Source organism: Phyllobates terribilis, unplaced genomic scaffold (genome assembly GCF_046119375.1).
Source record: "Phyllobates terribilis strain yellow unplaced genomic scaffold, ASM4611937v1 Scaffold_4__5_contigs__length_816908805, whole genome shotgun sequence".
NCBI classification, from domain to species: domain Eukaryota; kingdom Metazoa; phylum Chordata; class Amphibia; order Anura; family Dendrobatidae; genus Phyllobates; species Phyllobates terribilis.
This window is the reverse complement of record NW_027362764.1, coordinates 425,791,634-425,935,812: the sequence shown is the minus strand read 5'-3', so window position 1 is coordinate 425,935,812 and position 144,179 is coordinate 425,791,634.

Sequence of the window (144,179 nt, the reverse complement as noted above, 5' to 3'; positions counted from 1 at the left end):
CCGTAAAAGTGTGGTAATACTCTGACAACGTTGTTGACAGAAGTGACCTGGGAGTCAGAAATGCTTCCATGATTCTTCCCCATGCTGTTCCCATGTCATTTGAGCACTGTTCCCATCGATTTGGGCAATTTTTAGGCCCTCTGCAGACCGCCGGGAGTTTCTTATAGACTTACGTGGGCTCGTTGCTCGTGTCGAGCACCAGAGTATTCCAATATGCTCGACCCGAGCATCGAGCACCCGAGCATTTTAGTGCTCGCCCATCACTAATCAACAGCACTGTAGTTCAATAACAAAATTAAGCAGCAAAAATACAAATTGCCTAATAATTATGCTCACACTATGCTCACATTGTAGATTATATAGTAGAATCTATAACTAGAAATGTCAATAGCATTACTTGCCCCCTCACTGTTCTATGTGTCAGCATTTCCCTTTGCTTTTGTCAACATTAAATCTTGTCCTCTCGACTCAGGCTGTAGAACACACTCATCCTTCTTTAATTAATGACCTTTAGTGATAATAAAGTGATAATATTATGATTTGACAATAATACTTTGTGTCTCTAAATGCAAACCTATATTCACCCAGGAGTTCTAATGGGAGGGATGAAATTATATATGTTAAATGTAAGTACCGTAAATAAAATACTTTTTCTGTTATTTTTCCTTACTGATACCATAACCCAGGTTTATTAGTACATAATAGTCAACAGTAGATGTAAAAAAATGGATACATTTTACACAACATGATAAACACAGAAAAACTGCAATTTCTATTAACCAATTAGGAAATAAGTAGTCTAAAAGTAACTGCATTAAGTTTTTAATGTGAGGCTTATGAATGTGACTAACTTAGAATGTCCCTTATTTACTATTGTTTACTTACAGTATCCATTGAAAAATGGACTCCTTCTGCCAAATAAACTGTTGACACGCCTTAGTTAATTATTGCTGAAATAAGACGGTCAAACTAAACAGCTACCAAACCATTTTTGATTCTACATAGTTTCTTAGTACATCGAATAGCCTGAAATAATTTGCTTCATAAATCTGCCCTCCCTCTACATTAAATTTGACATTTTTAGATAAAATTTTTTACTTTGCCTATACTGTAATATATAAAAGATTTTTTCTCTTATTTGAGGAAAGAGAGAAAACAAATGATAGCTAGATAGGTGATGATAATAACTTATTAATCGATGAGTATCCAACCACTGGTACCCACACTGCTCAGCAGAATGGTGCACTTTTGGTCCCTTTAGAATAGGGCAGCAGTGTGCTTTCTTGACCGTTGCTCCATTTATTTCCTATGGGACTGTTGAGCTCTGCACTTTACGTTTTCCTGCAACGCTATAAAGGATGAATGGAGCGGCAGTCAGGCATCCAATCTGCGGCTCAATTTTGTAACAGGAATGAAAATACCCCATTGTGTATAAAAGTTTCTTGTTCTGCTGATTGGCCCAAAGCATGTGTTCAATTTTCATAACACAGAGATGACTAAAAATTACCATTATCTATTCAATGATTGAGTCTGAAATAGGGTTTAAGAGTTATTATGTATTTGTCTTGTTCTATTAAATCTGTTCATCTGCTTGAATTCTACGTTCAATCACATAGCATTAGGGCAACAGCTTGTTTGAGATTTTCATTTTGCACAGTAAAGCATAAAACTGCAATCCTGCATATCAGAAATATCAATCAGCGTTCTACATATTTCTATCTGGCGCATGAAATAGTTCCTGAATTTAATGTTCTGGAATAATGTTTATAACTTTTTCCTTTTTTTATGTCAATTTTCCTGCTTTAGAATTATATAGCATACACTTTTGTATACAAAAGTCTTAAAGTGAAAAGGGAAAAATTTCAATACTAAACACAGCATGTTAAAACATGCCACTCTTTTGAAGAAGAAAAACTCAGGCCTATTTGTAATCTGATAAATTGTCTTTTTATAATCCTCTATATTGATTTTTATTACAGAATTATTCACATGTAAAGAAAATGAAAGCACAAATGTCCCTTCGCTCATAGGACTTCAAAAAAGTCTGTAAAGAGCAAGAGGGTCAAGAGAAGATAAAGAAGACCAATAAAGTCACCTTTGAAATTGTAAAGACATATTGTGACAAGGGTGGACATATCATTGGTGCAACCTCTGCAGTACCAAAATGTCCCAAAAGGTAAGGGGGCCACTTCTACCTATAAAGCAGGTGGGATTGTGTATTATGAGGTGCTATTGGGCTACAAAGGGCACACATACTATTCTTGCACAGGGACCATCCCTTGACTGTGTATTGTGGCATACCACTTAATAATAATGGTGCATTTTGAAACACCTGGAAGAACTTTAATTTATTAGTTGCCACAGATTTGCCACAAAAGGTGTGCCAGTTTCTGGCTTTCATTATAATATAACCAATATCAATAAATCATGGGCCTTGCCACCTGCAAAGTACCATGCCCACTTTATGTAATTTTCATGAGCATAGAGTAAATGGAGAAATATTTTCACAATTCCCATTATTGTGTTTATACTGATAAAGAATGGCAAATATTTGAGTGCATACAACATAAAGTAGTGCTCATTTTATAAACAATTTTTCTCTGCCGTCCACGTCCAGGGAGATTAGCTATAGTGCCAGGGGTTGTAAACTTCTTGATTAGGCTGCCCACCATGGACAAAGGATCATCAAGATCTCTGGAGATGGAATTGTAACATTGAGATTGTTAATATTTTTCAACAATTTTGGTTCTCAAGTCCTCAGACAGTTCTCTTCTCCTCTTTCTGTTCTCCATGCTTAATGTGGCAAACACAGACACACAATGCAAGAGATAGAGCCTCCCCTTTTTATGTGGTTTCATGTGTGGTTTTAAAATTGCCCACACCTGTTACTTGCCACAGGTCTGTTTAAGTTAGCATCACATGCTTGGAACAAAGTTGTTTACCCACAATTTTGGAAAGGTTTCAACATTTTTTTCTAGCCCATTTTGGGGATTTTGTGTGAAATTATGTCCAATTTGCTTTTTTTTACTGTTTTTTTTGTGTTGTTACAATACACACAAAGGAAATAAACATGTGCATAACAAAACATGTGAAATTGCAATAATTTTTTGGGATAAATACTTCATTTTCTGGAACAATTTCAGCCACAATATACATTAGTGGTTCCCCTTTAAAAGATAAGATTTTCAAATTTCCATAATTTTGTCAAGACTGAGTTTCATAGAACATTTTTAAACTCAACAATATGAAAGTAAGGTTACTAATAGTGTTGAGCCACCCCCGTAGTGTTCGAGTTCTGTTCGGTTCGTCGAACACCCGTATGTTCGCCGAACTGTTCGTCGAACTGTTCGTCGAACACCGTTGAACACCGTTAAAACCAATGGCAGGCAAACAAAAGCACATAGAAACACATAGAAAACACCTTCAAAGGTGTCCAAAAACTGACAAACTGCTCAGAAGACACAACTAACACATGGAAAATTGACAAGTACATATAGTCATGCGAAAAGAAAAGAGGTGGAGGAGTAAAAGGAGGGGGAGACACAGATATAGGCATGTCATGCCCTTCTAAAACCAAAAAAGTGCGAAGCCGACACGGCCAGTCCGTTCCTGCCCGTGCGACCTCCGTGTCGCCGGGTTTGTGCCAGAGCTGCGGTGGACCCTGACGGCCAGCCCCCCTCTCCCAATACTGGTGCCTGTCCGCTGGTGGGTCGAGCGAGCCCCCCCTGCGATGGAGGCAGGTCTAATCTTTTTAATTTAAATTGTCTCTCTAATTTGAATGAGTACACTTTAAATCCTTTTACAAGGATCTATTGAAGGGCAAGTCTCATGCCAGCAGCCACGGTAATTCCAGCTCCAGTAGCGTCCACTAAAGCTGCTGCAGTTAAAAAGAATTTATATGGATCGAGATTGGCGGTCCACCGCAAGGCATACTACTGCCAGTCCCAGCCCCTGTGCCTTGGGGTGCCTCCCCGATGCTCTTCACTGAGTGTCCCGGGGGGCCTGAACCATTTCCTTTGAAAAAATTAAGTGTCCAAACTACAGGTGGTGTAGCTAGCTTAACAGCTGGGATAATCCGCTGACTAGCAGACACTGCTACTAAGCACAAAGTATTTCCTGGGCTAGATGCAGTTAAAAATTTGTAATTAGTAGAGATGAGCGTTGTTCTACTCGAACTGTTTGCCAATCTCAAATTCGAGCTGTTTTGGGCGGTGTTCGAGCCGTACGGCGAACACGAACAATTTGAGAAAAATTCGGCTGTTCGAGGTTATGTTCGATAACTTTTCGTGCACCAAAATCATAACTGGATTTTTTCTCAGTAATGATGAAAATTAATGTTAATACGCAGTCTGAGTGTACAGCGGGGTGGGGGGAGGGGCAGGGGATGGATCTCTGCAGGAACAATGAAGATCTCCATTTTTTTTTCTCTTTCCCGCATTTACAGTGGGGAGGTGCAATCTGTCAGCCTATCAGCAGCGCACACATGGAGCGAAGTGCTTTTTTTCACACAAGCAAGGGCATGTGTGATTGGCAGTGTATGTCACATGTCCTTGTCCTATAAGACCAAGCCATTTTCCCCGTCACCACCATTTTCTCACTGCTGCAGCTGCGTGTTAGACGGCACCGCTGTTGCTGTGTGCGCTATACCTTGTTAATTTCAAGCCAATTTTCGCACAAATCTACAGATAGCTTGGGAGTAGGGAATAGTTGTGATTTCAGTCCTTTTAAGGACTAGGTTACAGCATTTCCTATGACTTTTATCAGGCAGGTCTGTGCTCTTAAATAGATAGGTTGTGGGAGTAAAGACTAATTGTAATTGGAGTCCTTTTCAGGACTAGGTTACATCAGTTCCTATCAGTTTTTGCCAGGCAGGTCTGTGCCAGTGCTGTGCAAGTTTTTTTCACAGCATTTGGCTGAATCTAGCAAAGCTAATCCTTTTTGGCCTATTGCACAGTGTGTTATTCTGTGGAGTAGCCTATCTGTGTTGCAAGATATACCACCTGTGTATAGAATACCAATTTTTTTACTGCACCTAGTGAAGTAAAATCTTTTGGGCATAGCATCATTCTATTAGTCCATCTATACTGACCTCCATCAGGTTGCAAATTGAATATAATTTTTTTCTGCATCTAGCTCTGAAAAAATATTGGGCTTCTAGCTGTGTGTGGGACTTGTTGTATTAGTCCATCTATACTGACCTCCATCAGGTTGCAAACTGAATATATTTTTTTCTGCATCTACCTCTGAAAAAATATTGGGCTTCTAGCTGTGTGTGGGACTTGTTCTATTAATCCATCTATACAGACCTCCATCAGGTTGCAAACTGAATTTATTTTTTTCTGCATCTACCTCTGAAAAAATATTGGGCTTCTAGCTGTGTGTGGGACTTGTTGTATTAGTCCATCTATACTGACCTCCATCAGGTTGCAAATTAAAAATAATTTTTATCTGCATCTACAGAACCTCTGAAAAAATATTTGGGCTTCTAGCTGTGTGTGGGACTTGTTCTATTAGTCCATCTATACTGACCTCCATCAGGTTGCAAATTGAATATAATTTTTATCTGCATCTAGCTCTGAAAAAATATTTGGCCTTCTAGCAGTGTGTGGGACTTTCTCTATTAGTCCATCTGTACTGACCTCCATCAGGTTGCAAATTAAAAATAATTTTTATCTGCATCTACCTCTGAAAAAATATTTTTGCTTCTAGCTGTGTGTGGGACTTGTTCTATTAGTCCATCTATACTGACCTCCATCAGGTTGCAAATTGAATATAATTTTTATCTGCACCTAGCTCTGAAAAAATATTTGGACTTCTAGCAGTGTGTGGGACTTTCTCTATTAGTCCATCTATACTGACCTCCATCAGGTTGCAAATTGAATATAATTTTTATCTGCATCTAGCTCTGAAAAAATATTTGGCCTTCTAGCAGTGTGTGGGACTTTCTCTATTAGTCCATCTATACTGACCTCCATCAGGTTGCAAACTAAAAATAATTTTATCTGCATCTACCTCTGAAAAAATATTTGGGCTTCTAGCAGTGTGTGGGACTCATTGTATTAGGCCATCTATACCAAGCTCCACCAGCTTTGAAATTAATAATAATTTTTAGCTGCATCTAGCCCTGAAAATAATTTTTCCCAATAGTGGTAGCAATAGAAATATGGGGCGCGCGCCTGGCTAACAAAAATATACGCTTCATAACACAAAACACCAGCCTAGCGCACTGCATTAATAAAATGGCATCATCGTCTCTCCCAGTGCTAGGCCTACTACGCAGGCTAGTATTCCTGTGCCTAAAACACAATGTATGGGTCCGCGCTAGCCACTATGCTGAGGGGTATAAAGCTGCTGCTAACGCTTTATAACAATTCAATTGGCAGATTTTCACAGAGCTCTTCCACAACGCCCACCCATCGGGCAACAGTTGCCCACCCTCACTATGGGATCTAGTGGCGAATAGTTGATGCCATTACTCAGAGCGTCAGTTGCCCCGTCAACGTGGCAAGCATACGGTAAGGCATGGGAAGAGTGGACATGACTAGTAGCAGGCAGACGGGTTGACCAATGTGAACAAGCCAGATCACAAGTCACCATAGAATTTCTCCACCAGCTAATGATGAGGGGCATATCAGGGGCGTCAGCGCAGCGGTGTCTGACCGGAGTAGCATTTCACTTCCAACTACTGAATTGGGGAGATGTGACAAAGATTCATCATCAGACAATCCATAAAAGGGTGGAAAAGGGGTCAGCCAAGTCAGGAATGTAGACGTCCCGTCCCGTGTCACTAAAACTCATTTCTCACATCTTATCCCTAACACCATTAACATGACACTCACAATTTGAAGCAACACTAATGTCTACTGCATTTGTGATCGCCTTCTTCGGGGCGCTATGTATAAGCGAATTAGTCCCTCAATCCAAAATTACCACCAGTGGACGCTTATTACACCAGGAAGTAGTCATAGCCAATAATGCAATACGTGTACGCATACACCAATCGAAAACGGTTCCAGCGGGCAGGGGTACTTGGGTACTTCTACAACCCACAAACGGTACACTGAGTCGGGTAACAATAGTAAAAACATATCTAACCATCACATCACAAAGTAATTTCTTCCTATCACACATTGATGGAACGCCATTATCAAGATACCTGTTCCAAGCTATATTTAATAAATGCATAACATCGGCAGGGAACCACCCCAAAGATTACGGGACACACTCATTCCGCATAGGTGCGGCCACGGAAGCAGCAAGAGCAGGACTGTCAGAAACGGAAGTTCAGAGGATAGGGAGATGGCGATCCACGTGTTTGGCGAGATACATAAGACCGGACTTGTTATCCTAACGTGGTTTGTTTCTTTTACAGGTGACGCTAAGCCAACAGTGTGAGTGTTAGGCCACTCGTATATATATTGGGCACAAAAAAGGGCGAAAGTCCGCCCAGGCGGGAGGAAATTAGAGTTTCATAACACATATTTCAACTGGAGAGGTATTAGAGGCCTGCTATGGCCACAGGTACTAATGGAGGTAATCAAGGTAGGGAGAGAGGCAAGAGATCCGGTCATCTTAGTTATACAGGCCGGGGGAAACAACCTAGGTCATCACAAGAGCGCATAACTAATGGCAATAATGAAACTAGACACTGAGCGTTTCAGAGAATTTTTCACAAAATTAGCTATAGTATGGTCAGAGATTGTGCCGATAGCGGTATGGCAAGGTGCGCGAGACATCACGGCCATCGAATGGACAAGGCGGGTAATAAATATTCGGATGGCAAAATTTAGAAGAGACAGAGGCGGTATAGTGATACGACACCGACAACTGGAAGGAGATAAAGCAGGCCTCATACGGCCCGACGGTGTTCACTTAATAGATATTGGACTGGACATATTCCTGTCAGGACTCCAGGACGGAGTGGAACAAGCGTTAAGAGTGATGGGTGGGGGTCAGAGTCCTGCATACGAGTACGCTGGATCCTCCGTGGCCTGGAAATAGAAAGGACATGTTGGAGAGTTATACTTGTTGGCCAACTTGCCGGAGTGGGGACCCAGGGCATGCTGCAACAAGCTGAATTATTTTAGAAATAAAATGCCTTTCTAATGGAATGAGTATAAAGAGTTAATAAAGCTGTGACCGATCCTCACCCATCCAGTTGTAAGAGTTACATTATTGGGTTGTCCATGAAAGGGGGGCGGTAGGGGGGCTGAGCATCTGGGTTTGGTTGGGGGTCCCCACAGTCTGCCTAGGCTAGATTAATTTAAAAATTCTTATTAGATACACAGGCGGTGCAGCTTGCTTCACAGCTGGGCTACTACGCCCAAAGTATTGTCTAGGCTAGATGCAGTTAAAAATTCTACACTGACTAGCAGACACTGAAGATTTGGAGCAGACCTCTGAGTAAACAGCTCTTCAGACTCAACCATCTGTGTTACCCCAAGCCATAGTGTATGTAGTTTCTTACAGTTAAAAGGGGGGGGTGCGACCCAACCCACCTGGAATTGACGATGCCAGCCTCACGTAAGACACAGCAAGGGGACTCCCAAAATTGTGGCACAGACACCACTTAACCCTAGAACGCATACCTGTGGCCTTGCAGGCCTGCCCAGTTAATTGTTTTCTATTTTCTGCAAGATTGCTTTAGTTAGAATTTTGAAACTCTAGGTATTCTTCATGTATATAGTTGTTTGTCATTTGAGTTTGAGTTATTCCATGTTATTTGCACACGGGCCTAAAGGGCCCCAGGTATGTGAAAGTGTAGATTTTTATGGTCATGCGTTCTAGGGTTAAGTGGCATCAATTGCCCCACTGTTGCTTAAAACGGTTGGTGAGGTGATTTTACCAAATCCCCAAGCTTTTAGTCTCCCAAGGATGACACAGGGGTAGAAATGTCCTTGCGAATCCATGATTTGATCATCTTTATGAACGTGAGTCTGTCTACATTCTCAGTGGACAGCCGCGTGCGCTTATCTGTCAGCACACCACCAGCAGCGCTGAACACACGTTCAGAGAGAGCGCTGGCTGCATGGCATGACAAGATCTCCAAGGCGTGAGTGGCGAGCTCCGGCGATTTTTCAAGATTGGAATACCAAAATGAGTAAGGGTCCAATGACACAGTCATGGCTTCGATGTTCACTTGGAGATTCTCCTGTACCATCCTCTCTAGGCATTGACTATGTGTCAGACTTCTTGTCTCCTGTGGCCTTGCAAAGGATGGTCTAAAAAAGTGGTGAAACGATTCCACAAAATTGCTGTTACCAGCAGATACTGTGTTACTGTTACTGTATGAGTGATGAAGGCTCGACAATCCCACCGTTGGCAAGTTAGAACTGTGAGATTCACTACGTGCACCACTGGAGTTTTGTGGAAAAGCACATGTAAGATTCTGCAACAGATACTCCTGCATTCGCCAATTCCTTTTTATGGCAGGAATTATTTCAGCAAATATACTTTTGTACCGGGGATCTAAGAGTGTGGCAACCCAGTAGTCGGGATTACTTCGAATTCTGACAATCCGGGGGTCATGTTGCAGGTAGTGCAGCAAGAAGGCACTCATGTGTCTTGCGCATCCAGAAGGACCAAGTCCTTGTTGTGTTGGTAGCGAGGTAAGAATCATGCTTCCTTCCTCTGCCCTCTCCCTCCAACCTCGCACAACAGAAATGTGATCAAGGTCTCCCTCATCTGATGAGTCTTCCATGCCCATTGCTAGTTCGTCCTCCACTTCTTCCTCGGCTCCTGCACCTTCCTCAACAGTTTGGCTGCTACCATGCGCCCTGGTTAATCCCTCTCCCCCACCCTTCCATGCCTGCCACCTTGGTGCTGCCAACCGTCTGGACCTTGGAGATGTTATCCCTTCCGCATACGACTCCTCCTCTACTTCCTCCACCTCCTCTTGTCCCACCACCTGACTCCGAATTCTGTTTAACATGTGCTCCAGCATGTAAATCACTGTAATAGTCATGCTGATAATGGCATCGTCAGCACTAAACATCTTCGTCGCCATTTCAAGACTGTGCAGAAGGGTACATAGGTCCCTGATCTGAGACCACTCCTCCAGCATGATTTGCCCCACCTCTGGATCTCGTTGGCCCAGGCTATACGTCAGAACGTATTGCACCAGGGCTTGTCGGTGCTGCCACAGTCGCTGCAACATGTGCAGAGTTGAATTCCACCGTGTCGGCACATCGCATTTCAGCCGGTGAACTGGCAGGCCCAACGACTTCTGTAGAGATGTAAGTCGTTGAACTGCGGGATGCGAACGGCGGAAGTGAGCACACAGCGACCGTGCACTCTGCAGAAGGCCATCTAGTCCAGGATAATGGGCTAAAAATTGCTGGACAACCAGGTTCAACACGTGAGCCATACAAAACACGTGTGTGACATTGCCCCGGCGAAGTGCCGCACCCAGGTTTGCAGCATTGTCGCACATGGCCTTCCCTGGTTGCAGGTCCAGTGGAGACAACCTTTCATGAAACTGGGTCTCCAGAGCTGACCAAAACTCCTCAGCTGTGTGACTCACATTTCCCAGACATTTCAAAGTAAACATTGATGCGTTAAGCCCTGCTGCCAGCATCGTAAGGAGGTGTGCAGGATTCCTTCTGCGCAGTTAGAAAGCAGGTGGCATTACCAGACAGGCTTTGGGTGCAGGTGGAGGACCGAGAGGAGGTTGAGGAGGCAGAAGCAGTGGAGGAAGTTCGAGATAAAGAGCATTAACACACAACTCGTGGAGACGGTAAGACTTGGACAGCAGCCCCCTGTCCTGCTGTCACCATAGTTACCCAGTGCCCAGTCAGCGACATGTAACGCCCCTGTCCATGCCTTCTCGTCCAAGTGTCTGTGGTGAAGTGCACCCTGTCACACACAGAGTTTCTCAAAGAAGCAGTGATGTTGTGTGCGACATGCTAGTGGAGCGCAGGCACACCTTTCTTTGAGAAGTAGTGCCGACTGGGCATCTGGTACTGGGGCACTGTGACGGACATAAGGTCTTGAAAATCCTCTGTGTCCTCCAGGTGGAAAGGCAGCATTTCTGTAGCCAACAGCTTGCAGATGGTAAAATTCAACCTCTTAGCTTTCTCATGGCTAGGAGGAAATGGTCTTTTACTTTTCCACATCTGAGGGACCGAGGGCTGGCTGTTGTGCTTAGACGGTGTTGAGCAGGGTGTCCCCGGCAACTGCCGGTCTGTGAGGAAGATGCAGGCGGACATGTTAGGTTGCCTTGATCCAAAGGTGGTGCTCTCGATGTCGGAGAGCGCTCAACACTAGCAGGTGTTTCCACTTCCCAATGAACTGACGACCTGCCAATCACACTGGCTGTTGCGGGTAAAGAGGTGGCAGGTCTGCGTCCAAAAACATGTGTGACTGCTGTCCCCCCAGTCACAGAGGATGAAGAGGCTGCGGATGCACAAGATGGGGCAGACGGTGGTTGGCCCAGCCGGCTAGGCCGCATTGTAGCACAGTGAGCTTCCCACTGCAACTTATGCTTCATATCCATGTGACGGTACATGCATGAAGTACTCAAACTATGTATTTTTTGGCCTCTACTTAGCTTTTGCTGACAAATATTACAGATAACACGAGTTGGGTCATCCTTATCTATCTGAATAAATGCCCAGGCTATGCAAGGCTTAGAGCCCATGTGACCTGAAGAGCCACTACGACTTGTGTTCAGAGGCAGAGTTGTGGTTGAGGATGCAGTTGTTGACGTGCTTCCAGTACTCCGTCTCTGTTCAGGAAGGCGCAACCTAACCTCGTCGTCAATAGCATCTGTGATGCCCCGCTGCGCTTGGTATCACAGATCCTACAAGAGTGCATTGATGGAATCCTCCACAAGAGGCCCCCATAAACATTCACACATCTCCACCTTCCACCTCAGACCAGCAGAGGGAGCCCGTTAGGGATATAAATAGGGAAGGTGGAGCTAGGCAGTTCAGTTCCTCTGAAGAGTTCCTGCAGTAGAGAAGCCTAAGAGAGGTCAGTCTGCAGTGGAGCTCAGTCTAGTCTAGAGAACGCAGTTAATAGTTCAGCAGTGGAGCACGAGGCTCCTGCTTGCTAGATTCAGGGAGCCCAGATAGAGCTTAAGGTGTGCCGGTGCCGTAAGATCAGTGAAGCGCGGCAAGCTGCCGTTAGTGTGTATAGCCTAGTGAGGGCCCGAGTAGGCCGAAGGCGAGTGGCGAGTTAGTACATAAGGGGCAGAGGAGCTTAACCAGCTCACCCCGAAGCATTTACCGGACACAGGATCCGAGCTTACCGGTATCTCTATGACCCAGTAAGGCATAACCGGAATCCCTGGAGAACTACAAGTCCCAGGATCGCTAAGGTGCTGATATGTAACAGAGCCAGGAGACGCTTAGGCCCCGCATACTGGGAGCGTGAACTCCAAGAGAAGGCCCTACGACAAGGTCAGCCAGCGCAGGACAGAGACAAAGTTAGGCCTAGCTCCAGGCAGGTCAGAAACTTACTACGCAGAGGTAAGAAACAGGAGGCCCTACACCCGCTCATTGGGGAGGATCCTGATATGCACCCTTCACCCTACAGTGCTCCGGGATGTATACCACCAAGAGAAAAAAGCGGAGCTTTTATGGCAAGGATAAAAAGGTATAAATTTTATTGACACAGAATTTAAGACAACACAAAGACAATAAATACAAAAAGACATGTGCAAGGGGGCTAGGAGCGGTAGCAGCGAATACTGACAGTACTAGGGGGGGGGGGGATAGGAATAACAAGATGATACATAAATGAATTAATAGATATAGCTATCATCATAAAGTGCATAAATCCCCGAACCCCTAACTGTGGCAATAGGGCTCCACAGGGTAGAGCCCTACGAATGGACTATAAATAAAGGCAGTATCCAAATTAAATACTATATCAGCCATAAAGAGTCCAAAACATAATGATAAAAATAAAGAAACCCCACATTGGGGCATATAGAGAAAATCCCACAGAAGGGGAGGATGGCAGCTAGACAATGCTTACCCTAGGTCAGTAATCAAATAGATAGAAGGGAAAGCCCGCTTCCCAACGCGCGTTTCGCGTGTATATTGATCGGCTTTCTCAAGGGAAGGTGTGGTAATGTAGAAACAGGACCTTAAAATACATCATGTGGGAGGTCAGGTGGTGCACCACGTGACCATCGGGTGGCCAATTACATCCATACTATGGCGCATGCGCAGTGGAACAAGCAGGTCCCGCAGCTGCAGCACGGCTGTCACTACTGGGAGTACGCAGCAAAAGGCTGCATAGTCACAGAAGAGAAGACGCCGGGCGCAGCTGCACGGGAGAAGGTCGCACCACGCGCACGCGCACAGGATGTGGGTGGTAACAAAGCGGAGGATATGCAGAAAAGAGAAACAGAGTATAGAAATCGCTCTGTTAAGAGAAGCATATCACAGTGAATACATTCAAAAAATCAGCATTAAATGATAATTACATACTGAAGCACCCATAATACATAATACATGTAATACAGAGAAATCGTTAAGTTAGATGGATATATATAGCAGCCTCCGTCCATAATTATAATGCGTGCAGAAAATCAAAACTAGTAATTGCCAAGACGAGGTTGGTGCATGACTGTAAAACTTGGGAGGGTGGAAAGAACCTATACAAGAATAATGGACAAAAATATACAAAAACAAAAATTAGAAACATAAAAAGACCACACCAAAGAAAAAAGGAAATAAAATAAAAAATAAAAAAATGAAAAATAAAGAAATAAAATTCAATAATTAAAAACTGCTACAAAGAAATACAACAAGAAACGCAGAGCAGACCAAAAAGAAAATATCACCAGGAGGAGGTACACGCAAGGAGAATCATAGAAATGGAGCATAGCTAATGGTCTCGTTCAGACCATTAGGGGACAGAGTATCCAGTGTAACTATCCACTTCGTTTCTGTCTGGGCTAATATACGTTTCACGTTACCCCCTCTTGCCCCAAGATGAACAATGTCTATGCCCCGGATAAGTAATGATGATGGATTACAATCATGAAAGAGGCGAAAATGACGGGGCAAAGTTTTTAATTCCGAGGGGTCCGTCACAAACTTAGCCGCAGCAATGTCCCTAACGTGTTCCCGGACTCTGACTCTGAGTTCCCTGGATGTAAGGCCAACATAAATGAGTGGACAACCACACGTGGCATAGTAAACCACATTAGTGGAACTGCAGGAGATACGGTGACGAATAATAAATTGTTTATCCCCTGACGCAGAGTCGAAAGTCCGGGTACGTAGGACATTGCCGCAGGCCAAGCAGTGACCACATGGAAAACACCCTAGGGTAGGTTGAAAAGTTGAAAGGAAAGTTTTATTAGGAGGGACGTAATGACTCTTGACTATAATGTCATTAAGATTTTTTGCCCTCCTCGACGTCATGGACGGGGAATCTCCAAGGGTGTCCGCCAGAGCAGGTTCTGTCAACAAAATGGGCCAGTGTCTCTTAAGGATAGTACGCATTTCGTTCCACTTTGTGTTGTATGTGGAGATAAAGCGAGTCTGGTTGTCAGTGGACCTATTAATTCTCTGGCCATATAGAAGTTGGGAGCGGGGGGTTGCTTTGGCTCTATTATATCCTCTTTTAATCGAACGCTTACTGTAGCCGCGTTCGAGGAAACGGGACTGAAGAGATTTGGCCTGATCTTCGAAGGCCTCAGAGGAGGAACAGATCCGCCTCACCCTCAGGTACTGTCCAACCGGGACGGCCCCAATGGTTGCGGGATTGTGTGCAGAAGTGCTCCGGGATGTGCCTGAATTTCCACCAGTAAAAGGTACTGAAGTGACTACCGTGTCCGTTCCCGTTCTTGCTCTGACCCAGCTGGGTCTCGCCTGTCCTGCATTCCCCCTGCATACGCTGTTCTGAGATCTAGCTCCACCTGTGGGGAGCTATACCATCGAGCTGCCTTATCACCGGCCTCAGTGGACTGCTGCAGCGCTGGTGCTTGTCACCAGATACCACAGGTGGCGTCATGAACTCTTATAAAATTAACAATTATCCACCCTTTTAAAGAGAGACCCCAGGGTACGGGCCAGGGAGCCGACCACCGCGACATCCCCAAGGCCAGGCAAATGCACGGGTACCGAGTCATCCCCATCCCCAGGGCTAGTCACATCCTCCTCCACCTCCTCTGCTGACCTCATCGACTGTCTGACTGTGGGTTGACAGTAAGTGGGATCTCCAACCTCGTCATCATCACCCTGTGTGTTATCACACCCGTCGCCCTCAGAGCCAACCTCTTCCTGCCCTGACCGAAAAGTCAAGTTGTCGCTCCAATCAGGTATTTGAGTCTCATCATCGTCTTCATCATTGTCTCCACCAACAGGAGTTACAGTTTGGGAACAAGGGTCTACATTATGCTCAGAACCTTCTTCATCTGGTCCTGGATCCAACTTATAAAGATTCTGGGCATCGGATCAGATCATTTCCTCATCTGGATTAACAGAAGCTCTGGAGCAGACCTCCGTTTCCCAGGCTATAGTATGAGTAAACAGCTGGGCAGACTCAGCCATCTGTGTTACCCCATACTCAGACGGGCAGCTGGAGACTTGGGAGCTGTGAGGAAGCAAGTGCGATTGGGGTGACACCTCTGAGGACTGGAGTATTTGTGATGTTGAAATTGAGGTGATGGAGAGCCCACTTGAAGGAGCACTTGATATCCGTTGAAGCACCTGCTGTTTTTGTGCCTCATCTAGAATTTGTAGCGATGGGCGTGTCCGTAAGAATGGGATCGTATCACATTGTCCACGAAAAGAAGTCGACATCTTAGTTTGGCTGGAAGATGGTCTTTCTTCTGCAGATGTTATTCCCCCCCCCCACCGTGGGGGGCCTCGACCCACCGGCGGACAGGCAGCAGTATTGGGATAGGGGGGCTGGCCGTCAGGGTCCACCGCGGCTCTGGCACAAACCCGGCGACACAGAGGTGGCACAGGCAGGAACGGACTGGCCAAGTCGGCTACTCACTTTTTGGATTTTAGAAGGGCATGACATGCCTATATCTGTGTCTCCCCCTCCTTTTACTCCTCCACCTCTTTTCTTTTCGCATGACTATATGTACTTGTCACTTTTCCATGTGTTAGTTGTGTTTTCTGAGCAGTTTGTCAGCTTTTGGACACCGTTGAAGGTGTTTTCTATGTGTTTCTATGTGTTTTTGTTTGCCTGCCATTGGTTTTAACGGTGTTCGAAGGTGTTCGACGAACAGTTCGGCGAACACATGGGTGTTCGACGAACCGAACCGAATTCGAACACTACGGGGGTGGCTCAACACTAGTAATTAGATACTCTCGTTGGATGCTGATAAAGCATTCCATAGAGTCTCCTGGCACGCCATATATTATTCTCTTAAAAAGCTTGAGGAAGGGGTCTAGGGGACCCTTTTATAGCCAAAATCACTGCCCTGTATCGCAATACGTCACCTAGGCTGAAGATAAATGGAACATTTTCATCACCTTTCATAATCACCAATGGGACAAGGCAGGGATGTCCTCTGTCCCCTCTCTTATACATCCTAGTCACGGAGCACCTGCTCTCATCAATTCGCCATAACCCCAATATTAGGTGGATTGAGGTGGGAGGCAGCGAGTACAAGTGCTCTGCATTTGCTGATGATGTCCTAGTATATATCACTCAATCACATATATCCATCCCTGCTGTTATGGCTGAAATAGATCACTTTGTTACATGGTCAAATTTTAAAATCAATGCAGCAAAGTCTGAGGCCCTCGATGTCTCCTTCCCGAAATCCATACAGGATTCCATCCAGTCCAACTTTCTCTTTGCCTGGCCCTCACAGGGTATCAAATACTTAGGAATTCCTATTCATAGAGACCTCTCCCATCTATGTTATCTTAATTTTGGGCCCTTTATTGACCAACTCCATACAGACCACGGTTGGCAAGTTAGAACTGTAAGATTCACTACGTGAACCACTGGTGTTTTGTGGAAAAGCACATGTACACTGTGTTCCAAATTATTATGCAAAAAGTGTTTAGGAGTGATAAGGTAAGAATTTTTTTGTTTGTCAGTTAAACTCATTGATGGTGATGTGTGTCAGGGCTCTTTATATCACTGTAAGCAATTGCAGACACCTGTGCTAATTAGTTTTGCAGGTGTGTCCAATGAAAGGTAAGACTACTTAAGAATGCTGTCCCACATTATTAAGCAGCCTAAATTTTCTGCCAAGATGGGAAAGAAAAAGGATGTGTCGGCTGCTGAGAAGCAACAAATTGTGGAGTGTTTAGGTCAAGGCATGACTACAATCAACATTGCCAAGACACTTCATCCTGATCATCGCACAATCAAGAAGTATGCAGCTGATTCACAGTACACACGTGTGCGTGCTGATAAGGGCAAATTGAGGACTCTTTCCTACATTCAATTACGTCAGGTAAAAAGAGCAGCGGCAAAAAAGCCTTGTCATAGCAGCAGACAAGTTTTTGAAGCTGCTGGTGCCTCCAACGTCTCCCGAACAACAAGATGCAGGGTCCTTCAGAGGTTTGCAGCTGTGCGTAAGCCATCCTGTTGACCTCCTCTATCCACTGTACACAAGCAGAAATGGCTCCAGTGGGCCAAACAATACATGAAGACTGACTTCAAAACTGTTTTGTTCACCGATGAGTGCCGTGCAACACTCGATGGTCCAGACGGATGGAGTGGAGGATGGCTGGTTGATGGACACCCCATGCAAACACGGCTACGGCGCCAACAAGGAGGAGGTGAAGTAATGTTTTGGGCTGGAATCATGGGGAGAGAGATTGTCGGCCAATTTAGGATCCCTGAAGGGGTTAAGATGAACTCCATAATGTATGTGGAGTTTCTCAAACAGCACTTCCTGCCATGGTTCAAGAAGAAGAACCGTGTATTCCGCAGCAAGATAATTTTCATGCATGATAATGCACACATCTGCATCTCTGGCTGATATGGGCATAAAAGGGGACAAACTTATGGTGTGACCCCCATGCTCCCCTGACCTCAACCCCATTGAGAACCTCTGGAGCTTCATCAAAAGGAGTGTCTATGATGGCGGGAGGCAGTTCACATCTAAGCAACAACTCTGGGAGGTTATTCTCATGCAAAACAATTGTAGCAGAAACCATCCAAAACCTGACAAATTCAATGGACGAGAGAGTTCAGAAGCTCCTTTCGAACAAGGGGTCCTATGTGCAAATGTAACATCACCTAGAATAAAGTTTTGGGTTGAAAACTGTTTGATTTCAGTTTCTAATAACCTGCTAATGCATATAATTTCAAAAATGACCATTTTTGTGTTCTTTATTAAAATGAAAAGGTTGATCGAAAACTGTGGGGGATCTAAGAGTGTGGTAACCCAGTAGTCAGGATTATTTCGAATTCTGACAATCTGAGGGTCATGTTGCAGCAAGAAGGCACTCATGTGTCTTGCGCATCTAGGAGCCCCAAAATTATTTTCCGGGCTAGATGCAGCTAAAAATTATTATTAATTTGAAAGCTGGTGGAGCTTAGTATAGATGGCCTAATAGAATCAGTACTGCAAACTGCTACAAGGCCCAAATTATTTTCCAGCCCAGATACAGATAAACATGATTAGTAATTTTAAATCTGGTGGAGTTTAGTATAGATGGCCTAATAAAATCAGTACTGCGCACTGCTACAAGGCCCAAATTATTTTCCAGCCAAGATACAGATAAACATGATTAGTAATTTTAAATCTGGTGGAGTTTAGTATACATGGCCTAATATAATCAGTACTGCACACTGCTACAAGGCCCAAATTATTTTTCAGCCAAGATACAGATAAACATGATTAGTAATTTGAAAGCTTAAAACGGTTGGTGAGGTGATTTTAACAAATCATCAAGCTTTTACTCTCCCCAGGATGACACAGGGGTAGAAAATTAGTTTCGGATCCATGATTTGTTTATCTTTATGAACGTGAGTCTGTCTACATTATTATTGGAGAGCCGCATGCGCTTATCTGTCAGCACACCACCAGTAGCGCTGAACACACGTTCAGACAGAACGCTGGCTGCGGGGCATGACAAGATCTCCAAGGCGTTAGTGGCGAGCTCCGGCTATTTATCCAGATTGGAAGCCCAAAAACAGCAAGGGTCCAGTGACACAGTCATGGCTTCAATGTTTACTTGGAGATACTCCTGTACCATCGTCTCTAGGCGTTGACTTTGTGTCAGACTTCTTGTCTCCTGTGGCATTGCAAAGGATGGGCTAAAAAAGAGGTGAAATGATTCCGCAAAATTTATGTTACCAGCAGATACTGTGTTTCTGTTACGTTTTGAGTGCTGAACACTTGACAGTCCCACGGTTGGCATGTTGGAACTGTGAGATTCACTACGTGCACCACTAGTGTTTTGTGGAAAAGCACAAGTAAGATTCTGCAACAGTCTCTGCGGATACTCCTGCATGCATGCATCTCTTTCTATGGCAGGAATAATTTCGGCAAATTTACTTTTGTAACGGGGATCTAACAGTGTGGCAACCCAGTAGTCAGGATTATTTCTAATTCCCACAATTCGAGGGTCATGTTGCAGGTAGTGCAGCAAGAAGGCACTCATGTGTCTTGCGCATCCAGGAGCACCAAGTCCCTGTTTGGTTGGTGGCGAGGTAACAATCATGCTTCCTTCCTCTGCCCTCTCCCCCCAACCTCGCACAACAGAAATGTGATCAAGGTCTCCCTCATCTGATGAGTCTTCCATCAGTTTGTCCTCCACTTCTTCCTGGGCTCCTGCACCTTCCTCACTAGTTTGGCTGCTACCATGTGCCCTGCTAAAACTATCTCCCCCACCCTCACATGCCTGCCGCCTTGGTGCTGCCGACCGTCTGGACCTTGCAGATGTTAGCCCTTCCGCATACAACTACTCATCCTCTACTTCCTCCACCTTCTCTTGTGCCACCTGACTCCAAATTCTGTTTAACATATGCTCCAGCATGTAAATCACCGGAATAGTCATGCTGATTATGGCATCGTCAGCACTAAACATCTTCGTCGCCATTTCAAAACTGTGCAGAAGGGTGCATAGGTCCCTGATCTGAGACAACTCCTCCAGCGTGATTTGCCCCACTTCTGGATCTCTTTGGCCCACGCTATACGTCAGAACGTATTGCACCAGGGTTTGTCGGTGCTGCCACAGTCGCTGCAACATGTGCAGAGTTGAATTCCACCGGGTAGGCACATCGCATTTTAGCTGGTGAAGTGGCAGGCCCAACGACTTCTGCAGAGATGTAAGTCGCTGAGCTGCTGGATGCGAACGGCGGAAGTGAGCACACAGCGACTGTGCCCTCTGCAGAAAGCCATCTAGTCCGGGATAGTGGGCTAAAAATTGCTGGACAACCAGGTTCAACACGTGAGCCATACAAGGCATGTGTGTGACATTGCCCCGGCGAAGGGCAGCACCCAGGTTTTCAGCATTGTCGCACATGGCTTTCCCAGGTGTCAGGTCCAGTGGAGACAACCATTCATGAAACTGGTTCTCCAGAGCTGACCACAACTCCTCAGCTGTGTGACTCACATTTCCCAGACATTTCAAAGTAAAAACTGCCTGATGACGTTGATCCCTGCTGCCAGCATAGTAAGGAGGTGTGCAGGATCCCTTCTGCGCAGTTAGAAAGCTTGTGGCATGACAAGACTGGCTTTGGGTGCAGGTGGAGGATCGAGAGGAGGTTGAGGAGGCAGAAGCAGTGGAGGAACTTCGAGATAAAGATGATGGACGCACAACTCATGGGGACGGCAAGACTTGGACAGCAGCCCCTTGTCCTGCTGTCACCATAGTTACCCAGTGCCCAGTCAGCGACATGTAACACCCCTGGCCATGCCTATTTGTCCCAGTGTCTGTTGTGAAATGCACCCTGTCACACACAGAGTTTCTCAAAGAAGCGGTGATGTTGTGTGCGACATGCTGGTGGAGTGCAGGCACACCTTTCTTTGAGAAGTAGAGCCGACTGGGCATCTGGTACTGGGGCACTGCGACGGATATAAAGTCTCTAAAATCTTCTTTGTCCACCAGGCGGAAAGGCAGCATTTCTGTAGCCAAGAGCTTGCAGATGGTGAAATTCAACCTCTTAGCTTTCTCATGGCTAGGAGGAAATGGTCTTTTACTTGTCCACATCTGAGGAACCGAGGGCTGGCTGTTGTGCTTTGACGGGGTTGAGAAGGGTGTCCCTGGCAAACTGCCGGTCTGTGAGGAAGATGCAGGCGGACATGTTAGGTTGCCTTGATCCAAAGGTGGTGCTATCGATGTCGGACAGCGCTGAACACCAGCTGGTGTTTCCACCTCCAAAGAAAATGATAAGCTGCCAATCACGCTGGCTGTTGCAGGTAAAGAGGTGGCAGGTCTGCGTCCCAAAACAGGTGTGACTGCTGTCCCCCCAGTCACAGAGGATAAAGAGGCCGTGGATGCACAAGATGTGGCAGATGTTGGTTGGCCCGGCTGGCTAGGCCTCATTGTGGCACAGTGAGCTTCCCACTGGAACTTATGCTTCATATCCATGTGCCGGTTCATGCATGAAGTTCTCAAACTATGTATTTTTTGGCCTCTACTTAGCTTTTGCTGACAAATGTTACAGATAACACGAGTTGGGTCATCTTTATCGATCTGAAAAAATGCCCAGGCTATGCACTTAGCACCCATGCGACCTGAAGAGCCACCACGACTTGTGATCAGATGCAGAGTTGTGTTTGAGGATGCAGTTGTTAACGTGCTTCCAGTGGCCTCTGTCCAGGAAGGCGCAACCTGACCTCATCGTCACTAGCATCCTCCTCCACCTCCTTTGCTGACCTCATCGACTGGCTGACTGTGGGTTGACAGTAAGTGGGATCTCCAACCTCATCATCATCACCCTGTGTGTTATCACACCCGTCGCCCTCAGAGCCAACCTCTTCCTGCCCTGACAAAAAACTAAAGTTGTCGCTCCAATCAGGTATTTGAGTCTCATCATCGTCTTCCTCATTGTCTCCACCAACAGGGGTTACAGTTTGGGAACTTGGGTCGACATTATGCTCAGAGCCTTCTGCGTCTGGTTCTGGATCCGACTCATAAAGATTCTGGGCATCAGTGCAGATCATTTCCTCGTCTGGATTCACAGAAGCTCTGGAGCCAACCTCTGATTCCCAGGCTATAGTATGAGTAAACAGCTCTGCAGACTCAACCTTCTATTCTACCCCATACTCCGACAGGCAGCTGGAGACTTGAGAGCTGTGAGGAAGCAAGTGCAATTGCGGTGACACCTCTGAGGACTGGAGTATTTGTGATGTTGAAGTTGAGGTGGAGGAGAGCCCACTTAAAGGAGCACTTGATATCCGTTGAAGCACCTGCTGTTTTTGTGCCTCATCTGGAATTTGTAGCGATTGGCGTGTCCAGAAGAAAGGGATCTTATCACATTAGCTGCTAATAGAAGTAGACAACTTAGTTTGGCTGGAAGATGGTTTTTCTTCTGCAGATGTTACTATTGCTTTAACACCTACGCCACGGACACAAACTTTTTTTCCCTTCCCAACACGCCTATTCCCCTTTCCACCAGCAGCAGGCCTTTTTCCACTCATTTTGGTGGTTAACTAATTGACAACTCTGGAGTTGTTTGCAAAAAAAACAATGGATGGGAACCGAGCAGAGCTGAGTGGCCAAACTGTGGTATTAGTCCAAAAGTATTGGCTGGGTTAGATGCAGATAAAAATTATTTTGAATTTGCAACCAGGTGGAGGTTAGTATAGATGGACTAATAGAACAAGTCCCACACACTGCTACAGGCCAAAATATTTTTTTAGAGCTAGATACAGAAAAATTTATATTGAATTTGCAACCTGGTGGAGGTTAGTATAGATGGAGAAATAGATCAAGTCCAACACACTGCTACAAGCCGAAATATTTTTTCAGAGCTAGATGCAGAAAAAAATTATATTGAATTTGCAACCTGGTGGAGGTTAGTATAGATGGACTAATAGAACAAGTCCGACACACTGCTACAAGCCGAAATATTTTTTCAGAGCTAGATGCAGAAAAAAATTATATTGAATTTGCAACCTGGTGGAGGTTAGTATAGATGGACTAATAGAACAAGTCCCACACACTGCTACAAGCTGAAATATTTTTTCAGAGCTAGATGCAGAAAAAAATTATATTGAATTTGCAACCTGGTGGAGGTTAGTATAGATGGACTAATAGAACAAGTCCCACACACTGCTACATGCCGACATATTTTTTCAGAGCTAGATGCAGAAAAAAATTATATTGAATTTGCAACCTGGTGGAGGTTAGTATAGATGGACTAATAGAACAAGTCCCACACACTGCTACAAGCCGAAATATTTTTTCAGAGCTAGATGCAGATAAAAATTATTTTGAATTTGCAACCTGGTGGAGGTTAGTATAGATGGACTAATAGAACAAGTCCCACACACTGCTACAAGCCAAAGCCAAAATATTTTTTCAGAGCTAGATGCAGATAAAAATTATTTTGAATTTGCAACCTGGTGGAGGTTAGTATAGATGGACTAATAGAATGATGCTATGCCCAAAAGGTTTTACTTCACTAGGTGCAGTAAAAAAAAAGGTATTCTATACACAGGTGGTTTAGCTTGCAACACAGATCGGCTACTCCACTGACTAACACACACTGCAAGAGGACAAAAAGGATTTGCTTTGCTAGATTTAGCCAAATGGTGTGAAAATACTTGCACAGCACTAAAACAAACCTGCCTGGCAAAAAGTGATAGGAACTGATGTAACCTAGCCCTGAAAAGGACTGCAATTACAATTAGTCTTTACTCCCAACCTATCTATTTAAGAACACAGACCTGCCTGATAAAAGTCGTAGGAAATGATGTAATCTAGTCCTTAAAAGGACTGCAATCACAACTATTCCCTACTCCCAAGCTATCTGTAGATTTGTGCGAAAATTGGCTTGAAATTAGCAAAGTATAGTGCACACAGCAACATCGGTGCCGTCTAACACGCAGCCGCAGCTGTGAGAAAATGGTGGCGACGGGGAAAATGGCTGGGTCTTATAGGACAAGGAAATGTGACATACACTGCCAATGACACATGCCCTTGCTTGTGTGAAAAAAAGCAGTTCGCTCCGTGTGTGCGCTGCTGATAGGCTGACAGATTGGACCTCCCCACTGTAAATGCGGGAAAGAGAAAAAAAAATGGAGATCTTCATTATTTATGCCGAGATCCATCCCCTGCCCCTCCCCCCACCCCGCTGTACACTCAAATTGCGTATTAACATTAATTTTCAGCATTATTGAGAAAAAATCCAGTTATGATTTTGGTGCACGAACAGTTATCGAACATAACCTCGAACAGCCGAATTTTTTTCAAATTGTTCGTGTTCGCTGAACGGCTCGAACACCACCCAAAACAGCTTGAATTTGAGATTGGTGAACAGTTCGAGTCAAACACCTCTCATCTCTAGTTACTAATATAACTTACATTAAAAATCTTCAATATTACTTAAATTAGTTAATGAAAAAAATTAATACACCCCACTTCAAAAACAACTACATCTAGTAATTTGCATGGCTTCCATAATTTTAAAAGTCAGCACCTACTCTTACAGGCATGAAATGAACAAGTTGGTGACATATTGCAACGTCTATCTTTTTCAATTCTTTAAGAATTACCTCTTTTAGCGCCTGGAAGCTGGATGGACAGTGATGCTCAAGTTGTCTCTTCAGAATTTCAATAAGTGTTCAACTGGGTTCAGACCTTTAGACATAATTCCCCAATTAATCATTTTTACCCTGTTCTTCTTCAGAAAAGCAACAGTGGCCCTAAATGTTTGTTTTGATCATTGTCATATTAGAAAAGTGCAGGTCTAATAAGGACTTGGAGTGATGGTAGCATTTTCTCTTTCAAAATAGAACAGTACTTCTGTGAATTCATGATACCTTCAATCAAATGTAGCACTTGTCCATGTTTCACATCAAAGGAATGGCGTTTGACCATAATTATTCTATGAAAACCACTTCTGGCCAGACATCTCTTATCAGTAGATTGTTGCCAGATCTGAGCTGATAGCATTGCTGGACATCTTCCAATTTTAGAGGGAAGTAAGCATGATGTGTCTTTCACCTTCTGCACTACGTTTCCATGGCCGGCTACTGCATCCACTGTCCTCAGCATGGCCAATTCTTTCAGTGCTGGGAAATAAAAGCAAGTAGTTATCAATCATGCAATACCATCAGGAAATCATTTCATTGGCTACAAATTTATTCTGCAGCAGGACAACATCCCCAAATATGTTGCCAATTTTATTAATAATTATCCTCAATGTACTGAACAACTAGGCATCATGGAAGTGATAATATGGCCTCTACAGAAACCTGATCTCAAAATACACTAACATATTGGTGTCATATTGCTTTGGTGGTTAAACCAGTTATTTAGCCATTTCTACAAAGTGTCCAAGAAGACGTTTTTGAACATGACAACAAAATACCACATGTTGCTCATGCTACTCTGAGCAGCCTCCATAGCTTAGACATGCTACCGTGGCCTGTAGCATGTCCAGACTTGTACCCCATCAAACACATCTATGACATCCTTGGTCACCAATTTCAATGGGAGCAGCCAACAGAACCCGATTATTTGCCTGCCCTAGTTTCTCCAGCCTTGCAGATCATTCATCAGACAACCATTAATAACCTCATTGAAAGCATGAAAAGGACTGTAAGTGCAAGTATTTCTGTGCACGGTGCTCGTACTAAATACTGTATAAATCAAGATGTTTTGAAAATTTTAATTCCATTTTGTTCATCATTTGCATATGATTAACAAGTCAATCAATACTATGATTTCCACAATCACATTAATTTTCCTTTTTGGTGTTGCAATTTCAATGTTAAGTAATGTATGTATATATTAATATGTTTGTGTGTGTTTGTGTGTGTTTTTCAACTTTTTTGTGATTGATAAAACATTGACAAATGCATAACATGATGATCATGGGCTCCAGTGACAAGACTTGCTAATCTAACACATGTCATTTGGATCAACACAACCCCTTTAATACAAAGCTGAGAAAACGTTGATCATGGCTGTAGCTAGAAGGTATCAAGCCCCATATCAAAATTTTGTATATGGCCCTCCCTTAAATTTGCAAACCATACCACTAAAATATATTCCAGATCAAATGCAAAAGAAATTAGACCCAAGATCACACAAAAAACAGACAGTAAATTACATTTCTTGGCTTCTTTTGTCTTTCGAGTCCTGTACTCAGGTCCTAAACCTAACAAGTGCAATGATCTTATGTACCAGGCCTTCAAGAGTCAAATGCAGTGGTGGCAGGCACTAAAATGATGCATCATACCAATTATTACTGCTGTCTGCAAAACACAGATTAATAATACAGATGACTAATAGCTACGGAGGTGATACCAGGAGATGCTCTTGACACGTTTAATTTGGCATGAGTACACTACTAGTTAATACAGACGGTGTCATAAGTAGTGCTGTTGCCACATCTGCTTGGCAGTGGCTCCTGAGAATCTTCTATACTGCTGCTAAAGTGGCACGATTCAGATGCAGTTTTCATCTTGATGCAACATTCTTACTTAATTCATCTGATTCTAAACTGTCTCATTAAACACACTGTAGACATTACAATGAGGTACTAATTTGTTGATTGACTAATAATATCAAATGAAGGGTTAATTTTCTATGATAGCACAGACAAGATTGTGCTGCTCACTTCTAGTCTAAACCAAAAAAAGAAACAAAATGAACATATACCCTGCCATAAGTATTTAAAAAGCAATAGTGCATATAAATAACATAGGGTACCTAATAAACACTGTTTTTGATCAAAAAAGCATAAAAGCCTTCCACTTGCACCAAGGTGTACCCTGTCGGGGTGGTCTGAACAGCTAGTGTTAAGACCTTATCATCTGTCAAAAATTACCTGAATGTGAATAAGGGTCGAGCACGACCATTGCTCAACTGTGGACACTCAGCAATGGGAAGCTATATAAACATAATGCCAAGCTCAAGCTTCACATTCCAGGTGTGACTAAACCTCCAATAACTTCACAATGAATTGTTTTGGCATATATATCTTGATTTTACTAATGTCATCTTTCAACAGGTCTCAGTATATTAACTATATACAGCATTACTATGCATACATATTGGGGAAATAAGATGATAAATAGCTAATGCCTGGAAACAGTGCATATAACTGCACGAGGTGATTGCTATAATACAAGTAACTGCATTAAACTAGCATTGAAAGTACAAAATGCTTTTAAAAAACTGTTAACGATGTATGAGGAAATGACTAATTACTTAGTAACAAAATTATCTTTATATTCAATACTATTTTTTCCATATAAAAGTGAGCTGATATGAATTTCTATATTGAACTATATTAGATTGATTTATTGTATTGCAGCATGTAATACTTTCTGTATATAGTATATGAAAATGTTCAACAAACACAACATTTTTAATATGTTTTGACAAATTACATCTGAAGATTTGTATTACTGCTTTTTTTTTCATTTTAAAACAGCATTAAAGTTTAACACATCATTACAGTGTTGTAAAGTCCTCTCTGCAATTTCATATACCATCTTATTGAAACCCGCTAGCTCTTTTCTTATTATTACAATATGGACCATAAAAGTTGAAACTCATTATTCTCTGTTATTCTTGTATTATATTTTAATGTTTAAGTAGAGTAAATGATGTTTTTTAAGTACAAGTCAAACCATTTAAATAATTACAATGTGCAAATATAATTGCAGTCAGCTAAACAATAATATAAAGACAATATGTGTATTTACAAAAAAATAACACTCAAATAAATGAGCAGCTAGCGTTGTAAAGTTCCATAAAGATTTGTTAAACTAAGCTCAAAGCTAACCAAACTAAGAGTGAATGATGAAATATTTTCTATAACAATAGAGTTTAATGCCCCAGCATCCCAACAATCAGCTGATTGAGGAAAACTCTCTGAATAGCCTAGCAGCCTCTTCTCTGTTTGGGACACAGCTCTGTACATTTTATTAGTGGCTATGTTTGGTACTGCAGCCAAAGTATGTGAAAATAAAATCCAGAAGTTACATTAGAATGTGAGGAGTCAAAAACTAAACAATGTTTCAATGTCCTAGAAGTCAAAAATATCTGAAAAAATGTAAGTAGGCAATCTCTTTATAATTAGGGGTTTGTCGTGTTCGACCAAACTTTAGTCCAAGGTTTGGTTCGGATACAAGAACTGTACCCGAACTTGAACTTGAACCCAAACACCATAGAGATCAATGAGGACCAGAACTTTAAAGCTGGAAAACCTCTCTCTCTCTATTTTAGCCCCTTAAGGACTGAGCTATTTTTCATTTCTGTGCTTTAATTTTTTCCTCCCCTTTTTTCCAAGAAACATAACTTTTCTATTTTCCCACTGACAAAGCTATATGAGTTTTTTTTTTGTGGGGCCATTTGTACTTTGAATGACACAATCAAATGAAGTGAAACTGAGAAAAAAAAACTATTCTAAAATTATTTTTTGTGTTTTGTTTTTTCAGAGTTCATTCTGCAGCAAAAATAACCTGGAAATATGATTGTCCAGATCTGCAAAATTATGACAATACCAAACTTAGACTTTTTAAAATTATTTAAGTGGTGAAAAAAAGCTGAAATTCGTGGAAAAAACTTTTTGCTTGAGTCGCTATTTTCCAAAACCTGTAACATTTGATCGCTTCTCATTGCATTTTATTTTGGAGTTGTGGCAGTCAAAAAATATACATTTTTCTCTTTACAGTTTTTACAGATTGGGTTAATTAATTTTATATTTAGATAGATCAGACTTTTCTGGACATGTTAATACCAAATATGTACATTTTTTTTTTATACTTCTTTATTATTAACTGTGAAAAAGGGGGTGACTCGACTTTTTATGTCTTCTTTTTTACTTTACATCTTTAAAACCTTTTTTTCTTTATTTTTTACTTTAATTGCTAGCAAAAGAGAGTATACAGAGATAATAGAATGGGATTGCAGTTGATTCTTTCTGTGAAGTAAAATAAGTTTTTAAGAGGCAGGGAAATGTTGTGATCCTCTGTTGTAATGTCTGTATATGCTTTTGCTTCCTCCCCTGCCTAGGACCTGTGGTACGATCACACCGTGTTCCTGTACGGTCAGACACAGCCATTACACAGCACACAGCAGAGGCACATTTATAAGATTATCTCAGCACAGGAAGATTTTTTTTAACACATCTAATTGTGTAACTTATTTTTATTCCAAGATCTAGTGATTAAAATATACTTTGCTCATGGGAAAACCCCTTTAACTTTGCTATTACTAATGGGTGCTTTCATAATTCATTCCACCCATTCCTTGACCCCATCGGGGCTTTCATCCCTTACCCCACGCAAAACAGGATTCGCCATATGAGTCAACTGGGCCATAGACTATAATGGTGCAAGAAGAGTGAACGTACGCTGGAAGTGGATACTCAGACATAGCAGACTGAGTCTGAGTGTCCACCTCCAGAAGATGTATATTCCTGAAAATGATGCACGTCATAGCGCACATTCGCTCTGTCAGCACCATTATAGTCTATGGCCCTGTAGGCGCAAACATCCGAATCCCATTTTACCAGGGGTTTGGATGTAATCCCCGACAATGTCACTAAACGTGTGCTTAAATGCAATGTGACAGCATGCTAAAGTGGAACCTAAATTTGAGACATATTTTCTTTGTGTATAAGGTTATTTTCTGTACAAAATCATGGAAATGCTAATCTAGTGATGACTTTTGTGCTTACTAAAGGCTAAAGAATAGCTAGTCATTAACAATCTTCATAGAAATAGGCATGTAATAATAATAATAATCTTTTTATTTATATAGCACCAACATATTCTGCAGCACTTTACAATTCAGACAATTTCCAGACATTTTCGGCACTGTCACCATTGGGGCTCACAATCTACATTCCCTATCAGTATGTCTTTGGAGTGTGGGAGAAAACCGGAGAACCCGGGGGAAACCCACGCAAACATGGGGAGAACATACAAACTCTTTGCAGATGTTGCCCTTGGTGGGTTTTGAACCCAGGACCCCAGCCCTACTTTTTTAAGATGATATTGCTACCTTGTAGCTTCTTTTGGTATAGTAAATGGCTAAGAAAATTGGCTGAGGGGTATGCGTAGAAATATGTTTATCTTACCTCCATTATGGGTATGTTGGGAATTAAATTAGTAAATGTAGTGTTACACTCTGATTTAAAATGTTTTTATTTTTCAGCTTTATTTGCTTGCCTACTTAACCTTGAGGCTGGTGTAGTGTGTGCTGTGGAATATGAGAGAGATACAATTTTGTTAATTCTTAAAGGGAGGAATTTTGTCTACCTAAAAGGAATCTATCACCACATTTGACCTATCTAAACTATTAATATGACCATACAGATTATACAGGATGGGCCATTTATATGGATACACCTAAATTAAATGGGAATAGTTGGTGATATCAACTTCCTGTTTGTGTAACATTGGTATATGGGAGGGGGAAAACTTTTCCAGATGGGTGGTGACCATGGCGGCCATTTTGAATTTGGCCATTTTGGATCCAACTTAAAGTCCTACCTGTATGCTTCATATCAGATGCCTTGTTGTTAAGAATCATCTTTTATCCCTTTATATAAATGAGCTCCTTCAGGGTATATGAAGGATGCTGCCTGGAAGATACTTCTGCCTGCAGAGCTTATTTTACATGAAGGGGAGTTACCAGTGTGATGTGCAATGGCCGCTCTCCTGATCTCACTGCAGAGCTGAGTGTGGTTATACCTGACACATCTGCAGGTTCCGCTCAGCTTCCATCTCACAGGCAGACAGTGCTGCAATGTTGCACTACAGCAGAGCTCAGAGGGAAGCAAAAAATGTGTTTGCGAGAAATTGAATTTCATTTCTCCTGTTCTGTGTTAGTTACTTGTCACACACTTTCATGTAAAATAATCTCTGGGGGGAGAGTTATCTTCCAGGCAGCTTCCTGCACATAGACTGGAAGAGGTAATTTAAATAAAATGATTTCTTAAAAACAAGGCATCTGATATGAGGCATACAGGTATGGCTTTTTCACCAGTCTATAACCTTTATGCCGATATTAATAGTTTACATAGGTCAGAAGTGGTGACAGACTCCCTTTAAAATTTTATCCTTCAACTCTATAAAATCTATCTATCCTCCAACTCTATAAAATGTCCTCAGTATCTAGAAACTTAAATAGAACCTGTTAGTTATAGGGAAAACATAAAAAATTGGCAATAGATGAAATTTACAAGACTTTTCTCAAAGATACATCATTAGTAAATGTGACGAGTTACCTCAATATTACAGAGATGCCAGATTTAATTTTTACATTACCAGACTCAGTGCAAAATCTGGTGAGATTTTCTCCACTGGGACATTCTCACTATGAAGTTAGAAGCTGATCATTTTGTACATTATTTGAATAGCATAGTGAAACCTTAGCTATGGCAGGTGTTGGCCTGTTTCACAGTTTTGTTCACTTGCTGACCCTTAGGGTATAATGGGAGAAATAATCCACCTAATATTCTCTTAAATTCTTGAAAAATAATTCAGTAGTGAGTGTAAATTTAGGGGGAAATTTATTAAAACAAGCAAATTTGAATTTTAAAAGATTTGCTTATCTCTACTTGGGACATCCAGAAGAATAATTGTCCAGAGACGAAAAGGTGAACATTACCATGAGTTCAATGCCAGGCTAACAGTGAAGCTTCCTGAAACAATTCATTTGTTGCATTGCTTTTTATCCAAGGGAGTGGGCTTAGTCACAATTTTGCTTAAGAACGCTGCCTTAAATAAGCAATGGTATCTAAACATCCTCAAAACAACTACTCTCAACTGTATAGGGGTACTTTGTTGATAAGCAATGCTTTTTTCAACATGATGGAGAATCATGTCTGAAATCAAAAGTGATAACTAAGTGGCTCAGTAATCAAAACATTTAATTTTTTAGTTTGTAGCTAGGAAACTCATGAGATATCAATCCCATTGATAACCTGTGGTAAATTCTTGAAAAACAGATGACCAACCAAAAACACAGAAATTGTGATAAACTTCAAGCAACAATTAAGCAAGAGTGGGTTGCTATCAGTCACGATTTGGCCTAGAGTTTGATTTCCAGCATGCCAGGGTGAATTGAAAAGACTTAGAAATTAAGGATCACTGTAAACATTGAATAAACTTGATGTATTTGTAAAATAAAAGCTTAAAATCTTATGAAATGTATGAAATTGTTATAATTCTACTTCAGTGTACCATGAAAACATCTGACTAAGTCCTCATTCAGATGTCTGTGTTGCACTGTTGGAAGCCAACAAGTACAATATCTATGTTATGTGTACAATAAATCACTGAATTTATTGTTTTATCCATGAACTCTGGATAGTGTGAAATATCATCAAAATGCCTACACCAATGTACATCTGTACAAAACCCCTAGAATATAAACCATTATTCTTGAGATGGACATCTTGTCTCAAGTCCAAATGGAAATTTGAAATTGTCTTTTGGCTTCATTCACAAAAGCTTTTCATAAATGTAAGAACTCTATCCTCTCTCCGAAAGAAGATGAAGACCACAGCAACGTTTGTAAAGGCCCTTGGCCCTCAAATCAATTTTGGATATAAGGGTGCCATCATTAGTAGAGTGTCATCATCAACAGCCATGTTCTTGTTCCTGGAGAGCTCACAAGACCTTTAATTGATTGTATGATGCTATTATGTGGAGGTGTTACAGGGTGGGCAATGTATGGAATATGTTTGACTGTGTACCTGATATAAAGATAGCACACCAATTTAGTTAAGTACTTCCCATATTATACCACCCTCTCCTAGTACCTTTTCCCTTTCATTGTATCCTTTTTCCCTAGTTAGGTTTCCCGTATGTAAGTAACAGTAAATAAATTATTTATAAAAAAATCCCCTTTAAAAATCAAGTAACTCTTGTTAATTATTATTAACTAGCACCGAAAAACTCAGATTCTTCAAGCAGATACAAGTTGCATCCTTTTTTCTCACGGCTTCAACATGCACCAATAATACCATAATACCATATAACCTATGATGCTACTTACATGTCCATGTTTTTGTGCAAACTATGTGCCCATGCAAAACTTATGGAGACATGTCCATTTTCTTCTGGTATCGTGGATGTAAAGGGCCAATACCAGTCTACGGGTTTGTGAAAAACTCGTAAAGCATTCATAAGTTCAGTAAGTATTTAACATTTCAATGGATAGGAGAAACTTTGTAATTATTGATTTATCCATCCTTGGAAAGCACTGAGGACACACTGATCAAGAACACTGATGACACCAATACCATTTTTTCATGTACGTGTTTAAAATGGATGTGTGAATAGGGCCTAGAAGACCTAAAAATACTGAAGGGTAAAACTGTGTGAAAACCCAAAAATTGCATCCATTCAAAACTTATGGTCATGACTGTATATCCACAGATGATTTTTGGTCAGTTCTCCGAGATCTTTGTAAGAACCTCCCAGCCATGTTCCATCAAGAACTGTGTCTAGCGTTCTTAGAAGAATTGGTGCTTTGATACTGTTTTGAAGGCAAAGACTGGTCACACAAAATATTTATTGGATTAAAATTTCTCTTTAGTTAATTTTTATTTGTATTTTGTTAATTGATAACAATAAAGTATTCAAAACATCCTTACTTTACATCATTTTTACACACCTGGCTAAAACTATAAAACTTTTACACAGTACTGGATAGTGGAGAAATATTTTAGATTTGGTCTCTTTTTGCATCACAAAGTTTTCCAGGGAGTGATATGTCCTCTTCAAAGCCCACATTTAAAGCTCACATTTAGTTAGGTGTGAATGTACTATAGTTACATTGTCTAGATTGTTTTTCTCTTGGATGTGAGTTTCTTAATGTGTTCCATTACATCTCAGCTCATAGGAAGGCACTGCTACTCATTTGTGCTGTAAGATTGTTATGTAAAAATGTTCTAAATAGGAGGCTTTGTATATGAATAAATTGTGTGCCATTTAATTCATTTATTTGTTGGAAAGAAATGTGATTTAATTTTTTTCCTCATTTTCATACACTTTTATCTAAGATTTTATATTGCTATTCAAGAAGACAATTACATCTAAACAAAGCAGCAGCTGCTGTACTTGTACATTTTTCAGAATACAAAATATACTATAATAAAGAAGCATAACACACTGAGTATCTAATGAAATGTGATGCCTTTTAAATAAAACACTTATAGACTCTTTAAAAATAATTCCTTTGTTGCAAACTGGTTTAATAATTCCAAGCAAATCTATCCAGTATTAAATTTTCTTTATAGCTATAAATGATTCATCTTCTGCGAATGAAGGGGATATATTTAATCTGTTTGATCTGTCCAGACAAGAAGAAAAGTCTCTTTTCTAATACTTTCATATATTGTTTGTTTCTTTTGAGAATAATCTAAAAATGAGCAGAGAAAAGATCAGAGAATTCAGAATAAATACTCTCATGTGTAAGGCTCTGCTATGCAACCTTATGACCTTTATAAAGTGAGGAAGGAACAATAGAGATTGGGTCTATACTAAGTTATTAAATCTCTATAGCTAGAATTTTTCCAGGTATTCATGAAAGGCACAAATCCTAGGGGATGTGCTGTAATTTATTTTACTCATAATGGATGTGACACTTGTAAACCGCGGTGCTCTTCTTTAAGGACCTTTAACTCTTTTAACTTTACTCTGCACCTAATAAATACCTTTCATGAATCACTTTGACAGATTGGATTGGACATTAATCTGTTTTGCAATTTGAAATGCTTTCTATGACCTATATCTATATATATATCTGTGTGAAAAGGTATGTTGCATATTTTAAATTAAATTGTCTAAAGCTATTCTCTGGCAATATGATGGAAGACAGGATCATTGGGCTATTTCCGACTTACAAGAAATATGAAACTTAATTTTACACTAAAATAAGATAAAGTAAATGTGTGATATATAAACGGTGGTTGTTACATAAATATTAATATCATATATTTTAGAAAAGGAAGAAAATATTATACTTATATGGCAGTACGTGTAAATAGGTGAGTCGTAAATGGAGCTTTGCTAAAGTATTTTATTTGTAAAATATGGTGCATCGTTTATAATGGCCTCTAGGGTTTCCACAAAATGGTAAGTAAACTAATCTCTACAAAAAGATGCAGACCCAGGTTTAGCCATTGAGTAGACAATATACGTTGAAAAGGACATTCCGTATATTAGAAATAGTAGATATGAAAATAAAAAAATAAACATGCTCAAAAGTGGACGGCTTTTGCTGTTGGTTTATTTCTGTTGCCCCTCCGAGTATTCCAGTTTGTTTGTTTCTTAAATCCACAAAACGGTCACAGCTATATAGGAATTTTTTGTCAGTGCTAATTTTTATGGTCTTTACTAAAGGGGCATGGATCACAGGATTCTCTGTGACTGTCTCTTTTGATTGATATGCATTATTACCCTGTGAACCAACCCCTTGTAATGACCATAAAAATGAACACTAAATAAAATGGCCTAAATTTCTGGAAACGCATGAATGTGTTAAAAAAAACAAAAAAACAAGAACGTATTACTCAGCGGAGCCATGGGAATAAAATAAGAGCAAGATTTGTCCACTTAACCTAATGAAATAACCTCTTACAGAGTGGTTAGCAATGTAGCTTTGCAGCACTGGGTTCAAATCCCATCAAGGACAACATCTGCAAGGAGTTTATATGTTCTCTGCGTGTTTGTGAGAGTTTCCTCCAAGTAATCCAGTTTCTTCACACAATCCAAAGACATACTGATAGGGAATCCAGATTGTGAGTGATGTCGGTAAAGTGCTATAGAATTAATGGCACTATATAAACTAGTGAAATAAATTAATAAATAAAAGTTAAAACTGACAACTAACAGAGGAGTAGGGTACACATGATGATGCTTTATCTCAATCTCATCTATACCTTTATCTTTAATCTTAGCTGCTGCCATAAGTATTCAGACCAGCAGGAATGAACCAGTTTTTGATGGAATACCCATTGTAGGAGTTCATATTGAGGATGCAAATAGTTTTTTTTTCCCCCTTAATAAAATATTTACCCTTCTGTTGGGCATATATATGCACCAAGGTTCAGTGGTATTTTGTCCACAGGGAAGTGTCTCTTTCTAGCTACTATATATCCTAAATGACCTTGATCTTGGCCAGCTAAGGTTATTATTACAGCCGTTACCTACTGAAATAATTATGCTGTTTATCCTGTGAAACTAATGTTCAGCTTTTGTATTACTATGGGAAATCTCATCTTTAAAGTCTTGCTCAGAGATTTCTTGGTCTTGAAATTGTAAAGACCTTATGGGACCAATAATACATTTTTTTTTAACTTCCCCATGTCCTACTTTGTTGTGTTCTTTCAGACGTAGCCATTCAAGTCTATGGGAAGAAGAAAAGATAGATATCATACTGAAACCATCTGTGTGGTACATGTTTTAAATTTTTGATTTGTTAGTTTTTCATTGATACAATGTGCCCAAATAACACATGTTCTACAGCACTTACCATAGATATAGTGGGTATTTCTTCCACGGGATTCCCTTACTTCGACCTTGACACCTCATGACAATTTTGCTTTACATTTTAAACAATAGAGTGTAATCTAACATTGCTAAATTTTATTATTTTTTTTTAAATTACATTGAAAATTTGAATTTTATAGACGCATAAATTTTAAGTACAGCACTTGTTTAACATCCACCATATATTTGCCAAGTAGATTTAAGCAAAAACGGTGATGTCTTATGTGCTAATATTTCTAGCAAATTGCCTAATATGACTCAAATGTTAAACATGCACAAGGACATCTTAATGTGAAAGTCATTGCGAAAACTAATTAAGTTAAGATGCTTAATGCAACTGAGGACTTAATACTTTCAAAATCCAAATGAGAAATTTTTACAAAGGTAAAATGCAAAATTAAAATGTAACCTCTTTTACATAGATACTGCTACTAAATATGTATCTAGATTAAATAGCTAAGCAAATATTTTTTTCATAATACCCATTAGTAAGACCAGTGCCCTGTTATTTTAATATGTATATTATTGTTGAATATTGTTGAATATGAGGAAATTAAGATATATGTAGAACGCTGCCAAATAAAGTCTTGCAGTATACTTGCTACAAGCATACTGATTAGTTGCCCGGTCACCCAGCTAATAGGGATTGGAAAAATGATAAAATGCATATTTTAAATGTTTTGTAGATACAGTACATAGAAAGTTTGAATTTCAAAGAAGCTACATTTAGACTACATCAGCAAAGTGAAGCTTTAATTGGTTACTGTATTGTCAACAAACATTACATAAATTGACACAAACAAATATAAGAGACTTTATCTTATTAATTTTTAGAGAAATGTGCATCTTTCTCCACTTGTGAGACACTTTTTTCCTTTCCACTGCCTTATGAACTCAATCACTGTGAAAAAAAGCAAAAAATTGCCTAGGTCAAAACAAGATTGACTGCTTGCTCACTGAGGCATCAGATTAAAATTGTTTCTTGTAGTCTATAAAGAAGGGGGGACGTAGGAACCCCTAAACACCTGGTAAGAACAATCATGCTGCTATATTCTAGTATATGTTTACCTCGGCCCAGTGCAGTGCAGGAATTACTGATGCTTCTGTGTTTTGTGCATGCAAGTTATCATTGCAAGTCTCTGCCCACTAGCTCAGAGACAGCTGAGAATTAAGGACAGAATGTGGTAAGAGGAAAACTAGTAAATAATACAGGATACAATTTATATAATGGTCACAGCTTATAAAAGTAACATTCTGATATTATATCAGATGTGTACAGTAAAGCATTTTTAATAAATGCTTAAAGGAGTCCCACACTTTATCTTAGCACATGTTGGGGTCATAATTTTGTGGCACTTAAAATATATACTGTAGATATTACAGGTTCTCCTATTTTGTGAAGCTCTAACCACTTGTTAAGGAAGCCACCCTCACAGTATGCACAGCATTCATGTTTGCAAAATGGCGATTGATGGAGGAGAATATGACCAGACCTGTTCATCAGCCTCCTCAGGCTCCAATTTTGAGAACAGGAAAGCTGTGCTGTATGTGACGAAGGCTGCTCTAAGAAGAAAGTACTCATCATTTCCCACCTCGACAACTGCAACATTCTCCTCTGTGGCCTACCTGCTAACACTCTCACACCCCTCCAGTCCATCCTTAACTACGCTGCGCGACTGGTCCATCTCTCGCCGCGCTACTCCTCTGCTACTCCCCTTTGCAAATCCCTTCACTGGCTCCCAATTGCCCGGCATATCCAGTTCAAACTACTAACACTGACCTACAAAACCATCCATAACCTCTTTCCTTCATACATCTCTGAACTAATCTCCCGATATATTCCCTCACGTAATCTCTGGTCCTCCCAAGACCTCCTTCTCTCCTCCACACGTATTCATTCCTCATGCAATCGCCTCCAAGATTTCTCCCGAATATCCCCCGTCCTATGGAATTCTGTGCCTCAACATGTCCGATTATCCACCACACTTGGATCCTTCAGACGGAACATGAAAACCCATCTCTTCAAACAAGCTTACAGCCTGCCATGACCTTGCTTGCTGCCATGTCAACAACACCACTGGAGCTGCTGAAACCCCCCCCCAACCTACTGTCTCCTTCCCCATTCCTGTAGAATTTAAGCCCGCAAGGGCAGGGTCCTCTTCCCTCTGTACCAGTCTATCATTGTTAGCTTGTTTACTGTAAGTGATATCTGTATTTGGCATGAAACCCCTTTTTATGTACAGCACCATGGAATCAATGGCGCTATATAAATAAATAATATTTAATAATAATAATAACAAAGGAGGAGGACCTGTAATACTTACATATTATTAATTGTAACAAAATCATGTCACCGCCACATTTTAAAATAATGACTTGTCATTGGGAAAAAAACTATTGAAAAATGGTTATAATCTGTAGAGCTCTGGACAGCTAAGCAGGCACCAGTCAACTTTTTCTAATTTTGAAAAGGATTCATTAACATTACCATTATGGATTATATTTATAGTAGTTAAAAAAGTTATTTAATGTCAAAGAGGGAGTTAAGTTTCCATCTGTAAAGGGTGATTAATTGGTTGGGTACCGTTTTAAATATTTCATAGCATGTAGTGACTGCTGCTGGCACAGACGATTCCAACTTTCGGATGGTGGAATAAATGCAGGCGCACATAGTTGACAGTCTAGTAACTTTACTCAAGGGAGAAAATAAGCTTTATTGTTACAGAGTCTTAAATGAAGCATCACGCTTGGTGGCTTTAATAGTCTCAAAAGAATAAACAGCTTAAGACAAATTTAACTGTGGTCACTTTCAAAACTTTACAGACATGAAATACATGACAACTTTACATGACAATCTGCTGGCAATCTCTTCAGCAATAGTTCCTCCATTTTGGCACAGTCTATTTGTCATTCTCATAGTGCAAGGCACAGCTGCTCTGACAATCACATTGGTAGCAGCAGTGTCCTGCCACAGCTTTTCTGCCACCTTACCTACTATTGCAGCCTACTCACTCAGTTACTGCTTTACAGTTTCTCACATTATACACAAGTCTTCTAGCCATCTCTCTTCTTCACCAATAGTCATCAGCTTTAAGTCTTCCTCTTGTATGGCTATATCTTTGCCCTGTGTGCAGCATTCTTGTGCTATCTAGTGGTTATCTTTGGTTATTCTGCTCTGTACTTTGGATGCACTTTCTTAACCCTCAACCTCTCTCTGATGTACACTCATGCAGATAAGCTGATTTCCTTTGCTTGGGACAAACTAAAGCTCATACTAGGGCTTTTATATGCTTCTTTGTGGCCCTTACAAGGATCTGAGGTAGCAAAGCAAGTTTTACTCACCCCTGCTTGCAAGCTATGACATAGTTTCCTCTGTGCCGCACAGCTTATCTTCACTTTCTCTTGCCTGCATTGCCCACATGTGCCTGTAAATCAATGAAATACAATTTTTTTGCATTCTGGAATGCTGCCATGAAAGCGTTATTGGTCCTGCCCTCTGAACTAGTCATGTCACCGGCAACTTTGTGCATAAAATCAAAAGGAAACAGCATAAGACCCTGACTACTTATATGCGACATCTCAGACTTTACCATGCTACCCAGTGACGTCCAGCACTAAGCATTCTTTCCTCTGGGCACATGTTTTAAGTTTTCAATTAATCTGACATAATTCAATCATCAGCTCTGACATCATCCATAAGACACCTCTCCAGACCCCAAAATATAAAAATGTAAGATGTAAAAAAAAGTTAAAAAAATTGGTCACAATCCCCAAAAGGTCTCAATGTTAGGATGTGCTCCATGACCTTGCAAAAATAAGCGAATAATCAAACCTGCGCCTGGATGTGTGAGAAATTTTGGTACTTTAATACTACTGTTTTTACCATAATCACAATTTATTCATTAATATTTAGATATAATATACTTCTTTTTGTCATTTATAGGTTTGTTTATTTTTTAATAGCATTCATTACAGACGTAGCTCTTTATATGAATTTATTTTGCGCTAGGCACATTTTATGGTTATAGTAGTGGTATATAAACGTTATTATATGTGTGTTTACTGGCACTATGCACTTTATGCTGACATAAAAGCTGGAGATTAATTTTGACTATTTTGTGAGACTGATAACTATTAACCATTGTGTCTCAGATTTATACTATAGTGAAAATAAAATGAGAAAAAGGAACTCCAAGTGTGCTACCCCCAATACAAGACATAGCGTTCAAGGGATAGTATATGCTCACCTGTCTAGGTTGTGACCTGGCACAACTCCGTACTTGTAAGAATGCAGTGCTGCTCCTCCGACCGCTGACCCTTATGCTAGGGTGAAGAAACATATTCAAATCAAACAGGAAATAGAGTGGTGATTCCCTGGCACTGCCACAGAATGAAAACAAGGGTGTATGTTCTCTGGATTGGGTTGACTTCTTCATCAAGTATAGTATGTTATAAAGAGCTTTATCCTTTTTTATAATTTTTTTAGACTTCTCTCTCCTATATAAAGGGGGAGGCGCTGTATAACATACTATACCTGATGAAGAAGTCAACCTGACTGCGGAATGCGTTGTATGAATAAAAATCCAGAGAACATACATTCTTGTCCTCATTCTGTGAATCACCTCTCTTTTTCTTCTTTGGCTTGAATAGGATTATACTTTAAGGACTGATGCACCTGTTATACTTTTTATTATTTAGTTAGTGTACTCCTTATTAAATACTTTATTCCAGTACGTGTACTCTTAATCCTTAGTGATTTACATTGTTTGCATTTATAAGGTAAGTTTCTCTGCATAATCATTGAAATAAATTTTATACCTTGATAACTTCTCTTCAAATCCTCTGTAGAAATTTTGACAAAATGTTCATTTTTTGTTTTCAATTTGATCATGTGCTCAATAAAAGATAATTGATATTCATATTTCTAGATATAAGTGTGTATGTCATATCGTTATGAACGTGCCATCATACCTTAACCCCTTAAGTACTTGTGAATTTTTGTTTTTTTTTGACAATATAATTTTTTTTCACATTCCAGGAGCTATAATATTTTAAAAAAATAACAGTTCTGCTGTTGTTATTTTTCGCACAATTTTTTTCTGTGGGTCAGCAAGATTATCACTAAACCAAATTAATATGGTTTTATTTATTTTTTACTACTTTTGTACAATAAATAAACTTTGAAAAATCAATTTGCTTTTGTGTTTCCATATACTGAGAACCATAAGTTTTAGAATTTTCTGTCAAAGAAGCTGTATAGGGTCTTATTTATGCAAGAATAGATAAAATTTTCAGTGGTATCATGTTTTACAACTAATGACTTTTTGATCACTTTTTCATACTTTTATGATGGTGGAATGTACAAAATAAACAATAATTCTGGATTTTTTTAAGACACTATCACTATTCAGTTTAATTGACATGCTAACTTTAATCTGCAGGTAATTTCAATAATAACGATAATAATAACACTACTAATAATTCATAATAATAATTTTAGGAAGTGCAGTGAAGAAATGGTTAGCACTGTTGGTATGCAGCGATGGGGACCTGGGTTCAAATCCCACCAAGGACAACATCTGCAAGGAGTTTGTATGTTCCCCCCGTGTTTGCGTGGGTTTCCTCCAGGTTCTACGGTTTCCTCCCACACTCCAAAGACATACTGATAGGGGATTTAGTTTGTGAGTACCAATGGGGACAATGATGATAATGTCTGTGGAATATGATGATGCTATATAAGCAAAGCATAATATATAAGAAAAGCCTAATAATTAATAATGTCCCATTTATATAGTTTTTATGTTTCACTAATCCTACACAAAATAGTATACCGTATTTTTCGGACTATAAGACGCACTTCTTTCCTCCAAAATTTTGGAGGAAAGTGGGGAGTGCGTGTTATAGTCCGAATACTATATTATTGTATGGCCGCATGGAGGTGGGTGTGGGGGAGCGGCAGCGGGGGATCAGAGGGGCATAGGAGGCAGCAGCTGCCTGCTGCAGGCTAGCTGTGCCCACTACTAAAGAAAATGAATACACCCTGCTCCCCCCGCCCATGGGCGTGGAGAGCAATGAATATTCTTTTCTCTTAATAGCCGGCACACTGGAGCCGCAGCGCGGCTCCTGCTGTCGCTCTGCGTTCAGTGTGCCCGCTATTAAAGCTCATGAATATTTGCTACAACCCACTCCCATGGGTTGTAGTGATTATCCATGGTCTTTAATAGCAGGCACACTGACCACAGAGCAGCAGCAGGAGCCACGCTGTGGTACAGTGTGCCGGCTACTGAACAGACTGAATGGTCACTGCTCCCTATGCACAGAGTCCCGGCGTGGGGAGCAGTGACTATTCCAGCACAGTGTCTCACACTGTGTGAGGGTACATGGCAAGGACTCCATGCGCGCCCTGCCATACACTGCTCACACAGTGAGAGTGTCAGCAGCAGAGCAGGACAGCGCTAGAGGAGAGAGGAGGTGAGTATTTTTTTTTTTTTTTTGTAGGCAGCGTGATGGGGGCTCAGAGGGTGCCATACATACCAGGATGGGGGCTCAGAAGGTGCCATACATACCAGGATGAGGGCTCAGAAGGTGCCATACATACCAGGATGGGGGCTCAGAGGGTGCCATACATACGAAGATGGGATGGGGGCTCAGAAGGTGCCATACATACTATGATGGGGGCTCAGAGGGTGCCATACATACCAGGATCGGATGGGGGCTCAGAAGGTGCCACACATACCAGGATGAGGGCTCAGAGGGTGCCATGCATACCAGGATGGGGGCTCAGAGGGTGCCATACATACCAGGATGGGGGCTCAGAGGGTGCCATGCATACCAGGATGGGGGCTCAAGGAGTGCCATGCATACCAGGATGAGGGCTCAGAGGGTGCCATGCATACCAGGAGGGGGGCTCAGAGGGGTGCCATGAAGACCAGGATGGGGGCTCAGAGGGTGCCATGCATACCAGGATGGGGGCTCAGAGGGTGCCATGCATACAAGGATGGGGGCTCAAGGGGTGCCTTGCATACCTGAATGGGGGCTCAAGGGGTGCCATGCATACCAGGATGGGGATAAAGGGGTGCCATGCCTACCAAGATGGGGTATAAAGGGGTGCCATGCATACCAGGATGGGGGATAAAGTGGTGCCATGCATACCAGGATGGGATGGGGGCCACTTATACCAGGAAGGAGGGGGCATACATACCAGGATGGAGGATATTAACAGAATTGTGGGACATTACCCCAATACCAGTGTCAGCAGCAGACTCCCTCCCCTCTCCATCATGACCACATTTTTTGCTTCAATTTTTTTTCCTATTTTCCTCCTTTAAAACCTAGGTGCGTCTTATGGTCCGGTGTGTCTTATAGTCCGAAAAATACGGTAAATGCCCCCAAAAAAATTGAGGAGAGGTTCAACATATTTCAACACCCACAATTTTTAAATTTTTCCATAAACAGAGTTGTTAGAGTGCATATTTTGTGTGAGACAAGCTGTAGTTTTCACTGGTGCCACTTTTGAGTACATAGAATATTTTGATAGCTTTAGAGTATTTTTTGTAAGGTTGTATGCTCAATATTCAGCAATTATTTTATAGTTTTTCTATTTTTTTTTCTCGTAGCCTGCAACATGTGGAATAAGTAATGATATAATTTTGTAGTATGGATCAATGCAATTGTAGTGTTTTACAATGTATATCATTTTTTACAATTCACTACTTTTCCAAGTAAGCTTCTAAGTGGTTGTTTCATCAGTATTTTGAGTTGCGTCTGTGCTGCCTTCTTTCTCATGAGCACCAGCTGGATCCTGACTTACATTAAATTATGTCTAATGGTCATAAATACGGCTACCTTTTTTCCCTATTTCTTTTTTAAATTTTGGGCCCTTTTTGGTGAGTTTCTTTAAACTTTAGTGTAGGGACAACCATATCAATGAGGACTCTTAATGTGAGTTGCAAGCTTTTGTATTTTGGCCAAAATATCAACCAATATCTTGTTCATTTTATGCATTTTTTGATCTTTTCTTGTTGCACATTAATCTTATTTTGTAGTATGCATCAAGGCCCTTTATTTGTTGACTTTTGGAAGTCTGTTCCTTTGGGGTGCACTTACATAATGCTAGGTAACCCACGTGATCTAATACAATGGGCATCACTTATAGACTCTAAGCTAGAGACTATGCGCTAAACTTATCTATGTGACTGATGCCCTGTTCAAGCCTTATCATTGGGGATTTTTAATACTACACAACCACCCCGTCTATGAATAGTAAGCATATGAGTGGTTGTTTCATCAGTATTTTGCATCTTTGCTGTCTCTACCTTTTTCATTGGGATCCTGGTGCTTCCTGCAGTGCATTAATATTGTGTTTTGGTGATGGTAAATACGGCGGCCTTTATTCTGTAATTTAATGTTTTTTTTGTTTTTTTTTAATAATTATTATTTGATATATAAATAAACAGTTGGTTGTACAGGTGCATCTCACTAAATTAGAATATCATCAAAAAGTTAATTTATTTCAGTTCTTCAATACAAAAAGTGAAACTCATATATTATGTAGTCATTACAAACAGTGATCTATTTCAAGTGTTTATTTCTGATAATGTTGATGATTATGGCTTACAGCCAATGAAAACACAAAAGTCATTATCTCAGTAAATTAGAATGATTAATAAAAAACACATGCAAAGGCTTCCTAAGCGTTTAAAAAGGTCCCTTAGTCTGTTTCAGTAGGCTCCACAATCACGGGGAAGATTGCTGACTTGACAGATGTCCAGAACGCAGTCATTGACACACTCCACAAGGTCCCAGAGTTCCAATTGTCATTAGGAAATCAAGCTCCCAGAGTCTGGAGGAAGAGTGGAGAGGCACACAATCTAAGCTGCCCAAGGCCGATTGTGAAGTTTCCACAATCAGTGATGGTTTGGGGAGCCATGTCATCTGCTAGTGTAGGTCCAATGTGTTTTATCAAGATCAAAGTCAGCGCAGCCGTCTACCAGGAAATTTTAGAGCACTTCATGTTTCCCTCTGCCGACAAGCTATTGAGATGGAAATTTCATTCTCCCGTAGGACTTGGCACCTGTCCACACTGCCAAAAGTACCAATACCTGTTTTACAAACAACAGTATCACTGTGCTTGATTGACAAGAAAACCTGCCTGACCTTAACCCCATAGAGAATCTATGGGGTATTGTCAAGAAGAAGATGAGAGACACCAGACCCAACAATGCAGATGACCTGAAGGCTGCTATCAAAGCAATCTGGGCTTCCATAACACCTCAGAAGTGCCACTGGCTGATCGACTCCATGCCAAGCCACATTGATGCAGCAACTGATGCAAAAGGAGCCCCGACCAAGTATTGAGTGCATTTACTGAACATACATTTCTGTAGGCCAACATTTTGGATTTTAAAAACATTTTTCAAGCTGTTTTTAAAAAGTATTCTAATTTACTGAGATAATAACTTTTGTGTTTTCATTGGCTGTAAGCCATAATCATCAACATTATCAGAAATAAACACGTGAAATAGATCACTCTGTTTGTAATGACTCTATATAATATATGAGTGTCACTTTTTGTATTGAAGAACTGAAATAAATTAACTTTTAGATGATATTCTAATTTTGTGAGATGCACCTGTATGTATATAAGTATAGAACAGTATAATTTTGCTTAGTAAAATCACTTTCATTTTTAAATTGTTATTAATTTAAATATAAAAAAATAATTAGTTGTAGAAATTAGATGATCATTTAAAATTCAAGTTTTCCAGCATCAACAAATTGTCCCCCAAGAATTTGATTTAAGGCCTCTTATTACCCAGGAAAAAAAACCCTCTGGGTTTACTAAGTGTATATTGAACCCAATTTGAGCTCTCCAATGCAAAAACAACATGATGTCCAAGTGACCCTAAACTATCTGGCACGGGGAAGATGGATGGGAATCTGTGGTAAATAGCAGGCTTTTATCAACACACTGGATTATTAGACTTGTTAGAATACTTAAATTATAGAAATTGTTCAAAAATTAAACCTTTTTCTGGCGGCGGGGACGACTACGACTGGGTAGGTTAGATGCTTGCCTTGCTAGAGTTTATACACAGGCAGTGAAAGCCACTTCATTAAATGAGCAATTAGAAGATTATCCCTTTTGGAGAGAATCAAGTGCTTCTTCTTTGCTAAAGGAAGAAGTTATAGCTTTTTCACAATCTATCCCAAAATAAACACTTTATTCATGGAGACAAAACAGGTGTATTGTTTTGAATGTGATGAAGTTGTCCTATGCACATTTAGCTTCTGCTGCATACTTAGCACTACACAGCCTATTAAACATAAACCATATCAAATTACAAGTTTAGATACTTAAAATGGTCATCATTAACATCCAGACACTTCTGATTTCAGTGAAATACTGCAAGAATAACTTTAGATACAATGTCCACAGGGATTGCTCTGCATGCCATTTTAATTCATTTGACTCTCTTGACTGCCACACGGGGAATTGGATGTTTCGCCCCCAGCAGTTTGCCCCCAGCAATTTGTCCTCGGGTACATTTCGCCCCCTCACATATGTGGCACACAGGCTGGGGTAGAGTCCAGTATCCTGGCTTGGTCTGAAGACAAACATACACAGGAGACCTTCTCCCTCCAGACACACAGACAATGTGCAAAACAACAGCCTCCATTATATAGGCTATTAACCACACCCAGAAGTGAGGTATGTGGGTAGCTATACCGATACCCATCTCTCTAAACTACCCGTAACCCGGCTCCCATGTGCACCAAATGATCCTCTTAGTGCTTACATGCACTAGAGAAATACTCTGGGTTACATCACAGAGACCAACCATCTCTGTAACACATACCTCCCATGAGACCATTAGCCACCTTACATACCTCCTTCCTCTACCTAAAACCGTGGGGCTTGGCACTTTCTTCTACCAGACAGGGGATTCTCGAGAGTGCATCGGCATTACCATGTAGGTTCCCTGCTCTATGTTCTACATGGAAGTTGAAATCCTGTAGGGCTATAAATTAGTGGATGACCCTGGCATTTTTCCCCTTTGTTTCCCCCATCCATCTGAGTGGGGCATGGTAGGATACCAATCTAAATTTTCGACCTAACAGATAGTACCTTGATGTGTCCACCGCCCACTTTATGGCCAAGCACTCCATCTCTATGACGGAATAATTTTTCTTGCATGAGGACAGCTTCCTACTCAGGTAGAGGACAGTGTGCTCCTCCCTGTGTATCTCCTGGGAAAGTACTGCTCCAAAACCGACATCTGAGGCATCTGTCTGGAGTACAAACTCTTTCTTGAAGTCAGGGGCAACCAGAATTGGTTGACTACATAGAGGCACTTTCACCTCCTGAAAGGCCGTCTCTGCCTCGGCAGTCCACTTGGTCATGGCTGATTTTGTCCCCTTAAGGAGGTCAGCCAGATGTGTGGCCACCATGGCGAAGTTTGGGATGAACCTCCTGTAGTATCCCACAATTTCTAAGAAGGCTCTACCCTGTTTCTTTGACAGCAGTCTCAGCCAGGTTTGGATTGCCTCCACTCTACTGATTTGGGGTTTGATCTGACCTCTCCCCACTAAATAACACAGGTATTTGGTTTCTTCTTTGCCCATGGCACCTTTCTTCAGGTTTTTTGAAATCCCCACCTTCCTTAGAGCATCAAACACTGCCTGGATCTTTTCCAGATCACTCTCCCAGTCCGGGCTGATGATAACAATATCGTCCAGGTATGCTGCTGCGTATTGCTTACGGGGGTCAAGGATTCGGTCCATAGCTCTCTGAAAGGTTGCAGGGGCCCCCTGCAGTCCGAATGGCATCTGGACAAACTGGAGGCATACATTTGACTTAGAAAACGCAGTCTTCTCCTTGGATCCCTGTGCCATGGGGATCTGCCAATATCCCTTCTTCAAATCCAAGGTGGTTATTATGTACCTTGCTGGCCCAAGTCTCTCGATCAGCTCATCGACGAGATTTGCAAGACCTTGCATAACTCCCTCATCACCTTACTCATAAAAGGTGTTCCCTGGTCGGTCAGGATCTCCCTTGGTAACCCTGTCAGGGAAAAAATGTGGACTAATTCGCGGTCTATACTCTTTGCGGAGGAGTTTCTCAGGGGAATTGCTTCTGGATAGCGTGTTGCGTAGTCCAGAATGACCAAGATATATTGATGCTCATGAGCAGATTTAACCAGGGGACCAGCCAAGTCCATGGCAATTCTCTCGAATGGCACTTCAATAATGGGCAATGGCACGAGGGGACTTTGAAAGTGAGAGGTGGGGGCGGTTAACTGGCACGTAGGGAAGGACCTGCAATGTTTTAATATTTCTCGGTGACACCCGGGCCAATAGAACCTCTGCATAATCAGTTCCTGCATTTTTTCCACGTCTAGATGTCCCCCCAAGACATGCGAATGGGCCATGTCCAACACCTTCCATCTATAGGGGCCTTGGCACTATTAACTGTTCCACCAGCTCTTCCCTCACTTTTGTGATCCGGTACAACAATTCCTCACTTATCATAAAATAGGGAAACCTGGTGTCAGCCCCTGGCTGCTATGCCACCCCATTTATGACCGTGACATTATTGAAGGCTTTCTTCAGAGTTCGGTCCCTATGTTGGGCAGAACCAAAATTCTTGCTGGTCAACCCTAACTCCAGAACTTCAGACTCAGGGGACCCGACCTCATCATCCCCCACAAGGAAACAAAAGGGAAACTCGTCTGACTCTGGTGTGGTGATACCTCTTCAAGGTTACCTGGTTTCTTAACCGTGCCAGCGAACCCTGAACTCTTCCCTCACAGATCCTAAATTAAACAAAACTCCGGACCTATAATGATAGGGTGCAACAAGTCTTGAATGACACTGACCTCGTGGGACTCAGTACCGTGGGCAGTTTCAATATCCTCTCTGGACATAGGATAGTCCTTAGCATTTCCATAAATGCACCATACACCAACTTTTTTCCCCGGGATCAGTTGGAGAGGAAGAGCGGCCCTCACAAGGGTCACCAGACTCCCAGTGTCAAGCAGCGCCATTACTTTCTGCCCGTTCACCTTCACGGGACACGCATGTTGCCCCTCGCGGGGTGGACAGTTCACATTGCAGGCCAGATACACGTAATATGAACAGTGGCATCCTATGCTGAGGTCCACCTGCTCGGGGGTCAGGGGACAATGGGCAGCTATATGGCCTGGGCCGTGGCACCTCCAGAAGAACACATCACCCATAGGGACCTTGGGCACCACCTCCCCTGCCCCTTTTGACCTTGGATGCCCCACCACCTTTTGGGCCTCCGCCACCTGCTGGGACCCCCAGTATGGAGTGGGTTGCCTCCCACGGAACCTTCAACCCCCTTTTTATCTATCAACCAGTCTGACCAGTTCATCCGCATTCCGGGGATCACCCTGGGCAACCCAAGTCTCTATGGGCCTCGGTAGGGAGTGCACAAACCTGTTCATTACCACTCGCTCTACCATCTGTGAAGGCATAGAGGACTCTCACTGCAGCTACTTCTGGACCAGGTGGAACAGGTCAAACATTTGTGAGCGAGGGGGTTTGTCCTGGTAATACGCCCAGAGGTGTACCCGCTGTGACCTGACAGTCAACGTCACCCCCAAGCGCACCAGAATTTCAGTTTTTAATTTACCATACTTCTTGGTGTCCTGCAGAGCTTAGTCATAATAAGCCGACTGGGGCTCCCCCGTTAAGTATGGCGCTAGCACATCTTCCCACTGCTCTGGCGGAAGTCTCTCTCTCTCGGCGACCCTTTACAACACCGTCAGAAAGGCCTGTATATCATCCCCCGGGGTCATTTTCTGCAGGGCTCCCCTTGCCACCTTCCAGATGGAAAAATGACCCACTGACCTTGTCATCGGAGCTGTTGCCAAGCCACAGATCGCCTCTGCGATCAAATCAAACTGCTGCTGCTATTGTCAGCTCTGGTCTTGTTGGGCCTGCTGCTGGAGTTGGAGCTGCGGCATTAGCAATTTGGTGTTATCCTGTTGCGCCATATGCTGGTGTTGTAGCATCTGCTGGTGCTGCACTTGTTGCGCTTGCTGCTCCTGCAACAGATGCTTAAGCAGGTCCTCCATCTTGTCCGGTGTCACTTGCTGGCTTATGGCAGACATCACCCAGGACATGCAATTCTTCTTATAGCAAAAAAAACAAAAACAAAAAATATCACAAAATTTGAGCTTAGTTTAAAATGGTATACTTGCAGCACATATATGCATGTTTCACAATGGCCATAAATCAGAAAAACCTACAAAAAGCAAAATGAAAATGAACCCTGCAGTACATAAGTAAAAAGCAAGTGCATTTAAATAAAATAGGGTTCTTAGTAACACAGTTTTTGATCAAAAATAGTATGAAAGCTATCCCACCAGAGATAAGGTGAACCCATTTGGGATAGAACCTACTCTGTCTAATATTAAAAACCTTACTATGTGTCAAAGTTGACCTCTGTGTGAATAAGGGCAGACCTTGTCGCTGGTGGGATAGCTTTCATACTATTTTTGATCAAACACAGTGTTACTAAGAACCCTATTTAATTTGATTGCACTTGCTTTTTACTTATTTACAGCAGGGTTTATTTTCATTTTGCTTCTTGTAAGTCCTTCTTATAGCAGTCACATGTGTCTGCTGGGAACGCTGCCAGAATTTTCCACCAATTGTAGGGGTTTTACTCACTTAGGTGCGAAGGAAGGAAAACAGGAGGGTTGTTCCTTTAAAAGTTCATGTGGGTTTATTGCTTCTTAAACCCAGAAGCCAAACAGAAAAGCATATAGCCTTTAGATAAGGCAAACAAAGTAAATGTCCTTAGCAGGCCTCTGCTCACTCAGGCCTGTGTGACACACAGGCTGGGGTAGCGTCCAGTATCCTGGCTTGAGCAGAAGACAAACATACACAGGAGGCCTTCTCCCTCCAGACACACAGACAATGTGCAAAACAACAGCCTCCATTATATAGGCTGTTAACCGCACCCAGAGGTGAGGTATGTGGGTAGCTAGACCCTCCCATCTCTCTAAACTACCCGCAACCTGGCTCCTAGGTGCACCAAACGATCCTCTTAGTGCTCAAATGCACTAGAGAAACACTTTTGGTTACATCACAGAGACCAGCCATCTCTGTAACACATACCTCCCATCGATTATGCGACCATTAGACACCTTACAATATGTATATATATTTATATATATATATATATATATATATATACAGTACAGACCAAAAATTTGGACACACCTTCTCATTTAAAGATTTTTCTGTATTTTCATGACTTTTAAAATTGTACATTCACACTGAAGGCATTAAAACTATGAATTAACACATGTGGAATTATACACTTAACAAAAAATTGTGAAACAACTGAAAATATGTCTTATATTCTAGGTTCTTCCAAAAAGCCACCTTTTGCTTTGATGACTGCTTTGCACACTCTTGGCACTCTCTTGATGAGCTTCAAGAGGTAGTCACCGTAAATGGTTTTCACTTCACAGGTGTGCCCTGTCAGGTTTAATAAGTGGGATTTCATGCCTTATAAATGGGGTTGGGACCATAAGTTGTGTTGTGCAAAAGTCAGGTGGATATACAGCTGATAGTCCTACTGAATAGACTGTTAGAATTTGTATTATGGCAAGAAAAAAGCAGCTAAGTAAAGAAAAACGAGTGGCCATCATTAATTTAAGAAATGAAGATCTGTCAGTCCGAAAAATTGGGCAAACTTTGAAAGTGTCCCCAAGTGCAGTTGCAAAAACCATCAAGCGCTACAAAGAAACTGGCTCACATGAGGACCGCCCCAGGAAAGGAAGACCAAGAGTCACCTCTGCTTCTGAGGATAAGTTTATCCGAGTCACCAGTCTCAGAAATCGCAGGTTAACAGCAGCTCAGATTAGAGACCAGGTCAATGTCACACAGAGTTCTAGCAGCAGACTCACCCCTGCTTGCAAGCTATGACATAGTTTCCTCTGTGCCGCACAGCTTATCTTCACTTTCTCTTGCCTGCATTGCCCACATGTGCCTGTAAATCAATGAAATACAATTTTTTTGCATTCTGGAATGCTGCCATGAAAGCGTTATTGGTCCTGCCCTCTGAACTAGTCATGTCACCGGCAACTTTGTGCATAAAATCAAAAGGAAACAGCATAAGACCCTGACTACTTATATGCGACATCTCAGACTTTACCATGCTACCCAGTGACGTCCAGCACTAAGCATTCTTTCCTCTGGGCACATGTTTTAAGTTTTCAATTAATCTGACATAATTCAATCATCAGCTCTGACATCATCCATAAGACACCTCTCCAGACCCCAAAATATAAAAATGTAAGATGTAAAAAAAAGTTAAAAAAATTGGTCACAATCCCCAAAAGGTCTCAATGTTAGGATGTGCTCCATGACCTTGCAAAAATAAGCGAATAATCAAACCTGCGCCTGGATGTGTGAGAAATTTTGGTACTTTAATACTACTGTTTTTACCATAATCACAATTTATTCATTAATATTTAGATATAATATACTTCTTTTTGTCATTTATAGGTTTGTTTATTTTTTAATAGCATTCATTACAGACGTAGCTCTTTATATGAATTTATTTTGCGCTAGGCACATTTTATGGTTATAGTAGTGGTATATAAACGTTATTATATGTGTGTTTACTGGCACTATGCACTTTATGCTGACATAAAAGCTGGAGATTAATTTTGACTATTTTGTGAGACTGATAACTATTAACCATTGTGTCTCAGATTTATACTATAGTGAAAATAAAATGAGAAAAAGGAACTCCAAGTGTGCTACCCCCAATACAAGACATAGCGTTCAAGGGATAGTATATGCTCACCTGTCTAGGTTGTGACCTGGCACAACTCCGTACTTGTAAGAATGCAGTGCTGCTCCTCCGACCGCTGACCCTTATGCTAGGGTGAAGAAACATATTCAAATCAAACAGGAAATAGAGTGGTGATTCCCTGGCACTGCCACAGAATGAAAACAAGGGTGTATGTTCTCTGGATTGGGTTGACTTCTTCATCAAGTATAGTATGTTATAAAGAGCTTTATCCTTTTTTATAATTTTTTTAGACTTCTCTCTCCTATATAAAGGGGGAGGCGCTGTATAACATACTATACCTGATGAAGAAGTCAACCTGACTGCGGAATGCGTTGTATGAATAAAAATCCAGAGAACATACATTCTTGTCCTCATTCTGTGAATCACCTCTCTTTTTCTTCTTTGGCTTGAATAGGATTATACTTTAAGGACTGATGCACCTGTTATACTTTTTATTATTTAGTTAGTGTACTCCTTATTAAATACTTTATTCCAGTACGTGTACTCTTAATCCTTAGTGATTTACATTGTTTGCATTTATAAGGTAAGTTTCTCTGCATAATCATTGAAATAAATTTTATACCTTGATAACTTCTCTTCAAATCCTCTGTAGAAATTTTGACAAAATGTTCATTTTTTGTTTTCAATTTGATCATGTGCTCAATAAAAGATAATTGATATTCATATTTCTAGATATAAGTGTGTATGTCATATCGTTATGAACGTGCCATCATACCTTAACCCCTTAAGTACTTGTGAATTTTTGTTTTTTTTTGGCAATATAATTTTTTTTCACATTCCAGGAGCTATAATATTTTAAAAAAATAACAGTTCTGCTGTTGTTATTTTTCGCACAATTTTTTTCTGTGGGTCAGCAAGATTATCACTAAACCAAATTAATATGGTTTTATTTATTTTTTACTACTTTTGTACAATAAATAAACTTTGAAAAATCAATTTGCTTTTGTGTTTCCATATACTGAGAACCATAAGTTTTAGAATTTTCTGTCAAAGAAGCTGTATAGGGTCTTATTTATGCAAGAATAGATAAAATTTTCAGTGGTATCATGTTTTACAACTAATGACTTTTTGATCACTTTTTCATACTTTTATGATGGTGGAATGTACAAAATAAACAATAATTCTGGATTTTTTTAAGACACTATCACTATTCAGTTTAATTGACATGCTAACTTTAATCTGCAGGTAATTTCAATAATAACGATAATAATAACACTACTAATAATTCATAATAATAATTTTAGGAAGTGCAGTGAAGAAATGGTTAGCACTGTTGGTATGCAGCGATGGGGACCTGGGTTCAAATCCCACCAAGGACAACATCTGCAAGGAGTTTGTATGTTCCCCCCGTGTTTGCGTGGGTTTCCTCCAGGTTCTACGGTTTCCTCCCACACTCCAAAGACATACTGATAGGGGATTTAGTTTGTGAGTACCAATGGGGACAATGATGATAATGTCTGTGGAATATGATGATGCTATATAAGCAAAGCATAATATATAAGAAAAGCCTAATAATTAATAATGTCCCATTTATATAGTTTTTATGTTTCACTAATCCTACACAAAATAGTATACCGTATTTTTCGGACTATAAGACGCACTTCTTTCCTCCAAAATTTTGGAGGAAAGTGGGGAGTGCGTGTTATAGTCCGAATACTATATTATTGTATGGCCGCATGGAGGTGGGTGTGGGGGAGCGGCAGCGGGGGATCAGAGGGGCATAGGAGGCAGCAGCTGCCTGCTGCAGGCTAGCTGTGCCCACTACTAAAGAAAATGAATACACCCTGCTCCCCCCGCCCATGGGCGTGGAGAGCAATGAATATTCTTTTCTCTTAATAGCCGGCACACTGGAGCCGCAGCGCGGCTCCTGCTGTCGCTCTGCGTTCAGTGTGCCCGCTATTAAAGCTCATGAATATTTGCTACAACCCACTCCCATGGGTTGTAGTGATTATCCATGGTCTTTAATAGCAGGCACACTGACCACAGAGCAGCAGCAGGAGCCACGCTGTGGTACAGTGTGCCGGCTACTGAACAGACTGAATGGTCACTGCTCCCTATGCACAGAGTCCCGGCGTGGGGAGCAGTGACTATTCCAGCACAGTGTCTCACACTGTGTGAGGGTACATGGCAAGGACTCCATGCGCGCCCTGCCATACACTGCTCACACAGTGAGAGTGTCAGCAGCAGAGCAGGACAGCGCTAGAGGAGAGAGGAGGTGAGTATTTTTTTTTTTTTTTTGTAGGCAGCGTGATGGGGGCTCAGAGGGTGCCATACATACCAGGATGGGGGCTCAGAAGGTGCCATACATACCAGGATGAGGGCTCAGAAGGTGCCATACATACCAGGATGGGGGCTCAGAGGGTGCCATACATACGAAGATGGGATGGGGGCTCAGAAGGTGCCATACATACTATGATGGGGGCTCAGAGGGTGCCATACATACCAGGATCGGATGGGGGCTCAGAAGGTGCCACACATACCAGGATGAGGGCTCAGAGGGTGCCATGCATACCAGGATGGGGGCTCAGAGGGTGCCATACATACCAGGATGGGGGCTCAGAGGGTGCCATGCATACCAGGATGGGGGCTCAAGGAGTGCCATGCATACCAGGATGAGGGCTCAGAGGGTGCCATGCATACCAGGAGGGGGGCTCAGAGGGGTGCCATGAAGACCAGGATGGGGGCTCAGAGGGTGCCATGCATACCAGGATGGGGGCTCAGAGGGTGCCATGCATACAAGGATGGGGGCTCAAGGGGTGCCTTGCATACCTGAATGGGGGCTCAAGGGGTGCCATGCATACCAGGATGGGGATAAAGGGGTGCCATGCCTACCAAGATGGGGTATAAAGGGGTGCCATGCATACCAGGATGGGGGATAAAGTGGTGCCATGCATACCAGGATGGGATGGGGGCCACTTATACCAGGAAGGAGGGGGCATACATACCAGGATGGAGGATATTAACAGAATTGTGGGACATTACCCCAATACCAGTGTCAGCAGCAGACTCCCTCCCCTCTCCATCATGACCACATTTTTTGCTTCAATTTTTTTTCCTATTTTCCTCCTTTAAAACCTAGGTGCGTCTTATGGTCCGGTGTGTCTTATAGTCCGAAAAATACGGTAAATGCCCCCAAAAAAATTGAGGAGAGGTTCAACATATTTCAACACCCACAATTTTTAAATTTTTCCATAAACAGAGTTGTTAGAGTGCATATTTTGTGTGAGACAAGCTGTAGTTTTCACTGGTGCCACTTTTGAGTACATAGAATATTTTGATAGCTTTAGAGTATTTTTTGTAAGGTTGTATGCTCAATATTCAGCAATTATTTTATAGTTTTTCTATTTTTTTTTCTCGTAGCCTGCAACATGTGGAATAAGTAATGATATAATTTTGTAGTATGGATCAATGCAATTGTAGTGTTTTACAATGTATATCATTTTTTACAATTCACTACTTTTCCAAGTAAGCTTCTAAGTGGTTGTTTCATCAGTATTTTGAGTTGCGTCTGTGCTGCCTTCTTTCTCATGAGCACCAGCTGGATCCTGACTTACATTAAATTATGTCTAATGGTCATAAATACGGCTACCTTTTTTCCCTATTTCTTTTTTAAATTTTGGGCCCTTTTTGGTGAGTTTCTTTAAACTTTAGTGTAGGGACAACCATATCAATGAGGACTCTTAATGTGAGTTGCAAGCTTTTGTATTTTGGCCAAAATATCAACCAATATCTTGTTCATTTTATGCATTTTTTGATCTTTTCTTGTTGCACATTAATCTTATTTTGTAGTATGCATCAAGGCCCTTTATTTGTTGACTTTTGGAAGTCTGTTCCTTTGGGGTGCACTTACATAATGCTAGGTAACCCACGTGATCTAATACAATGGGCATCACTTATAGACTCTAAGCTAGAGACTATGCGCTAAACTTATCTATGTGACTGATGCCCTGTTCAAGCCTTATCATTGGGGATTTTTAATACTACACAACCACCCCGTCTATGAATAGTAAGCATATGAGTGGTTGTTTCATCAGTATTTTGCATCTTTGCTGTCTCTACCTTTTTCATTGGGATCCTGGTGCTTCCTGCAGTGCATTAATATTGTGTTTTGGTGATGGTAAATACGGCGGCCTTTATTCTGTAATTTAATGTTTTTTTTGTTTTTTTTTAATAATTATTATTTGATATATAAATAAACAGTTGGTTGTACAGGTGCATCTCACTAAATTAGAATATCATCAAAAAGTTAATTTATTTCAGTTCTTCAATACAAAAAGTGAAACTCATATATTATGTAGTCATTACAAACAGTGATCTATTTCAAGTGTTTATTTCTGATAATGTTGATGATTATGGCTTACAGCCAATGAAAACACAAAAGTCATTATCTCAGTAAATTAGAATGATTAATAAAAAACACATGCAAAGGCTTCCTAAGCGTTTAAAAAGGTCCCTTAGTCTGTTTCAGTAGGCTCCACAATCACGGGGAAGATTGCTGACTTGACAGATGTCCAGAACGCAGTCATTGACACACTCCACAAGGTCCCAGAGTTCCAATTGTCATTAGGAAATCAAGCTCCCAGAGTCTGGAGGAAGAGTGGAGAGGCACACAATCTAAGCTGCCCAAGGCCGATTGTGAAGTTTCCACAATCAGTGATGGTTTGGGGAGCCATGTCATCTGCTAGTGTAGGTCCAATGTGTTTTATCAAGATCAAAGTCAGCGCAGCCGTCTACCAGGAAATTTTAGAGCACTTCATGTTTCCCTCTGCCGACAAGCTATTGAGATGGAAATTTCATTCTCCCGTAGGACTTGGCACCTGTCCACACTGCCAAAAGTACCAATACCTGTTTTACAAACAACAGTATCACTGTGCTTGATTGACAAGAAAACCTGCCTGACCTTAACCCCATAGAGAATCTATGGGGTATTGTCAAGAAGAAGATGAGAGACACCAGACCCAACAATGCAGATGACCTGAAGGCTGCTATCAAAGCAATCTGGGCTTCCATAACACCTCAGAAGTGCCACTGGCTGATCGACTCCATGCCAAGCCACATTGATGCAGCAACTGATGCAAAAGGAGCCCCGACCAAGTATTGAGTGCATTTACTGAACATACATTTCTGTAGGCCAACATTTTGGATTTTAAAAACATTTTTCAAGCTGTTTTTAAAAAGTATTCTAATTTACTGAGATAATAACTTTTGTGTTTTCATTGGCTGTAAGCCATAATCATCAACATTATCAGAAATAAACACGTGAAATAGATCACTCTGTTTGTAATGACTCTATATAATATATGAGTGTCACTTTTTGTATTGAAGAACTGAAATAAATTAACTTTTAGATGATATTCTAATTTTGTGAGATGCACCTGTATGTATATAAGTATAGAACAGTATAATTTTGCTTAGTAAAATCACTTTCATTTTTAAATTGTTATTAATTTAAATATAAAAAAATAATTAGTTGTAGAAATTAGATGATCGTTTAAAATTCAAGTTTTCCAGCATCAACAAATTGTCCCCCAAGAATTTGATTTAAGGCCTCTTATTACCCAGGAAAAAAAACCCTCTGGGTTTACTAAGTGTATATTGAACCCAATTTGAGCTCTCCAATGCAAAAACAACATGATGTCCAAGTGACCCTAAACTATCTGGCACGGGGAAGATGGATGGGAATCTGTGGTAAATAGCAGGCTTTTATCAACACACTGGATTATTAGACTTGTTAGAATACTTAAATTATAGAAATTGTTCAAAAATTAAACCTTTTTCTGGCGGCGGGGACGACTACGACTGGGTAGGTTAGATGCTTGCCTTGCTAGAGTTTATACACAGGCAGTGAAAGCCACTTCATTAAATGAGCAATTAGAAGATTATCCCTTTTGGAGAGAATCAAGTGCTTTCTTCTTTGCTAAAGGAAGAAGTTATAGCTTTTTCACAATCTATCCCAAAATAAACACTTTATTCATGGAGACAAAACAGGTGTATTGTTTTGAATGTGATGAAGTTGTCCTATGCACATTTAGCTTCTGCTGCATACTTAGCACTACACAGCCTATTAAACATAAACCATATCAAATTACAAGTTTAGATACTTAAAATGGTCATCATTAACATCCAGACACTTCTGATTTCAGTGAAATACTGCAAGAATAACTTTAGATACAATGTCCACAGGGATTGCTCTGCATGCCATTTTAATTCATTTGACTCTCTTGACTGCCACACGGGGAATTGGATGTTTCGCCCCCAGCAGTTTGCCCCCAGCAATTTGTCCTCGGGTACATTTCGCCCCCTCACATATGTGGCACACAGGCTGGGGTAGAGTCCAGTATCCTGGCTTGGTCTGAAGACAAACATACACAGGAGACCTTCTCCCTCCAGACACACAGACAATGTGCAAAACAACAGCCTCCATTATATAGGCTATTAACCACACCCAGAAGTGAGGTATGTGGGTAGCTATACCGATACCCATCTCTCTAAACTACCCGTAACCCGGCTCCCATGTGCACCAAATGATCCTCTTAGTGCTTACATGCACTAGAGAAATACTCTGGGTTACATCACAGAGACCAACCATCTCTGTAACACATACCTCCCATGAGACCATTAGCCACCTTACATACCTCCTTCCTCTACCTAAAACCGTGGGGCTTGGCACTTTCTTCTACCAGACAGGGGATTCTCGAGAGTGCATCGGCATTACCATGTAGGTTCCCTGCTCTATGTTCTACATGGAAGTTGAAATCCTGTAGGGCTATAAATTAGTGGATGACCCTGGCATTTTTCCCCTTTGTTTCCCCCATCCATCTGAGTGGGGCATGGTAGGATACCAATCTAAATTTTCGACCTAACAGATAGTACCTTGATGTGTCCACCGCCCACTTTATGGCCAAGCACTCCATCTCTATGACGGAATAATTTTTCTTGCATGAGGACAGCTTCCTACTCAGGTAGAGGACAGTGTGCTCCTCCCTGTGTATCTCCTGGGAAAGTACTGCTCCAAAACCGACATCTGAGGCATCTGTCTGGAGTACAAACTCTTTCTTGAAGTCAGGGGCAACCAGAATTGGTTGACTACATAGAGGCACTTTCACCTCCTGAAAGGCCGTCTCTGCCTCGGCAGTCCACTTGGTCATGGCTGATTTTGTCCCCTTAAGGAGGTCAGCCAGATGTGTGGCCACCATGGCGAAGTTTGGGATGAACCTCCTGTAGTATCCCACAATTTCTAAGAAGGCTCTACCCTGTTTCTTTGACAGCAGTCTCAGCCAGGTTTGGATTGCCTCCACTCTACTGATTTGGGGTTTGATCTGACCTCTCCCCACTAAATAACACAGGTATTTGGTTTCTTCTTTGCCCATGGCACCTTTCTTCAGGTTTTTTGAAATCCCCACCTTCCTTAGAGCATCAAACACTGCCTGGATCTTTTCCAGATCACTCTCCCAGTCCGGGCTGATGATAACAATATCGTCCAGGTATGCTGCTGCGTATTGCTTACGGGGGTCAAGGATTCGGTCCATAGCTCTCTGAAAGGTTGCAGGGGCCCCCTGCAGTCCAAATGGCATCTGGACAAACTGGAGGCATACATTTGACTTAGAAAACGCAGTCTTCTCCTTGGATCCCTGTGCCATGGGGATCTGCCAATATCCCTTCTTCAAATCCAAGGTGGTTATTATGTACCTTGCTGGCCCAAGTCTCTCGATCAGCTCATCGACGAGATTTGCAAGACCTTGCATAACTCCCTCATCACCTTACTCATAAAAGGTGTTCCCTGGTCGGTCAGGATCTCCCTTGGTAACCCTGTCAGGGAAAAAATGTGGACTAATTCGCGGTCTATACTCTTTGCGGAGGAGTTTCTCAGGGGAATTGCTTCTGGATAGCGTGTTGCGTAGTCCAGAATGACCAAGATATATTGATGCTCATGAGCAGATTTAACCAGGGGACCAGCCAAGTCCATGGCAATTCTCTCGAATGGCACTTCAATAATGGGCAATGGCACGAGGGGACTTTGAAAGTGAGAGGTGGGGGCGGTTAACTGGCACGTAGGGAAGGACCTGCAATGTTTTAATATTTCTCGGTGACACCCGGGCCAATAGAACCTCTGCATAATCAGTTCCTGCATTTTTTCCACGTCTAGATGTCCCCCCAAGACATGCGAATGGGCCATGTCCAACACCTTCCATCTATAGGGGCCTTGGCACTATTAACTGTTCCACCAGCTCTTCCCTCACTTTTGTGATCCGGTACAACAATTCCTCACTTATCATAAAATAGGGAAACCTGGTGTCAGCCCCTGGCTGCTATGCCACCCCATTTATGACCGTGACATTATTGAAGGCTTTCTTCAGAGTTCGGTCCCTATGTTGGGCAGAACCAAAATTCTTGCTGGTCAACCCTAACTCCAGAACTTCAGACTCAGGGGACCCGACCTCATCATCCCCCACAAGGAAACAAAAGGGAAACTCGTCTGACTCTGGTGTGGTGATACCTCTTCAAGGTTACCTGGTTTCTTAACCGTGCCAGCGAACCCTGAACCCTTCCCTCACAGATCCTAAATTAAACAAAACTCCGGACCTATAATGATAGGGTGCAACAAGTCTTGAATGACACTGACCTCGTGGGACTCAGTACCGTGGGCAGTTTCAATATCCTCTCTGGACATAGGATAGTCCTTAGCATTTCCATAAATGCACCATACACCAACTTTTTTCCCCGGGATCAGTTGGAGAGGAAGAGCGGCCCTCACAAGGGTCACCAGACTCCCAGTGTCAAGCAGCGCCATTACTTTCTGCCCGTTCACCTTCACGGGACACGCATGTTGCCCCTCGCGGGGTGGACAGTTCACATTGCAGGCCAGATACACGTAATATGAACAGTGGCATCCTATGCTGAGGTCCACCTGCTCGGGGGTCAGGGGACAATGGGCAGCTATATGGCCTGGGCCGTGGCACCTCCAGAAGAACACATCACCCATAGGGACCTTGGGCACCACCTCCCCTGCCCCTTTTGACCTTGGATGCCCCACCACCTTTTGGGCCTCCGCCACCTGCTGGGACCCCCAGTATGGAGTGGGTTGCCTCCCACGGAACCTTCAACCCCCTTTTTATCTATCAACCAGTCTGACCAGTTCATCCGCATTCCGGGGATCACCCTGGGCAACCCAAGTCTCTATGGGCCTCGGTAGGGAGTGCACAAACCTGTTCATTACCACTCGCTCTACCATCTGTGAAGGCATAGAGGACTCTCACTGCAGCTACTTCTGGACCAGGTGGAACAGGTCAAACATTTGTGAGCGAGGGGGTTTGTCCTGGTAATACGCCCAGAGGTGTACCCGCTGTGACCTGACAGTCAACGTCACCCCCAAGCGCACCAGAATTTCAGTTTTTAATTTACCATACTTCTTGGTGTCCTGCAGAGCTTAGTCATAATAAGCCGACTGGGGCTCCCCCGTTAAGTATGGCGCTAGCACATCTTCCCACTGCTCTGGCGGAAGTCTCTCTCTCTCGGCGACCCTTTACAACACCGTCAGAAAGGCCTGTATATCATCCCCCGGGGTCATTTTCTGCAGGGCTCCCCTTGCCACCTTCCAGATGGAAAAATGACCCACTGACCTTGTCATCGGAGCTGTTGCCAAGCCACAGATCGCCTCTGCGATCAAATCAAACTGCTGCTGCTATTGTCAGCTCTGGTCTTGTTGGGCCTGCTGCTGGAGTTGGAGCTGCGGCATTAGCAATTTGGTGTTATCCTGTTGCGCCATATGCTGGTGTTGTAGCATCTGCTGGTGCTGCACTTGTTGCGCTTGCTGCTCCTGCAACAGATGCTTAAGCAGGTCCTCCATCTTGTCCGGTGTCACTTGCTGGCTTATGGCAGACATCACCCAGGACATGCAATTCTTCTTATAGCAAAAAAAACAAAAACAAAAAATATCACAAAATTTGAGCTTAGTTTAAAATGGTATACTTGCAGCACATATATGCATGTTTCACAATGGCCATAAATCAGAAAAACCTACAAAAAGCAAAATGAAAATGAACCCTGCAGTACATAAGTAAAAAGCAAGTGCATTTAAATAAAATAGGGTTCTTAGTAACACAGTTTTTGATCAAAAATAGTATGAAAGCTATCCCACCAGAGATAAGGTGAACCCATTCGGGATAGAACCTACTCTGTCTAATATTAAAAACCTTACTATGTGTCAAAGTTGACCTCTGTGTGAATAAGGGCAGACCTTGTCGCTGGTGGGATAGCTTTCATACTATTTTTGATCAAACACAGTGTTACTAAGAACCCTATTTAATTTGATTGCACTTGCTTTTTACTTATTTACAGCAGGGTTTATTTTCATTTTGCTTCTTGTAAGTCCTTCTTATAGCAGTCACATGTGTCTGCTGGGAACGCTGCCAGCATTTTCCACCAATTGTAGGGGTTTTACTCACTTAGGTGCGAAGGAAGGAAAACAGGAGGGTTGTTCCTTTAAAAGTTCATGTGGGATTATTGCTTCTTAAACCCAGAAGCCAAACAGAAAAGCATATAGCCTTTAGATAAGGCAAACAAAGTAAATGTCCTTAGCAGGCCTCTGCTCACTCAGGCCTGTGTGACACACAGGCTGGGGTAGCGTCCAGTATCCTGGCTTGAGCAGAAGACAAACATACACAGGAGGCCTTCTCCCTCCAGACACACAGACAATGTGCAAAACAACAGCCTCCATTATATAGGCTGTTAACCGCACCCAGAGGTGAGGTATGTGGGTAGCTAGACCCTCCCATCTCTCTAAACTACCCGCAACCTGGCTCCTAGGTGCACCAAACGATCCTCTTAGTGCTCAAATGCACTAGAGAAACACTTTTGGTTACATCACAGAGACCAGCCATCTCTGTAACACATACCTCCCATCGATTATGCGACCATTAGACACCTTACAATATGTATATATATTTATATATATATATATATATATATATACAGTACAGACCAAAAATTTGGACACACCTTCTCATTTAAAGATTTTTCTGTATTTTCATGACTTTTAAAATTGTACATTCACACTGAAGGCATTAAAACTATGAATTAACACATGTGGAATTATACACTTAACAAAAAATTGTGAAACAACTGAAAATATGTCTTATATTCTAGGTTCTTCAAAAAAGCCACCTTTTGCTTTGATGACTGCTTTGCACACTCTTGGCACTCTCTTGATGAGCTTCAAGAGGTAGTCACCGTAAATGGTTTTCACTTCACAGGTGTGCCCTGTCAGGTTTAATAAGTGGGATTTCATGCCTTATAAATGGGGTTGGGACCATAAGTTGTGTTGTGCAAAAGTCAGGTGGATATACAGCTGATAGTCCTACTGAATAGACTGTTAGAATTTGTATTATGGCAAGAAAAAAGCAGCTAAGTAAAGAAAAACGAGTGGCCATCATTAATTTAAGAAATGAAGATCTGTCAGTCCGAAAAATTGGGCAAACTTTGAAAGTGTCCCCAAGTGCAGTTGCAAAAACCATCAAGCGCTACAAAGAAACTGGCTCACATGAGGACCGCCCCAGGAAAGGAAGACCAAGAGTCACCTCTGCTTCTGAGGATAAGTTTATCCGAGTCACCAGTCTCAGAAATCGCAGGTTAACAGCAGCTCAGATTAGAGACCAGGTCAATGTCACACAGAGTTCTAGCAGCAGACACATCCCTTCAACAACTGTTAAGAGGAGACTTTGTGCAGCAGACCTTCATGGTAAAATAGCTTCAAGGAAACCACTGCTAAGGACAGGCAAGAAGCAGAAGAGACTTGTTTGGGCTAAAGAACACAAGGAATGGACATTAGACCAGTGGAAATCTGTGCTTTGGTCTGATGAGTCCAAATTTGAGATCTATGGTTCCAACCACCGTGTCTTTGTGCGACGCAGAAAAGGTGAACGGATGGACTCTACATGCCTGGTTCCCACCGTGAAGCAAGGAGGAGGAAGTGTGATGGTGTGGGGGTGCTTTGCTGGTGACACTGTTGGGGATTTATCAAAATTGAAGGCATAATGAACCAGCATGGCTACCACAGCATCTTGCAGCGGCATGCTATTCCATCCGGTTTGCGTTTAGTTCGACCATCAATTATTTTTCAACAGGACAATGACCCCAAACACACCTCCAGGCTTTGTAAGGGCTATTTGACCAAGAATGAGACTGATGGGGTGCTACACCAGATGACCTAGCCTCCACAGTCACCAGACCTGAACCCAATCGAGATGGTTTGGGTTGAGCTGGACCGCAGAGTGAAGGCAAAAGGGCAAACAAGTGCTAAGCATCTCTGGGAACTCCTTCAAGATTGTTGGAAGACCATTTCCAGTGACTACGTCTTGAAGCTCATCAAGAGAATGCCAAGAGTGTGCAAAGCAGTCATCAAAGCAAAAAGTGGCTACTTTGAAGAACCTAGAATATAAGACATATTTTCAATTGTTTCACACTTTTTTTGTTAAGTATATAATTCCACATGTGTTAATTCATAGGTTTGATGCCTTCAGTGTGAATGTACAATTTTCATAGTCATGAAAATACAGAAAAATCTTTAAATGAGAAGGTGTGTACAAAATACACTGCTCAAAAAAATAAAGGGAACACTCAGATAACACATCTAGATCTGAATGAATGAAATATTCTCATGGAATACTTTGTTCTGTACAAATTCACATAAAAATCATCAATGGAGATCAAATGTATTAACCAATGGAGGCCTGGATTTGGAGTCACCCCCACAATTCAAGTGGAAAAACACACAACAGGCTGATCCAACTTTGATGCAATGTCCTTAAAATAAGTCAAAATGAGGCTCAGTATTGTGTGTGGCCTCCACGTGCCTGTATGGCCTCCCTACAGCACCTGGGCATGCTGCTGATGAGGTTGCGGATGGTCTCCTGTGGGATCTCCTCCCAGACCTGGACTAAAGCATCCGCCAACTCCTGGACAGTCTGTGGTGCAACGTGAGGTTGGTGGATGGAGGGAGACATAGTTAGAACTCTCCTGTTAGGTTTTTTCTATTTTGCTGGCCACATGACCTTTTTTGCCTACTTAATCCTGCTCTGCCCTCCTGACCTTGCTGGACTTCATTGTACTTTCTACTCTTAAGCTAGCCAGGTGCTTTGTTACCTTACTCCGTCAGTTTAGCTACGTCTCTTGACCTCTATGTTCTATTTTGTTTGTTTGTCTTTTTACTGCTACAATTTCTGCTAGGAGGTGTCCATCTTTCGCCCAGCCCCTAGTTCTTGTAGGGATCCCTCCCTCACATCTATAGGTCTTCGTACAGACTTGCTGAGGACTTTAGCCGGTCTGATCGCAGGATCAGGTTCCCCGTTACATCGTAGGGATCTAGCTTAGTTCTATTGTAGGGACAGATCTCCTGTCTTTCCTTAGTGCCTGTAGCAGATCAGAACAGTAAGTCCAGCCCAAAAAAAAAAAAAAAAATTTCTCTAAGGAAAGACCTCCAGTTTCCATCATGGTGTCAGTTCAAGATTTGGCTCAACGCTTGCAGGGACTCTCTCTGGAGGTGGCCGAGCTCCAGCAACATGTGAGTAGTTGTTCTGGAGCACATTTTATGGAGCCAAAGGTACGTTTGCCTGATTTATTTTTTGGTGAACAGCAAGATTTTTTTTCCTTTAAAAATGCTTGTTTATTGTATTTTCGTGTGAGACCCAGATCCTCTGGTGATGAATCACAGCACATAGGGTTCATAATGTCACTTTTGCGCAAAGAACCTCAGGGATGGGCCTTTTCTCTCCAACCTAGTGATCCGTGCTTTAGATCAGTGGATAGATTTTTTTCTGCTTTGGGGTTATTGTATGATGATCCTGATCGTTTCTCATCAGCTGAGATGGAATTGAGACTTTTGAGACAGGGATCTGGTAATGTGGAAAATTATTGTACTCGCTTCCGTCGGTGGTCTGCTCAGGTTGGGTGGAACGATTCTGCTCTGAAAAGTTTGTTTCTTGCTGGGCTAGGGGAAAGGGTTAAGGATCTGCTGATTGCTTATCCTACACCTGGAAACTTGCAGGAGGCAATGCAATTAGCTATACGGGTGGACAGGAGACTGCGTGCAAGGGTTAATGAGTGTAAACCCTCTGCCGTGTCAGCTCCGAGTTCTGAGAGGGTCTGTACAGACATTGGAGAGCCGATGGAGATTGGGGCGATGTCATCCCGCTCTCAGGAAAAAGACCGCAGGTTTTCTGAAGGTTTGTGCTTTTATTGTGGAAAATCTGACCATTTCATTAAGAACTGTGTGCTTCGTATGAACAAAGAAAAAAAAAGGTCAGTTACGCCCGTATAGCCTGTTTAAACACAAAGGGTGTATTTCTTTCTGCTACTACCGCTGCTCAGGAAGAATTAATTGAATTTCGGGTATTTGTGGATTGTGGTTCTACTCTGAATGTGATTGATGGGGGATTCTTGGAAAAACTTAAATTAAGACCGAAACCTTTGTCATCCCCTATTTCCGTGGTTTCTGTCGATGGCTCTCCCTTGAAATGTATTACTCACAAGGTTTATGAATTTCCCCTCACTATTAATGGTATTCACCAAGAAAATTTGGATTTGGTGGTATTAAATAATTTGCCTTCTCCAGTAGTTTTGGGGTTGCCCTGGTTAAAATTGCACAATCCTGTACTGGATTGGTCTACCAATAAAATTAAGTCCTGGAGCCCTAAGTGTTATGACAAGTGTTGTAACGGGCGCATTGCTGCTGTGGATAGAGGGGAATTACCTGTACCTATTCAGGATTTTTGGAAAGTTTTTTCTGAGGAGGAGTCGCAAATTTTGCCTCCTCATAGAGACTATGATTGTACCATTGAATTTGTTCCTGGAGCGACTCTTCCTAAAAGTCGTTTATTTAATCTTACTATTCCTGAGAGAAAGGCTTTGGAGGAATACATACAGAAGAGCTTGGCCGCCGGTCATATCAGACCCTCTAAGTCACCTGTGGCTGTTGGATTTTTTTTTGTTAAAAAAAAGGACGGCAGCTAACGTCTTTGTCTGGACTTTCACGAGATTAATAAAATTACTGTACGCAATCCCTACCCACTGCCATTGATTCCTGATTTGTTTAACCAGTTAGTGGAGGCCAAGTGGTTCTCTAAAATTGATCTCCGGGGGGCATAAAATTTGTTGCGCATGAAGGAGGGTGATGAATGGAAGACTGCTTTTAACACTCCTGTGGGTCATTTTGAGAATCTGGTTATGCCTTTTGGTCTTACCAATGCACCAGCATTTTTTCAGAATCTTATTAACGATATCCTTAGACCTTTGACCGGCAAAAATGTGGTTGTGTATTTGGATGACATTTTGATTTATTCGCCTGATCTGGAGTCTCATTGGCGGAGCGTACGTGAGGTATTGCAGCTATTGATTGACAATTCGCTTTTTGCTAAGCTGGAGAAATGTGAGTTCGCTGTACAGAGAATTAGTTTTTTGGGCTACATTATCTCCAGCGAGGGCTTTGAGATGGACCCGGTGAAAGTTCAAGCTGTGCAAGAATGGCCTAGGCCTATTGGTTTGAAATCGACACAGAGGTTTTTGGGTTTCGCCAATTACTACAGAAAATTCATTAAAAATTTTTCTATTATTGTTAAACCATTGACCGATCTCACCAGGAAAGTTGCTAATACGGTTCAGTGGACTACCGAGGCCATTGAAGCTTTTGTGTTTCTAAAGGAAAGGTTCAGCTCTGCCCCCATCCTTATGCAGCCTGATGTGACTAAGCCGTTTTTGGTTGAGGTTGATGCTTTTCGGTGGGGGTCGGAGCGGTGTTGTCTCAGGAAAACAAGGATGGAGTACATCCCTGTGCCTTTTTTTCAAAAAAATTTTGTGAGACTGAACTTAATTATGATATTGGTAATCAGGAATTGCTGGCTATTAAACTCGCATTTGAACATTGGCGTCATTTCTTGGAAGGGGCTGATTTTCCCATTCAGGTTTTCACTGATCATAAAAATCTGATCAATCTTGATGCTGCCAAGCGCTTGAATGCCCGTCAGGCTAGGTGGGCACTTTTTTTTTCGCGGTTTAATTTTTCCGTTACTTACATCCCGGTTACCAAGAATGTTAAAGCTGATGCTTTGTCTCGTAGCTTTTCTCCCATGGTCGGTGCTGAGGAGGAGGAGAGCATTTTACAACAAGGTTTGGTGATTGCTGCATTTGACTCTGTTTTGGAAGATGAGATTCTTAAAGCACAGGGAGAATGCCCCATCTAACACTCCCCATAGGAGGTTGTTTGTGCCTAGGACCTTTTGGAGAGATTTGTTTGTTGAGTGTCATGAGTCTCGGTTGGCAGGTCATCCAGGAATTTCTGAGACCAAGAGACTTGTGGGTCGCAGTTTTTGGTGGCCTGGATGGCAGAAGGAAGTCATTAAGTGGGTGCGTCAATGTACTGTGTGTGCTAGATCTAAGTCTTCTCATACTCCTGCGGCGGGGTTGCTTTGTCCTCTGGAGGTTCCTAGTGCACCTTAGACACATCTGGCTATGGACTTTATTACTGACCTTCCTCCCTCTGAGGGTTTCACAGTCATCTGGGTGGTCGTGGACAGTTTTAGCAAGATGTGTCACTTGGTTCCCTTCATCAAACTGCCCTGCGCTAAGACACTCGCTAAGGCCTTTGCAAGGAGATTGTCAGACTCCATGGTCTTCCTACTGACATTGTTTCTGATAGGGGACCTCAATTCGTGGCTCGTTTTTGGCGTGCCTTTTGTGACAGGTTGGGAGTTCATTTGTCGTTTTCATCTGGTTATCATCCTGAGACTAATGACCAGACAGAAAGGAAGAATCAGGATGTTGAGCAGTTCTTGCGTTGTTTTGTGGCAGACAATCAAGAAGGGTGGTCTGAGTTTCTGCCGCTTGCTGAATTTGCCCTTAACAACCATACATCCTCTTCTGCTGGGTGTTCGCCTTTTTTTTGTTGTTCTGGGAGACATCCGTCTTTTGGGTCATTCTCCAAATTGGTATCGGCTGTGCCTGAGGAGGAGAGTTTTTCTGGTGATTTGGAGAGAGTTTGGATGGATGTGCATGGTGATCTTCAGGAGGCTAACGAAAAATCTATAAGGTATTTTGGCAAGAAACGTCAAGAGGTTTTGTTTACGGTTGGTGACATGGTTTGGTTGTCCTCTAAGAATCTGCGGTTGAGGATTCCTTCTAAAAAATTGGGTCCCAAGTTTGTAGAGCCCTTTAAGGTGCTTCAGGTGGTTAACCAATCTGCTGTTAGGTTGGAGGTTCCCACCTCCTGGAAGATTAATCCGGTGTTTCATGTTTCTCTAATGAAAAAAGCTGATGTATCAGATAGAGATGCCACTGTCACCGTTCCTTCGGTGGTGGAGGACGGGGAATATGAAATTTACCACATCCTTAATTCTAGGCAGTATAGAGGGAGTTTGCAGTATCTCATCGCTTGGAAGGATTTCGGTCCCGAGGATAACTCTTGGGTGAGGGCGGATGATGTTTCAGCTTCCAGACTTGTCAGAGCATTTCACAAGAGGTTTCCTGATAAGCCTGGGCCTAGGGGATCCGGAGGATCCTCATAGAATAGGGGGTACTGTTAGAACTCTCCTGTTAGGTTTTTGCCTATTTAATCCTGCTCCGCCCTCCTGGCCTTGCTGGACTTCATTGTAATTTCTACTCTTAAGCTAGCCAGGTGCTTTGTTACCTTATTCCGTCAGTTTAGCTAGGTCTCTTGACCTCTATGTTCTATTTTGTGTTTTTACTGCTACAATTTCTGCTAGGAGGTGTCCATCTTTCGCCCAGTCCCTAGTTCTTGTAGGGATCCCTCCGTCACATCTATAGGTCTTCGGACAGACTAGCTGAGGACTTTAGCGCGTCTGATCGCAGGATCAGGTTCCCCGTTACATTGTAGGGATCTAGCTTAGTTCTACTGTAAGGACAGATCTCCTGTCTTTCCTTAGTGCCTGTAGCAGATCATAACAGACATGATGTCCCAGATGTGCTCAATCAGATTCAGGTCTGGGGAATGGGCGGGCCAGTCCATAGCTTCAATGCCTTCATCTTGCAGGAGCTGCTGACACACACCAGCCACATGAGGTCTGGCATTGTCCTGCATTAGGAGGAACCCAGGGCCAACCACACCAGCATATGGTCTCACAAGGGGTCTGAGGATCTCATCTCGGTACCTAATGGCAGTCAGGCTACCTCTGGTAAGCACATGGAGGGCTGTGCGGCCCTCCAAAGAAATGCCACCCCACACCATTACTGACCCACTGCCAAACCGGTCATGCTGAAGGATGTTGCAGGCAGCAGATTGCTCTCCACAGCGTCTCCAGACTCTGTCAACGTCTGTCACTTGTGCTCAGTCTGAACCTGCTTTCATCTGTGAAGAGCACAGGGCGCCAGCGGCGACTTTGTCAATCCTGGTGTTCTGTGGCAAATGCCAAGCGTCCTGCACGGTGTTGGGCTGTGAGAACAACCCCCATCTGTGGACAGCGGGCCCTCATGCCTCCCTCATGGAGTCGGTTTCTAACCATTTTTGCAGACACATGCACATTTGTAGCCTGCTGGAGGTAATTTTGAAGGGCTCTGGCAGTGCTCCTCCTGTTCCTCCATGCACAAAGGCGGAGGTAGCGGTCCTGCTGCTCGGTTGTTGCCCTCCTGCGGCCCCCTCCACATCCCCTGGTGTACTGGCCTGTCTCCTGGTAGCTCCTCCAGCCCCTGGACACTACGCTTACAGACACAGCAAACCTCCTTGCCACAGCTCGCATTGACGTGCCATCCTGGATGAGCTGCACTACCTGAGCAACTTCTGTGGGTTGTAGAGTCCGTCTCATGCTACCACGAGTGTGAAAGCACAACCAACATTCAAAAGTGACCAAAACATCAGCCAGAAAGCAGTGGTACTGAGATGTGGTCTGTGGTCTCCACCTGCAGAACCACTCCTTTATTGTGTGTGTCTTGATAATTGCCAATAATTTCAATCTATTGTCTATTCCATTTGCACAACAGCATGTGAAATTGATTGTCAATCAGTGTTGCTTCCTAAGTGGACAGTTTGATTTCACAGAAGTTTGATTTACTTGGAATTATATTCTGTTGTTTGAGTGTTCCCTTTATTTTCTTGAACAGTGTGTATATATATATATATATATATATATATATATATATATATATATATATATATATATATATACATTGTATATGTTGATTGTCTCTGTTAATGAGTGTTTAATTCTTTTAGTGTTGGAATTTCCTAAAAGATTAGCATTGGTTATATTGCTTTTACGGTATTTTTTTCTTTGTTTTCTGATTCAGTGTAGGTTGTTAATTTTTTTTTTCTGCATGTAGTTATTTACTATATAAATACAAGAAAAAGTTAAGAATACTTGTTTATTTTGCTGCTTCTAGTCCCTATGGGCAAAACAAGGTTCAAAGGCAGTTACATTGCCAATATGATTCTCGCCCTCTCTCTTTTAATCTCAGTGATAATAATCAACTTTAAGGATCTCTTGTTTCTTCTTGTCATATATATTCTTCTTTTGCCAAGGCATGCCTGCTCGCTCACACAGCGCTTATTTTTTTTTAGAATTGCTGCTCTTTTCATATTGTATGGCATACTGTTATTATGATTAAGGAATTTAGTAAAATGTGATTCCTGATACCAAGCAGCGCTATTGGAGGTTTTCATTGCATAATAAACATGTAAAAGCCTGTGGTTGCTTGTAACAGCTTGCTTCATGACTTCCTGTGGCTGCAATGATTTATTTGAGTTTTTATGCCCATATTCTGCTGTTTTAGAACTATTTTATCTGTGTTATACATATCCAGCTACAACATATTTATTACACTAATTCTTTCATTTTCTTCGTCAATATAACCCCTACTGAATATCCCAGGAGTCTGACAAGTAGATTACCAGATTTAGTCCATATATATGTCACCCTTGTTTTATTGACAGAACTTTCTTTAGGCTATTGCTGTAACTGAAAAAAAATAGTACTGTTAGGTTTGTTATGTATGTGAATTTATTTTTGTATTCTGTATCCTTTAGGCAGTATGGTCAGATGGGATTAACCAATATTACTCACAGCAACATCTCATATTTTTTATTTGGTAATTTTATTTAGTTTAGTTCTACCAAGTTTAATGGTGCTATAATAAATAGTTTTAGAATTTTGAAACATACAGATTTGTATCACCTTTTCTTTTGTCTAAATATATGTCAAGTCTAGCCCCTAATACCTGTACCTACCTAGAGATTGGGTCTCAATTAAAACTTTCAAAGTTAATGGAGTTGTTCACTACTGGACAACCCCAACTTAATCAATTCAATAACCTAGTTAAAATAAAAATAATCTTTACCCACCTCAAGTCACATCACTCTACGGGAACATAGGCATGAGCAATGATATTGCTGGAATTGCTCCACTATGAGAGGTGAGTATCAATTGTTTTTATTTTAACTGGGTCCTTCACTGAATAAGTTGGGGTTGTTCAGTAGTGGACAATCCCGTTAAGTCCATAATAACATAGTAACATAGTAACATAGTTTTTAAGGTTGAAGGAAGACTAAGTCCATCTAGTTAACCCCATAGACTAATATGGCCCCACTATCAGTATTTGGTCAGTATTCGGTCAGTATTTTTTCTCAGGAGTGGGGGCCAAAACCAGGTGAGGAACAATCAGAGAAAAGGTATAATAGAAACAAGTCACCAATTCTGTATTTATCACCCACTACTAATTTTGGCTCCCACTCCTGAGAAAAATTACTCACCGAATATTGACCAAATACTGAAAGTGGGGCCGTGGCCTAAAGGAGACAGTTGTGCAAGCATGACTAGATACAGATCCCAGAGATGTCACATGTCAGTACAGGTTGGAGGAGGAACAGAGACTGGGGATTGTTACTGATCCAGGTGGTGGAACCTCTGTGCCGCGGTGCAAGGAGGGACCCAGAGGGGCATAACTAAGTATCAACTCGGACCGACCCTGGTCATACGGCGGCTAACGACTCCGTGACCAGGGAGGGACCGAGCAGAGGGACCAGGTGCTACTCTGGGGACGACCTTGCAAGAGAGCAGGTGGCTCCCACGGGTCAGATTACTGGGACTGACCGGTATAGCGGATGGGCACACCAAGCAGGCAGAAGTCTCAGGGTTAGCAGACAGGTGGTCACGGCAAGTGACAGCTGAGCAGGCGGAAGTCTCTAGGTTAACAGACAGGTGGTCACGGCAAGTGACAGCAGAGCCTCCAGGTAGGTTATCAGGTAACAAGCATGTAACAGGCGAGTGCTCCCAGATGAGCAGACTAGCAGGCATGGCAGATAGCAGGCAGGTAACAGGCGAGTGCTCCCAGGTGAGTGGGCTAGCAGGCTCGGCAGGTAGCAGGCAGGCAACTGGCAGGTGCTTCCTGGTAAACAGGCGGACTTGCCCATAGACAGACTGGCGGGTAGAATGGAAGGCAGACTGTCGGGCTGGAGAGTAGTCAGGCTGGTGGACTGGAACAGTACACAGGCTGGCAACTGGACCTGAGGGCTGAAGCAGAGGTAAGTATACTGTGCAACAACTATTGCTCGGGCACCTCCATTTTGGAGGAGGTGCCTTATATCTGGGAGGACCCTCGGCTATTGGCCGTGGACTCCTTAGGACGGCGGCCCCTTTAAGAGAGAGGGAGTGTGCACGCGCCCTAAGCACAGTGCCCGGGAAGCTGCGCGCGCCGGCCGCAGCAGGAAGAGGAGCGCAGGAGGACGCCGCGCGTGGAGCGGGGAGGTGTGTAGGACGGCGTCTCTGCCTGGCAGGGGGCAGAGACGCCGATGCTACAGGGATGACCTCGCAATGAAAGAGTTGTTTGATCAGTAAGGTGAGTATGCTTTTTTATTTATTTATTTTAAATCAAGAGTGGTTCAGAAGATTATAACCAGCACATTTTTATAAATATATTAGCTTCAACAGTTAATATTGGGTTAAAATTTGAACTCATCAGGAAAAACTTTAAAATATCCTACAAAATTGATCTAATCATCTCTCATTGCTTGTGCTTATATGATGAGGAACTTTACAGGTGTATCCTGTTTATTGAGTTAGGCAATGCTACTTTTCATTATCATTTTGAGTCTCCAAATGATTACTTTAAAAAGCCTACAATGCTTTACATACGTTTCAACACTTTGGTCAATATGTTCCTAAGGATACATTGATGTAAAAACATTGTACATATGTTTTTAAAGCAAGATTCTGTTCATAGTTTTTTTCAAAATGTCTGTTTATAATGCAAACCACAAATTATTGTCAGATCTATAGCACGATAGATAACACAACCCATTGTCTTATAACATGGCTTATCAGGGTCTGTGTTTTTTATTGTTTAATAGGAGAAACAGTCCTGCATGCCAAATCTAACAAAATCTATGCTGGAAGCTCTGAATAGAGAGTTAGACGTAGATTTGAGAATAGCATGGCTTGGCTACTTCAATTAATTGATTATTTTATTGATTTCAATGCATTATATCTAGAAAAAAAAATGGTAAAATCTATAAGAAAATATAAAAGATATAAAATGATTGCCTTCGCTTTACATAACTCCATAACATAGTTTTCTCATTCTCATACCCCCATTCTTATTTTCAATTTCTAAAAACAATGGAAAGGCCTTGATATCTCCTCTTTCTGCTCACTGACCATTAGGATTGAAACTGAGTTATTATACTCTTAGGATACCTGGAGTGAAACTTTCTCATAAAAGGTCCATATAGAACAATATTAACCTCTTACTTAACCCTTTGGCATATCTTGGAAATTATCCAGATTCAACCCTTATTTGCCAAATATATGACAATACCTAAAATTATTATTTGAAACAGACGTTGTAATAATTCTGTGACCTCTTCTAATGTTCTCATGAACCAATTAGCGAGGTTTAGGAATGTGAGTGTTTCATCTCATTTCAGCTGCTCTAGTTTGTTTTGTGCTCTCTGAGCCATTTTTCTTTAAACTCAGCTACTTTTGTTATGCTGGCCCATGTGAAATTAATTTCTCTATTGCTTTCAATTACTTCAGTTATTCCATATGTACAAACTATTTCAGCCAAGAGTTTCTTGACAGTAAATTTTGCTATAGCATCGGCAATAGGCTAGGCTATTGGCCACAGAGGAAAAAGGTCTATACATAAGGGACCATACATATAGACACTCACCTTGGGTAGCTGTATGCAGTTAATCTGCAGTCACTGGAACAGGTAATCTTACTTTGGGATGCACCTTGCTGGGGTTACCTGGATTGTGCCTGACGCATGTAAGACATCCCCTTGTAAAAAGTGAAGCGGTATTCTGAAGCACAGGGCAAAACCAAGTCTTTAAGGTGAACGCACATATAGCATTCTTTGGGTTGTGGGTTGGGTCCTGGCTAAGAGTGACTTTCATGAGAAAAACACAGAAGGGAAAACATACCCTGGGACCCAACTTCTTAAATCCTCCTCCTTTTGCAGCACCTTCATTCCCCCATACTTTTTTTTTAAAGGATTCTGGCTCTGGAGGACTTGCAGTAGCTTTAGGTCCACCGCAGCAGGAGGCTTTACAGCAGTTATAAACAGTATTAGGGGTTTCTGAGCAGCCAATTTAGCTGCTTCATCTTCCATACCATTCCCCAAAGGCTCCATGACTATGGCCACCCTGTTGGGTTTCTTTAGAGCCTTCATCTGGTCTTGTACAGCTTCAGCGTTCTAAAAAGGTTTGACAGTTGTTGTCAGGAACAAGCAGCTTTGCTAAATTTGACCAAAATTGTGTGTGTACCAAAAACATACCTCAAGTTCATTGAGATATTTCTCTCTTTTTCTTACAGCAAGATTACATGCTGCCGTTAGTGTCTTAAAGTCAGCCATTCTGGGGAGTGGTTGTTTCAACACTGGTTTACTATTCTTGATTTACTATCCTTGACTACTGCATGCATTTCCGGTGCAGAATGTGTCAACTTCCTGGTCCCTGGACCTGGATTCATCTGTGATATCTTCAACATCAGCTAATGGCACATCAGTTACATTTTATAGGCCTTTTGCTTTTAGCTCCATTAGGGCCATGCAGTCGTGCTGATGGGTCATGTCAAATTGTTGTTCATCGCTAGCAAGTTGAAAAATTAAGGGAAGATTCCCATTATCTCCCCCCTCTTCTGAATCCACAATTGTCAGTAAGGCTATGTGCCCACGATGCTGAAATGCTCAGGATTTTTTCCTGAGCATTTCTGTATCTCCCTGGCAGAAAAAATGCATGCGGATTATACATGCATTTTTCCTGCCAGGGACATGCGAATGTGAAGCGTTCTTCACATGCATTTCCGCATGCGGGTTGACAAGCGCTTTCCAAGCGATTTTAGCTTCACTTGGAAAGTGCTTGTCAACTTGGTCACACTATATAAATCCATGCAAATAGCATGGATTTTTGTACTGTGACCTTAAAGAATGGTAAAAAATAAAAAAATAAATCTATACTTACCTTCTGATGGCCCCCGCAGTCTTGCTTCGCTCCGTCCTGGCTTGCCGGCAGCTCGCGGTACACTACACTGAAGGACCTGCCGTCACATAACTATGACGTCAGCGCAGGTCCTTCAGTCCACCGCGATCTGCTGGCAAAGGAGGACAAGCTCAGCGGGGGCCGTCAGAGGGTAAATATAATATTTATTTTTTATTTTATTCTGTTTTTTACAGGTTCTATGGTACCCGGGTCCGGAGGAGAGTTTCCTGTCCTCCAGACCCAGGTACCATCCGCACATTGAAACGTTTGGATTCCGCATGTACAGATCCAGTGATGCGAAATCCAAGAGTTCCAATGCAAGTCAATGGCGGCAAAAACGCAGCGCTTCCGCAAAATAATTGATAGTGCTGCATTTTTTTCCGCAATGATAACCCGCAGCGGAAATTTCCGCAGCATGTGCAAAGCACTTGCGGATTATCATTGGGGAACATGGCAGGCCTGCTACCATGCATTTTTCAAGCATTTCTGCAGCGTTTTTGCCACTGCGGAAACTCTTAAAAAACGCATGGTGGGCACACAGCATAAAGTGGTTGGTTCAGAACATTACATCTTTTGAAAGTGAGGTTGATGTGAGTAGGGCAATTTCTTCCATGGTCAAAAAGTATTCTGTTTCTGTCTGTTGTAAAATATCAGTGACAGCTTGTGGAACCTGGAGAGTTAGATTGTGGTCCAGAACGATATCAGCAGTCTTCTTAAGTTTGCTGCAAACTTCTGACGGAATTTGGAGACCCAAAGATAACAGAATCCAGTGAGGTGGAGCAGTAAGCCATTTGCCACTGTTTCACACTATGGCTATGTGCCCACGATGCAGATATGCTCAGGATTTTTTCCTGAGCGTTTCTGCATCTCCCTGGCAGAAAAAAACGCATGCGGATTGTACATGCGTTTTCCTGCCAGGGACATGCGGAAATGGAGCGTTATTCACTGACATTTCCGCATGCGGATTGACAAGCACTTTCCAAGCGATTAGCATCACTTGGAAAGTGCTTGTGACAACTAGGTCACACTATATAAATCCATGCAAACGGCATGGATTTATATAGTGTGACCCGAGAGAGTGGTAAAAATAAAAAAATAAATATATACTTACCCTCCGATGGCCCGTGCTGGCTTGTTTCGCTCGGTCCCGGCTGCCAGCAACAGTGGATTGAAAGACCTGCCGACGTCAGCGTCGCGTGACCCGTCACATGACTCTGATGTCAGCGCAGGTCCTTCAATCCACTGCAAAGTGCCGGGAAGCAAGGAAGAGCACAGCGCGGGCCGCCCGAAGGTAAATATACATTTATTTTTTATTTTATTCTTTTTTTACAGATTTTTTAATGGTACCTGGGTGTGGATGAGACTCTCCTCTCATCTACACCCGAGTACCATCCGCACATTAGAACGCTTGGATTACGCATCTACATATACAGTGATGCGTAATCCATGCGGTCTAATGCAAGTCAATGGCCGCGAAGACGCAGCACTTCAGCAAAATAATTGGTAGTGCTGCGTTTTTTTCCGCAATGATAATCCGCAGCGGAAATTTCCGCAGCATGTGCATAGCACATGCGGATTGTCATTGGGGAACATTGCTGCCCTTCTACCATGCGTTTTTAATGCGTTTCTGCAGCGTTTCCGCAGCTGCAAAAATGCTGCAGAAACGCATTAAAAACGCATCGTGGGCACACAGCCTATATGTTTCTGTCAGGACTCTCATAGGCTGTTTACTCTGGTCACGAGAGAAAAGGATGAAAGGTTTGGAATAGTCTGGGAGGCCCAGAGCTGTGGCAGAGTTGAAAGAGATTATTTTGGGGTTGAGATTAAAAAGTCCAGAGGAGAAGCAGGAGAAAACGGATTGCATGAGAAGAGAGCAGTTACGGATCCAGTGGCATTAGTACCATATTAGGTCAACTAAATCTCAACATGTTTTGGTGTTATTGGACACAGAAATGCCTTCCACTGCCTTTACTTGGAATGGGCTGAGATACTTCACTCCTGGGGAGATAGAGTGGCCTAGAATTATCACTGTGAAAAGACAAAGTTGCAGCTCATCTTGAGAGGCTTTGCAGACAATCTGTGCTATGAAGAAAACCAGAGAGTTAAGGCCCCGTCACACTAAGCGATGCAGCAGCGATACCGACAATGATACGACCTGTCAGGGATCGTTGCTCCATCGCTAATACATCGCTGGTGAGCTGTCAAACAGGCAGGCTCACCAGCGATGAGGGGAGCAGCGATATCATGGAAAGAATCATTCCACGATGTCCTGCTCCCGTTATCAGCCTGCTGCTTAAGCAGGAGCGGGCTGGTAACTATGGTAAATATCGGGTTACTAAGTGCGCGTGTGCCCCTAGTAACCCGCTGTTTACCATGGATACCACTCTGCTACGGTGCGCTGGAGCCTCTGCTCACCGTAGCAGAGTGGTATCTATGGTAAACAGCGGGTTACTAAGTGCACGCGTGCCCCTAGTAACCCGATATTTACCATGGTTACCAGCCAGATCGTTGGTCCCGCTGGTCACACACAGCGATGTGTGCTGGCCAGCGGGAGGCCAACGACCAAAAAATGGTCCAGGACACTTTGCAACGATCAGCGACCTCACAGCAGGGGCCTGATCGTTGCAAAGTGTCACACATAGCGACATCGCTGGTGAGGTCGCTGGTGAGTCACCAAAACCGTGACACAGCAGCGATCTCGCTAGCGATATCGCTTAGTGTGACGGGGCCTTTAGTTTCACTTTCACAGACAGAGAAAGAAGAACAACAAAGCAGTATGTCATTAACATATTGAAGGAGGACTTTTCAGGTCTGGTGAAAACAATGAAGGTGAGTTGGTTGTTTCTTGAAGAAGGAAAGTCCAGCAGTATTGTTGTCCCTTGTAGGTGAATGGAAACAGAATGGAAACAGATACAAACAGTCCTGTTCCAGTGACACTAAAAAGAAAGCATTTGTAATATCAATAAGAGTAAAGCACATATAAAAAGGGGGACACATGATTAAACAGAATATTAGGGTTTGAGACCATAGACGTGTCAACGATTTTGACTTCATTTACTGCCCATAAATCATGGACCATTTGATATTCAGGTGGTTGATCTTTCAGTTTTTTCCTTATTAGGGAATTACATGGGTATTTCATAGGCTTAAGGAGCCACTTTCTGAGCAACTGCTCAACATCTTGTGCTATAGCCATTTCCCGGGACATGTTGAGTGAGTATTGTTTGACGTATGGTGAATTTTTGCCGCGCTTTCGTGTACTTATACCGGGGATACAAACAGTCTACCTATATCAAGCTTGTTTTCTACCCACAGTTAATTGGGAACTTTGCACAGCCTCTCAGTAAATTGGGCAGCTGGAGGCTCCTTGGTTCCTCTGCTAAAGGCCTGAATGCAGCAAAGGGATTTTTCACTGAAAGGCATTTTTAACTTAAACATTTGGACCATTTGTGGTAGCAAGTCTGTACGCAAGAAATTATGGGGAACAGATTAGAATGCTAGAACTCAGGTGACAATTTGTCTAGCATCATGTACTGTAAGCTTTATCAGGTGACTTATCAGGGGATATTATATCTATTGATGCATGTTCTAATTTTCTTGTTAGAATAATGACCTTTTTCTCTGCAATACCATCAGACTATGTTGCTAAGGTCTCTATTTCTGGGTGGCATGGGCCCATTCCTCTTCCCCTAGACTGGTTGACCTGTATTGGTCTTAATGGGCACAGGGGGTCATTTTCATTGAGGTTACCAGTTTTAATCCACTTTGATATTTCTGTGAGATCCTAGAATGCCATAGTTTGCCATTCGGGTTTGCTGGAGCATGTATGGGCTTGTATGGCAGGTTTCAGGCCATGCATAAAGACCTGAAGGATGATCTTCCAATCGTTAGAATAATTTGGCTCGTCGCCATAGTTGAGTCACATCTGCTCCAGTAGGGCAGAAAATTCTGCCACCATATGCTTGGGTTCCTGTGCTTCAAGTTGTAGGGAATCACACATTTTATCTTGCTCCTGTTGCACCAATAAATCCATGGCATCAATATATTCCCTCTCCTCCATGACTGGTCTGTGAGTTTTCACATGGAACCAAGTTAGCATCCATGGCCTGGTCTATCTTGAGTTTCAGGCCATCCCTTCCTTCTATGTCCAATCTATGTTCTATGCAGATTCTATGTCCAACCAGGTAGCATGGTAAGCTAACTGGACCCACTTTAGTTTACTTTGGAAGGACGTGGGGGTTTACATGGGTCTCACAAATGAAAGAATACCTGTACCACCTATATAGCAGAAGGAACATGCAACCTGTTATTTATACACAATTCTGCCAATATGGTTGTGGTGGTGCAATGCTTTAAAATATAGAAAATAGCATAGCAATGAGGAAAAGGAAAAGCTGCACTCACCGTACCATTAAAAAAGATTATCCTTTATTTCTCATCAATGTAATAATGATGGCGTGCAGGGAGTGCGAGGAGGAGGAGGACGGACGACAGTTGTTTCGCACTGAATCAAGCTCTTCCACAGGTCCAGGTAAATAGTGACACTACATCACTTCCTTAAATGGGTGGCTATCAGCCTGAGCCACATGTTAAAAACAAAATTTACATATTCATAAAAACAGAGAAATCTAAACGGTCATTTAATCCCAAAGGACAATTAGCATTTACTCGGGCAATCCATTTAGCTTCCTTTTGCAGGAGTAATTTATTTTGGTTACCACCTTCTGAAGGAAAACTTACTTGTTCAATCCCAGCAAATTTTAAAAGTCTAGGATTTCCACTGTAATGATTAATCATATGTGATATTAGTCTTTGATAACCTTTATGTCTCAATTGAATGCAAATGTTCCGTTATACGAATGAGCAGTGGGCGAATTGTCTTTCCATTATAAAAGAAACCACAGGGACAAAACATCACATACACAATAAATCTAGATCTACAGGAAATAAAATCCTTAACAAAATGGTTAATAGGGCCAATGTGTAACGGATTAGTAGTCAAATGGATGTCACAAAAAGAACATGATCCACATTTAAAATTGCCTTTCGTTCTAAAATCTCGTAACTCATTTTTAGATTTAGCTGATGATCTATGTGTACTAACTATGTCACCTAGATTGTGGCATCTTTTATATGAAATAAGTGGCTTATTCATTGCGGTTCCTGCTAAATCTTTATCTGTCTCCAATAGGTGCCAGTTGTTATAAATGGCTTTGCGGACAGTGTTATTAAGAGGACTTTGTTTGAAATGGAAAATTAATCTATTCATATCATTAGTCTGAGTTTTTTCTTATAGAGCAAGTCATGTTGAGAGAATTTTTTTGTTCTCTCCAAAGCTGCATCCAATTCCCGACCTGGGTAGCCCCTTGCCAAGAAGCTATTTTTAAGTTCATTCGTTTGTTCTAAGAACATTTGGTCGGAATTGTTAATTTTCCTAAGCTGCAAAAACTGGCTATGTGGGAGCCCTGCTTTCATATGTGGTGGGTGTGCGTTCTAGTAATACAACAAAGAATTGCTGACAGTAGGTTTTTTAGACACTTTGGTATGAATATTACTACTGATGATTGAGATCTCTACAGCCAGAAAATTAAGGACAGATCCACCAGATGACAAAGTAAATTTCATATTAGCGGTATTGACATCATTCAGATATGTCACAAACTCAGAGAATTGTGTGACAGATCCTGCCAACAAATACCCACATCCCTCCATTTTGCCCATGCAACTCGCTACAAAATTTCATGCTGTCTGAGGGGCAGTTTCCAGTCTCAAGCTGAACCTATGCTACATGCAAAACCCATTTTCGCCACTGTGAACCATCCAGTACAGAGGTTGCTACTCAAAAAGGTTACAAAACTTTTAGTCTCACAGTTTCAGCTGATTTGCGATTTTCCAAGTCGACAACTGCAAAGGACAATCTACTCGATTAGGTGCTGGACTTATCAAATATGTCTGGTCATTGGGTAACCAATCCTCTGATCAAACATAATTTTTCCCATAAATCACACTATGAATAAGACAAACAGCGTTACACACAGCACAATCAGGACGATTGCAGTTGTTACATTAATGGAACATATATTAGACTAAATACTTGATACCTGTCTGAAAGCATTTCGCTTGGGGAATCTGCCTGGGATTGTGCAACCAAATAAGTGTCCCTTCAATGGATGTCTGATGTCAGCAACAAAGGTATTACTTATCTGGGTTTTGTAGACATCAGAGATCTGAGAAGTGACTCCATGCAGTCAAGTAGTATCCTTCCATGGATTCCCAGGATTCAGCCCCATGTAAAATGTTGAGAGACCCTCTGGTCCACAATAGAGCAAATTTAAATAGAGAAAGAGGCCTCCTATATTTCCAGACGGTTCCCAGCTGGATTACAGCATGTTGGAGAGTGAAAGATACAGAAGAATATTTTCTCTCAATATCAAGATCTGTGTATTATTATTATTGTTTTACAATTTATAGAGTTCATAAAAAGTAGGGGGATGTCTGCTATCCAATAGAATAGTAGTGATGTGGCAAACAACCAATAACAGTTAATACATATAAGAGAAGAAGATTTGATTCCTTGCTAAAGTTTCACTTTCTGAGAAAGCAGCTATATACCTAGTTTTCGTTTTTCTATTAATCTACTTTACACAAAATGGGAATGAGAATAAGGAAGATACAAAAAAGGTTGCCTTGCCTTGACAATAGATACATCATTTTTAAACAACAATTACTAAGTTCTAAATTTACATTTCTAAGATCATTACCATTTTCTGAATAATCAAAGAAAAACATGACATAATTGAAAATCTGTTTGGTAAGTTAAATAAAATCAGGCTTATATACTAATTGTATTCATTTATCATAAATAATGCAAAAAAATAATATATCAGTTTTTTTTACAACAATTACTAAATCCCAAATTTAAATTACTAAGATCTCCATTGTCATTTCTGAATATTCAAAGAAACATGTAAAATAATAAAAAATACTTTGATTCTCACTATTCCAAATCGGCTACATAATCTCTTTTAGCACAAAGAAGTATATTTAGTACAATGAGGCTCTTTTATTATGATAACAATGTGTTTAAAACAATTTGCTTTAAACAGATGAGAGCGGCATTATAACTTGCTGTTGGTTTTTCTATAACTGCTCAATTTAATAAGATAATAAATTGGATAATTGAAAAGGAACTACTGGTTGCAGTAGCCAATTGAATTATGAGTGTGCTAAAAATGATGCAATATAATAATAATAGACAGCAGGATATTAACCAACTGGATACAGTATATTGTGCATACAAAGCTTAGAAAAGCTTGCAAATTAATTGTATATAGATTATGTAGAAATATAAAAGCATATTTTCTTTTATATTACTACCTTTGTCGTTAACATTTTTTTGAACTGCTTGAACTCTTGTGAAAAAAGTTACGTTTTTAAATTATTTTGAGCTACATTATAGATTTATCTCTGGTAGTCCCATAAATCATGAATGGAGAGGAGGTATGCATGCTTTATGGGGCATTGATAGCGGACAATTTACTATTTCCTTACTATTCTGTCTTAAAATCTTGGGGACCAAAACTGTCTTGTGTATTGGTTGCCTTTATTGAGTAAGAGTTTTGCCAAACAGAGGAATTGACCATTCACAGCCTCCCCTATACCACACAAAAGAGAAACAAATAGATAATAAGCTGGTTGTTTAACCCGCCAAATTACTCATTTAGTTAATTTCGATTTTTTTTCTGTGGCATTTATTTATTTTTCACCTGCTACAAAGATACAGCACACGGTCATATGAAAGATTTCTAAAAGAAGAGCAAGAAAGAAGAAAAGTGGTTGGCACAGTCATATATGCTGGTAAAAATGGGCATTAAAAGTAAAAAAAAAAAACAGTCGCAAAATTTTGAGTTTTTCAGTTCAACAGTCACAGTCATGTCTTCAGTAAATAGCCCACCATCAGATGACTCCCATCAGGCTGTGCTTACGTCATTTTCCAGAGTTCCCTGCTTCTGGGCATGCTCATGCGTTCTACAGTGACGTCAGGGACCCACTGGTAACAGATTGACTGACTGTAAAGAAACTGCACAGAAAGCTTGAGTATTTGTCTGCATGTGACTGCTGTACAGTGTTGTCGATTAGCTAGAAAGTATGAGTTTTTGGTCGGAGACTGACATGCAGTGTGTCTGCTATCTTGTTCTTCTTCCACTAGTGTAACAGTGAGGCTGACGGCTGGGCTCAAGAATGATAAGTGCTGCAGTAACACTGTGTATGTGTAGCCGGGGTGTCAGACGTATCCTGTGAATAATATAAACATTGCTCCACTCCACACCAAGTACTGAATTAGGAAGTATGAAGGCATGACTCTAATGCACGCTCACCCTCCTCCCCCGACTACTGTAGTCAGTAACAGTTGTGTTCACCAGCATAGCAAGAGACCCCAATGCCATCTTCTGCCGAATAGTCAGCTCTAGCTCCAGTCTGCCCTGCATGTTACACAAGATTGCTGCTGCCTACATACAGTCAGCTTCTGCAGTCACTCTCATGTGCCTGGAGGAGAGTGAGGAGGTGATCTTCAGGGGGGGGGGGGCAGAGAAGACAGGCAGTAGAGCGAGTGCTCTGGTAGCTGATGGAGAGAGAGCACTTAGCTCTGTGGGGAACATCTTTACACTGGCCGTTCTGTATGTACCATGTTTGCCACACATACTGTGGCTGGATCATGCAGGGGCTGACCAGGGGGCTCATTACAGCCATTTTTAGCTACTCAAACCCTAAAAATCTCTCTGACTTCTCTCCCCTGAGGAGTAATCAATGAGCGCTCCTATTAGTGTGAATGACAGAGCTTGCATTAGTCAATGTATCTGCTGCACCAGCACTGTGGCTTCAAGCTAATCACAATACAGTGCTCGCCACTGTCCTAGTATTCATACAGTTGTAGAAAGGTAAAGATTAGTGTTGAGCCACCCCCGTAGTGTTCGAGTTCGGTTCGGTTCGTCGAACACCCGTGTGTTCGCCGAACTGTTCGTCGAACTGTTCGTCGAACACCTTCGAACACCGTTAAAACCAATGGCAGGCAAACAAAAACACATAGAAACACATAGAAAACACCTTCAAAGGTGTCCAAAAGCTGACAAACTGCTCAGAAGACACAACTAACACATGGAAAAGTGACAAGTACATATAGTCATGCGAAAAGAAAAGAGGTGGAGGAGTAAAAGGAGGGGGAGACACAGATATAGGCATGTCATGCCCTTCTAAAATCCAAAAAGTGAGAAGCCGAGACGGCCAGTCCGCTCCTGCCCGTGCCACCTCCGTGTCGCCGGGTTTGTGCCAGAGCCGCGGTGAACCCTGACGGCCAGCCCCCCTCTCCCAATACTGGTGCCTGTCCGCTGGTGGGTCGAGAGAGCCCCCCTGTGGTGGAGGCAGCTCTAAGCTTTTTAATTTAAATTGTCCCTCTAATTTGAATGAATACACTTTAAATCCATTTACAAGGATCTATTGGAGGGCAAGTCTCATGCCAGCAGCCGCGTAATTCCAGCTCCAGTAGCGTCCACTAAAGCTGCTGCAGTTAAAAAGCTTTTATAAGGATCGAGCTCGGCTGTCCACCGCAAGGCATCCTACTGCCAGTCCCAGCCCCTATGCCTTGGGGTGCCTCCTGATGCTCTTCACTAAGTATCCCGTGGTCCCGAAGCATTTCCTTTGAAAAAATTAAGTGTCCAAACTACAGGTGGTGTAGCTTGCTTAACAGCCGGGATAATCCGCTGACTAGCAGACACTGCTACTAGGCACAAAGTATTTCCTGGGCTAGATGCAGTTAAAAATTTGTAAGTAGATACTCTCGTTGGATGCTGAGAAAGCATTCCATAGAGTCTCCTGGCACGCCATATGTGATTCTCTTAAAAAGCTTGGGGTAGGGGTCTATGGGACCCTTTTATAGCCAAAATCACGGCCCTGTATCACAATACGTCACCTAGGCTGAAGATAAATGGAACTGTAGCACCGAGGGCTCGGTTGCTACAGACGTATTGCACCTCACCCAGAGGTGTGATATCTCACTCTCAGATAAGGATGGAGTGTGGATCAGGACCCGACACCTGCATGCATTACACCACATTGCCGTGGGGCAGGGCGACCAATATGCGCCTGAGATGGGCACGACAGTCCCTGTCCCTGGCTGGAGTGGGGGGAGGGAACACTGAGGAAGGGGAACCCTGCAGTGCAGGAGCAGGGAGGAAGCAGTTCCTGGGTGCATTGAGAAGGGAGTATAAAAGGTGGGCACCATCTTAGTTCAGTGCAGAGAAGTCTGAGCAGAAGTGGCAGGGAGCAGGGGCTCTGCATGAGCTCTGCTCCGGAGGCGGGCCTAGTAACAGAGGCCCAGGCCTGCAAGAGGGAGAAGGAAGGAAGAGGAGCGGAGAAGGCTCCAGGAACGAGGAATGAAGGGATCCCAGGGGTGCGGACGGGCGAGTCGCCACCGCACGCCCGAATCCACCTGCGTGGAGGGGTCAGGCCAAAGGGGGAGACCGGTCCCCGAATTAGTGGAGGCAGGAAACGACCCTCAGCTAGAAACCGGAGGCTCTGACATTTTATGTGGCGCAGCCCCTTGCTCCACCCGCTAGGAAGGCACCACATAGGGTCAGGGAAACTGGCGCCAAGTTTACCAAGAGGAGGCCCGAGTCAGCCGGACAGAAGTGTTGGTAAGAAAGGCCAGACAAAGGACACACAAAGGGGGTCCTGTGAAGCGCTCCAAAGTTATCTGGGAGTTGTCTGAGCCCCTCACCTGGTGAGCACAGTACGACGTGGGCAGCCGTTACCTACAGATGTGGTCTGGATAATAAGAACTGTGAGTAAAGGCCCTGAACTGCATCACTGACTCCGTGTCGTTACTGCTGCTGCCCTGCACCATCACCCCCATCCTCCGCATACACTGCCCTGAGGCTATACTCCTCCCGTGGGGAGTTATGCTACGCTCTGCTGCACCCACAACACCAGCCTCAGTGGTCTGCCCTGTAGCGGCGGTTCACTCTGACCGCAATCCACGGGTGGCGTAGTCGGACATTTAAACATCAAAACCACATAAATAGTTCCGCCACTGGTTTGACCGCCCTGAGCCACGGAACCGGATCGCCGCCACGAAGACTACAACCACCAGCATCCACCAAAAAGGGTCCGGCTCCGGGTGTCCCAAGGCCCAGGGGGTGCGTCAGAACATTTTCATCACCTTTCACAATCACCAATGGGACAAGGCAGGGATGTCCTCTGTCCCCTCTCTTATACATCCTAGTGACGGAGCACCTGCTCTCATCAATTCGCCATAACCCCAATATTAGGTGGATTGAGGTGGGAGGCACCGAGTACAAGTGCTCTCTATTTGCTGATGATGTCCTAGTATATATCACTCAATCACATATATCCATCCCTGCTGTTATGGCTGAAATAGATCACTTTGTTACATGGTAAAATTTTAAAATCAATGCAGCGAAGTCTGAGGCCCTCGATGTCTCCCTCCCTAAATCCATATAGGATTCCATCCAGTCCAACTTTCCCTTTGCCTGGCCCTCACAGGGTATCAAATACTTAGGAACTCCTATTCATAGAGACCTCTCCCATCTATGTTATCTTAATTTTGGGCCCTTTATTGAACAATTCCATACAGACCACGGTTGGCAAGTTGGAACTGTGAGATTCACTACGTGCACCACTGGTATTTTGTGGAAAAGCACATGTAAGATTCTGCAACAGTCTCTGCTGATACTCCTGCATGCGTGCATCCCTTTCTATGGCAGGAATAATTTCTGCAAATTTACTTTTGTACCGGGGATCTAACAGTGTGGCAACCCTGTAGTCAGGATTATTTCTAATTCTCACAATTCGAGGGTCATGTTGCAGGTAGTGCAGCAAGAAGGCACTCATGTGTGTTGCGCATCCAGGAGCACCAAGTCCCTGTTGTGTTGGTGGCGAGGTAACAATCATGCTTCCTTCCTCTGTCCTCTCCCCCCAACCTCGCACAACAGAAATGTGATCAAGGTCTCCCTCATCTGATGAGTCTTCCATCAGTTCGTCCTCCACTTCTTCCTGGGCTCCTGCACCTTCCTCACTAGTTTGGCTGCTACCATGCGCCCTGGTAAAATCATCTCCCCCACCCTCACATGCCTGCCGCCCTGGTGCTGCCGACCGTCTGGACCTTGCAGATGTTAGCCCTTCCGCATACAACTCCTCCTCCTCTACTTCCTCCACCTCCTCTTGTGCCACCACCTGACTCCGAATTCTGTTTAACATGTGCTCCAGCATGTAAATCACCGGAATAGTCATGCTGATAATGGCATCGTCAGCACTAAACATCTTCGTCGCCATTTCAAAACTGTGCAGAAGGGTGCATAGGTCCCTGATCTGAGATCACTCCTCCAGCGTGATTTGCCCCACCTCTGAATCTCGTTGGCCCAGGCTATACGTCAGAACGTATTGCACCAGGGCTTGTCGGTGCTGCCACAGTCGCTGCAACATGTGCAGAGTTGAATTCCACCGGGTAGGCACATCGCATTTTAGCCGGTGAAGTGGCAGGCCCAACGACTTCTGTAGAGATGTAAGTCGCTGAGCTGCGGGATGCGAACGGCGGAAGTGAGCACACAGCGACCGTGCCCTCTGCAGAAGGCCATCTAGTCTGGGATAGTGGGCTAAAAATTGCTGGACAACCAGGTTCAACACGTGAGCCATACAAGGTACGTGTGTGACATTGCCCCGGCGAAGGGCCGCACCCAGGTTTGCAGCATTGTCGCACACGGCCTTCCCTGGTTTCAGGTCCAGTGGAGACAACCATTCATGAAATTGGTTCTCCAGAGCTGACCACAGCTCCTCAGCTGTGTGACTCACATTTCCCAGACATTTCAATGTAAAAACCGCCTGATGACGTTGAGCCCTACTGCCAGCATAGTAAGGAGGTGTGCAGGATCCCTTCTGCGCTGTTAGAAAGCTTGTGGCATGACCAGACAGGCTTTGGGTGCAGGTGGAAGACCGAGAGGAGGTTGAGGAGGCAGAAGCAGTGGAGGAAAAATGACATAAAGAGGATTGACGCACAACTCGTGGGGACGGCAAGACTTGGACAGCAGCCCCTTGTCCTGCTGTCACCATAGTTACCCAGTGCCCAGTCAGCGACATGTAACGCCCCTGTCCATGCCTACTCGTCCAAGTGTCTGTGGTGAAATGCACCCTGTCACACACAGAGTTTCTCAAAGAAGCGGTGATGTTGTGTGCGACATGCTGGTGGAGCGCAGGCACACCTTTCTTTGAGAAGTAGTGCCGACTGGGCATCTGGTACTGGGGCACTGCGACGGACATAAGGTCTCGAAAATCCTCTGTGTCCACCAGGCGGAAAGGCAGCATTTCTGTAGCCAAGAGCTTGCAGATGGTGAAATTCAACCTCTTAGCTTTCTCATGGCTAGGAGGAAATGGTCTTTTACTTGTCCACATCTGAGGGACCGAGGGCTGGCTATTGTGCTTAGACGGGGTTGATAAGGGTGTCCCCGGCAAACTGCCGGTCTGTGAGGAAGATGCAGGCGGACATGTTAGGTTGCCTTGATCCAAAGGTGGTGCTATCGATGTCGGACAGCGCTCAAGACCAGCTGGTGTTACCACCTCCAAAGAAAATGATGACCTGCCAATCACGCTGGCTGTTGCGGGTAAAGAGGTGGCAGGTCTGCGCCCCAAAACAGGTGTGACTGCTGTCCCCCCAGTCACAGAGGATGAAGAGGCCGCGGATGCACAAGATATGGCAGACGGTGGTTGGCCCGGCCGGCTAGACCGCATTGTAGCACACTGAGCTTCCCACTGCAACTTATGCTTCATGTCCATGTGCCGGTTCATGCATGAAGTACTCAAACTATGTATTTTTTGGCCTCTACTTAGCTTTTGCTGACAAATGTTACAGATAACACGAGTTGGGTCATCTTTATCGATCTGAAAAAATGCCCAGGCTATGCAAGGCTTAGCACCCATGCGACCTGAAGAGCCACCACGACTTGTGGTGAGAGGCAGAGTTGTGTTTGAGGATGCAGTTGTTGACGTGCTTCCAGTACTACGTCTCTGTCCAGGAAGGCGCAACCTGACCTCGTCGTCACTAGCATCTTCCTCCACCTCCTCTGCTGACCTCATCTCTTGGCTGACTGTGGGTTGACAGTAAGTGGGATCTCCGACCTCATCATCATCACCCTGTGCGTTATCACACCCGTCGTCCTCAGAGCCAACCTGTTCCTGCCCTGACAAAAAACTAAAGTTGTCGCTCCAATCAGGTATTTGAGTCTTATCATCGTCTTCCTCATTGTCTCCACCAACAGGAGTTACAGTTTGGGAATGAGGGTCTACATTATGGTCAGAACCTTCTGCGTCTGGTCCTGGATCTGACTCATAAAGATTCTGGGCATCAGTGCAGATCATTTCCTCGTCTGGATTCACAGAAGCGCTGGAGTCGACCTCTGATTCCCAGGCTATAGTATGAGTAAACAGCTCTGCAGACTCAACCATCTGTTCTACCTCATACTCAGACGGGCAGCTGGAGATTTGGGAGCTGTGAGGAAGCAAGTGCGATTTGGGTGACACCTTTGAGGACTGGAGTATTTGTGATGTTGAAGTTGATGTGGAGGAGAGCCCACTTAAAGGAGCACTTGATATCCGTTGAAGCACCTGCTGTTTTTGTGCCTCATCTGGAATTTGTAGCGATTGGCGTGGCCGTAAGAAAGGGATCTTATCACATTGTCCGCTAAAAGAAGTAGACATTTTAGTTTGGCTGGAAGATGGTCTTTCTTCTGCACCTACCCCACGGACACAACCTTTTTTCCCCTTCCCAACACGCCTATTCCCCTTTCCACCAGCAGCAGGCCTTTTTCCACTCATTTTGGTGGTTAACTAATTCACAACTCTGGAGTTGTTTGCACAAAAAAACAATGGATGGTAACCGAGCAGAGCTGAGTGGCCAAACTGTGGTATTAGGCCAAAACTATTGGCTGGGTTAGATGCAGAAAAAAATTATTTTTAATTTGCAACCTGATGGAGGTCAGTATAGATGGACTAATAGACCAAGTCCCACACACCGCTAGAAGCCCAAATATTTTTTCAGAGCTAGATGCAGAAATTTTTTTTATTCAATTTGCAACCTGATGGAGGTCAGTATAGATGGACTAATAGACCAAGTCCCACACACTGCTAGAAGCCCAAATATTTTTTCAGAGCTAGATGCAGAAAAAAATTATTTTTAATTTGCAACCTGATGGAGGTCAGTATAGATGGACTAATAGACCAAGTCCCACACACCGCTAGAAGCCCAAATATTTTTTCAGAGCTAGATGCAGAAAAAAATTATTTTTAATTTGCAACCTGATGGAGGTCAGTATAGATGGACTAATAGACCAAGTCCCACACACCGCTAGAAGCCCAAATATTTTTTCAGAGCTAGATGCAGAAAAAAATTATATTCAATTTGCAACCTGCTGGAGGTCAGTATAGAAGGACTAATAGAACAAGTCCCACACACTGCTAGAAGCCCAAATATTTTTTCAGAGCTAAATGAAGAAAAAAATTATTTTTAATTTGCAACCTGATGGAGGTCAGTATAGATGGACTAATAAACCAAGTCCCACACACTGCTAGAAGCCCAAATATTTTTTCAGAGCTAGATGCAGAAAAAAATTATTTTTAATTTGCAACCTGATGGAGGTCAGTATAGATGGACTAATAGACCAAGTCCCACACACCGCTAGAAGCCCAAATATTTTTTCAGAGCTAGATGCAGAAAAAAATTATTTTTAATTTGCAACCTGATGGAGGTCAGTATAGATGGACTAATAGACCAAGTCCCACACACCGCTAGAAGCCCAAATATTTTTTCAGAGCTAGATGCAGAAAAAAATTATATTCAATTTGCAACCTGCTGGAGGTCAGTATAGAAGGACTAATAGAACAAGTCCCACACACCGGTAGAAGCCCAAATATTTTTTCAGAGGTAGATGCAGAAATTATTTTTATTCAATTTGCAACCTGATGGAGGTCAGTATACATGGACTAATAGACCAAGTCCCACACACTGCTAGAAGCCCAAATATTTTTTCAGAGCTAGATGCAGAAAAAAATTATTTTTAATTTGCAACCTGATGGAGGTCAGTATAGATGGACTAATAGACCAAGTCCCACACACTGCTAGAAGCCCAAATATTTTTTCAGAGCTAGATGCAGAAAAAAATTATTTTTAATTTGCAACCTGATGGAGGTCAGTATAGATGGACTAATAGACCAAGTCCCACACACTGCTAGAAGCCCAAATATTTTTTCAGAGCTAGATGCAGAAAAAAATTATTTTTAATTTGCAACCTGATGGAGGTCAGTATAGATGGACTAATAGAACAAGTCCCACACGCTGCTAGAAGCCCAAATATTTTTTCAGAGATAAATGAAGAAAAAAATTATTTTTAATTTGCAACCTGATGGAGGTCAGTATAGATGGACTAATAGACCAAGTCCCACACACTGCTAGAAGCCCAAATATTTTTTCAGAGCTAGATGCAGAAAAAAAATTTTTTAATTTGCAACCTGATGGAGGTCAGTATAGATGGACTAATAGACCAAGTCCCACACACCGCTAGAAGCCCAAATATTTTTTCAGAGCTCGATGCAGAAAAAAATTATATTCAGTTTGCAACCTGATGGAGGTCAGTATAGATGGACTAATAGAATGATGCTATGCCCAAAAGATTTTACTTCACTAGGTGCAGTAAAAAAATTGGTATTCTATACACAGGTGGTATATCTTGCAACACAGATAGGCTACTCCACTGACTAACACACTCTGCAATAGGCCAAAAAGGATTAGCTTTGCTAGATTCAGCCAAATGCTGTGAAAAAAACTTGCACAGCACTGGCACAGACCTGCCTGGCAAAAACTGATAGGAACTGATGTAACCTAGTCCTGAAAAGGACTCCAATTACAATTAGTCTTTACTCCCACAATCTATCTATTTAAGAGCACAGACCTGCCTGATAAAAGTCGTAGGAAATGCTGTAACCTAGTCCTTAAAAGGACTGCAATCACAACTATTCCCTACTCCCAAGCTATCTGTATATTTGTGCGAAAATTGGCTTGAAATTAACAAGGTATAGCGCACACAGCAACAGCGGTGCCATCTAACACGCAGCTGCAGCAGTGAGAAAATGGTGGCGACGGGGAAAATGGCTTGGTCTTATAGGGCAAGGACATGTGACATACACTGCCAATCACACATGCCCTTGCTTGTGTGAAAAAAAGCACTTCGCTCCGTGTGTGCGCTGCTGATAGGCTGACAGATTGCACCTCCCCACTGCAAATGCGGGAAAGAGAAAAAAAAATGGAGATCTTCATTGTTCCTGCAGAGATCCATCCCCTGCCCCTCCCCCCGCCCCACTGTACACTCAAACTGCGTATTAACATTAATTTTCATCATTACTGAGAAAAAATCCAGTTATGATTTTGGTGCACGAACAGTTATCGAACATAACCTCGAACAGCCGAATTTTTCTCAAATTGTTCGTGTTCGCCGACCGGCTCGAACACCGCCCAAAACAGCTCGAATTTGAGATTGGCGAACAGTTCGAGTAGAACAACGCTCATCTCTAGTAAAGATACTCAGCATCCAACAACAGCATTGTATTGTGATTAGCTTTCCATACAGTGGAACCATGGCACGGAGTGCAATAATCTGACAGGAGAGGTGTGTGCCCTGCAAGGACAGACAGAAGAAACCCATATCCACTCATCCAAGCATCTGGCCTGCTGCTACCATAGTAAAAGCAGTGCTGTCTCAACAATTGGTGCATTCTATTTTAAAGAGAATTCCACCCTTACCCATTATCCTGACCCTGCTCCTGAAACACTTAGGAATGTGTTTAGATTATATATTACATGCCCTGAAGGTCAGCACTGGAAATGCATACACTCTTTACAAGCTCCATTGGCTGTAAGGAGAACTGTCTGTCACTGGTTCAAAAGGGATGGACAATGCCTGCAATAATACTGCCTATGCACTCCCGGGGTGTCAGGATCACTGATAGTAGAAGTCCCAATATGATGTTCAACATTATCTTCATGCTTGGGACCTCTGCTGTATGTTCCTGACACAGAGAGAGTGCATAGACAGTATTATTACAGACACTGTCCATCGGCTCTCCTGACACCCTATGGAGCATGTATGACACACAAACTAGATTACTATAAAATGGAACATTTATTAATCAATATAATAAAAAGACACATCAGGGAGATAAAATAGGGAAAGGTAACACAATAAAGAGTCCCAGAGGTAAGCAGCAGCTGTAACAAAATTAACATACAAAAAGATCAATTCATAAATACCCACCACAGCATGGATGTACTGCATATGTTTAAATAGAAACAACAATAAGGTGCATAGTGCCGGTTAAGATTCTCACACAGATGAGTATATAATAATGCAGCATAAACAGGTGATATGGTATACAACAATAGAACATGTATATCCTCGTCAAAGCCCCAGGGAAACGCGCGTCGGATTCGGTCTCTCGGGTCAGTATCAGCTCTGTCATTTCATACATGTTCTATTGATGTGTCTTTTTATTATATTGATTAATAAATGTTACATTTTATAGTAATCTAGTTTGTGTGTCATACATGTAGGTTTTTCTAGTTACAGACACGCAACCGCCTGTCTACATATCTTTATAGAGATTGTATCTAATTATTAACCCTATGGAGCATGTAAAGACTATGAATTACCTGTACTGAACTTCAGTACATATAATATATAACCTATACACAGTCCCCAGGGTGTCATGGGTGCTACATGCACTGTTGACAAGATGAAAGGGGAGGATTTATGCAGGTAATATCTATGCGCTCCACAACCTACCAGTAAGGCTGTCAGAAGACTTAGAGTGAGCAAGAGCAAGCCATGCGCATTCATGTGAGAAGCCAGCCGCCATGATTGTATGCTCTGGTCTGTAGGATTCCACCGCTATTAGGAGGCCCCATTATGGTTGGACAGAAATGCAGACTACTCAGAAAAATGTCTGTAGCATCAATAATATCTGAAGATTGGTGACAAACATTGTTTTAAAAACTCCAAATGACAAAATGTATAGTTATGAGGTGACATTATATCACCGGGTAATGTATTAGTGGGAAAACCACTACACGTTTTTATTCCATTATTAACTGAAATGCCTATTAATTAAACATGCCTAAAAGTGTAATCTGCAAGTAACTGCTGGGACCATCACACATTTAAATATTAGAAGTCCCTGAATTCTCATTCTTAGCAAAGTATAGAGAAACTTGTCCCAGACTTCTAATTGGATATGGTCTAATAAGCGCATATCACACATCCCCTAGTCAGTGCCTTAGCAATCTGTTTTCAGTGTTTTTTGAGCATAGTAGACATGTACCCTTATGTCTGCAAAGCTTAATGTCAACAAAAAGTTATTAAGTTTGTTATGACGTGAGGAATCATGCAAAGGAATAAGTGCACAAAACACTTAGAAAACTACAGACACAGTGTGCATAAACTCTGGAACTTGCTAATCATAATCAGTAGAAGTGAAGTAAAAGAGCATTACTAAAATAGCATAGATACTAATATATACTGCTCAAAAAAATAAAGGGAACACTCAAATAACACATCCTAGATCTGAATGAATAAAATATTCTCATTGAATACTTGGTTCTGTACAAAGTTGAATGTGCTGATAACAAAATCACACAAAAATCATCAATGGAAATAAAATTTAATTTGAGAGTTTTATATAACAAACAAATGTAATGCTCCAGATTCTCAACTATCTCAAAGGAAGGTCAATTTTATACCTTCTCAAATCAGCCAAACCGTTTTCAGCTGGGCTAGCATACTTGTGCAAGGGTTTTCTAGGGTTTCCTAAACATCCATTAGCCTTCTTACACAGTTAGCAAACACAATGTACCATTAAAACACTGGAGTGGTGGTTGTTGGAAATGGGCCTTTATACACCTATTTAGATATTGCAATAAAAATAAGACGTTTGCAGCTAGAATAGTCATTGTCAATGAATAGAGTGTATCTCTGATTCATTTAATGTTAGCTTCATTGAAAAAAAATGTGCTTTTCTTTAAAAAATAATGACATTTCTAAATGACCCCAAACTTTTGAACGGTAGTGTATATTTGGAAAGTCAACTTTTGTATAGCGGTTTCTCAGCAGAACTGGTTACTACTTGAATCTGCACTTGATATTTAATGTACTTACAAAACAGTAAATAAAATTTGCATAAAATGATTAGCACAGAGTCTACAGGTTTGTCCATGGTTCAACTGAAATTTCATCCTTTCATCTATTTCTGGGGCATGTCTCCAAATCAACACCAATTGTAGAAAATGAGCCACATTCGCAAGGTGAATTGCAAATAAATGCTTGTATTTAATTAAGGTAATGGAGAAACAAATTAGTTAATTCTGTGCTGCCATGTAGGAAGGATGAGGGATACCAATCGGAGTGTAACTGGTTTATTTAGTCAACGCGTTTAGAAGTATACATACTTCTTCCTTGAGACAACCACGTGAGCGTGTTTCTCCATTACCGGCATTTTCACCTCCTCGTGGGTCTGCAGCAGCCTAAGTTTATTAGTGGTTGTGTGCACACAACTTGACCTGTTGAGCACTAACAAGTTATTTTCTCAATACTGTTACCCAGATAAAACCCTATTTTTGTTCTTTGTGTCTTTCCAGGTCTCTCTTAACTTTAATTTAATTAAGTGCAGTATTGCACCATATTGCTGGAGGACAAAAAACAATAATCTACGTTTTCACCCGCCCCGGGTCTTTTTCAAACATCGCTGTGTCCAATTGCCAAGAGGTAAAGGTGATTAGCGCTGCACGTGCACCAAATTAACACCAACTCCTTTTTAGATCTCTGTGCTATCTAGTTAATACTAGAGAGGAGCAGATCTTTTGAAATTCAAAGTTGCTGAATTTTCCCCACAAATTTGATTTGCGCTGAATAAATTTGCATGAATCTCAATACTGGAAAGTTTGTAATTGCTCGGAAAATGTCAAAAATGTCCGAAACCGAGAATTTCAACTCAAACTTGATCCTTCGCGGATCCATGAGCTAATCTCTATTTAATATCTATTAACCCATATAGCCACATTAAAACTTATTCAAATATTTAATTTAATATCCTTTACCCACCAAGATACCTATACCCTTAGAAATAATAATTAATACCTATACATAAGGTAGAGCTTGATAAACTTTATTGTATGGCTCATAGCAACATAGGCCCCAATTCATCAAAACGATTACACTAGAAATCTGACATAAAACTTTTTGAAAAGTTGCTTCATTTTTGCACAGCACAGAGTTGTATAAAAATTGTGCAAATTTAAGTGTTTTCTTGTTGGTTTGGTCAGCTTTGCAAAAATATGTGGAGCAGTCATGGGATGTGATCCCGACAGGGCATGGCAACACCTTCTCATCTATTCCTGTCCCTGATTGGAGTAAGATTTGTGGCAAGGCACACTCCACTTTTCAGATGTGCCTAATTCATTAAGAAGCATGTGCCTCTTTATGATTCAAGCACCTCTGACTCCAGCATGCCTCATCATCAAGACTGTAATTTTTTTATTGGTGCCATCAACAATCAGTTCTATATGCAATAACAATCAGTTTCTTATATGCATTCATTTATCAAAAAGTCTCACTACCATTCACTCATAGCCTATACCACATGCCATAAATAGATGGAGTTCATTCATAAATACATGGACATATTACTGGATAACTAATTTATTCATAAAAACAGATCAATCAAGGATAACTTTATGGAAGTATATAATCACATGTATTTCAAAATAACATAAGTTGGCACTGTAAACTCTGTAGGAGCCATGTACGGGGACAGTCCCAAATATAGTATGTTAGTTGAATGTTGTTAAATGCAGGTTAATTTTATGTCTTTTAATACACTGAATAATTTAAACGTAGTTACTGGTAAAACAGATCACACTAGCTCATATCATTTTGAACACCTTATTAATTGGTCTTATGTTGGGAAATTTGAGGTGGGCTTTTCACCTGCAATTATTGATTTTGTGATCATTGCTGTCCACTGCATAATGGCTTGATAAAGGAAGGGGCTCAGTCTCTAACTCAATATACTCTTCATGGATTGCTTTTGCAGCCATGGACTTAAAGGGGTTGTCTGATCAAAAGTGATAAGTCTGCAGTCACTCTGTAACTGCAGACTTATGAATCCCCCCAGTGCTCACACTGTGTGCTGCGGGGATTCGCCGGTATGAGACCCGGGACCGGAGGGTATGTATGAATTATACATACCCCCGGCCAGTGGGAGCAGCCTCACTCTCCATACACTTGTATTGAGTGAGGCCGCGCCTTCTAGTCAGACGTGCCCACTGGCCATCATGTCAGTAGACGGGACGTGGGTGCTGAATGGCCAGAAGTATGTATAACTTATAAATAGCCTCCAGTCCTGGGTCTCATACCGGCAAATCCTCGCAGCGAACAGTACGTGCCCTTGGGGGGGATTCATAAGTCTGCAGTGACTGCAGACTTATCATTTTTGACCGAACAACCCCTTTAACAATGATACTCAAATCTGTTATTTTACTATATGTATTAGGCTCCGATGAGACTATAAACAAAGAAAACTAAGCAAATAAACTTTTCTCCTATAAAAATAGGATGACAAAATACATATACAAGTAATTTATAACAAAGTATCCATTTTGATCCTCTAAAAAGATCATTTTATTTAACTCACCCTGTAATTGTATAAAGGAAAAAACAATCCCAACATCACACAAAAGACCCAAATGGAAAGAAACCAATATATTTTTAAAGTTTTATAAAAGTATGAAAGCAAAAAATAACTACTGTATATACATTTTCTAATAAAGTTGACAAGTGAATTATACTGCATAGCAAATACCATAAACATTATACGTTCCTAAAAGCCCAAAAATTACTGAAATGTTATTTTCACCCCCCAAAGAAAAAATATTAAACATTTCCAGCATATAGTATGTACTATAACAAACTATCAGTTAGACAAAACCTCCTTCAAAGAAATAGCCATGAAACAGTTATATCATTTAAAAAAATAAAACATTATTCTTGGAATGCATAAATTCATCTTGACGAATTCAAAATTGCAAAGCCCTGAATGCCAAAAAGATAGCGTTTGAGTTGAATTTTCACAAGAATTTCAGTTCCTCAAAAATTGGAACACTCTTTGATTCGAAAATCAGCAAAAAAAATTCCCAGTGCTATTTCACTCACTCCTGAAGAATCAGTTGTGCAGGATTACCCATAATGCCCTGCAGCAATCAGATCCTATGGTCTAGCCCAGCCCATTAATGGAGTGAAGTCATAGCCAATATAAAAGATGGATGCTGGCCAATCAATGACATTTTGTGTGTGTACTGTTTGGGTATAGAAGTATAGATCACACAGGATAATATACTATTTTAGTGCTGATGTGCCCAAAAGAAACGGGAGTAATATACTCAATTAGTGAATACTAATTCAAAAATTAAAGAAATATATGGGAAACTGCTGTAGCTGTATAGTCACTCAATGTGACTGTAAATTGATTGAGCCGTGATATAGTAACAGCACCTTCAAGAGAATATTTCAGCAGATTTTTGCCATGTATTCTGGCAGTAGCATTAGGTAGACCCTTATTCCAGTGAAGTATCACTTAGTTTACTGGGTGCCGCAGTTATGATAGAAATACGGTGAATCTGAATCTGCGCTGCCCTAGGATCAAAAGTAAGATCACACACAAATGAAAAGCATGAATGAGTTTAATGAGGTTTATTGTGTCAACGCGTTTCAAGGTTTTCAAACCTCTTCATCAGGACCAAACCACAATGATCATTGGAAAATCTTGAAACGAGTTGACACAGTAAACCACATTCATGCTTCACCTTTGTGTGCGATTGTACCTTTTAACCTTGCGCAATGCGGATTTTGAACCACCATATTTCCTTATTCATTGCATCTTATCCCATTGGTGGTCCTGAAGCAGCCCTTACATACTTCTATAGGAGTTGTGACTTTCACAGCCGTATCAGGTACCTAACATTTTATATCACTTTGTTACCAGTTAAGACCCTATTTGTGCTTTTTGTCTCTCCAATTTTCTTTTTTTCTGCAGTTTTGATAGAGTCACAGTTTTCTCCGCTGCAGTTTTAGCAGAGCTCAGTTGTCTAGCTGTGTATAATCTCGCTCACACACAGATTAGCAGCTTTCCGTGTACATTGTATAGTGGCAGAAATCTTCTAATCAGTGCTGGGGGTGTGGCTGGACTAGGTTATTCTCTAGTGATAATCTCCTGCTATTAAAACATTGATTGTATTGAAACAGCAAAACACAGCCTAGTAAGTGACAGATCACCATAATCATCCTCTATACTTCTACATAATGGTGTTGTCCGATTACATAGAAAAAAACTGGTGACAAATTCCCTTTAATAACTTCATTTTTTTACATAGTGCAAGCAAACAGTGCTAATGATGCAACAAACACCAAATTCTGAATTCAAAGACTACTATTTTTCCTGAATTTTGACACATGCAAGCCATTTTTTTAAAAAAAGAAATCTCTATACTCCTGAAACTTAAACACAATGTTAGTTAAAATATGTTTTGTTTAGTTAGCTTCATTGCTCTAGCAATCTCATATTAGACACAAACACATCTGAATACAGCAGCAATTTGCATGTTTTTGCTTTTTGAGATATGATTCTACCTAGATTTTCTGGCCACTTCACAAACAAAGGCACCGGAGAGTCTAATCAGGCATGACGATGAAGATGGAGATGATCCTATGGTGAATAAAACCTGGGAACTAGGCAGGGGAACAACAAGGGGGCTAATCAAAAAAAATATTGCTGGCATTGGCAATACACAGCGCAGGTGATGTGTGTCCAAAAATATCCTCTGGGGCCAAATCAGCTTATTCTGCTGCCATCTCTGTAGCAGTTGATGACCCATGTGCTGTTGGTGGAGAAGGCTTTGCAGCGCCTGAAAGGTCTAGTTGCGGTAGTGGTGAGTCAGTATCTTTACTTGAATGACATGGGGCCAAAGTAGATGGAGGACCCCACTCTCTAATGCCAAGCAGTGTTGCTTGTTTTATAAGTCATGGGCGATAGAGGCACTGTCTGTAGTAGTAGCACTCTGAGCCATGGCAAATCTCATAATGTGAACCTTGGGGAGTGGTCAAGATGATCAGGCCAATTCCATACTGATTCCATGCAAACTTTTTATAAGGGAAGCGTTTTGGATTACAAACGTAGACACCAAATAGCCAAAAGGCATGAACTATAGGAATGATACTATGTTTATTTATTGAAAGTTTTTTTTTTCCTTGCTCATTAGTCAATATCCATTAAATAATATATGCAATAATGATTTAAATATTTTTCAGATGGTATACCATGTTCTTTACACATTTGTCCAATTACAATCAATGTCTCCACATGATTGGGGGAGGTTTATTTTATAAGGTGGTTTTCAATGTTTTAACACCCTCTATGACTAAGGGCGCACACGGCACCAGAAAGCATCAGAGTGTTTTTTCTATCACCAGCATGTGGATTTTAATTGTTTGATACTTATGGAATAAAATTTGAAGATTTTATCTGTTTTTTGGATGTGCTGATCAACTATTCTTGTCCTGGACTAATTTCCTAACGGTCAATAGTATTTGAAACGGCGTCCAGTGCATATAAAGGAGAGATTTGGTCATTCACTGCATGGTGAGCGATTTAGTTACTATTTTTTAAAGAAATAGATTGTAATTTACTTGTAGCATGTTTCTAGGTTCAACAGGTTTATTGTGGTTCCCCCGAGGAAGAGGTCTGTTTAACCTAGAAATGCATTGGGAATAAACAATAGTCTATTTTTTTCGTCTGTATCTTATGAATTCTTTTCCCACAGCGCAGCACACCCATATTTCTACTTTTTGGTATTAAAGAAAATGCACACATTTTATTTTTTTTCACACCTTGTTTACTAGTTAAATTTCTCAGCAATACATGTCACAACAATACTTGGGGCTGTTGCAACATTTTGATTTCCGGGGCATGTACCTATCTGGCTTTCTTTGCTATGTTTTTTTTGGAAAGGTGGATAGAATTTTGTTAACAAAATAGGTAGCCCAAAACACTGTGTCTGCAAATTGAGATTCTGATTTGGCTTTTATCGTAAGGCATATTGAACGACTCGTTAAAGAGTTGATTTTGACTTGTAGGATTGCTGCTTCCAATAAGTGGCGCTATAGAGTTCAAGTCTTTTTCTCTGAAGAGGCAATTTGCATGTTAACAATATCTAAACAGATCAACAAATTGCCATGTGTAGGTCTGTTTATGCACAGTTGATTAAATAGTCACATTTCATATCTGTACATGCCACACCAATATTGTGGGAATTAGGTTTTTGGGCATCATGTATACGTATATAGCATTTTTTGTTCAGTCTTTTTTTGTCCGTGGTTGAATAACTGTTGTTGAAAAGCTTTGGAATTGTTAATTTGCTTGTATGCAAAATGTATGATAAGAAAAATGGCAATAGCAATGAGAGGGCTAGAGTGAAAAATCAAAACAAAATAAAAAACATTACATTGCTAAGAATGTGAGAACCACTGTCATCAGCAGAACCACCTCCACATCTGGCACCAGCTGTTCGGGCAGTAGTCAGATCAGAAGCAGGTCACATTTTCCCTCCTTTGCCTCTGGCAAGTGTATTAGTTAAAAAGAACTGAAGGGTTTAATTGACCATAAAGAATATCGCTTGACACAGAACAAATATGTTACCTATGACAGCAACACCATCAGGTAGATGTAGTGTTTTGCATAATCTACCTTTTCATCTACCAGTACACTTAATATACAGGTGCATCTCACTAAATTAGAATATCATCAAAAAGTACATTTATTTCAGTTCTTCAATACAAAAAGTGAAACTCATATATTATATAGAGTCATTACAAACAGAGTGATCTATTTCAAGTGTTTATTTCTGTTAATGTTGATGATTATGGCTTACAGCGAATGAAAACACGAAAGTCATTATCTCAATAAATTAGAATACTTTATAACAACAGCTTGAAAAATGTTTAAAATCCGAAATGTTACCCTACACCCTCTTTTACTTGATTAATTTGTTGAGATGAACAACCATCTTTTGTACTCAAATGAGATGGCATCAGAAGAAGTGGAGAACACGATTCAAGTGCTTAGCTGTATTTTCGGCTCTGTCAGCCCCGTTTATAGGGACACTGACAGTGATTGTAGCACACTGAGTCAGGACAAATCTAGAGATGTGAATCAGGCAGGATGTTAAGAGCTCTGGACATTTGCCTTAAAATGTGATGACCTTTGGCCATAAAGAGGTTCCGAGTGCTGATCTCTTTCTTTTTGTGTTAACTCAGGAGTAGTTGATGCCAAGACTGCTGGTTATGGATAAAGCTCAACTGCACTTGAAAGATTTGGTGGTAGTTGTGCTGGTTTTGTGGTGGTGGTAATTTTTGTGATGTTGTCAGTGGACCAAACTATTGGACTGTGTAAGCTCTGCAGTAGGAAAATATGCTGTCTGTGGATAAACCGGCATAAATTGACAAGGAATTATGACTCTTCCTCAATACATGAATTGGCTTTGCCTGCTTTTGTCGGAAAGCCAAACTGACCAGCAGTGTGACCACAGCCCAGACTTTCTTATTTCTTTTCTTAATTGTTTATCTGGAAACCAGATTGTATCCTAAAATAGAGCCTGGACATTGTCATTATCATCATCCTCATCTAATGTTTTCTGTACTCTTCCTCCTCTACCTCTGTTGCATCATAACTTTGCTATATGTGCTGTAGTAGATTGGTTCACTTTGCTGCTCCAAGAGATATTTACATGAACACTTTCCATTTAAGCTTTCAACTGGTTTAGTGAAAACGTACTGTATAAACCATTGCAAAGTTAAGTAAATAAACATGACCCTTATGGCATAATGGGAAAAACAAAATAACATACAGTACAGTCTATGTGGCTGCGGGGATTCACCCGCTCAGGGAAAACATATGGTTCAGTTCTCTTTAACACGAGCATATCTCTGGAGATCTCGTCTCCAGACACATCGAATACTGAATGAGTCCAAAGGATTCCTATTTACCTTTTGGACCACACCCTGGGGTGGAGATATGGTAAACAGCCTCCCACCCATTCTTCAGCTGTTCACAAAAAAAAACAGCCCTTAACATGACTGATTAACCCCTCTCAGCACTTAGTATGCTGGAGCATTTTTCCAGGTTCATATCACTGACGCTAACAACCTGAGTGACACATATTTCCCAACCATTATTCTACCAGTGACCCTCTCAAAGTGTGTAGAGGAAATACATTTATTCGCTTGTTTGGAAAATAAACTCCCACATATCCAAGTTCACCATAGTCAATGATGTGCCATGCACTCAACCTTGATAAAAGATACCTTGCCACTATTATTTCTAGAAGAGACTCATATGAGCTTCTCCTTCATTGTTTATTACTTTAATTTTTTTGTGCATGAATTGGGATGAATTACCCTGGTAAGACCCTGCACAGGATTGGCCACTGGGCAAGAATGTGTACAAGGGGAAAACATTTTCTATTAAAAAAATTCCACTGACTCCAATTTTCATTATATATCAGCTGTTTGCTTAATTTTTTCAAAACTATTTTTGGGGGCATCAACTAAGGTGAATTCTTGAGGTAGGACCCTGCACTTGATTATATCCCTGCCCAGGATTGAAAACATAAAAGGCGTTGCTTGTACGTCGGACAACAATTAAAGTAATTTAGGAGATGGATTCTGCTTAATGCTGTTGGATACATCTTCAAATTATCACAATATTAAATAGTTATTTTGAATAAGCATCAAGTGTTTCTGATTCAACAGAATTTATATAACTAATGTCTAAATATTCTGGTGAGGGAGTACATATTGCTGGTGAAGAAGATCAAATTGATTCAGGTGGAATTAAATTCTCAAATTTTACAAAAATCTGTATTTTCCAATTTACAGATTTTTGCAATTCGCTCCTCACAAATTCATCAACATGGCTGCCAACTGCATACTAGGATCTGGCAATCGGGTTTCTTCTGTTATGAGCATTCTGCTTTGGAATCTTTACTATAGGCTATGGCTTCCAGCTTTTAAAAACGGTGACATCTGTATGAAATATAATTTTAACTACAGTTAAATAAACATATCACTCACATAGTAAAATAGAATATCTATTCTTGTCTTTGGTTAATAAGATATAATATATATGGAGTATTCTTGGTAACATCCTGGGTCCAGAAAAGTCTTATCTGACTCCATCTTGTATTTCTGTTACCATGCAGCACCCATTTACTACATACATTGCACAGTTATTCTACTGTATAGAGTGTGCAGCTGGTATTGCATATTGTACAAACACATATATACTAAATTACAATGTGAGTAGCCAAATGTGCGGTAGCTCCAAGAAATAACTAACATAGTAAGCAAGAGGATAAAATATAACTTTTATTAACTAAATAGATAAAATAAAAGGCTACTAGCCAACAATGACAAAGTGCACTGTGCAAAAACAGATAAAATCCAATATGAATAGTTGACCTAATAGCCAATAAAAACCCCTATTTTGCACTACTCATAGCTTAGAGCATATATGGAATAGCAAGGTGAACAATGCACTATAGGGCCCTACTGACTTGGTATCGAGTCTAATGAAAGGTGTCACGCAAGATGTGGGAAATATTAAATGCAACACAAAGGGATGAAGGGAAGGGAGCCCTGACACTAGGGAAAGGGTGAGTGGAGATCTCCTAGGCTGATCAGATATCACCCTGTCTCCCCTATTGTCCCTATATTGGTTCCTCACAAATCGCTGCACAGGAACCTAAAACCCTGTATCTCCCTACCAGCAACTAAATGCAGCAAGGGGAGACAAACAAGGGGGGAAATAACAGCTTGAGCCGACTTCAGGGAGATTACACCAAAGATCCTCAAAACACCAGAGAGGATGTAAGCAGACTGCAATAGCTCCAAGCCTTCACAGGAAAACATGTGAATATCACCGGTGCCTCCCTATAGCAAACTGAAAGTATTTAAACACCCAGGCCAGGGTATTAATTAGAGCAGGAGGGAGGTAGCCACTGGGTCCTAGAGTGAGACAGATTCTAAGAAGGTGTCTGTAATGCCAAAAGAAAAGATCTCCTGCAACCAACTGCAGGGTGGCTGTCTGTCACCTCTGACACACCCGTGACAGTACTCTCTCCTCTATGAGTGGCCTCCGGACTCAGGGCCAGGTTTCTCAGGATAAGAGGTGTGAAATGAATGAACCAACCTGGGAGCATTCACCTCTGATGTTGAAACCCACATCCTCTCTTCTGGACCATAACCCTTCCAGTGCACCAAGTACTGTAGGGAATGACATTGCAGATGAGAATCAACAATCCTCGAAATCTGAAACTTGAGATTTCCATCAATCATCATTGGGGGTGGAGGTAGGGGTGAGGGCTCAAGAGGTTCCACATATTTCTTGAGTAAGGACCTATGGAAAACATTGTGGACCTTAAGGGCCTGAGGAAGCTCAAGACGAAACGCTGCTGAGTTAATGTCCAATATGTAAAGTAAATCAGAAAATAGGCAACTTTGCTTTCATGAACATGCTCAGACATGCAGGACTAAGCACCTACATGCTTGACCCGTTGAGGCGTGAAACGGCTGTCGTCGGCACAGGTGTTACACGTGTACCCCCCAGCTTGTTGTGATTTTATTGCAACAATAAAGATGTAATTTTTACAAGAATCGGTGAGTGTCTTCTATCTTCTTTTGACATTTTATATGGACTTGCTGCTGGGTTAATGACAGTGGTTATTTTATAGGGACCAATAAACCTAGATCCCAGCTTCCATGAAGGGACTTTCAACTTGATATTTCTGGTAGGCAACCACATAAAGTCATTCACACTCAGGTCTGGACCTGGCAAGTATTTTCTGTCAGCCATACATTTATACCTGTCTCTCATGATCTTTAAATTACTCAGAACCCTCTGCCACACCGAGGAAAGCGACAAAGCAAAACCTTCCTCCTCAGGAACTCCCAAAGATCCTCTCCCACTAAAGGTACCAAAGAACGGTGACCTGTCGGTGAATTCTTGACGATGATTATTAATGGCAAATTCTGCCAACAGTACGTAGGATGCCCAATTCTCCTGATTTTTGGAGATGAAACATCTGAGGTAGGTCTCCAAATTCTGATTGATGCACTGGGTCTGTCCATTTGACTGATGGTAGAAGGTAGAAGAAAAGGACAGCTGCACCCCAAGTTGAAAACAGAATTCTTTCCAGAATTTGGAAACAAACTGAGTCTGATCTGACACCATATCGGAGGGAACCCCATGAAGCTTCATGATCTCATTTATAAACACCTGAGCAAGTGTCTTGGCATTTGGAAGTGCAGGTAATGCGACGAAGTGAACCATTTTACTGAAGCTATCTACAATCACCAAAACCACAGTTTTGCCTCCAGAAACCAGTAGGTCAGTAATAAAATCCATGGACAAGTGTGTCCATGGCCTCCTAGGGAGAAGTAGCTGAAAAAGATTACCAGACAGACGGGTATGTGAAACCTTAGAACGCGCGCAAATACTACAAGCAGATACATGTTCAATCACATCCCGATGCAACCCCGGCCACCAAAAACTACGAGAGAGGAGATCCGCAGTTGCCTTACCACCTAGATGACCAGCAAGCACAGAGTTATGATGTTCCTTAATTACTTTTCAGCGCAGATTATATGGTGCAAATAATCTTCCTGAAGGGCACGACGCATAGGCGTCCCCCTGAGCCTCCAACACCTCACCCTCCAGTTCAGGATATATTCCCGAAATGACTACCCCTTTCTGTAATATCAGTGCAGGGGTCTCATGGTCACCGCCACAAGGGAAGCTCTGGGACAAAGCATCAGCCTTGACATTTTTGACCCCTGGATGAAAAGTGACAACAAAATTGAACCTAGTGAAAAACAGGGACCATCTGGCTTGCCTAGGGTTCAGATGTTTAGCTGACTGGAGATATGACAGATTCTTATGGTCAGTAATAAGAGTAATAGGATGGACAGCCACCTCCAACCAATGTCGCCATTCTTCGAATGCCAATTTGATCGCCAAAAGTTCTTTATTACCCATGTCATAATTTCTCTCAGCCGAAGACAATTTTTTAGAAAAGAAAGCACTTGGGCACCATTTACCAGGGGACGGACCCTGACACAACACAGCCCCAACCCCAAAATCCGACGTATCAATTTCCACAATAAAGGCTTGGGAAACATTGGGTTGACTGAGTATAGGTGCTGTGGCAAAATAATTCTTTAAGGATGGAAAAGCCTGGAGGGAGGCATCCGACCATTTGGAAAAATCAGACACCTTCCTAGTCATATCAGTAAGGGGTTTCACGATTACTGAGTAATTTTGAATGAATTTCCGGTAAAAATTAGTAAAGCCCAGAAAACGATGAAGGGCCTTCAGGTTCTCTGGACAGTCCCAATCAAGGACTGCATGGATCTTCTCCAGATCCATCCCAAAACCCGAAGATGACAAGTACCCCAAAAACTACACCTACTGAATGGCAAAAACACGTTTTTCTAGTTTGCCATAAAGTTTGATATTCCGTAATATCTAGAGCACCTGTTTAACATGCCCCCTATGTGTCTCAAAATCAGGTGAGTAAACAAAAATATTGTCCAGATAGACCACTACAAACTTCCCCACCAACTGATGGAAAATATCATTTATGAAATGCTGGAACACCATAGGTGCATTGGTCAAACCGAATGGCATAACCAGACTCTCGAAGTGCCCTTGAGGAGTATTGAGCTCTGTTTTCCATTTGTACCCTTCTCTGATCCTAACCAGATTGTAGACTCCCCTTAAATCCAACTTGGAGAATACCTTAGCTCCTATAACATAGCTGAATAAATCTGGAATCAAAGGAAGAGGGTATGGATCTCAGATGGTAATTTGATTTAATTCCCGGAAATCTAAACAGGCAAGTAGACCGCCATCTGTTTCCTTCATGAAGAAGAACCTTGCTGCCACAGGCGAAGATGAGGGCCTAATGTGTCCCTTATCCAGACTTTCCGCAATGAAATCCTTCATGGCTTGTCTCTCAGGGCCAGAAAGATTATGCAGTCTGGACTTTGGTAGTTTAGCTCTGGGGTCAGGTTAAAAGGACAGTCATATGCACGATGAGGAGGCAAATCCTGACACCCCCGCTCAGAAAAATCGTCCTCAAAACCAGACAGAAAAGCAGGTAATATTTCCGTAGAGACCATAGTAAGGGAAATATATAAAGAGTTCTCATTTAAGTAATCTCCTCATTCAATAATCTCCCCGACTTGCCAATCCACCAACGGATTGTTTCACCAACTAGGGAAGACCCAAAACAATTGAGGTGGGAAGACCGTCCAGGACATAGCAAGGGATTATTTCACAAAGGACTGACCCCACCCTCAGTTTTACATTATGTACAATCTGAGTAAATTCTTTCTGTGCAAGTGGCGCCAAGTCGATGGCAAAGATGGGAATAGGTTTAGCTAAAGTACAGCAAGAAAGACCATGAGTTTTTACAAACTCAGCATCATTCATGCTGACTCTGCCTCCACTGTAAAAAAACACAGAAATTTTCTCAGTTTTTCTCTCTAGTACCACCTCTGCTGTCAGGACAAACCGGGAACTGCAGGTTGGAGATCAATGCACCCCTTGCTTTTCCAACTCCCGACTACCAAGAGTTAATCAAGTCTCCTTTTGCTTAGGAATCGAAGGACAGGTCCCAATTAACTGTCTCTTTTTCCCACAAAAAAACATACGCCTTTTTTCTTGCGAATCTCCAGGGAAATGTATGATCTAGAGGCACCCCCTAACTGCATAGGTTCCTCCATCTCCCCAGTACTGGTTCACCGCCAGACCACTCCCTCAGCCTAGGACCTCCTAGGCTGATCTGATATCACCCTGTCTCCCCTATCGTCCCTATATTGGTTCCACACTAATCGTCGCCTAGGAGCCTAAAACACGGTATCACCCTGTATATGATTCACTTATACCAGGTTATGCAAAGTACTACAGTTAATTCTTTTTATTGCCAACACCATTTTATCAGGCAATACCATTAATGTTGAATGGATGACTGCGCTCTAATTTTTAAGCTAATCACTAATATACTGTAAGGCATCAGATATCATAGTGTGTCCTATGTTCAAGCGAGTAAGACGCAGCATATAAAATAGGCAGGCTGTGGTTAAAATATTGCTAACTGAATTTCAAATACACTATTGGGCAGTGATATATATAATTTGATTGCTCTTAAAGGGATTGTTAAACATAAGGAGGTACTGTGACGCCAGTAGCCAATCATTGTTCGCACGATTGAGGACAATAATATGTATGTATCCTCGTATCCTTTTCAATAGACTGGTTACCCAGTCACTAGGGCCCTATAGTGCTTTGTTCACCTTACTATTACATATGTGCTCAATGCTATGAGTAGGGCAGAATAGGGGTTGTTATTGGCTCTTAGGTCAAACCATTCATATTGGATTTTATCTGTTTTTGCACAGTGCACATTATCGTTGTTGGCTAGTAGCCTTTTATTTTCATTTTATTATATTTATTTAGTGAATAAAAGTTATATTTTATCCTCTTGCTTACCACACTGCTCAAAAAAGGGAACACTCAAATAACACATCCTAGATCAGAATGAATGAAATATTCTCATTGAATACTTTTTTCTGTACAAAGTTGAATGTGTTGACAACAAAATCACACAAAAATCATCAATGGAAATTAATTAACCAATGGAGACCTGGATTTGGAGTCACCCCCAAAAGTAAAGTTGAAAACACACTACAGGCTGATTCAACTTTGATGTAATGTCCTTAAAACAAAATGAGGCTCAGTATTGTGTGTGGCCTCCACGTGCCTGTATGACCTCCCTACAACGCCTGGGCATGCTCCTGATGAGGTTGCGGATGGTCTCCTGTGGGATTTCCTCACAGACCAGGACTAAAGCATCCGCTAACTCCTGGACAGTCTGTGGTGTAACGTCACATTGGTGAATGGAGCGAGACATGATGTCGCAGATGTGATCAATCGGATTCAGGTCTGGGGAACGGATGGGCCAGTCCATAGCTTCAATGACTTCATCTTGCAGGAACTGCTGACACATTTCAGCCACATGAGGTCTGGCATTGTCCTGCATTTGGAGAAACTCAGGGCCAACCGCACCAGCATATGTTCCCACAAGGGGTCTGATGATCTCATCTCGCTCGGTACCTAATGACAGTCAGGCTACCTCTGGCGAGTACATGGAGGGTTGTCAGGCCCTCCAAAGAAATGCCACCCCACACCTTTACTGACCCACTGCCAAACCGTTCATGCTGAAGGATGTTGCAGGCAGCAGATCGCTCTCCACGGCGTCTCCAGACTCTGTGACATCTGTCACATGTGCTCAGTGTGAACCTGCTTTCATCTGTGAAGAGCACAGAGCACCAGTGACGACTTTGCCAATCCTGTTGTTCTGTGGCAAATGCCAAGTTTCCTGCACGGTGTTGGGCTGTGAGCACAACCTCCATCTGTGGACTTCGGGCCTTCATACCACCCCCATGGAGTCGGTTTCTAATGGTTTGTGCAAACACATGCACATTTGTGGCCAACTGGAGGTTATTTTGTAGGGCTCTGGCAGTGCTCCTCCTGTTCCTCCTTGCACAAAGGCGGAGGTAGCAGTCCTGCTGCTGGGTTGTTGCCCTTCTATGGCCCCCTCCTTGTCTCCTGGTGTACTGGCCCGTCTCCTGGTAGCGCCTCCAGCCTCTGGACATTACGCTGACAGACACAGCAAACCTTGCCACAGCTCGCATTGATGTGCCATCCTGGTTGAGCTGCACTAACTGAGCAACTTCTGTGGGTTGTAGAGTCCATCTCATGCTACCCCAAGTGTGAAAGCACAACCAACATTCAATAGTGACCAAAACATCAGCCAGAATGCATTGGTACTGAGATGTCGTATATTCTGTTGTTTAAGTGTTCCCTTTATTTTTTTGAGCAGTGTAATTTTTAGGGAAGCAGATAAGGGTGGGAACCTTGTTCTGCTCACCCAAGATTATTACCATCAAGAAGCGATGAGACAACTAATGAATTCAAATATATATAAAAAATTAGGACATAATCCAATCTACAGTTTTAAAAAAGAACTACAGAGCTGCTTAAAAAAACAAGTAGAGATTGGCTTGATCACCAGAAAAACTGAAAAACTTTACCCTGAATTCCCTAAAAAACCTCATTGGTATTTTATTCCAAAAATACATAAATCCCATATCTCAACCGCCCAGGCGCCCATTTATCTACGGGATAGGGTCCCTTATGGAACCCCTATCTAAGTTCATGGAATGGCTCCTAAAACCTCTTTTAAAATCAATCCCATCCTATATGAAAGATACTAATGACTTTCTAGATGTCTTGTGGAAATCTACATGGCAGGAGGATTTTTCATTAGTTTCTATTTATATAGAGAGTCTTTATACAAGAATCCCATAGGGATTGGGTATGGAAGCTATTAAATCTATTTTGACCAACACAGATATTGGTGAGGACATGACCAGGTTTATTGCAGAAGGAGTTAAATTTATTCTCAACCTTAATGCCTTTCAATTTAAGGATTAATGGTTCTTTCAACATAATGGCAATTCGATGGTCACGCCAGTAGCATGTACCTTCGCTAATTTGTTTTTGGGAGTTTTTGAGGAAAGATATATATATGCTCCATGCAACACATACAGTTAGGTCCATATATATTTGGACAGAGACAACATTTTTCTAATTTTGGTTCTAGACATTACCACAATTAATTTTAAACAAAACAATTCAGATACAGTTGAATTTCAAACTTTCAGCTTTCATTTGAGGGTATCCACATTAAAATTGGATGAAGGGTTTAGGAGTTTCAGCTCCTTAACATGTGCCACCCTGTTTTTAAAGGGACCAAAAGTAATTGGACAATTGACTCCAAGGCTATTTCATAGACAGGTGTGGGCAATCCCTTCGTTATGTCTTTCTCAATTAAGCAGATAAAAGGCCTGGGGTTGATTTGAGGTGTGGTGCTTGCATTTGGAAGGTTTTGCTGTGAAGTAAACATGCGGTCAAAGGAGCTCTCCATGCAGGTGAAACAAGCCATCCTTAAGCTGCAAAAACAGAAAAAACCCATCCAAGAAATTGCTACAATATTAGGAGTGGCAAAATCTACAGTTTGGTACATCCTGAGAAAGAAAGAAAGCACTGGTGAACTCATCAATTCAAAAAGACCTGGGCGCCCATGGAAGACAAAAGTGGTGGATGATCGCAGAATAATCTCCATGGTGAAGAGAAACCCCTTCATAACAGCCAACCAAGTGAACAACACTCTCCAGGAGGTAGGCGTATCAATATTCAAATCTACCATAAAGAGAAGACTGCATGAAAGTAAATACAGAGGGTTCACTGCACGGTGCAAGCCACTCATAAGCATCAAGAATAAAAAGGCTAGACTGGACTTTGCTAAAAAACCTCTAAAAAAGCCAGCACAGTTCTGGAAGGACATTCTTTGGACAGATGAAACCAAGATCAACCTCTACCAGAATGATGGAAAGAGAAAAGTATGCCAAAAGCGTGGTACAGCTCATTATCCAAAGCATACCACATCATCTGTAAAACACGGCGGAGGCAGTGTGATGGCTTGGGCATGCATGGCTGCCAGTGGCACTGGGTCACTAGTGTTTATTGATGATGTGACACAGGACAGTAGCAGCCGAATGAATTCTGATGTATTCAGAGCCATACTGTGTGCTCAGATCCAGCCAAATGCAGCCAAACTGATTGGTAGTCATTTCATACTACAGATGGACAATGACCCAAAACATAAAGCCAAAGCAACCTAGGAGTTTATTAAAGCAAAGAAGTGGAATATTCTTGAATCGCCAAGTCAGTCACCTGATCTCAACCCAATTGAGCATGCATTTCACTTGTTAAAGACTAAACTTCAGACAGAAAGGCCCACAAACAAACCGCAACTGAAAACCACCACAGTGAAGGCCTGGCAGAGCATCAAAAAGAAGGAAACACAGCGTCTGGTGATGTCCATGAGTTCAGGACTTCAGGCAGTCATTGCCAACAAAGGGTTTTCAACCAAGTAATAGAAATGAACATTTTATTTACAATTATTTAATCTGTCCAATTATTTTTGGTCCCTTAAAAAACAGGGTGGCACATGTTAAGGAGCTGAAACTCCTAAACCCTTCATCCAATTTTAATGTGGATACCCTCAAATGAAAGCAGAAAGTCTGAACTTCAACTGCATCTGAATTGTTTTATTTAAAATTAATTGTGGTAATGTCTAGAACCAAAATTAGAAAAATGTTGTCTCTGTCCAAATATATATGGACCTAACTGTATCTGAGGTATATTCGTCTGTACCTCAGATATGTGGATGATATTTTTATTGTATGGTCTGGAACCAAAAGTACTTTTGAGGACTTTGTCAAATATCTAAATGATGGGAATAAAATGGACACGCCTTTTACCTCAGTTTTTGGGAGAACCAAGCTCGATTTTTTGGATGTTAGGATCATTATTGAAGAACTGAGTATTAAAATAGAAGCTTTTAGGAAGCTCTCCTCAACAAATATGCTACTCGATTATGATAGTATTCATCCATCTTATACAAAAAACTCATTGCCATATAGTCAGTTGTTACAACTCCAGTGAATCAATTCACATGAGAATCGTTTTTTGAAACAGGCAAAAGAGTTGGAGGGCAGATTTTTGAGGAGGGGCTATTCTAAAAAAATCCTAGAGACTATTTTTGAAAGAGCAAGGAACATAAATAATACCTATCGAAGTTAAAACAACAGAAAAGTCATTGCAAAACATAAAGAAAAAAGAGAAAAAAGATTTATATTTAATTTCAAATATAGTCCCATGGATAAAGAGATCCGATCTGACATCCAAAATAATTGGCATCTGTTGAGAAGTGATGAAACCCTAACTGAAATTGTGAATAGGGGTCCAATTTTATCATGTAGATGTACAAGCAATTTACGGGATCTATTGGTCCATAATAGAGCAAAAAAAGTCACAAAAAAATGTCTTTCAAAAAATTCTCCAAAAGGTAACTTTAAATGTGTCCATTGCAATTTCTGTCAGTTTCACATCATGGAAAAATGTATTAAAATGGGCAGTACGACTCTTATTGTGCAAGATTTTATTACTTGCCACACGACGTATGTTGTCTATCTAATTCTATGCCCTTGTGGCTTCTATTACATAAGCAAAACAATTCGTCCTTTATTCATTAGATATCGACAGCATTTTAAATGAGTGCAGACAAAAAAAGGATCCAAAAGACTGATTGAACATTTCTGGGAGTTTCATGAAGCAGATCCCAGGCTGATGCGTTATGCTTGCTTGGAGCAGGTGCATTTACCAGCAGGAGGTGGGGACCTGTACAGACTCCTACTCAGGAGAGAGGCATAGTGGATCCTATGCTTGGAAGCACAGGGAGGGACCCACCGGCCTAAATGATAGATTAGAGATGTCGGCGTTTCTATAAAAAAAATTTTATGTAATGTCAATCAGAGTATAACTTATTTTTTGTACTTTGTTTTTAATATCGTTGTTTTGTTTATATGTTCGCAGCGGTGTGGGCGAGTCTTATTCCAATCCCTTGTTTGGTGATGTCATTGTGTGTTGATTTGATTAAAAGTAATCACCTTTGTTACATTCCCCATACCTGTTTGACTGGTTAAAGCGCGTTTCTGCAGGAAACGGCCGTCATCAAGAACAGCATGACATATACCCCCGAGCTGGTGATGTTTTTAAAGAAGAAACGCTAAAGAAGCATTTTAACACAGTCCGGTGAGCGCTTTCCACTTTTCTTGAATTATTTGTAGTGATGTCCAGAAAAGTAAGGAGATTTTTTGGTCTACAACCGAATAGCTCTACCCTGCACTGCACACGCAGTCACTCTCCTATCATGCTTCAGACTGATGAAGGACTAGTTGTAGACCAAAACATCTCCTTATTTTGCTGGATATCACTACAATTAAAATTGCATCACTGTTTATCACATTTGAGTGCCAAATCACTATATGAAGTGTGTGGTGACCTTAAGGGCCATAATGGGCCTCGTCAGAGCCAGAAGCATGACTTAGCATTTGAGGGACTGTGATCACAGTGCAAAAGTTTGTGAACAGACGATACAATAAGGCTGGATGGGTGATGATAATAAGCAGAAGGGTCTGACACGTGAGTGGTAAGGTGAGTATAAGGTTTTCTTTTATTTTTTACATATTATGTTTATTATGCTCTGGGGCTTGAAGAGACTGTAGAGCATAACCATGAAAATTAAACTGACAGAATAATTTTTTTGTAAATAAAATTTGCTGGGATAATCAGCGTGAACAGGCGAATTTGAATTTTGTCTCAAGTACTCATTTTTTTGTGGTCACACCAATTGTTGATTTGATTTAGATTTCTCTTTTGTTCATTCACTTTGAAGTTTGTTCGTTGATAAAAATAAGTTCTCTGATACCACTGCTCAACTCCTTCCGTAAAGAGTTACCGTGTTTCTTCTTTTTTTTTATATCCGATTTCCCTTGTAACTGGAGCTGGCATATTAGCCCCAGTTACAGGGTAAATTCATCTATTAGAACCTATTAGGATGCTTTAGCTCCTCTTCCCTCCTAGTGCCAAGCAATCACATGAATGGAAGGTCAGCACTTTCCAATCTGTATACACAGCGCTTGATCACCAATGTGTATAAAGCAATCAGAAAGACAACAATTGTACTAAACCATCTTCTCTAAGGGGAGCCCTGTTGTGTCTTACAGGTGACCACCTTCCTGCAGCTGCACCATCTCAGGCAGCTGCTTGCTATGCAATGATGTTCAAGAATGTAATTGCAGAGTATTATGCAGACTGCCTAGATCTTTAAGGTCTATGGACAGTCCAGTATCAGGTAATATGCAACATGTAAAGGATTCAACTTTTGTTCAAGATGTAAAATGCCTAGTCTAGTTTCTATGATTGTGACATCTGTGAAAAATAGTGTGCACGGAAACCTTTCTACAGTTTTGTACTCTTGAGGAAATAAATCAAATCACTGGCATACAATTTATTTACTCCAGGGAAAGAAAAGTCTAGTTGTAATCTGACACTCAGCTCAGACAGTAAGAAATGAAACATAAGTGAATAAATTTTATAAAGATATCTGAATTTCCTGATGCACTAAAACAAAATGCTCATTATATCAGATAGTGATCTCTAAAGTTTTAAATCTTAAGCGATTAAGCTAAAGAATTTGTGATTGTAAATCCTCACTTTGAAAAATAACTTATATAAGAATGTAATGAGTTCTCCAAAGCCTCGCAGCACAACAAACTAATTCATTTTATGACCACTAGACTTCTGTTAAAGAAGCACATTTTTATTCCATTTATTACGGAATGAGTAATGGTTTCTAGCTGATCATTATTTCATGTGTCGATTTCACAAGATCTACAAAAAATTACTTTCCCTGAAACATTTATTGCAGCAGTCAATTAAGAAGCATGTTCCTCGAGGCTATATAAGATCAATATCTCCGGGGAGTGAAGTGTGTTGAGATAACTACACGAAACGATTTGTTATATCTTTGTATGATTAGCTGCACCAGAAAGAGAAAACATCTGATCTAAAACTAGCAAAATAAAGTCTTGTGGGCAACTTTGGCAGAAACTTCTACAGTATTTTTCAAGTACAATGTGAATTTGATATACTAAAACAAGATAAATCATAGCATGAAATGTAAAATGCTACTGAAAATTGGCATTTATACTGTACTTAACAAATATCTCAATGTACAGTAGAATATATCTATCTATATACAGTATGTGTATACATATGTGTATATATACATATATATATATACAGACATAGATAGTTATAAAGACTTAACTATCTATCTATTTATATATATATATATACATATATATATATATATATATATATATATATATATATATATAATACAGTCCAAAAGTTTGGACACACCTTCTCATTTAAAGATTTTTCTGTATTTTCATAACTATGAAAATTGTACATTCGCACTGAAGGCATCAAAAATATGAATTAACACATGTGGAATTATATACTTAACAAAAAAGTGTGAAACAACTGAAAATATGTCTTATATTCTAGGTTCTTCAAAGTAGCCACCTTTTGCTTTGATGACTGTTTTGCACACTCTTGGCATTCCACATGTGTTAATTCATAGTTTTGATGCCTTCAGTGTGAATGTACAATTTTCATAGTCATGAAAATACAGAAAAATCTTTAAATGAGATGGTGTGTCCAAACTTTTGGTCTGTACTGAATATATATATATATATATATATATATATATATATATATATATATATATATATACTGTATATATATACACTGCTCAAAAAAATAAATGGAACACTTAAACAGAATATAACTCCAAGTAATTCAAACTTCTATGAAATCAAACTGTCCACTTAGTAAGCAACACTGATTGACAATCAATTTCACATGCTGTTGTGAAAATAGAATAGACAATAGATGAAAATTATGGGCAGTTATCAAGGAACACTCAATAAAGGAGTGGTTCTGCAGGTGGGGACCACAGACCACATCTCAGTGCCAATGCTTTCTGGCTTATGTTTTGGTCACTTTTGAATGTTGGTTGTGCTTTCACACTCGTGGTAGCATGAGACAGACTCTACAACCCACAGAAGTTGCTCAGTTAGTGCAGCTCATCCAGGATTGCACAGCAATGCAAACTGTGGCAAGAATGTTTGCTGTGTCTGTCAGTATAGTGTCCAGAGGCTGACAGACGTGACAGAATCTAGCGATGCTGTGGAGAGCGATCTGCTGCCTGCAACATCCTTCAGCATGACTGGTTTGGCAGTGGGTCAGTTATGGTGTGGGGTGGCATATCTTTGGAGGACCGCACAGCCCTCCATGTGCTCGCCAGAGGTAGCCTGACTGCCATTAGGTACCGAGATGAGATGCTCAGACCCCCGTGTGAGACCATATGCTGGTGCAGTTGGCCCTGGGTTCCTCCTAATGCAGGACAATGCCAGACCTCATGTGGCTGGAGTGTGTCAGCAGTTCCTGCGAGATGAAGGCATTGAAGCTATGGACTGGCCCGCCCATTCCCCAGACCTGAATCTGATTGAGCACATCTGGGACATCATGTCTCGCTCCATCCACCAATGTCACGTTGCACCACAGACTGTCCAGGAGGTGGCGGATGCTTTAGTCCAGGTCTGGGAAGAGGGCCCACAGGAGACCATCCGCAACCTCAACAGGAGCATGCCCAGACATTGTAGGGAGGTCATACACGCACGTATAGGCCACACACAATACTGAGCCTCATTTTGACTTGTATTAAGGACATTACATAAAAGTTGGATCAGCCTGTAGTGTTTTTTTCCACTTTAATATTGGGAGTGACTCCAAATCCAGGCCTTCTTTTGTCAATAAATTTGATTTCCATTGATGATTTTTGTGTGATTTTGTTGTCAACACATTCAACTTTGCACAGAACAAAGTATTCAATGAGAATATTTCATTCATTCAGATCTAGGATGTGTTATTTGAGTGTTCCCTTTATTTTTTGAGCAGTGTATATATATATATATATACATATATATACATATATATATATATATATATATATATATATACAGTGGTGGCCAAAAGTATTGGCACCCCTACAATTCTGTCAGATAATATTCAGTTTCTTCCTGAAAATGATTGCAATCACAAATTCTTTGGTATTATTATCTTCATTTAATTTGTCTTCAATGAAAAAACACAAAAATAATTGTCCTAAAGCCAAATTGGATACAATTCCACACCAAACCTTAAAAAGGGGGTGGACAAAAGTATTGGCACTGTTTGAAAAATCATATGATGCTTCTCTAATTCGTGTAATTAACAGCATCTGTAACTTACCTGTGGCACCGAACAGGTGTTGGCAATAACTAAATCACACTTGCAGCCAGTTAGCATGGATTAAAGTTGACTCAACCTCTGTCCTGTGTCCTTGTGTGTACCACATTGAGCATGGAGAAAAGAAAGAAGACCAAAGAACTGTCTGAGGACTTGAGAAACCAAATTGTGAGGTAGCATGAGCAATCTCAAGGCTGCAAGTCCATCTCCAAAGACCTGAATGTTCCTGTGCCTTCCGTGCGCAGTGTCATCAAGAAGTTTAAAGCCCATGGCACTGTGGCTAACCTCCCTAGATGTGGACGGAAAAGAAAAATTGCCGAGAGATTTCAACGCAAGATTGTGTGGATGGTGGATAAAGAACCTCGACTAACATCCAAACAAGTTCAAGCTGCCCTGCAGTCCGAGGGTACAACAGTGTCAACCCGTACTATCGTCGGCGTCTGAATGAAAAGGGACTGTATGGTAGGATACCCAGGAAGATCCCACTTCTTACCCCGAGACATAAAAAAGCCAGGCTGGAGTTTGCAAAAACTTACCTGAGAAAGCCTAAAACATTTTGGAAGAATGTTCTCTGGTCAGATGAGACAAAAGTAGAGCTTTTCGGCAAAAAGCATCAACATAGAGTGCACAGGAAAAAAAAAAGAGGCATTCAAAGAAAAGAACACGGTCCTTACAGTCAAACATGGTGGAGATTCCCTGATGTTTTGTGGTTGCTTTGCTGTCTCTGGCACTGGACTGCTTGACCGTGTGCATGGCATTATGAAGTCTGAAGACTACCAACAAATTTTGCAGCATAATGTAGGGCCCAGTGTGAGAAAGCTGGGTCTCCCTCAGAGGCCATGGGTCTTCAAGCAGGACAATGACCCAAAACACACTTCCAAAAGCACTATAAAATGGTTTGAGAGAAAGCACTGGAGACTTCTAAGGTGGCCAGCAATGAGTCCAGACCTGAATCCCATAGAACACCTGTGGAGAGATTATTATTATTATTATTATTATTATTATTTATTATTATAGCGCCATTTATTCCATGGCACTTTACATGTGAAAAAGGGGGTATAATACAAGAACAATTACAATAATCTTGAACACAATGTGACAGCGACTGGTACAGCAGGAGCGAAGACCCTGCCCGCGAGGGCTCACAATCTACGAGGGATGAGTGAGGATACAGTAGGTGAGGGTAGAGCTGGTCATGCAGCGGTATGGTGGAGCGGTGGTTACTGCAGGTTGTAGGCTTGTCGGAAGAGGTGGGTCTTCAGGTTCCTTTTGAAGGTTTCCACCGTAGGCGAGAGTCTGATACGTTGGGGTAGAGAGTTCCAGAGTAGGGCGGAAGCACGGGAGAAATCTTGTATACGGTTGTGGGAGGAGGAGATAAGAGGGGAGTAGAGCAGGAGATCTTGTGAGGATCGGAGGTTGCGTGCTGGTATGTAACGGGAGACTAGGTCGGGGATATATGGAGGAGACAGGTTGTGAATGGCTTTGTATGCCATGGTTATGGTTTTGAACTGGAGTCTCTGAGCAATGGGGAGCCAGTGAAGAGATTGACAGAGAGGAGAAGCTGGGGAATAGCGGGGGGACAGGTTGATTAGTCGAGCAGCAGAGTTTATGATAGATTGGAGGGGTGCGAGAGTGTTAGAGGGGAGGCCACAGAGCAGGAGGTTGCAGTAGTCAAGGCGGGAGATGATGAGGGCGTGCACTAGTGTTTTTGCAGATGCATGGTTTAGAAATGTGGGAATCCAGGAGATATTTTTGAGTTGGAGTCGGCAGGAAGTGGAAAGGGCTTGGATATGTGGTTTGAAGGAGAGTTCCGAGTCCAGGGTTACCCCAAGACAGCGAGCTTGAGGGACTGGGGAGAGTGGGAAGCCATTGATGTTGATAGATAGGTCAGTTGGGAGGGTTGAATGAGATGGCGGAAAGATGATGAATTCTGTTTTGTCCATGTTAAGTTTTAGAAATCTGGCAGAGAAAAAGGATGAAATAGCAGACAGACATTGTGGGACTTTGGTTACTAAGGAGGTGATATCGGGTCCAGAGAGGTAGATCTGTGTGTCATCGGCATAGAGGTGATAATGAAACCCATGAGACTCTATGAGCTGTCCCAGGCCTAAGGTGTAGATGGAGAAGAGCAGGGGTCCTAAAACTGAACCTTGGGGGACACCGACAGATAGGGGGCGAGATGAAGAGGTGGTGTGTGAGTGGGAGACACTGAATGTGCGGTCTGTTAGGTACGAGGAGATCCAGGATAGGGCCAAGTCTGTGATGCCGAGAGATGAGAGAGTCTGTAGTAAGAGGGAATGGTCCACTGTGTCAAAGGCAGATGACAGGTCTAGGAGGAGGAGGACAGAGTAGTGTCACTTAGATTTGGCGGTTAGTAGGTCATTTGTGACTTTAGTCAGTGCAGTTTCAGTAGAATGGTGCGGTCGGAAACCAGATTGTAGGCGGTCAAAGAGGGAGCAGGATGAGAGGTGGGAGGACAGTTCAGTATGGACATGTTGTTCCAGTAGTTTTGAGGCATAGGGGAGAAGTGATATGGGGCGATAGCTAGACACAGAGGATGGGTCAAGGGAGGGCTTTTTGAGGATGGGTGTGATTGAGGCATGTTTGAAGCATGAGGGGAAAACACCAGTTGTTAATGACAGGTTGAAGAGGTGGGCTAGGGCTGGGATGAAGATAGTGGTAAGGTTTGGGATGAGGTGGGACGGGATTGGGTCAAGTTAATGGCAGTTTGGAGAAGGCACCCTTCAAATATCAGGGACCTGGAGCAGTTTGCCAAAGAAGAATGGTCTACAATTCCAGCAGAGCATTGTAAGAAACTCATTGATGGTTACCGGAAGCGGTTGTTCGCAGTTATTTTGGCTAAAGGTTGTGCAACCAAGTATTAGGCTGAGGGTGCCATTACTTTTGTCTGGCCCATTTTTGGAGTTTTGTGTGAAATGATCAATGATTTGATTTTTGCTTCATTCTCTTTTGTATTTTTTCCTTGCAAGCAAATTAAATGAAGATAATAATACCAAAGAATTTGATTTGTGATTGCAATCATTTTCAGGAAGAAACTGAGTATTATCTGACAGAATTGCAGGAGTGCCAATACTTTTGGCCACCACTGTATATATATATATATATATATATATATATATATATATATATTATTTTCGTTTGAAGTGCTGGTCAGTTTTTGGTCGTACTTACCTTGGCCATATTTTCTTTAGCAGAGAAAAGCACAGCAAACGAGAAATCAGATGACACCTCTTAAATGACAAAAAAAAATAAAAAAGATTTATTAATTCATTAAAGTGCTTGAAAAATGAAAAATTATACATATTTAAAATTGCACATAAATTCCTGGCTTTTATGTGGTATCCTAGACAGAATAATTGTAATTCAGTATCACTATGCATGATATCAGTAAATAACCAATGAATTTAAAAAATGTTGTGCCGTCCAAAGTAGCAAAATGAGAGCAGGCGCCTACTGTCCGTAGGGACAGACCAAGCGGTCATTATGGATCCTGTGTGTCAGGCGTACCTGTTGCCAGTCACCCTCCCAATGCGCATCATCATCATTTCTGTGAAAGTTGAATAGAACAGTAGAGCAGTGACATTTGCTCCCTGTATCATTATTTATCACATATGTTTTATGCCATAAGAAAAAATATGAAAAAAAATAATACTTGAATTGCTGGATTTAGCTAATCCAGCTTGACATAAATGGAATTGAAAAGTGATCAGAAATCAAAAAAATTGTACTTATCAAAATATGGTAGCACTGAAAAGTACATCTCATCCTGCAAAAAAAAAGCCCACATGAAGCTCCATTGATAGAAAATTGTAAAATGTTTGGCTGTCAGAAAATGATGATACAAAAACAGATTATTTTTTCTCAGTGTATAAATTGTGCAAAAGTAGTAATAATGCATTTTAAATGTGTTTTTTGTAGTACAGAAAAGCTTTGATTCTGCAATTCAAAAAGTAACTCCATCTTTTTACATTTGTTCTTTTTTTAGACTCCACGTGAAAGCCTCTAGAGAACAAAAATCTCCAAAACTGCACACTTTGTGGCCCAGGGCATACTAATACGTATCTGTGCCCTGGGCCTTATGGGCCAGATACGTATTAGTATGCCTTGGCGACTTCGCCCACACAGAAGCAGTGCCGGTGAGATTGCTGCCGGGTGTCAGCTGAGTGTTACAGCTGACACCCGGTGCTATGTGCCAGGAGCGGTCCCGCACTGCTCCCTGCACATTAACCCCCAAAATACTGCGATCGAAATCGATCGCAGCATTCCGGTGGCAAGAGGAGGTAAGCGCTATACTTACCTTCTCTGCCCGCGTCCCACAGCGTCTGTGTTCGGTCCCGGATGTTGCCATGGTGACCCGATGTCAACATGGCAACATCCGGGTTACCAGGAAGCAGGAAGTGGTCATGCGCAGTGCCCGACCAAAGTAACTTCCCCTTGTGCAGCGCTGACAGGCTGCATAGCACAGGGATAATTCTGCATTCCTGTGCTATACAGCCGATCAGGCTGCAAAAAGTGAAAGTCCCATAGTGGGACAAAGTGTAAAAGTAATAAAAATGTCAGAAAGTGAAAAAAAATGTTTTAAAAAAATAGTAAAAATATTAAAAAATAAATAAAAATATATTGTACCCATAAATAAATATTCTTATGACCTGACCTATAAAATTGTCCCACTAGTTAACCCGTTTAGTGAACACGGTAAAAAAAATAAATAAAAAACGAAACATAAAACGATGTTTTATCATCATAACGCCAAACAAAAAATGGAATAAAACACGATCAAAAAGACGATTGTAAATAAAAATGGTAGTACCGCTGAAAATGTCATCTCGTCCCACAAAAAACAAGCCGACATACAGCTCCAATGGCTGAAAAATAAAAGTTATAGCTCTCAGAATAAAGTGATACAAAAACAATTCTTTTTTCTATAAAATGGTTTTTATTGTGTAACAGCGCCAAAATATAAAAAATAAATAAATGTGGTACCGCTGTAAACATACTGACCCAAAGAATAAAGCTGCCTTATCAGTTTTACCACACGCAGAACGGCATAAAAAAAATTCCTGAATTGTTGGCTTTTGTTTATTCTGACTTCTAAAAATCAGAATAGAAAGCGATCAAAAAATGTCACGTGCAACGCAAAAAACAAGCCGTCACATGACTCTGTCGGCCGAAATATGGAAAAATTATAGCTCTCAAAATATGGCGATGTAAAAACTAGTCTTTGCAAAAAAAACGTTTTTTAGTGTGTGACAGCTGTCTATCATAAAAAGCCAATATGAATCTGGCATCGCTGTAATTGCACCGACCCGAAGAATAAAGACGTCTAATCACTTATACCGCACGAGGAACGGCGTAAAAAATAAACTTTAGGGTTAGGGTTGTGCAAGGGTTATGGTTGTGCTAGGGTTAGGGTTGTGCTAGGGCTAGGGTTGTGCTAGGTTTACGGTTAGGGTTGTGCTAGGGTTAGGGTTAGAGTTGTGCTAGGGTTGTGCTAGGATTAGGGTTAGCTAGGGTTAGGGTTGGGTTAGGGTTGGGTTAGGGTTGGGCTAGGGTTAGGGTTATGCTAGGTTTAGGGTTAGGGTTGTGCTAGGGTTAGGGTTGGAGTTGTGTTAGGGTTGTGCTAGGATTAGGGTTGGGTTAGGGTTAGGGTTGGGTTAGGGTTGGGCTAGGGTTAGGGTTATGATAGAGTTAGGATTGTGCTAGGGTTAGGGTTAGGTTAGGGTTAGGCTAGGGTTAGGTTAGGGTTAGGCTAGGGTTAGACTTGGGTAAGGGTAAGGCTAGGGTTAGGGTTGAGCTAAGGTTAGGGTTGGGATTTTTTCAGAAGTAAAGAAAACAAAATGACGACGATAAGGTGTTATGAACTGCTACAAACACTAAGCAAAGATAGGAAAACTGTCCCTACAATAGGACTAAGCTGATTCCCTACGATGCAGCGGGGGACCTGTTCCTTGTGAATAGACCCGCATAAGTCCTCAGCTAGTCTGAACGCAGACCTATAGATATAAGGGAGGGGTCCCTACAAGAACTAAGGACTGGGATATAGTTGGACACCTCCTAGCAGAAATTGTAGCAGAGCAAAGACAAACAAGCAAACAGAAGTACTAGTGGTCAAAAGACCAAGCAAACTACAGAGTAAGGTACAAGGCACCTGGCTAGCTTAAGAGTAAATGCAACACTGAAGTCCAGCAAGGCCAGGAGGGTGGAGCTGGATTAAATAGGCAAAAAGTCATGTAACCAGCAAAATAGAAAAAACTAACAGGAGGGTTCTAACAGTACCCCCTCTTCTATGAGGATCCTCCAGATTCCCCAGGCCCAGGTCTATCAGGAAACCTCCTGTGAAATGCTCTGACAAGTCTAGGAGAAGAGACATCATCCGCCCTTACCCAGGAGTTATCCTCGGGACCAAAACCTTTCCAAGCGACGAGATACTGCAATCTCCCTCTAAACCATCTAGAATTAAGAATGCGAGAAATTTCATATTCACCGTCTTCCTCCACCGGAGGAACAGAGACAGTGGCGTCCCTATCAGAAACATCAGCTTTTTTCAATAAGGAAATATGAAACACTCGATTAATCTTCCAGGAGGTAGGAACCTCCAACCTAACAGCAGATTGGTTAACTACCTGAAGCACTTTAAACGGACCCACAAACTTCGGGCCCAATTTCTTAGAAGGAATCCTCAACCGCAGATTCCTAGAGGACAACCAAATCATGTCACCAACAGTAAAACCTCTTGACGTTTCCTGTCAAAGTACCTCTTGGATTTTTTGTTAGCCTCTTGAAGGTTACGACATACATCAGTCCAAACTCTCTCCAAATCACAGGAAAAATTCTCCTCCTCCGGCACAGCCGATACCAATTTGGAGAATGACCCAAACGACGGATGTCTCCCAGTACAACAAAAAAAAGGAGAACACCCAGCAGAAGAGGATGTATGGTTGTTAAGAACAAATTCAGCCAGTGGCAGAAACTCAGACCACCCCTCTTAATTGTCAGCCACAAAACAACGCAAAAACTGTACAACATCCTCGTTCTTTCTTTCTGTCTGTCCATTAGACTCTGGATGATAACCAGATGAAAATGACAAATGGACTTCCAACCTGTCACAAAAGGCACGCCAAAAACGAGCCACGAACTGAGGTCCCCTATCGGGAACAATGTCGGTAGGAACGCCATGGAGCCTGACAATTTCATTAACAAAAGCCTTAGCGAGTGTCTTGGTGCAGGGCAGTTTGATGAAGGGAACCAAGTGACACATCTTGCTAAAACGGTCCACGACCACCCAGATAACAGTGAAACCCTCAGAGGCAGGAAGGTCAGTAAGGCTGTGTGCCCACGTAGCGTTTTACAAGCGTTTTTGATGCGGAATTTCCGCAGCGGAAACGCTTGTAAAATGCTTGGTAACCCGCACCCCATGATCCCCAATGGGTTTCCGCAACTTCTATGCACATGCTGCGGATTTTTCCGCAGCGTTTATGCCGCGTTCAAAAATCCGCAGCATGTCATTTAATTTTGCGTTTCCGCAAGCGGAATTGCCTTTGTCCTATGCATAAAAAACGCAAGGCAATTCCGCATGTGGAAAACGCGTGATAAACGCGTGAAAAAAGCGCGATAAACGCGTGCGGAATTCCGCATGCGTTTTTCCGGGAGAGGACTTGCATTTATGCAGCAGAAATTTTCTGCTTCATAAATGCAACGTGGGCACATAGCCTAATAAAATCCATAGCAAGATGCGTCCAAGGAGCACTAGGAACCTCCAGAGGGCAAAGCAACCCCGAAGCAGGAGCATGTGAAGACTTAGATCTAGCACACACAGTACATTGATGCACCCACTTAATGACTTCCTTCTGCCACCCAGGCCACCAAAAACTGCGACCTACAAGTCTCTTAGTCTCCGAAATTCCTGGATGACCTGCCAACCGAGACTCATGACACTCCACAAACAAATCTCTCCTAAAGTTCCTAGGCACAAACAACCTCCCATGGGAAGTGTTAGATGGGGCATCCTCCTGGGCTTTCAGAATCCCATCTTCCAAAACGGAGTCCAATGCTGCTATCACAACACCTTCCTGTAAAATGCTCTCCTCATCCTCGGTACCAACCATGGGAGAAAAACTGCGAGATAAAGCATCAGCTTTTACATTCTTGGTACCCGGAATGTAAGTAACAGAAAAATTAAACCGCGAAAAAAAAAGTGCTCACCTAGCTTGACGGGCATTCAAACGCTTGGCAGCATCAAGATAGATCAGATTCTTATGATCAGTAGTGTTGAGCCACCCCCGTAGTGTTCGAGTTCGGTTCGGTTCGTCGAACACCCGTGTGTTCGCCGAACTGTTCGTCGAACTGTTCGTCGAACACCTTCGAACACCGTTAAAACCAATGGCAGGCAAACAAAAACACATAGAAACACATAGAAAACACCTTCAAAGGTGTCCAAAAGCTGACAAACTGCTCAGATGACACAACTAACACATGGAAAAGTGACAAGTACATATAGTCATGCGAAAAGAAAGAGGTGGAGGAGTAAAAGGAGGGGGAGACACAGATATAGGCATGTCATGCCCTTCTAAAAAGTGAGAAGCCGAGACGGCCAGTCCGCTCCTGCCCGTGCCACCTCCGTGTCGCCGGGTTTGTGCCAGAGCCGCGGTGAACCCTGAAGGCCAGCCCCCCTCTCCCAATACTGGTGCCTGTCCGCTGGTGGGTCGAGAGAGCCCCCCTGTGGTGGAGGCAGCTCTAAGCTTTTTAATTTAAATTGTCCCTCTAATTTGAATGAATACACTTTAAATCCATTTACAAGAATCTATTGGAGGGCAAGTCTCATGCCAGCAGCCGCGTAATTCCAGCTCCAGTAGCGTCCACTAAAGCTGCTGCAGTTAAAAAGCTTTTATAAGGATCGAGCTCGGCTGTCCACCGCAAGGCATCCTAGTGCCAGTCCCAGCCCCTATGCCTTGGGGTGCCTCCTGATGCTCTTCACTGAGTATCCCGTGGTCCCGAAGCATTTCCTTTGAAAAAATTAAGTGTCCAAACTACAGGTGGTGTAGCTTGCTTAACAGCCGGGATAATCCGCTGACTAGCAGACACTGCTACTAGGCACAAAGTATTTCCTGGGCTAGATGCAGTTAAAAATTTGTAAGTAGATACTCTCGTTGGATGCTGAGAAAGCATTCCATAGAGTCTCCTGGCACGCCATATATGATTCTCTTAAAAAGCTTGGGGTAGGGGTCTAGGGGACCCTTTTATAGCCAAAATCACGGCCCTGTATCACAATACGTCACCTAGGCTGAAGATAAATGGAACTGTAGCACCGAGGGCTCGGTTGCTACAGACGTATTGCACCTCACCCAGAGGTGTGATATCTCACTCTCAGATAAGGATGGAGTGTGGATCAGGACCCGACACCTGCATGCATTACACCACATTGCCGTGGGGCAGGGCGACCAATATGCCCCTGAGATGGGCACGACAGTCCCTGTCCCTGGCTGGAGTGGGGGAGGGAACACTGAGGAAGGGGAACCCTGCAGTGCAGGAGCAGGGAGGAAGCAGTTCCTGGGTGCATTGAGAAGGGAGTATAAAAGGTGGGCACCATCTTAGTTCAGTGCAGAGAAGTCTGAGCAGAAGTGGCAGGGAGCAGGGGCTCTGCATGAGCTCTGCTCCGGAGGCGGGCCTAGTAACAGAGGCCCAGGCCTGCAAGAGGGAGAAGGAAAGAAGAGGAGCGGAGAAGGCTCCAGGAACGAGGAATGAAGGGATCCCAGGGGTGCGGACGGGCGAGTCGCCACCGCACGCCCGAATCCACCTGCGTGGAGGGGTCAGGCCAAAGGGGGAGACCGGTCCCCGAACTAGTGGAGGCAGGAAACGACCCTCAGCTAGAAACCGGAGGCTCTGACATTTTATGTGGCGCAGCCCCTTGCTCCACCCGCTAGGAAGGCACCACATAGGGTCAGGGAAACTGGCGCCAAGTTTACCAAGAGGAGGCCCGAGGCAGCCGGACAGAAGTGTTGGTAAGAAAGGCCAGACAAAGGACACACAAAGGGGGTCCTGTGAAGCGCTCCAAAGTTATCTGGGAGTTGTCTGAGCCCCTCACCTGGTGAGCACAGTACGACATGGGCAGCCGTTACCTGCAGACGTGGTCTGGATAATAAGAACTGTGAGTAAAGGCCCTGAACTGCATCACTGACTCCGTGTCGTTACTGCTGCTGCCCTGCACCATCACCCCCATCCTCCGCATACACTGCCCTGAGGCTATACTCCTCCCGTGGGGAGTTATGCTACGCTCTGCTGCACCCACAACACCAGCCTTAGCGGTCTGCCCTGTAGCGGCGGTTCACTCTGACCGCAATCCACGAGTGGCGTAGTCGGACATTTAAACATCAAAACCACATAAATAGTTCCGCCACTGGTTTGACCGCCCTGAGCCACGGAACCGGATCGCCGCCACGAAGACTACAACCACCAGCATCCACCAAAAAGGGTCAGGCTCCGGGTGTCCCAAGGCCCAGGGGGTGCGTCAGAACATTTTCATCACCTTTCACAATCACCAATGGGACAAGGCAGGGATGTCCTCTGTCCCCTCTCTTATACATCCTAGTGACGGAGCACCTGCTCTCATCAATTCGCCATAACCCCAATATTAGGTGGATTGAGGTGGGAGGCACCGAGTACAAGTGCTCTCTATTTGCTGATGATGTCCTAGTATATATCACTCAATCACATATATCCATCCCTGCTGTTATGGCTGAAATAGATCACTTTGTTACATGGTAAAATTTTAAAATCAATGCAGCGAAGTCTGAGGCCCTCGATGTCTCCCTCCCTAAATCCATATAGGATTCCATCCAGTCCAACTTTCCCTTTGCCTGGCCCTCACAGGGTATCAAATACTTAGGAATTCCTATTCATAGAGACCTCTCCCATCTATGTTATCTTAATTTTGGGCCCTTTATTGAACAATTCCATACAGACCACGGTTGGCAAGTTAGAACTGTAAGATTCACTACGTGAACCACTGGTGTTTTGTGGAAAAGCACATGTACACCGCGTTCCAAATTATTATGCAAAAAGTGTTTAGGAGTGATAAGGGAAGAATTTGTTTGTTTGTCAGTTAAACTCATTGATGGTGATGTGTGTCAGGGCTCTTTATATCACTGTAAGCAATTGCAGACACCTGTGCTAATTAGTTTGGCAGGTGTGTCCAATGAAAGGCAAGACTACTTAAGAAGGCTCTCTCACATTATTAAGCAGCCTACATTTTCTGCCAAAATGGGAAAGAAAAAGGATGTGTCGGCTGCTGAGAAGCAACAAATTGTGGAGTGTTTAGGTCAAGGCATGACTACAATCAACATTGTGCGATGATCAGGATGAAGTGTCTTGGCAATCAAGAAGTATGTAGCTGATTCACAGTACACACGTGTGCGTGCTGATAAGGGCAAATTGAGGACTCTTTCCTACAGGCAATTACGTCAGGTTGAAAGAGCAGCGGCAAAAAAGCCTTGTCATAGCAGCAGACAAGTTTTTGAAGCTGCTTGTGCCTCCAACGTCCCCCGAACAACAAGATGCAGGGTCCGTCAGAGGTTTGCAGCTGTGCATACGCCATCCTGTCGACCTTCTCTATCCACTTCACACAAGCAGAAACGGCTCCAGTGGGCCAAACATTACATGAAGACTGATTTCAAAACTGTTTTGTTCACGGATGAGTGCCGTGCAGCGCTCGATGGTCCAGATGAATGGAGTGGAGGATGGCTGGTTGATGGACACCCCACGCAAACACGGCTACAGCGCCGACAAGGAGGAGGTGGAGTAATGTTTTGGGCTGGAATCATGGGGAGAGAGATTGTCGGCCCCTTTAGGATCCCTGAAGGCGCTAAAGATGAACTCCATAATGTATGTGGATTTTCTCAAACAGCACTTCCTACCATGGTTCAAGAAGAAGAACCGTGTACTTCACAGCAAGATCATTTTTCTGCATGATAATGCACCATCTCATGCTGCACATAAAACATCTGCATCTCTGGCTGATATGGGCATAAAAGGGGACAAACTTATGGTGTGACCCCCATGCTCCCCTGACCTCTACCCCATTCAGAACCTTTGGAGCATCATTAAAAGGAGTGTCTATGATGGCGGGAGGCAGTTCACATCTAAGCAACAGCTCTGGGAGGGTATTCTGTCCTCATGCAAAACAATTGAAGCAGAAACCATCCAAAACCTGACAAATTCAATGGACGAGAGAGTTCAGAAGCTCCTTTCGAACAAGGGGTCCTATGTGAAAATGTAACATCACCTAGAATAAAGTTTTGAGTTGAAAACTGTTTGATTTCAGTTTCTGACAACCTGCTAATGCTTATAATTTCAAAAATGACCATTTTTTTGGTCTTTATTAAAATGAAAAGGTTGATCGAAAAGTTTGGGGGATCTAAGAGTGTGGCAACCCAGTAGTCATGATTACTTCGAATTCTGACAATATGAGGGTCATGCTGCAGGTAGTGCAGCAAGAAGGCACTTATGTGTCTTGCGCATCTCGGAGCCCCAAAATTATTTTCCTGGCTAGATGCAGCTAAAAATTATTTTTAATTTTAAATCTGGTGAAGCTTATTATAGATGGCCTAATAGGATCAGTGCTGCACACTGCTACAAAGCCCAAATTATTTTCCAATCAAGATACAGATAAACATGATTAGTAATTTGAAAGCTTAAAACGGTTGGTAGGGTGATTTTAACCAATCATCAAGCTTTTACTCTCCCCAGGATGACACAGGGGTAGAAAAGTCGTTTCGGATCCATGATTTGTTCATCTTTATGAACGTGAGTCTGTCTACATTATCAGTGGAGAGCCGCGTGCGCTTATCTGTCAGCACACCACCAGCAGCGCTGAACACACATTCAGACAGAACGCTGGCTGCGGGGCATGACAAGATCTCCAAGGCGTAAGTGGCTAGCTCCGGCCATTTATCCAGATTGGAAGCCCAAAAAGAGCAAGGGTCCAGTGACACAGTCGTGGCTTCAATGTTTACTTGGAGATACTCCTGTACCATCGTCTCTAGGCGTTGACTATGTGTCAGACTTCTTGTCTCCTGTGGCTTTGCAAAGGATGGGCTAAAAAAGTGGTGAAATGATTCCGCAAAATTGATGTTACCAGCAGATACTGTGGTTCTGTTACGGTTTGAGTGCTGAACACTTGACGGTCCCACGGTTGGCAAGTTGGAACTGTGAGATTCACTACGTGCACCACTGGTATTTTGTGGAAAAGCACATGTAAGATTCTGCAACAGTCTCTGCTGATACTCCTGCATGCGTGCATCCCTTTCTATGGCAGGAATAATTTCTGCAAATTTACTTTTGTACCGGGGATCTAACAGTGTGGCAACCCAGTAGTCAGGATTATTTCTAATTCTCACAATTCGAGGGTCATGTTGCAGGTAGTGCAGCAAGAAGGCACTCATGTGTGTTGCGCATCCAGGAGCACCAAGTCCCTGTTGTGTTGGTGGCGAGGTAACAATCATGCTTCCTTCCTCTGTCCTCTCCCCCCAACCTCGCACAACAGAAATGTGATCAAGGTGTCCCTCATCTGATGAGTCTTCCATCAGTTCGTCCTCCACTTCTTCCTGGGCTCCTGCACCTTCCTCACTAGTTTGGCTGCTACCATGCGCCCTGGTAAAACCATCTCCCCCACCCTCACATGCCTGCCGCCTTGGTGCTGCCGACCGTCTGGACCTTGCAGATGTTAGCCCTTCCGCATACAACTCCTCCTCCTCTACTTCCTCCACCTCCTCTTGTGCCACCACCTGACTCCGAATTCTGTTTAACATGTGCTCCAGCATGTAAATCACCGGAATAGTCATGCTGATAATGGCATCGTCAGCACTAAACATCTTCGTCGCCATTTCAAAACTGTGCAGAAGGGTGCATAGGTCCCTGATCTGAGACCACTCCTCCAGCGTGATTTGCCCCACCTCTGAATCTCGTTGGCCCAGGCTATACGTCAGAACGTATTGCACCAGGGCTTGTCGGTGCTGCCACAGTCGCTGCAACATGTGCAGAGTTGAATTCCACCGGGTAGGCACATCGCATTTTAGCCGGTGAAGTGGCAGGCCCAACGACTTCTGTAGAGATGTAAGTCGCTGAGCTGCGGGATGCGAACGGTGGAAGTGAGCACACAGCGACCGTGCCCTCTGCAGAAGGCCATCTATTCTGGGTTAGTGGGCTAAAAATTGCTGGACAACCAGGTTCAACACGTGAGCCATACAAGGCACGTGTGTGACATTGCCCCGGCGAAGGGCCGCACCCAGGTTTGCAGCATTGTCGCACACGGCCTTCCCTGGTTTCAGGTCCAGTGGAGACAACCATTCATGAAATTGGTTCTCCAGAGCTGACCACAACTCCTCAGCTGTGTGACTCACATTTCCCAGACATTTCAATGTAAAAACCGCCTGATGACGTTGAGCCCTACTGCCAGCATAGTAAGGAGGTGTGCAGGATCCCTTCTGCGCAGTTAGAAAGCTTGTGGCATGACCAGACAGGCTTTGGGTGCAGGTGGAAGACCGAGAGGAGGTTGAGGAGGCAGAAGCAGTGGAGGAACTTTGACATAAAGAGGATTGACGCACAACTCGTGGGGACGGCAAGACTTGGACAGCAGCCCCTTGTCCTGCTGTCACCATAGTTACCCAGTGCCCAGTCAGCGACATGTAACGCCCCTGTCCATGCCTACTCGTCCAAGTGTCTGTGGTGAAATGCACCCTGTCACACACAGAGTTTCTCAAAGAATCGGTGATGTTGTGTGCAACATGCTGGTGGAGCGCAGGCACACCTTTCTTTGAGAAGTAGTGCTGACTGGGCATCTGGTACTGGGGCACTGCGACGGACATAAGGTCTCGAAAATCCTCTGTGTCCACCAGGCGGAAAGGCAGCATTTCTGTAGCCAAGAGCTTGCAGATGGTGAAATTCAACCTCTTAGCTTTCTCATGGCTAGGAGGAAATGGTCTTTTACTTGTCCACATCTGAGGGACCGAGGGCTGGCTATTGTGCTTAGACGGGGTTGATAAGGGTGTCCCCGGCAAACTGCCGGTCTGTGAGGAAGATGCAGGCGGACATGTTAGGTTGCCTTGATCCAAAGGTGGTGCTATCAATGTCGGACAGCGCTCAAGACCAGCTGGTGTTACCACCTCCAAAGAAAATGATGACCTGCCAATCACGCTGGCTGTTGCGGGTAAAGAGGTGGCAGGTCTGCGACCCAAAACAGGTGTTACTGCTGTCCCCCCAGTCACAGAGGATGAAGAGGCCGCGGATGCACAAGATATGGCAGACGGTGGTTGGCCCGGCCGGCTAGGCCGCATTGTAGCACACTGAGCTTCCCACTGCAACTTATGCTTCATGTCCATGTGCCGGTTCATGCATGAAGTACTCAAACTATGTATTTTTTGGCCTCTACTTAGCTTTTGCTGACAAATGTTACAGATAACACGAGTTGGGTCATCTTTATCGATCTGAAAAAATGCCCAGGCTATGCAAGGCTTAGCACCCATGCGACCTGAAGAGCCACCACGACTTGTGGTGAGAGGCAGAGTTGTGTTTGAGGATGCAGTTGTTGACGTGCTTCCAGTACTACGTCTCTGTCCAGGAAGGCGCAACCTGACCTCGTCGTCACTAGCATCTTCCTCCACCTCCTCTGCTGACCTCATCTCTTGGCTGACTGTGGGTTGACAGTAAGTGGGATCTCCGACCTCATCATCATCACCCTGTGCGTTATCACACCCGTCGTCCTCAGAGCCAACCTGTTCCTGCCCTGACAAAAAACTAAAGTTGTCGCTCCAATCAGGTATTTGAGTCTTATCATCGTCTTCCTCATTGTCTCCACCAACAGGAGTTACAGTTTGGGAATGAGGGTCTACATTATGGTCAGAACCTTCTGCGTCTGGTCCTGGATCCGACTCATAAAGATTCTGGGCATCAGTGCAGATCATTTCCTCGTCTGGATTCACAGAAGCGCTGGAGTCGACCTCTGATTCCCAGGCTATAGTATGAGTAAACAGCTCTGCAGACTCAACCATCTGTTCTACCTCATACTCAGACGGGCAGCTGGAGATTTGGGAGCTGTGAGGAAGCAAGTGCGATTTGGGTGACACCTTTGAGGACTGGAGTATTTGTGATGTTGAAGTTGATGTGGAGGAGAGCCCACTTAAAGGAGCACTTGATATCCGTTGAAGCACCTGCTGTTTTTGTGCCTCATCTGGAATTTGTAGCGATTGGCGTGGCCGTAAGAAAGGGATCTTATCACATTGTCCGCTAAAAGAAGTAGACATTTTAGTTTGGCTGGAAGATGGTCTTTCTTCTGCACCTACCCCACGGACACAACCTTTTTTCCCCTTCCCAACACGCCTATTCCCCTTTCCACCAGCAGCAGGCCTTTTTCCACTCATTTTGGTGGTTAACTAATTCACAACTCTGGAGTTGTTTGCACAAAAAAACAATGGATGGTAACCGAGCAGAGCTGAATGGCCAAACTGTGGTATTAGGCCAAAACTATTGGCTGGGTTAGATGCAGAAAAAAATTATTTTTAATTTGCAACCTGATGGAGGTCAGTATAGATGGACTAATAGACCAAGTCCCACACACCGCTAGAAGCCCAAATATTTTTTCAGAGCTAGATGCAGAAAAAAATTATATTCAATTTGCAACCTGCTGGAGGTCAGTATAGAAGGACTAATAGAACAAGTCCCACACACTGCTTGAAGCCCAAATATTTTTTCAGAGCTAAATGAAGAAAAAAAATATTTTTAATTTGCAACCTGATGGAGGTCAGTATAGATGGACTAATAGACCAAGTCCCACACACTGCTAGAAGCCCAAATATTTTTTCAGAGCTAGATGCAGAAAAAAAATATTTTTAATTTGCAACCTGATGGAGGTCAGTATAGATGGACTAATAGAACAAGTCCCACACGCTGCTAGAAGCCCAAATATTTTTTCAGAGATAAATGAAGAAAAAAATTATTTTTAATTTGCAACCTGATGGAGGTCAGTATAGATGGACTAATAGACCAAGTCCCACACACTGCTAGAAGCCCAAATATTTTTTCAGAGCTAGATGCAGAAAAAAATTATTTTTAATTTGCAACCTGATGGAGGTCAGTATAGATGGACTAATAGAACAAGTCCCACACGCTGCTAGAAGCCCAAATATTTTTTCAGAGATAAATGAAGAAAAAAATTATTTTTAATTTGCAACCTGATGGAGGTCAGTATAGATGGACTAATAGACCAAGTCCCACACACTGCTAGAAGCCCAAATATTTTTTCAGAGCTAGATGCAGAAAAAAATTATTTTTAATTTGCAACCTGATGGAGGTCAGTATAGATGGACTAATAGACCAAGTCCCACACACCGCTAGAAGCCCAAATATTTTTTCAGAGCTAGATGCAGAAAAAAATTATATTCAATTTGCAACCTGCTGGAGGTCAGTATAGAAGGACTAATAGAACAAGTCCCACACACTGCTAGAAGCCCAAATATTTTTTCAGAGCTAAATGAAGAAAAAAATTATTTTTAATTTGCAACCTGATGGAGGTCAGTATAGATGGACTAATAGACCAAGTCCCACACACTGCTAGAAGCCCAAATATTTTTTCAGAGCTAGATGCAGAAAAAAATTATTTTTAATTTGCAACCTGATGGAGGTCAGTATAGATGGACTAATAGACCAAGTCCCACACACCGCTAGAAGCCCAAATATTTTTTCAGAGCTAGATGCAGAAAATTTTTTTATTCAATTTGCAACCTGATGGAGGTCAGTATAGATGGACTAATAGACCAAGTCCCACACACTGCTAGAAGCCCAAATATTTTTTCAGAGCTAGATGCAGAAAAAAAATATTTTTAATTTGCAACCTGATGGAGGTCAGTATAGATGGACTAATAGACCAAGTCCCACACACTGCTAGAAGCCCAAATATTTTTTCAGAGCTAGATGCAGAAAAAAATTATTTTTAATTTGCAACCTGATGGAGGTCAGTATAGATGGACTAATAGAACAAGTCCCACACGCTGCTAGAAGCCCAAATATTTTTTCAGAGATAAATGAAGAAAAAAATTATTTTTAATTTGCAACCTGATGGAGGTCAGTATAGATGGACTAATAGACCAAGTCCCACACACTGCTAGAAGCCCAAATATTTTTTCAGAGCTAGATGCAGAAAAAAATTATTTTTAATTTGCAACCTGATGGAGGTCAGTATAGATGGACTAATAGAATGATGCTATGCCCAAAAGATTTTACTTCACTAGGTGCAGTAAAAAAATTGGTATTCTATACACAGGTGGTATATCTTGCAACACAGATAGGCTACTCCACTGACTAACACACTCTGCAATAGGCCAAAAAGGATTAGCTTTGCTAGATTCAGCCAAATGCTGTGAAAAAAACTTGCACAGCACTGGCACAGACCTGCCTGGCAAAAACTGACAGGAACTGATGTAACCTAGTCCTGAAAAGGACTCCAATTACAGTTAGTCTTTACTCCCACAATCTATCTATTTAAGAGCACAGACCTGCTTGATAAAAGTCGTAGGAAATGCTGTAACCTAGTCCTTAAAAGGACTGCAATCACAACTATTCCCTACTCCCAAGCTATCTGTATATTTGTGCGAAAATTGGCTTGAAATTAACAAGGTATAGTGCACACAGCAACAGCGGTGCCGTCTAACACGCAGCTGCAGCAGTGAGAAAATGGTGGCGACGGGGAAAATGGCTTGGTCTTATAGGGCAAGGACATGTGACATACACTGCCAATCACACATGCCCTTGCTTGTGTGAAAAAAAGCACTTCGCTCCGTGTGTGCGCTGCTGATAGGCTGACAGATTGCACCTCCCCACTGCAAATGCGGGAAAGAGAAAAAAAAATGGAGATCTTCATTGTTCCTGCAGAGATCCATCCCCTGCCCCTCCCCCCGCCCCGCTGTACACTCAAACTGCGTATTAACATTAATTTTCATCATTACTGAGAAAAAATCCAGTTATGATTTTGGTGCACGAACAGTTATCGAACATAACCTCGAACAGCCGAATTTTTCTCAAATTGTTCGTGTTCGCCGACCGGCTCGAACACCGCCCAAAACAGCTCGAATTTGAGATTGGCGAACAGTTCGAGTAGAACAACGCTCATCTCTAATGATCAGTAAAAACCTGAATGGGAAATTTAGCACCTTCCAAGAGATGACGCCAATGTTCAAATGCGAGTGTAATCGCCAGCAATTCCCGATTACCGACATCGTAATTAAGTTCGGTCTGAGAAAATTTTTTTTTTAAAAAAAGCACAGGGATGTACTCCATCCTTGTTTTCCTGAGACAAAACAGCACCGACCCCCACCGAAGAAGCATCAACCTCGACCAAAAAAGGCTTGGTCTCATCAGGCTGCATAAGGATGGAGGCAGAACTGAACCTCTCCTTGAGATACACAAAAGCTTCAATGGCCTCTGTAGTCCACTGGACCGAATTCGCACCTTTCCTGGTGAGATCGGTCAGCGGCTTAACAATTATAGAAAAATTCTTAATGAATTTTCTGTAATAATTGGCGAAACCCAAAAATCTCTGTATTGGTTTCAAACCAATAGGCCTAGGCCATTCCTGAACCACCTGAACCTTCACCGGGTCCATCTCAAAGCCCTCGCTGGAGATAATGTAGCCCAAAAAACTAATTCTCTGCACAGCAAACTTACATTTCTCCAGCTTAGCAAAAAGTGAATTGTCGCTTAACAACTGCAATACCTCACGTACGCTCTGCCAATGAGACTCCAGATCCGGCGCAAAAATCAAAATGTCATCCAAATACACCACAACATTCTTACCAATCAACGGTCTCAGGATGTCACTAATAAGGTTCTGAAAAAACGCTGGTGCGTTGGTAAGACCAAAGGGCATAACCAGATTCTCAAAATGACCCACTGGAGTGTTAAAAGCAGTTTTCCTCTCATCACCTTCCTTCATACGTAACAAATTGTATGCCCCCCCGGAGATCAATCTTAGAGAACAACTTGGCCCCCACTAACTGGTTGAACAAGTCAGGAATTAATGGAAGTGGGTAGGAATTGCGTACTGTAATTTTATTAATTTCGCGAAAGTCCAGACATAGAGGTAAACCGCCATCCTTTTTTTTTACAAAAAAGAATCCAACAGCCACAGGTGACTTAGAAGGTCTAATGTGACCGTTGGCCAAGCTTGTCTGTATGTATTCCTCCAAGGCCTTTCTCTCAGGGATAGTAAGATTAAATAAGCGACTCTGGGGAAGAGTTTCTCCAGTGACAATCTCAATAGTACAATCACAGTCCCTATGAGGAGGCAAAACTTGCGACTCCTCAGAAAAAGCCTTCCAAAAATCCTGAATAGGTACCGGTAATTCCCCTCTTTCCACAGCAGCAATGCCACCGTTGCAACATCTGTCATAACACTTAGGACTCCAAGACTTAATTTCATTGGTAGACCAGTCCAGTACAGGATTGTGCAATTTTAACCAAGGTAACCCCAAAACCACTGGAGCAGACAAATTATTTAATACCGCCAAATCCAAATTCTTTTGGTGGATACCATTAATGTTGAGGGGAAATTCAAAAACCTTGTGAGTAATACCTTTCAAGGGAGAGCCATCAACAGCAACCACAGAAATAGGAGATGACAAAAGTTTGGATTCTAATTTAAATTTTTCCAAAAAACCCTCATCAATCACATTGAGTGTAGAACCACAATCCACAAATACCCGAAATTCAATCAACTCCTCCTGGAATGAGGTGCTTCCAGAAATAAATACTCCTTTTGAGTTTAAACAAGCTATGCGGGCGTAACTGACTTCTTTTTTTTTTCTTTGTTCAAACGAAGCATACAGTTTTTAATAAAGTGGTCAGATTTACCGCAATAAAAGCACAATCCTTTAGCAAACCTGCGGTCTTTTTCCTGAGAGTGGGGTGACATCGCCCCAATCTCCATCGGTTCTCCAACCTCCGAACAGACCCTCTGAAAACTAGGAGCTGCCATAGCAGTAGATTTCTCTTCATTTCTCCTAGCACGCAGTCTCCTGTCCACACGTATGGCTAATTGCATTGCCTCCTGCAAGGTTGCAGGTTTTGGGAAGGCAATCAGCAGATCCTTAACCCTTTCACCTAGACCATCAAGAAACAAACATTTTAATGCTGAGTCATTCCATTCCACTTCAGCCGACCATCTTCTGAAGTATGTGCAATAATTTTCCACATCACTTGATCCCTGCTTCAAACGTCTTAATTCAGTTTCAGCAGATGAGACTCAATCAGGATCATCATACAACAACCCCATGGAAGAAAAAAAATCTTCCACAGATCTAAAACACGGATCATTAGGTTGTAGAGAAAAGGCCCATCCCTATGGTTCTTTGCGCAAAAGTGACATTATAAACCCAATGCGCTGTGATTCATTCCCCGAGGATCTGGGTCTTAAACGAAAATAAAATAAACAAGCGTTTTTAAAGGAAAAAAAATCTTGCCATTTACCATAAAAAAAATCTGGCAGTCCTACCTTCGGTTCGACAAAATGCGCTCCAGGACAGCTACTCACGTGTTGCTGGAGCTCGGCCACCTACAAAGACAGTCCCTGCAGGCGTTGAGCCAACTCCTGAACTGACACCATGCTGAAATCAGGATTTCTTTCCTTAGAGTGTTTTATTTTTTTGGCTGGACTTACTGTTATGAACTGCTACAAACACTAAGGAAAGATAGGAAAACTGTCCCTACAATAGGACTAAGCTGATTCCCTACGATGCAGCGGGGGACCTGTTCCTTGTGAACAGACCCGCTTAAGTCCTCAGCTAGTCTGAACGCAGACCTATAGATATAAGGGAGGGGTCCCTACAAGAACTAATGACTGGGATATAGTTGGACACCTCCTAGCAGAAATTGTAGCAGAGCAAAGACAAACAAACAAACAGAAGTACTAGTGGTCAAAAGACCAAGCAAACTACAGAGTAAGGTACAAGGCACCTGGCTAGCTTAAGAGTAAATGTAACACTGAAGTCCAGCAAGGCCAGGAGGGCGGAGCTGGATTAAATAGGCAAAAAGTCATGTGACCAGCAAAATAGAAAAAACAAACAGGAGGGTTCTAACATATGGCAACTAATGTTGAGTGC